Source organism: Vulpes lagopus, chromosome 11 (genome assembly GCF_018345385.1).
Source record: "Vulpes lagopus strain Blue_001 chromosome 11, ASM1834538v1, whole genome shotgun sequence".
Classification (NCBI taxonomy): domain Eukaryota; kingdom Metazoa; phylum Chordata; class Mammalia; order Carnivora; family Canidae; genus Vulpes; species Vulpes lagopus.
Genome location: NC_054834.1, coordinates 62,592,143 through 62,730,504, shown reverse-complemented (window position 1 = coordinate 62,730,504; position 138,362 = coordinate 62,592,143). Strand labels below are relative to the sequence as shown.

Below are 138,362 nucleotides of genomic sequence, written 5' to 3'. Positions count from 1 at the left end.
CTCCGAGCCCTCGGCCCTCCCGCGCGGACTCGGTGCCGGAGAGGCGCTTCTGCTGCAGGAGGGGGCTGCGGGGGCGCAGGAAACCGCGCCCCGACATCGAACAAGGTCTCCAAGTCCAGCACAAGGGGCGTCTGGGAGCAAGGCTTCTGCAAGCCCAGCCCTGGGGCCGCATTTGGCGGGAAGCGGACCTGCCTCCACCTGCAGCCCCGCGCGGGTGTGTTGCGGGGAGGGGGGCGGGGGGGACGGAAAGGGCCGGGAAGGGCCGGGAAGGGGGGCGCCCCGGGTGGGGGCAGGGGGCCAGGGGCCAGGGGAGGGGGCGCCCGGGAGCGCCCTGACCCCGCCGGCTGTCGGGAGGCGGAGGGGATGGGGGTTGGGGGGGAAGAGGGGAGCCCGGCAGCCAATGGGAGGGAGGATCTCGTTTCAAAAGGGTTAACCCGCAGCCAATGGGAGCCCGGGGGAGCGGATCCTGCTCACTCCATTCAAGAATCCCAAGTATTCAAGATGGACGGCAGGGAGTGTGGAAGGAGAAAGGGGGCGAGGGGGCGAGAGCGAGCCGGGCGGAGGCGAGGGCGGCGGGCCGGGCGGGCGGGCGGCGGGCGCGGGGCGGGCGCGGGGCGGGCGCGGGCGCGGGGCCGGGCCGGGCCGGGCGCGGGGCGCGGGCGGGGGGCGGCGAGGCCCGGGAGGGGCGCGGGGAGGGGAGGGCAGAGAAAGAGCCCGGGAAGAAGGAGGTGGCGGGCAGAGGAGCCTAACGACGAGCCTGTGTGGGTGTCGGGAGCTCCCCGAAGGGTAACGCCGGCGATTTTCGGTTTCGTTCTGTCTCGGGCGGGGAGGGGTGGTCCGGGCTCTTCCTCTCGCCTTCCCGCGCCCCCTGCCTCCCCCACGCGCGGGCATCCCCTCTGGGTCCGCCCTCCCGCTGCCCTGCCCTGCCCTGCCCTGCCCACGGCCGCAGCGGGGAAGCTCGGGGCACGCTCGCCGGGCGGCTTCCCTGTCATTTTCCAGCGGGGGGTGTGGTGGGGCGGGGGGTGCGGCGGGGCAGGGCTGAGGCGGGCGGCCGGTCGGTGCCGGGGCGCGCGTGCGGGCGGCGGGCGGCGGGGGCGGGCGGCGGGCGGCGGGCGGCGGGCGGCGGGGTGTGTGCCGGGAGGGCCGCGCCGGCCGGGGAGTGTGCACCCTGAGAAGTTGTGGGGCGAGCCGCGGTGGCTGCGTGCGGGTGCGAGGCCGGCCCTGGGGCTCGCGGGGTGCGGGATCCGGGGGTGCGGGGCGGGGCGGGGGTCCTGGGGCTCGCGCTCCTGCTCGCCGCCTGGCAAGTGCCGAGAGCGGGCTGAGCCGAGGGCGAGTAGGGCTGGGAGTTAGTGCGCGCGTGGTCCCGCCTGGAGGGGTGTGTGTGCGGGGGCACGGCCGGGTGTTGCGGGGGAGAGCCCCCACCCTGCACTTCCCCTGCCCCTCTCAGCCCGCTCCGCGAGCGCGGCGCTCAGGACCCTCCTGGTCTCCTGCGCCCGTCGCCATGGCTGCGGGGAGGGGGTGGGAGGAGACAGTTGGGGCCGGCCCCTGCCCCTGCTGCTCGGGCTAACCCTCCACCTGCCCTTTCTCTCCCTTCCGCAGGCTGGGCCCCATCCCCTGCTGCTCCGGGGGGCAGGGGCCGGAAGATGGTGGCCAATGAGGAGGGGGAGCGGAGAGAACTTGAGCCGGGGCCTCCCCTCCCCCATTTCCTCCTCGGTCTCTGCACCCGCCTCTGGAAGGAGCTGGGGGATGGCTCCTGGGCCCAAGGTGGGGGAGGGGCCCTGCTGGCTGGTGCGTCGCGGGGCCGCTCTGGAAGGAGTTGGGGGTGAGAGCCGAGGGGATCTTGGCCCTAGCCCCCTCCCCCTGCTCTGCCCGGGGAGAGATCTGGGCGCTCCCTGGTGAATAGTCTGCCACCAGCCTCCCTGAAGCTGGCTGGGCCGCCCTGCCTTTACTCCTCTGCTCCCTGTCGGCCTGATCCAGTTCCCAGCTGGGACTGCTTCGCCCGACACCTGGTGACTGACCCTAGTGGGGCCTCGGTTTCCGCCGTTACAACTGTGCAAACTGTGGGACGGGGCGGGGCGGGGCGGGGCGGGGGGCGACCTCTCCTGCTTCCGGGAGGGTGGGGGATGGGGGGGAGGAAGCTGGAGGGGAAGCCCTGAGGAAGAGCTCCTAACTGGAATCCTGCCCTGTGTGCCTCCCGGCTGTGGAATGGGGAGGAGGGCATCTCCCAGAGGCAGCTGCATCTCTGGAGGCCTTCATTGATGGCCTTCATTGACGGGTGTGCCTGAGGAGTCACCCTCCACACACGCAGCCTCTGCCCTTTTGGGGCTCGCACAGTTTACCAGGCCAGAACTGGAGTTAGGCTTCTGAGAGGGGCGCTTTAGCCAGGATCAGGCCATGCTGGAGCTCTGCACCTTTGGATCTCCAGGTGACCCTCCATGGCAGTCTTCCGCCTTTGGGGTTTGAGTCTCAGGGTTGTTTATCCTGTGTTTAAGCCCCCTTGACTAGGATAAAATGGGGGAAGTTATGAGTGAGCTTGAAAACCCTACGCAGAGTCCCTGGATAAAACCAGGAACCGCTAAGATTCTGATTTCGCTGCCGATGAAAACCCATCCCTTAACGCTCACTACAAGAGGGGGACTCGCCCTCACAATTTCATTCGATGTTGAATCCATACGGTGGATTTGGAGACCTCAGAGGGGAGATGCAGGGGTGAGGCTTCCCCTGCAGCTTCCACCTCTACACCTGGAAGCATCACTGGGTTTCCCAGGACCTGTGACTATACTCTTCCACACTCTGGTCCTGGAGGTACTTCTGAGATTGTCCCCAGGAGGCCTAGCACTCCTCTTTATCCGAACTAAGGAGGGAGCTTTCAAGTAGGGAAGAATAGAGGGTGCTGTGGTCCAGGTCAGCAAGCTCCTCCAAAAGAGAGGCTGACCCAGATCACATCCGGGGGAACACAGTTTCATGTGAGTGTCCCCTAAACTTGTGTGGTTACCACCAGTCCCTTCTGATTGAGTGCCAAGCTCAATGTATCCTTTTAGCTACCTCCATGAACCCTGTCTCCAAAAAAAAAAAAAAAAAAAAAACCTTAAGAAAAAGGTAGTCTGTTGGGAAGAGTATGAGGAAGGGGACAAGAAAAAGAGGGTTAGCCCTGAGATGGGAAGACGGGGGTCTCAGGATGAGAAGGGGCAGAGGGAGGCCAAGAGAGCTGAGTGGGCCTGGGCCTGGGAGAAGGGGCGAGGAGGCAGGGCCGGCATGCCTCTGCTGCGGGCCGGAGCTCTTTTCACATTGTGCTACTGTCTGCACCTACCACTAGCAGTGCAATGTTAAAAGGGCATTGGCTGCGTAGCGCTACCCAGCGCCGGCTGCCTCCTCAGCATCAAGACTTCCTCTCCCGTCTGGGCGCCAATCAGCTGTCCTCCTGGTGAGCATCTGGGAAGCCTATTAGTAGCCATACTAACAGCTCACATGTATGGAAGCACTTACACGTGCTAGACACTTCAGAGTTGGTGGTGAGACCGAATAACTTCTTGGCAAGTAACCTCCCCCATTTGACAGATGAAAAAACTGAGAGCCAGACAGGCACCACGGCCACGGTTATACAGCCCTTAAATTGCAGAGCCTAGATAGAACCCTGTCCTAAGTCTGACAGCTCTCCCATTTTTTTGTAGACCTATCTGGAGAGAGGGTGGAGTGGGTTCGGTCCAGGGAGAGGGTACCTGAGCAGAGGGGTTGGAGGGTTTGGATGCCACCTGCTGGTTGTATGAGGGTATCTTCCAAAGCCTCAAACCTTTAAGGACAAAAGTGATGGCTTGTCTCAGAAGAGTTCCTGGGGTTGGAGGGTAGATGGGGAAGGTTGAGAGAGTCACTGATAAGACCTCCACAAGCAAGAGTGGGTGCACGGTGAAGGAAAAGAGCTAACCCTCACCAGGGACAAGGATCTGTCCCTCTAGCATCCTGCACCTGCAGCTCTTAGGGCACAGAAAGGAGACCCCACCTTCACCTGTAGTTCCCAGCTGGGACATACAGGGGATTTCATAGTGATGCTTCTCCAGGGCCCACCTGTCTGAGCATCCACGGTTTGGACAAGTACTGTCCATGGCCTGACCTTAAAAATTAAGTCGGATCACTGGGTCCAAGGCCACTAAATATTCCTTCCAGAGAGATTACAAAGAACTCTCTACCCCCCTTCTCTTTCCCACGGTATCTACGTATGTAGCTTAGTCAAAATTTGTGAGGGAAGGGCAGATTTGGGGAGCTTTAAGAAGGTAGCTTATTTGTGCCTGCTTTTCAGGGTTAGCATTGGGGTCTGAGAAGAGAAGCCTTCCTCCTCTTCGGTGCTAGGATTTCAGGTCCCTTGCTGGATGGAGCCTGAGAGCAGCCTCTCTGGCATCAGTGGGCGTGCAGAACCTGAGCGATGGGACAGACTGCTCTGAGGCACGGAGGTGTGGGGCATTATTCCTTTGTGGCTTGCATTTGCCTTCTTGCATCTCTGGGTCTTCGGCTTCCCTTCTGCCTTTCTGCCCAGACAACCTCTCTGTTCAGATGTTGACAGTTAGCTTATGTCCCTTACTTTCTTCAGTGTATTAACATACACTGTTTGAGCCTCTTTGGGCACAAACAGCCATTTGATGATGTCACTCCCCTCTTATTCGAAAACAAGAATTTTTCAGTGTTTTCCCAATACCCTTGGGATGAAATCTAGATCCCCAAATGGTCTGTCTTTCCTGTGTTCTCTCTCTTTCTCTCTTTCTCCCTCCCCCCTGCTGGCACTTCCACTCTGGCTCTGGGAAACTTCTCTTCCCTCCTCAAAATAACTGAGCTCAAGCCACTCGACTCGCAGTTTTCTCTGCCTGAATCAGGCCCCCTCCCTTTGTCCCCCTCTGCCCACCTGATGGCTCCTCCTCTACCTCCCATCAGTCATTACTTCTATGAAATCTACTGAAGTCTTCCTTGATGCCTCAAATCTAGGCTAAGCCTTTCCTCGGAGCTCCCGAGCCTACCTTTCCTACCACCACCACTGCCCAGAGCCCTTGTCCCTTGGCCCTGGATTTGCCTGGTTATTGTTTTGTCCTCCCGCCAGACTGAAAGTCCCCCGAAGTCAGCCTTGCTCATCATTGCATCCCCAGTGCTGAACACAAGGCCTGGCCGGTCACAGGTGCTCTACAAAGATCTGCGGTATCAGTGAATGAATCAGAATAACAAGCTAGTGTACACCCCCGCCCCCCAAAAAGACTTATATAATGTGCACAGTCCACCCTGCCGTTGTCTGTGACCCAGCAAACAACAGTGGGAATTTCACATCACTGCCAAGGAACTGCGCGTGGGTCACACGGCACCGATGCTGTGATTTTAAACCCTTACGTTCCACTTGGTCCCTGCTGCCCAGGGCAGCACCTTGGTTGATCGATTTTCTGTTCAGCTTTCTGTGTGGCCACAAGCTGACCCAAACATTTAAAAAATTAGGCTGAAAGGCAGTGGGACCCAAGAATACACTGGTTCAGGGATGAGCACCTTTCCAGGCACCCCATCCTGGATCCTGGCACAACCGGGTTCATTGCCCTGGGCTCTGGAAGAGGAGCTGACCTGGATGTTCCCGCTGGGACACCGCTCAACAAAAGTTCCCTCTTCACTAAGCTAATCTCATCAGAAGACCCATCCCCTGGCTAAAGCTCCAGTGGGGTCTCAGCACGGACAGAGCAGTTGCTGCCCTCTAGTGGCCCGAAGGGACAGGCCCCAGGGGGGTGGTGACAGGACCCTATACTGAAGGTGCTCGGGAAGGAAAGTCAAGAGGACAGAGTGCCTCACAGTTGCTTTTCCCCTTTTTATTAAAAATAGACCCAAACACTTTATGTATCATACAAAAGTTTCTTTCGCTGGTGGCAGCCACAAGGAAGCCTGGCCCCGTGGTACTGCTGTCCCACCTCCCCTCCATGGGACCGTGGCCCCAGGAGCAGCGGCTAGGCCTCAGCATGCCCAGAAAGCCTACTCGCTCTGGAAGCAGCTGACCGGGGTGGGGGGTGTCCCAGGAGCAGCCTGCCCACCCCACCCACTGGCAAAGGGTAGATACTCCAAAAGTGCCTCTTTAGTGCCAAGATGAGCAAACAAGTGGAGTGAAATGGAAACCCCTGTGATTCTTTTATTTCCCAGGGCTTGGGATCTGGGATTTTTTTTTTTTCCCTTCCACCCCCGAATCCTTTCTCCTGTGAACGGGGGTGGGAAGCTTTACCGTCAGAGACTGGTGTCTCACGGTGTCTGAGGCCAAAATTTCACTCCAACACCAGCCCCTTCTCATCTGCTACTCCCGTGGCCTGGGACCTACCAGCCCCGTGTCTAAGGCTTGTCCTCCATTCACTCAGAAGAGAGGTTAGGGCCAACACGGATCCTTCCACGGTCCTCTGCCTGCCTTACACCCTGCCATTACCTCCATTCTCAGGACCTCAGCGTTAGAAGGACCCGTGACCATCTGTCTCTCCCTGAGCCTTGAACACCCCTGGGGTACCCCGGGCCCCTGTTCCCAAGGGGCCTAGGAGTGACGAGGTGGAAGGGGTAGGGAGGGGTGGTGGGAGTTGGGTTCCCCCCAGGGGTGGGGCAGTACTCATGCTGGTATGGACTGCTTGGCAGGGCCAGGGGACAGGTGTGGGGAGGGTGGGCATGCGGAGGGAGGGCACAGCCTGCCTGAGCCCCTCAGTCCCAGCCGTTGTCCTTCACCATGTGTGACATTTCAATGATGTATTTCCCCTCCTTGTACTTCTGGCTTGTCTCAAAAGCCTGCTCCTGGTGGAGGGGAAGCAGTGAATGTAGGACAAAACAGACACCCCCACCTCCTCCTACCTGGTGTAACCCCTCCCCCGCCCCCAGGGGCTGCCGCCCAGTCCAACCCAGCAGCTCCTTCTTGCCTCTCGGGACCATGCAACACCCTGCAGTGGTCACTGGGGCTCGGAGGGCCACACAGCACCCGTCCACGTAGAGGGCGGCCCCGTCTCCCGGTACTTACATACTTCCAGCCCAGGGTGGTCTTGCAGCTCTCGCAGAAAATGTCAGCTACCGAGTGGAGCCCCGTGAGCAGGAGACGCTGCTCAGCCGGTCCGCAGCCCACGTTGACCCTGTCTCGGGAAACACGAAGGACCCAGCACCGGTGGAGTTGCTCTGCCAGTTCAGGCCCCCAAAGAGCCCCAAGGAACTTCCATCTGGGAGTGCTCCACCCGCCCCCTGGAAGCCCTGCCGGCAGCGCTCCGGCCCCCAGGACTAGTGGCTGGGCCTCCTCTCTCCGGGGAGTCAGTTCTGCCCAGACTCCACGACACAAGCTGCGGACTGAGTTTCTGAACCCCTTTGCGAAAGGAGAGGCAAAAGCCGAAGGTGCAAGGCCACCTGCTGATGGCTCACCCCCTTTGTCCACACTCAGACGCACGCGCACATACACAAAGAGAGAGGGAGACTCACACGGAGTTAAACAGGTAGGCTCGGCCATGGCTCCCTTGGAAAGACTGTGGAGACATAGGACAGACGGTGACTGCGGGGTGGCCCGAGGGCCCCACTGCCAGCATGCCCCAGGGGTGAGGAGGGCGGACGGCTTTGTGGCCTCTCCCCTCGGTGAGTCTGGATGATCCCGGTGGGACAGAGAAGAGAGGAGTGGCGGTCCCCCACCTGGTGTACCTTGGAAATAAGCTCATCGTGTTTGGCCAGGTGTGCGCGGCAGTGGACGCAGCTGTAGGTGCGGTGGCAACGGGGCAGGTAGCTGCGGAATGTCTTGGCGGGGAGGCAGGCGGGGCCCGGGCCAGGGTCGCAGCTGGGCATGACCGGCTGGAGGACGATGCCCTGGCGGGCCGGAGGGGCTGGCGCCGTGCAGCCCCCACACAGACGGTCGCAGGTGAAGCAGCGGAGCAGGTTGGCTAGAGCCGTGTTTCAGGGCAGGAGAGATGTGGGGGGGCTGCCCGGCCAGGGCCCCCCCAGACGTGAACCAGATAGAAATGGAAGTCACCTGCGAAGAGGAAAGAGTGCATCAGGAGAGTCTTGACCTCCCGAAGAGCCCCTCCCCAGGGGGAACGGAGAAGAGGGGATCTTTGGAGACCCTCAGCGTGCCATCACACTGTCTCTCAGGCCCCTGGAATCCCGGCTCTGCTGGTGGCCAGTCCAGGCCTCCGGTGCCACAGGCGGGGACACTGTCTGTCCCTCCTGGGGCGGGAGGAGCCTTTACCAGTCTCCACCGAGAGCAGCCTGCTGCTACCAACGCTGCCATGGGAGCAACGTCTTCGGCGGCCGAGTGTCCTCTCCTGGGCTTCAGCCCTTTTGTGAGGGTCTGCATCCCACATGTGCTGGCAGGCTCGGGTTCAGAGCCTTTTACAAGTTGGGGAAGCCTGGCGGGTTTTCTCTTCTGCGCCTCTATTTGCAATGCAATTGGTCCTTCACAGATTTGGGGGGTGGAGGGGGGGGAGGCCAGCCCAGAAGGCAGGCACACACACACCCCCTAGTCAGCCCTCTCCTGGGGGCTGAAGTCCTGCACCCTGGGAACTAGAATTTCGTAGATGTCTCCTTTGCTACCAGAGACCTCAGACATGGCCCCTCGCCAGCCCTGCACTTTGGCCCACTCATTCCAGCTCAGAAACAGCAACTGGCTCTTTTCTCAGCCTCTGAGCCCCTTGATCTATATACTGCTCTTTGCTCACTGTTGCCTTAGCCTCAGTTAAAGACTTGGACATACAGCCCTAGGAGAGAAAATACCTTTCTTTCAGGCAACTCTAACAGCTGGAAGCAATGGGAAATGGGGATCACGTCAGGGAAGGCCGCATTCTGGGGCTAAGTGGTGTGCTGTGGGAGCAACGGGCAGCAGAAGTGGGGGGACTCCTGTTTTCCAAACCTATGCTTTGGGGTACAAGGCAGAGCATGTTTCCACCTTCTTCCTGAGGTAGGGACCAACAGCAGTGACTCTGTGGGTGACATTAGATAAAATTGCTAGGTTCTCATTAGGAAGGCCGAAGAAGACGTCATTATCTGCCCAGACTCCAGCCCCAAAGTGGCAGAGGGTGCTAGAGGCAGCAGATAAGAAGGGAGGGGTCATCTGTTGGCTCTGATAAGTGAGTGAAGTCCCGCCTCTTCCTCCATGGTGCCTTCGGGCCTGTGATGGGTGATTTAGCTCAAGTCTGGTTCAGAGGTGCCAGGTGGGTGCTCTGGCAATGCAAGACCACTAAGCAGAGCAGAGGCGGTGTGGCTGCGAGTGGCCAGGGCACACAGGCTCTCGTCCTGTCCTCTGCGGTGGCCGCCTGTGCCCCAGCTGTTCCAGCCTTTCCTGGGCCCACCAGGTAGTCTCCCTGCAGAACCCAGACAGAGCCCATCTTCAGTTTGAGGTCCTCTACCCCTGGCTGGGCCCTAGAAAGACACCTTGAGCTGAGTTCAGGGTGACATTGGGCTCCGGCCGCAGGAGATGGGCCCTTCTCACCAGCATCCAGCGTTCAGCGCCCACTTCCCAGGTCTGCCTTCAACTTTGCCTGTGAGTTCCCCTCTGCTGCGCTTCACCTACTGCACCGGCCAGGGGCCTTGCACTGGGTCCCAGCTCTCCAGCTCCTTCTCCAGCCCGCAGCTCACCTCCCTCCCTCTCTCTCCCCAGCTTCCCCATCAGGCCAAGGAGAGGCTGCCCAGAAGGCCAGAGAATCACTCACAGGAGGGGGAGCAGGGGGTCATCGCTTCCCGGGCTCAGATCACAGGCAGATTCAAGTTGGGCAAATGAAGAAAAAAACAAAGGCAACCTGAGCACCAGGGAGAGGATGTTCCCCCAAGTGAGATGGGGCTGGACCTTGGGAGGTGGGGGCGAGAGAGCGCTGGCGGGTAGGGAGGGGGGATGCTGAGCAACCAGCGCTGACAGGAGAGGTGCCCAGGAGGAGGCTCCAGGAACCAGGTGCGAATCCTGTGGCTGGGGGTGGGGGGACACGACACCTGCTCACAGTGATTTTCTCATCTGCTCCGAGGCTTCACCTCCCCCCCCCCCCCCCAGGCTGGCGTTCTCGGCATGGTATGGTCCAAATAATTAGCAGCGCAGCCAGCTCCCCGGGCGGGCGGGCTTCGGGGGTCTGCACCAGCAGCAAAACAATAACCAGTGAGGCCTGATGCAGCAGCCAAAGTTGCCGGGAAATAAGTGCGGGAACCGTCAGAGCTCGGAGAGGGATGGAGGAGCTGAGAGAGAGGAGCCGAGGCAGCGGGGAGGGGGAAGGGAGGACAAAGGGTGGATGAATAATGCTTTTGCGATGGGGAGAAAGCAACACGCAGCAGGAGGAGGAAATTTGCAAAGGGGAAAAAAATTCATTTGGAGAAGGGCTGCCCCCTCACCTTGAGGTCTGCTCCAGAGATCTCCGTCTATCTCTCTCTCTCTCTCTCAATCTCTCAATCTCTCTGCTCACTCTTCTCTCTTCTCTTTCCGCTCCTTCAATGGGGAAGGGGATGGGGGCGGGGGAGGGGAGTTAGGGGCTCGGGCCTGGGGCTGCCAAAGCTGGCCAGCTGCTGGGGGGCCAGAGGTTGTCTCTCGTCTGTACCCCGGTCTGTGGGTGAATGTAGCTGTGTGTTGTGGAACTGCATCATAACACTGTGAGTCATCCGTCCCCCCACCCCCTCACCTCCCACGTCAGAGCAGGGCTGGGAGACACAGGAGGCGGGTCGGCAGGAAGGGAGGGGGCAGGCATCGAGGGATGGGTCTAGAGAAGGGTGCAGGGGGGTGGGAGCAGAGGGCCGGCCGGCCGGGAGGCGTGATGCTAGAGGAGAGGCTGGTTGCTGAGGAGAAGGCAGTGTGGCCAAGGAGACGGAAGGAACCTGGGGAAAGGATGGGGCTGGGCAAGGATGGAGCAGGGGCGGCAGGGCTGGAGGAAGGGAGGCGGCCAGGCGATGACAGTGAGAGATGGATGCAGAGTCAGGCGTGTGCACACACATCCAAGATGATACGTTCCCCATCTCAGCTGGGACGCCAGCCTTGACGCAGGGAAAAGGAAGACATATTAATTGTCACACGGGGTCAACTGTGCCCCCAAGCTTGAACCGGGCGCTTCCAAGCCTCAGAGCCTCAGCTTGATGCCCCTGAAGGACTCCTAGATGGAGTCTGACCTCTCTCAAGCAGGCACCTCTTCTCAGCTACCTCCACGTTCCTTGTGCTTCGTGAACAGAGACGCCCACATTACATAAGCTTCTCCACCGGGCTGTAAACTTTGAGAAAGGTCCTCTGGGCAACTCCTGTCTGCATCCCGGGACTGCAGTGCCTAGCGCAGAGCTTCCCGACGGAAGATGATCACACACCGGCAGTGGAGCTGCATCTTCAGACGTGGTCCAAGTGTCTGGCGCTGGTCTCAGAGAGACCTTAGAATAGCAGCTCTGCCAGTATAGTCGCCAGGAACCGCTGGGAACTTACTGATCCTTTTTGTGCTGCTCGGTTTCCTCGTCTGCTAAGTGAAGCTCATGATACTGACCTCATGGAGATGTGAGGGTGAAGCGAGGTAACATGTAAACACCTAAAAAGTGCCTGGCACGTGATAAGCACTTAGTAAACCGTAGCTACTTCGAAACGGTGTTCTCCACGTAATACCCTTAAACCCAGAGAGGATTTACTATTAAGTTCTGATATCTCAAGAGACATGTACCAAATCTCTTTCTTATGAAGAACCTCTATGTTTCAGTGCTATTTTTCTATCAGCTTCCAATTATATTTCATTTGACTCAGATTCTGTTTCTCATGGAGTGCTGTCCTGTGTATATCTCTGAAGTATGTGGACAGAACATATCCTCTAAGATAAAACCCCCAATTTCTTTAAAGTGTTTTTAAAAAAAGATTATTTATTTATTCATGAGAGACACACACAGAGAGAGAGAGAGACAGGCAGAGACACAGGCAGAGGGAGAAGCAGGCTCCATGCAGGAAGCCTGATGTGGGACTTGATCCCTGGACTCCAGGATCACACCCTGGGCCAAAGGCAGGTGCTAAACCACTGAGCCACCTGGGCTGCCCCCAAACCCCCAATTTCTAACGGAGGCTAGCTACCATCTAGAAAATGAAGTGTGACAAAGATAGGTACTCAGGTAGGACAGCTCGTGGGTCATTTTTCTTTTCACATGTAAGGAAGGGAAGCGTAGGTCAATGGTGGGTAATGGGAAGCATTGCTAGCTGGGTATGAAAAAATAAAAGGAATTCTGAAGATTTAACCAAGGAAGATTCTGGGGTTGAAGATAAATTCTGAAACACCGTGCAGGTGCCTTGAGTGATATCATCAGAGGTTTGGAACTAAGAGGGAGACTTGGGTAAAGAAGGAAGTGTTTCTGTATGGGCAGTGGATGAGAGAGGAAAGGTAAACGGAGGAGGGATTTGAGGAACTATTCTTGAGGAAAACAATGGGAAGTGGGAAAAAATGTAGGTGAGTAGTTCTTAAGGCAAGGATGGAAAGTTTGGAAGCAGAAAAGGGATGCCAATTAATTTAACTCAGGAAGAAAATGATCAAGGTTTTAGCTGGTGAGAATGAAAAAGAAATGAGGACAGTCTTCTTTGGGGGGGGGGTGGAGATGGCAGGAATGCTTGGTGTAAGATGACAAGGGAGAAAAGGAGTGCAGGCATGCCTAGATGCTGTAAATACTGTGCCCTCACTGTTTAAGAAGTGAGTTGGAGGGGATCCCTGGGTGGCGCAGCGGTTTGGCGCCTGCCTTTGGCCCAGGGCGTGATCCTAGAGACCGGGGATCGAGCTCCTGGTGCATGGAGCCTGCTTCTCCCTCTGCCTGTGTCTCTACCTCTCTCTCTCTCTCTGTGTGACTATCATAAATAAATAAAAATAAAAAAAAAATAGTGAGTTGGAGGGACGCCTTGACTGGCTCACTAGGTGAAGTATGGGACTCCTGATCTCGGCTCTGTGAGTCAGAGTCCCATATTGAAGGTAGACATTACTTTTTAAAAAATAAGTGAAATGGGAGATAGTCTAAAGGCGGGGAGAGGTTTCTTTTCCCTAAATTCAGCTTGAGATGGCTGCAAAAATAAGCCAAATAAAGATGACCTTCAGATAATTGGGAGAAATTGCCTCAAGGGACAGAGTGTGGAGGCGAAGAAAGAGATCTGGGAAATAGACTGCAGGGAAAGAGGAGAGGCTGAGCTCATTCAGGGAGGGAATTTGCAAACAGAAGCCTGGAACTGAATTTTTGAAGGATGGTGAATGGTTACGGGATACCTGAGAGTTCACAGGAGAACTAACGCATGTGTGGTGAACGAATGAACTAAAGCAAACCATCAAGGACTAAGCCGTAGAAAGTGAGGATGGCACTGCCTGCTGACAGAATGAGTGCGAAGGTAAGAGTGGGTGTGAAAGAGGCAACCCAGAAAATTGTCCCAGGCTTCTTGATCCCGAGTAACCATGAGAATCGGACTGAAGAAAGTACTCATCTATAAGGAGGGGGTGACAATTATAGTATGTGTTTCATAGGGTTCCTGAGAGGATTACATGAATTTACACCTGCAAAGCTCATTGAACAGTACCTGGCATCTAACACTACCTGTTTGCTATCATGATAACTGGGCTCGGACTCCCAAATCCTGAGTTTGAGTCCTAACATGGGCAAATCCCTTCCCCTGTCTCCGTCCTCCTCTGAAATTGGGAGATCATACAACTGACTTTACATGTTGGCTGAGAAAGAAAATACTGGAAAGGGCTTTAAAAAATTCAAACTGGGCAGCCCGGATGGCTCAGCGGTTTAGTGCCACTTGCAGCCCAGGGCGTGATCCAGGAGACCTAGGATGGAGTCCCACGTCTGGCTCCCTGCGTGGAGCCTGCTTCTCCCTCTGCCTGTGCCTCTGCCTCTCTCTCTGTGTTTCTCATGAATAAACAAATAAAATCTTTTTAAAAAATAAAAAATTCAAACTGCTGTACATGTGGATGGCATTATAAGAGCTCCCCCTCCTCAACCTATAAAAAAAACTCAAAAGCTAACATCAGATGCTGTGTTACACTGTGTTACACTGTGCTTAGGACTTTACATGAGTCATCCATGCAATCTTTAAAACGACTTTAAGAGGTTGGGTACTGTTATTATCCCTGTTTTACAGACAAGAAACTGGGTCTCAGAGAGTTAGCCTGGTTTGCCCAAAGCCACACAGCGAGAAAGTGGCCGAGCAGAGCACAGATTCCAAAGCCCAAGCTCCCGAGGCTGATGGATGCGGCCCCTACTGCTGCCTGCGGGGTAGGTGGGCGGCCTTGTACAACTGTTGGGAATTCAGGGAGGGAAACCGAGCCCCCCAAAGAAATCCCCGCTCCGGAGTAGAGACGTTGTTGGGTAATGACTGGAAGGAATTCTTGGACGTTTAAGTGTTTTATTAAAACAAATTGTAGGGACGCCTGGGTGGCTCCGCGGTTGAGCGCCCGCCTGCAGCCCGGGGTGTGATCCTGGCGACCCGGGGTCGAGTCCCGCGTCGGGCTCCCCGCATGGAGCCTGCTTCTCCCTCTCCCTGTGTCTCTCATGAATAAATAAATAAAATTTAAGAAAAAATAAGTTGCAACGCCGTCTCGGTGCCAAGCGCTGTCAGGGAGGGGACGACACCCAGGCCGGCCTCGTCCACCTGCCTTAGCCCCAGACGTCCCCGGGTCCCACGAGGGGTTCCGAGGGATTCCGCTAATTCCCCGACCTCCTGGCTTGTGGACCAGGCAAGCCGACGGTCGTGGGACCCAGACGGCGAGCCGACCCACCTCCCCCTCCCCCCGCCCCTCTCTCTCCCGGGCTGCAGGTGAGCTGGAACCTCGGGGGCGAGAGTCCGCCCCAGCCGCGCCCCGGCAACCATTGGCTCCTCGGCGGGTCCCCGCCTCGCGCGGGGCGTCACCGCATCCTACCCGCGGCTCGCGCGCTTCGCGAACAAGGACGCCGCCGCCCCGCCCACCTATGGCGTCACGATCAAAACAATCTTGTAACTACAACTCCCAGAAGGTCGCGCGGCTGCGCGAGCTCCGCCGCTGGAGGTAGTTCCGGCAAAACTACCGATCCCGATAGGCATCGCGCGGCCACTGTTCCCACTGTTCCTGCGTCGCGCCTGCGCAGAACCGCCTTTGTTTCCAGCGTGGATCCGGGCGGGCCCGGTGTGCCGTTGGGTTTAGGCGCTGTCGGGGGCTCCTCGGTTTACCGGTTTGTGTTTGCGGCTGCACAGGTGAGATAACGGCCGGCCCTTTGGGACCAGGGCACATTTCGGCGTCTCGGGGTTCTGGGACAGATGCTGGACTTAGACTTGCGGTTCGCAGTCGGAAATCGTTCTTCACCATTCCTCGGTTCCTCGGCGTTTTCTAGTTGACGAAGTGATTCTTCTTCCCCTTCACGGATCCCCGCAACACTTGGGGAGAGGAAGTGGCTCAGGGAGGTCAGGTGATTTGTCTAACGACAGTAGTAGCAGATGCTGAGGGGGGCCTTAGGCTATTTTCTTTTGTTTTTTTTAAGATTTTATTTATTTATTCATGAGAGACACACAGAGAGAGGCAGAGATGCAGGCGGAGGGAGAAGCAGGCTCCCTGCAGGGAGCTGATGTGGGACTCGATCCCTGGACCTCGGGATCACGACCTGAGCGGAAGGCAGATGCTCAAACCCTGAGCCACCCAGGTGCCCCACCCCAGGCTATTTCCTAAGTTCGAACCCAGGGTTCTCTGCTTTGCATTCAGTTTGCAGACGCTCTTTCTTGTGGACTAAGAGAGCTGGGAGGGTATTTGTCTCCTTTTCAAGTCGAGTATCCCAATAGAGTGACGAAAGGAGCGATGGAAGTGATATAATCAAGTCTTAGGTCAATGTGTAGATATACTTTTCTAATGTATGAGTCAGGGATCCCTGGGTGGCGCAGTGGTTTGGCACTTGCCTTTGGCCCAGGGCGCGATCCTGGAGACCCGGGATCGAATCCCACATCAGGCTCCCGGTGCATGGAGCCTGCTTCTCCCTCTGCCTATGTCTCTGCCTCTCTCTCTCTCTCTCTCTCTGACTATCATAAATAAATAAAAATTAAAAAAAAAAAAGAATCTAATGTATGAGTCATTTATTCAGTCGTGTTTTTATGAGGTGCCTATGGGTTGTCGAGCCTTAGATACTGGAAGTAACAGCAGCAAACCAGACGGCCTAACCCTTACATTCCAGTGGGGGTAGACAGGCAAATGTATAGTGAGACGGGGTGATCACAGCTAAGGGGAAGAATGAAGGTAAGGGGAAATATCCAGGGGAGGATTTTGAGTAGTGTCCTAACTCCTGTTTCAATCTGGTGATTAATTTGTGTTCTAGGCACAGCAGCTACACAGAAAAGATGGGAGAGGAGGCCAATGACGACAAGAAGCCAACAACTAAATTTGAACTAGAGCGAGAAACAGAACTTCGCTTTGAGGTGGAGGCATCTCAGTCAGTTCAGTTGGAGCTGCTGGCTGGCATGGCAGAAATATTTGGCACAGAGCTGACCCGAAACAAGAAATTCACCTTTGATGCTGGTGCCAAGGTGGCTGTTTTCACTTGGCATGGTTGTTCTTTACAGCTGAGTGGCCGCACCGAGGTGGCTTATGTCTCCAAGGACACTCCTATGTTGCTTTATCTCAACACTCACACAGCCTTGGAGCAGATGAGGAGGCAGGCGGAGAAGGAAGAAGAGCGAGGTCCTCGGGTGATGGTCGTGGGCCCCACTGATGTGGGCAAGTCCACAGTGTGCCGTCTGCTGCTCAACTATGCAGTGCGTTTGGGCCGCCGTCCCACTTATGTGGAGCTGGATGTGGGCCAGGGGTCTGTTTCCATCCCTGGTACCATGGGGGCCCTCTACATTGAGCGGCCAGCAGATGTTGAAGAGGGATTCTCTATCCAGGCCCCTCTGGTGTATCATTTTGGCTCCACCACTCCTGGCACCAACATCAAGCTTTATAATAAGGTCAGAGCCAGAGTCAAGGTGGGATGGAGGGAAGGGCTGCTATCAGAGTAGGAAGCTGTGCAAAAGTGTGCTAATTAAAATTGTCTATGGCCATTTCTTTGCTCCCTTTCAGCTGGGATTACTGTCACATGACTTTGGAAGACAGTTTCAAATATAAGTCAATCTCAGGTTCTTAAGTATTCCTGTGGCCCTGTTCTTAAGTAATGTACTAAATTTCTACTTAGGACACGAAACAGAAGAAGCCACATAAAATCGAAATCTGTGTTATGGGGTTAAAACCTTAGCCATTTAGAATGTCATTGTTTTCTGATACCTAATAGCCACTTACTCTACATAACTATGAGTTTTTTCGTTTTGTGTTTCCTCACCTTGATGCTCTCTTCTGCAGATTACATCTCGTTTAGCGGATGTGTTCAATCAAAGGTGTGAAGTGAACCGAAGGGCCTCTGTGAGTGGCTGTGTCATTAACACCTGTGGCTGGGTCAAGGGTTCTGGGTACCAGGCCCTGGTGCACGCAGCCTCAGCCTTTGAGGTAGATGTGGTTGTGGTTCTGGATCAAGAACGACTGTACAATGAACTAAAACGGGACCTGCCTCACTTCGTCCGAACTGTGCTGCTCCCTAAATCAGGGGGTGTGGTTGAACGCTCCAAAGACTTCCGACGGGAGTGTAGGGATGAGCGTATCCGTGAGTATTTCTATGGATTCCGGGGCTGTTTCTATCCCCATGCCTTCAATGTCAAATTTTCAGATGTGAAAATCTACAAAGTTGGGGCACCCACCATCCCAGACTCCTGTTTGCCTTTGGGCATGTCTCAGGAGGACAATCAGCTCAAGCTAGTACCAGTCACACCTGGACGAGATATGGTGCACCACCTTCTGAGTGTTAGCACTGCTGAGGGCACAGAGGAGAACCTTTCTGAGACCAGTGTGGCTGGCTTCATTGTGGTGACCAGTGTGGACCTGGAACATCAGGTGTTTACTGTTCTCTCTCCAGCCCCCCGCCCACTGCCTAAGAACTTCCTTCTCATCATGGATATCCGGTTCATGGATCTTAAGTAGAGACTGGTATGAAGCCTTGCTGCCTGGGGCATCAAGATCTTCTGGCCATCATGAAAGGCAAAAAAGTTGGGCTAAAGTATGAAACTGTTGAGGCCAAACAGATGAGTAAATAGTGAACTAGTAGAAAGCATATTTCTACCTCTGAAGATGGGTGGTGGAAGCCTAACTTTTCTGATCTTGAACCAAAAAGAACCAGGAGAACATAATTGGTTTCGTGGATCACCAAAGGTGCCGCTTTGTATTCTCCGAGGCCCTGGAAAATCGTATTTTTCCCACTATGCTACTTGGTGGACTAATTTTTAGGAGGACTAATTTTTAAATAATTTTTAAAAAATTATCACTGCTTTATATTCTGTACATAGCACTTGTTATTCCATTTATCCAAGATGAAAGATTGAATCAGAAGACCTCTTTCTAATAAAGTTCAAACTTGGGAAATTTTAATAAATATTTTTGCCATACCACAGAAGTTGGTATAATTTTTTTTTAAATTTTGTTTTTTCCCTTAAGCACGATGGAAACATTGAAGTGAGTTATTGCTAAATGCTTCAAAGAAAGCCAAGGGCCCACCTGTGAGCCAAGCAGGTGAATTTTTATAATGGTTTTCCTTTCCTTGTAGGTAAATAGATGCTAAATCTGTTAATGCCAAGTTTACTCTGAGGAGCTACAGAGGCTGGTGATAAACTTGGATTGAGATTTCTGGTCTAATCATTTTCCATACATAGCTCATTTGCTCTCAGCTGCAGCTGTCTTTCCTATTGTCCGTCTGATTGGAACTGGGCCCCAGGTCAAGGTGTAAATTGAATTTTCGGGTGGTAAGAAGCTGGGAAAGAAAGCCCAATTCTCTTTGATTTCTTGCAAATGATTTGTGTTCCTAGTTTAGACTGGATTATTGAGTATTATCTGATACCCTTTGATTCATTCTTTCCACAAGTGTTTATTGAGCATATGCTATTGGCCAGGAACCATTCTAGATGGGGAACAAGATAGACAAAATCTTACAGAGCTTACATAGAATAAGCAGACAAAAAAGGTAAGTGCTATGTAGAGTTAAAATTGCGTGGTCTGGGATCCCTGGGTGGCGCAGCGGTTTGGCGCCTGCCTTTGGCTCAGGGCGCGATCCTGGAGACCTGGGATCGAGTCCCACGTCGGGCTCCCGGTGCATGGAGCCTGCTTCTCCCTCTGCCTGTGTCTCTGCCTCTCTCTTTCTCTCCCTGTGACTATCATAAATAAATAAAAATTAAAAAAAAATGTTTAAAATTGCGTGGTCTGAGACAGAGAGACTGGGAGGGTTAATTAGAGCGGGTGGTCAGGAAAGGCCTCCCCTGAGCACATTTCACATTAAGACTTGAATGGCTGTGTGAAATTGGGACGTCTTGGTGGGGGAAACAGTTCAAAATCCTAAAAAAGGAAAAATATTGATGTATTTGATGAAGGGAAAGGGTAGTGTGGTGTACTGAGGGGTGAATGGTAAAAATTGAGGCTGGAGGGGGCAATAGAGACCAGATAATGTAGGGCTCTTGTAATCTCAGAGCAGTGGCAAAGGATGGGAGAGGGGTGGTGTCTTAATTCCTTAATTCAGGCTGCTGTAACAATGCCAGACTGAGTAGCTTATAAACAGATTTCTCAGTTTTGGAGGCAGGAAAGTCCAAGGTCAAGGCATCAGCATGGTTGTGTTCTGATGATGGCTCTCTTTGGGGTTGCAGACTGCCTATTTCTAGCTATGTTCTCACATAGTAGAAGGAAGGGCCAGGGATCTACTGTGGAGCCTCTGTTGTAAAGACACTGATCCCACTCACACAAAGATTTTACATTCATGGTATCTAAGCACCTCTCAAAAGTCCCACCTCCTAATACCATTATCTTTGGGGCTTAGGATTTCAACATATGAATTTTAGGGGGACATATTCCAGACCAAAGCAGGTGGTTAAATGGAGGAATGGCCTGATTTTGAAAAAAATCATTGCTGTGTAGAATATGGATGATAGACGGAAGAGTAGGAGCAAGGATATGTGAGACTTGTAGTTTCAGTGTGAGAATTGATGGGATTAGACTAGCAGAGGTGGAGTAGGAGAGTAGATTGCCTTGATCTTTTGGAGGTAAGATGGCACTTGCTGATGGGAGTGGTGAGGAAAAGAAAGTGGAATCAAAGCGGATTCCTGTAACTAGATTGGATATGAGATTGGGGAAACTCAGGGAGTTTCACTCAGGGATGAGGGAGTATCAAGAGTTCTACTTTAGCAGTATTAAGTTCTAGCTGTCTACTAGTTATCCATATGGAGATGCTGTGTGAACACATGGAAACAAGAAGCTAGGTTTGGAGAAGTTAGGGGTGAAAATTCATGGGCACTATTGGCTTACAGATGGCTTTTTAACACAGTAGTATTGAAGTCAGGGACTCTGTAAATGAAAATCAGGAGACAGATGGACTTTCAGGGCACTCCAAACATAAGAGGTAAAGTGTAATGAGAACTAGCAAAGGAGACATGACCATGGATCTGGAAGCATGGATGTCAGTATTGACCTTAAGAGTGTAGTTTTGGAATGGTAGGAATATAAGTCCTATTGAAATATATTATTGAAGAAGTAGAGATAATCTCTATGGTCAAGAAGCTTTGCTAAGAAAGGTGGGGGGAGCTGGATGTAGGGTCAAGGGAGGATTTGTTATTTTTTTATTTATATTTTTAAAAAGAATTTATTTTTATTCATGACAGACACAGAGAGAGAGGCAGAGACACAGGCAGAGGGAGAAGCAGGCTCCATGCAGGGAGCCTGACGTAGGACTCGATCCTGGGTCTCCGGGATCACCGCCCAGGCTGAAGGTGGCATTAAAGAGCTGGGCCACCGGGGCTACCTTGTTAGTTTTTTAAGATAGGATTCCTTAGCATTATCAACAGCCTTGAGTGAGAATTTAATGATGGGGAGGAGAAACTTGACACCATTTAAAAAAAAATATTTTATTTATTCTTTAAAATAAAGACAGAGGCAGAGATACAGGCAGAGGGAGAAGCAGGCTCCATGCAGGGAGCCTGATGTGGAACTTGAACCTGGGACCCCGGGACCACACCCTGAGCTAAAGGCAGACGCTCAACCGCTGAGCCACCCAGGCATCCCTCTTGACACCATTCTATTTTGTTTTGTATTTTTCAAATACAATGTCAAATTTAGAAGAAAATTTGGAAGGGGATGGGATCCAGAGCACAAGGGAGAAAGTGCTTTAAAACAAGTGGAGACATTGCCTAAGGACATGAAGGAAGACAGCAGTATTTAAACATAAAGAGGTTGGGGCACCTGGCTGGCTCAGAAGAGCATGTGACTTTTGATCTGGGGTCATGAGTTCAAGCCTCACTTGGGTGTAGATTCCTTTAAACAAAAACAAAACCCAAAGAGGTCATTGGTGGTTTTGGTATTGAAAAACTAAATCTTCTCTGTGTCTATACCCAAGGGTTACAGTTTGTTCTTGTCTGCCTGTTTGTTTATGGGGAAGTTGAACTAAAAACGACCTTGTGGTTTGCCATGTATCAGCATGACAAGATGCAAGTGAAGGAGTGGAAAAAAGTATACACTAGAAAAAAATTATAAGGTATTACCTGATACTCATAGCAAAGTAATTTGAAGTTTGGTCTGGATGCTCCATTGTTTTAGCTTAGATTTTACTGTGCAATATTTCTCAAATGGTTGATAGTTTAAACCTTATGTTTTTTTTTTTTTTTTTTAAAGATTTTTTTATTTACTTACTCATGATAGACATAGAGAGGCAGAGACACAGGCAGAGGGAGAAGCAGGCTCCATGCAGGGAGCCGGACGTGGGACTCGATCCTGGAACTCCAGGATCACACCCTGGGCCAAAGGCAGGCGCTAAACCGTGGAGCCACCCAGGGATTCCCAAACCTTATGTTCTTTATTAAACATCCTTTCCAGGAAATATCTTGCATGGTCCTAAAATAAACTGGACAAGAAAATGGAATTGTGTCTAAACCTTGGGATAGTGATTATGCCATTAGTGCTCATCCAGGTAAGAGGTTGGCATCCAGTAGTCCAGTGTCCTAGGAGAGCTTTAGTATGTGTGGTTGGTTTGGTGGAAGATCAGATTTTGTTTTTTTTTTAAGATTTTACTTATTTCGGGGTGCCTGGGTGGCTCAGTTGGCTAAGCATCTGCCTTGGACTTGGGTCATGATCCTGGGCTCCTGAGATGGAGCCCATCTGGCTCCCCAGTCACTGGGGACCCTGCTTCTTCTTCAGCTGCAGCTTCCTGTTTGTGCTCACACTTTCAAATCAGGAAAGAAAAAAGATCTTATTTGACAGCACAACCAAGTGCAATGGCAGGGAGAGGGAAGGAGAAGCACACTCCTTGCTGAGCAGGGAGCTCCATGTTGGGCTTTATCCCAGGACCCTGAGTTCATGACGTGAGTGGAAGGCAGACATTTTTAACCCACTGAGCCACCCAGGCACCCCTGGAAGATGGAATTTTACTTTCATTTGGCAGTGTCTAGCCGAAAGACACAATTTACAGATTCTTACGTTGTTGAAAATAGGAAAAGAAAAATGTATAATGTGACGTGGGGGAAATGGAAATCTTAAAATCCAAGAAAAATATACGATAGAAAAATGAAATTTGATTTCTTCCTAAGGAAACAAATGAAGCTGATTAGCAGATATAAGTCCCTATAAAAGAAATATTGTATCTCCAATAATACCTTAACTTTGCCTTTTACATGGGCTAAAGTGTTTCAAAGATTTCATTTTTTATTTAAAAGAACCCTGAATAGGGGCAGCCCTGGTGGCTCAGCGGTTTAGCGCCGCCTTCAGCCCAGGGGCCTGATCCTGGAGACCGGGGATCGAGTCCCACGTCAGGCTCACTGCATAGAGCCTGCTTCTCCCTTACAGGAATAATATTAAAAAAAAAAAAAAAACACAAACTCTAAATAAAAAATATTTAGGGATGCCTGGGTGGCTCAGCGGTTGGGTCAGCCCAGGGTGTGATCCTAGAGTCCCGGGATCGAGTCCCACGTCGGGCTCCCTGCAGGGAGCCTGCTTCTCCCTCTGCCTGTGTCTCTGTCTCACTGAGTGTCTCATGAATAAATAATTAAAAAAAATTTTAATACACACTGGTCATTACAAGAGAACTCTGCAGTAAATGGTGGCTTGAAATCTCTAGCAAGAGTGAACTAGAACCTGATGCATATGCCATGTCAGAGGAGCCAGACTAGACCCCAGAAAATTGGGAGGTAGACCTTTCCCCTTATCCTTGCTCTCTAGTACTAAAGTATTAGGCCACAGTTTAAGCCTTCGACATTTCACACCGAACCCAGGGAGAGACCGCAGGATTTAGGATCACACTTTGCAGGTGAGCAACCTTTGCTTCAGAGAAGTGGCTGCTGGAACACTTTTCTGAGTGTTATGTAATAGCCAGAGCTGCTTTGAAAAGAAATGGCCTCGGGCTAAATGAGGAGAGAACAACACCTGGCCTTGCTCTTGGGTTCACAGCTGGGTAGGGCTAATTAGGGCAAAAGCGTGGTGCTCGGATCTAAGTAGAGTTGGCCAGCAGCCCGCCAGGGACAGCCGGATTCCAGCCTGTGTTCCCGGCCGGGGCGAGGTTCGGGAAGCGGGCGTCCATCCCTTGTGCTGCGGTGAGAAACTAAGGGAATGAAGCCAAGAGCCCGCTGGCATTCCGGGGGGCTGCCGCCACCGCCTGGGGGGGAGGGGGGACGGGCGCTCACTCCCTGCGCCTCCTTCCACGGTTGGGCTGAGGTCTCGCGCCGCTCTCCTTCCTCTTCCTCGCGGGCCTCCGGCAGGAGCTTCGCCCCCACGACCCTGCAGTCCTGGCGCCCCCTCCACGCGGGAGCCACAGCCAGACCGCCCCATTACCCCGCCACGCCGCCGGTACCGGGGAACTCGCTCCGCCGCAGACTCCTCCGTTCGGATTGCTTTAAAGTTATCGCCATGGGGGGGAGGGGAGGTATTCGTGGCCTAGCGCTCGGCCAATGCTCCGAGGGGCTGAGAGCAGGAGGACCGGCGGGGCGGACCGCTGATTGGCTGCGGCAGGAGCCTGTCTGGGCCGTACCACACTTACTTGGAGGGGGTCTGGAGAGGGAGGGAGGGTGGCTCCTCGCTCGTGAGCATGTCCAGCACACACATAAGCCTATTTTTACTTCCGAGCATTCCTTCTTGGATACCGTAGGTATAGAATATAGGACGCAGGAAAACGGAAGAGTCGCCCGGCCACTTCCCCATTTCCGAGTCCTGCGCACTAGGCCAGGCCTCCTCTCCCAGGCGCCTGAGGACCCCGACGGCCGTGCGCGCGCGCGCTCGTTCTCTCGCGTGCGTACGGCGCTGCGCCCCTGCAGCCAATCAGGCCGCGAGGTCGCCGCGGTCGCCGGGTCGCGCGCACGCCCTAGCGCGGAGTGGGGGTGGGGGCTGTGGGTGAATGGGAGAGTGAGCGGGGGCGGGCGCGGCGGCGCGAGCCGCATGAATGAGAGAAACGTGCCCCGCGCGAGACGTCGCGCGCGTCCGGGACGGGGAGCCAATGGGAGCGCGGGGAGGGCTCGAGACCCGGCGCTGAGGGCAACGGCCGCGCGCCGGCTCGAAGGCGAGCGTCGCCAGGCGGGAGCGCGCGTAGCAGGGCGGGCGTGGAGCGTGCGGGGGCCGCGCGCGGCCTCTCAGAGGCCGGACGGCACTGCCGGGAGGCGGCGGCGGCGACGGCGACGGCGGCGGCGACGGGAACCGCGCCGGGGGTGAGTGCCGGGGACACCGGCCCCTGCGGAACCGGAAGTGCCGGGCCAGGGAGGTGGGAGGGGAGAGTGACCTCTAGGGAAGGGGGACCGAGGAGTGGGGACGTGGTTTGAGGCCCCGTTCCTGCCCCGGGGCCGGGTCATCCAGCTGCGGCGGGACCCGTGGGCCCCGGAAACGGACGACGAGTAGAGGCCGGGGCTCCGCGGCCGCCGGGGCTCGGCCCGGGACCTCCGCGCCTGGCGCCGGGCCGCCGCCCCTTCCGCCCCCGGGCTCTGCCGTCGCCCGCAGCCTCCGTGGGGGCCCTGCGGCCGCGGATTCCGCCGCCTCGGTCTCAGCCTGCCTCCCCCGTGCGGCGATTCCCTGCCCCAGCTCCCGGGTGGGGACGGGGTGCTGTTCCCCTTTCAGCTCCCCGCATTTCAGATCCCTTGCCCCCTTCTGCTGATACTTATTTTGGCTCAAGCCTTCACCCTGTTACCTGTTCTCTCCCACCCGTCCGCTGCCTCCCCTGCCCCCACCGGCTGGGCGCTCCGCGCTTTTAGTACTTTGTACTTTTTGCCAGCGGAGCTCGGATGCGTTTGCCAATATTTCACCTATAGGAATCCCTTCGTGGGACAGGGAGGTGGAAAGCGTTTTTAAAAACCACTTGGCCAAATGAAAACACGCTAATGAGAAGTAAGAAAGTGACTTAAAAGTTACAGAAAGAGGTGTAGGATCGGGTGTTATACCCTAGACCTTTTTTTTTTTTTTTTTTTTTTTTTGCGTTGGATTTTTCACTTCCTGGTTAATGCCATCTTGTTTAGGTTGGTCTTCTCTTCACATCCCTATCTTTTTATCCCAGTATTCCTTGTGCTCTATCAGATCTCTTCAGAATGCTCATTGTCACCCATTTTTAAATACCCACCTAATGCTTATAAGAACTGTATCGCCATGTACGTGGCTACTTGTGTATGCAATAACGCCCTTATTAAATTTCTGCTTGACTCCAGCCAACATCTTGACACGCGGATTATACTTTGTATTCAGATTTACTCTGTTGGGCTGTTACATTACTTATTTCCACAAATGTTGAGCTCCTGCTATGGGTGGTACTGCTGATTTCCATTCACACCTCTAAGGTACCTACTTGTATTAGACCTTAGTGCTGTATGTTTTCCAGTTTGTTCTCTATATATGTATTTCCATTCCATCGATTACTTTGTGCCTGAATATGTCCTACACATTCTTGTACACCTTTCTCCTGCTGGTCGGGATCCAGACTGCTGGCTGTGATGAACCATGCTCACCCTGCAGTCTCATCCCCACTGCCCAGACCACATTCTTCGGCTAAGACTTGGTGTGTCTTTATTATACCCAATACATTGTTCGGTTTTTGTCTTCTCCGTCCTAAAGTGTATTCCCTAAACACTTCAGATGTTGATTTCTTGGGTTTCTCAGTACCATACTCCCCAAACTGTATGGCCTTTTATGATCCTGCCTTACTATGGCAGTATTAGCCCATGTCATTTTCTTCCTGTCAGAAAGTATAATCTGAAATAACATATAGCGTCTAAATGGTATTATGCAGTCTAGGTAAAATCGAAGCAGTGCGGCTTTCCATCTTCTCTACTCTTAGGTTTTTTTTTTTTTTTTTTTTAATTTTTATTTATTTATGATAGTCACAGAGAGAGAGAGAGGCAGAGACACAGGCAGAGGGAGAAGCAGGCTCCATGCACCGGGAGCCTGACGTGGGATTCGATCCCGGGTCTCCAGGATCGCGCCCTGGGCCAAAGGCAGGCGCCAAACCGCTGCCACCCAGGGATCCCTACTCTTAGGGGTTTTGAGGGGAAAGTTTACTTTGATAGTACTGTCCACAAATCAAGAATTTCCTTCTCATTGTTCACAAAGTTACTTAGGCCCAAATTGAGCAGGTTGGGCTTTGATTCCTATAGAAACAGCGTTAAATCACAAAATCAGGGGCTAGAGGGGATTTATCTTTTTTTAGGCCTTTACAATTTCTTGTACTCTCTTGAGTGTTAACTCTATTCTAATATTGCCATTTGGCCCCCTGATACTCTGTTTAACATTTTTAGGAGAAAGGCATGCATCTTGAAAGAAGGTGCCTTTGCCTTCCATGCTACGGGAGAAAGTAATGAATTCCGGGGCACACTTGTATTTCACTAGCTGAACCTCCTGACCTATGGATTTCTGCCATTGATATTAAGAGAAATCCTGGATGGCTTGGGTCAAATAAACTTTTATTTTTAAACTCTAACTTGAGTAAAATTTTTGGTCTGCACATTGCGAGATGCAGTCATTGGGCAAGTAGTGTAGTGGATGAAAAAGTGGTAGAAAGGCTTTGTGTTGGCAAAGGGGCATGTGAACTCTGGTTCTTAACCTGACTGCTCAAGTGATTAAGTAGATTGGCCTCAGGCATTCTCTAGCCTTCAATTTGATGGAGTGGGGTAAGGGACTGTGTCACCAGATAATGTGAGTTAAGTGCTTTGAGATCACTAGATGAAACGCATCCTATAAAATCCAAAGTGCTGGTGTTATTTGGCTCCTACCATCAACAGAAATAATTGTTACTCTGAATCATATGGGGAGTGTGGGGGCTCAGTTGACTTCTGATAGGCCAATGTAGGAATACATTGTTGAATGGGGAAGAAAAGGACCAGCCCCTATGGTTGACTCAGTTTCTCAGAGAGAGCAGCTACCTTTAAGTTCAAGGACGTTTCTCAGCTAGGTCCTTTCATGGATTATTCCAGCAGACCCGAAACTCAGCTTCTGCCTCTTCAGGGTTATAACTAAAAAAGCATAGAGAGATAAGAGACCAAGACATACACAGAAGGGAAATGAGATATACTGTCCTAATTTTGAGGTTACTTTTTTCATTGTTGCAATAAATACTTTTTTGTTCAAAGAGAAGTATGTTTTCTAGGACTGTCCTTTTCTGTTGTGCTGTTGTTTGTTTTTAGGTTTTGATATTCATGGTATTTGTTACTGCCCATTTGTGTCAGGTATGATGCACCCCTTATAAGAGCTTGTTCTTGGGCAGCCCGGGTGGCTCAGCGGTTTAGCGCCGCCTTCACCCCAGGGCCTGATCCTGGAATCCCGGGATCGAGTCCCACGTCCGGCTCCCTGCATGGAGCCTGCTTTTCCCTCTGCCTGTGTCTCTGCCTCTCTCTCTGTCTCTCATGAATAAATAAATAAAATGTTTTAAAAAAAGAGCTTGTTCTTTGATGGCCTCAGGCTAGGTGAAGCCACGTTCTTCTCTTTCCAGTATGAACAGCACTTAGAAGGGTGAAGGATTCTGAATCCGTTGTACTCCCAATTCAGAATTCTTTTTTTTGTTTTAATTTTTTAAAAAGATTTTTATTTATTGGGGATCCCTGGGTGGCTCAGCGGTTTGGCACCTGCCTTTGGCCCAGAGCGCAATCCTGGAGTCCCGGGATTGAGTCGCGCCCCCTCCCCACCCCCACTCCCACCCCCGTCTGTCACGAATAAATAAATAAATCTTTAAACAATTATTTATTTGTTCATTCATTCATTCATTCATTCATGAGGCACAGAGAGAGAGAGAGAGAGAGAAGCAGAGACACAGGCAGAGGGAGGAGCAGGCTCCATGCAGGGAGCCCAATGCGTGACTCAATCCCGGGACTCCAGGGTCGCGCTCTGGGCCAAAGGCAGGCGCCAAACTGCTGAGCCACCAGAGCTGCCCCAGAATCCTTTCCTATGTGTACTTACGTGAAGTGTATGGCATAAAAAGGCATTTTTTTAAACAGAGTAGCCTGTGGGCTGTTGTCCTTGTGGTCTTAAGACATTCTCTGAAAGAATTTGTCTGATAGAGATATTTGTGTTTTTTCCCCCCCAGGTGAAGCACTGTAACCCAGTTGAATTCTGCATCTAGAAAGCCCAAGACTGAAGAAGAAAGATCAAAGACATTGACTAACCTGGAAACAGGGACCTCTTTGGAACTTTGCTTTCATCCACAGTACCCTTGTAGAACTATCCTTGAGTGGAGTTGATTTCTTCATCTTATTTTTGCGCATTGGGAAGAACATGGCTACAGGGATTTTACATTTCCCTTTAGTTTTGCATGAACTCGATTGGAAACGGAGCCCTTAAAGGGCTTGGGAATAACAAGAAGAGATTGAAGACAGGCTTGCTCCTATTCTCTCTCTCTCTCTTTGTTTTCCCTCCCCTTTGGAAGTAAAGGATTTACAACTGAACCTTGTAACAGCTGCTGCCCAGCTTTAGCCATCAAGAGAAAATAAATAAAATTAAACCACCATTGCCAGACAACAAGCCCTGAAGTCAAGGTGTGGGAGTGGTGGCATTGAGAAAACTGCCTCAAAGGGACAAGGACTGCAGTAAATACAGCTTCTCTTTAAAACTGGAGAGGGCCTCTGGTTCCCTTTTGGATTAAAATAGAAACACAGGGCGCACCTCTTTTCCGTGCAGCTCATACCTGGTGGAGTGTGGTAGTCGTGGAGGTGTTCGAGTGTCTCCTCCGAAGAACCTTTCCTTGCCTGACGTGTTCTCCCCTACCCTGACATTCTCCCTTTTGTGCCCTTCGAAGACTTGCCTCCATCCATGAGCTATTCCCTGATCTGTCTGCTGGCCCATGGTGTCCACCTGCATCCATTTGCATGTGTACAGCCTACTTTGTCTCCAGTTTTTAAACTGTACAAGTTGTGCTTCTTAATCTCTCCGTCTTGCCTTGTTCTGGGGAGGTGGTTATTCATCATTTGGAATCACCTTTCCCCCTCCCATGTGCTTTTCTTCATTTGAGACCTTTTGACCTTTGGTTTTCTTTGGGAGGGGGAAGGGTGATAATTTTAAATTTCTGTTTCCCTGGTTTCCTTCTGTATTCTTCTCCGGTGTTTCCCTCGTCCCATTTTCTTGTCTGTTCTGCCGCTGTGTGGGCCTGGGCTATGCGGCAGGGCAGACCTCCCATCAGAGCTCCAACATGCCCGCAGAGTCTGGAAAGAGATTCAAGCCCAGCAAGTATGTTCCGGTCTCAGCAGCCGCAATCTTCTTAGTGGGAGCCACGACCCTTTTCTTTGCCTTTACGTGAGTTTTTTCCCAGTGGTGGTATTGGGTGGGTTGGTGGGGGGGGGGGGGGTGTTGGTGGGGGTGGTGGTGGCGGCTCATGGGACTTGGAGGTATTTGACTCCTGAGTTTTGCTAGTTACTTGCCACGTGCCTGGGCGTCTTGATGTCTGATAGAGGCAACAGCAAATCTCAATGACATGGTAAGCAGAGGGAGAAAAGGCCTATCTTGTCTTGTTATAAATTTTACTGTACTGAATCCTCTCCCTTCCTTGGGAATTACAGATGTCTTTGTGTTTTCCTACCCAGCTCTCCATCATGAGATGATTGTGAACTAGGAAGGAAGTAGGAGGAAACCATCAGAGAGGCTTGAAGCAGCTTAAGCAATTGGTTCTGTGAGAGAACTAGACTAGAGGAGAGGTTTTTTAGATGGTAATGGCTTTTCCTCAGGATGTCTGAAGCTGAGCAGACTGGAGAATTGCAGAATTGATTTAGAAGATAGACCAAGGAGACAGCTGGGCTTTTCTTGTTGCTCAGATGGTTTTCTCTGCACTCTCATAGCCGAAGCCTGGACCAGTGAAGGCCACTGGGAAAGGGCAGGTTTTATTTAGGAAGAGTCCTGGCAGGCTCCCTTCACATCTCTTCCTGCTAAAGGCATGGCAGTAATTCCTCCCTGGTCCTGTTAGGAAAAGCAGTTGGCATTGAAAGGTTTCCTGCTTAGGATAGTCAGACTTTGTTCATCTGGAGAAGACTGATTTATCTTTCCTCTTCCCTCAGTATTTTAGCTGTTGACCACCTGGCCTACCTCTTCGCCGTTACCTGTTTATTTTATGAATTAACATGTAGCAGGCTTCTGAACCTTAAACTGTCGAGTCACCGAGTTAGTGTTCTAGTCATAGCTCTTGGAACAGAGCATGCTAGATTTTCTGGGGAGCTCACTTTGCTGTGATTTCAGGCTCACACCTAATTGTGAGGTGCTGTGTAGAGCAAGGGGAGGTTGCTGGGAAGAGGAAGTAAATGGATGAAAGTGGCAGGGAATATAAGCCGTTTGGACCCACTGAAGGTGAATGAAGCAGGAACTGCTGGGGAGGGGGCAGTTACTGTTATGGGGAGAAACCTAAGAACAGATATTACATCTGAGGAGAGGAGGAAACCCCTCTCCCTTACCCTCCTAAATTGAGCTGCACATGTCAGAAGGAATTCTAAAAGATTTGGATTGTTTGGCCAATAGAGTCAACAGAGTAATGATTTTTTCTGTTTAGTTTTTAAACAAGGGAAAAAATGGATCTCTTATCTTAGGTATGAACATCATCCTTCTTTTTACCTCTAGAGGGGAGAGGTCATGGATTCTTTGGCCCCAAGCTCTGCAGCCTGAGCATGCCTGTCGAGTCCCTTAAGGATCTAAAGCAGCCCTACTCTGCTATACTCTTCTTTATCTGACTTTCCCTTATAGTTTCTTTCTTTTTTTTTTTTTTTTTTTTAAGATTTTATTTATTTATTCATGAGACACACACACAGAGAGGCAGAGACACAGGCAGAGGGAGAAGCAGGCTCCATGCAGGGTGCCCGATGTGGGACTCAATCCCGGGACTCCAGGATCACAGCCTGGGCCGAAGGCAGATGCTAAACTGCTGAGCCACCCAGGGGATCCCCTCCCCGTATAGTTTCTTTCTCTTACTTAAATTCAGTGTGTTTAGTGTTCTGTCCTTCACATATTGACTATCAATAAGGAGATGTGAGTCTTTAGTCTTAGTCTTGTTTTGGTTTCTGCTATTGTGGTTTATAAATAGAATCAGCTTTTTTTTTTTTTTTTTAAGATTTTTTTTAATGTTTAATCTCTACACCCCATGTGGGGCTTGAACTCACGACCCTGAGATGGAGTCACATGATCCACTGACTGAGCCAGCCAGGTGCCCCTAGAATCAGTATTTTAACCAAGGGACATAAGGGATCTTCCATATATGGGATCTTCCCTGTCCCTGGGGGTTGAGGGTGCTGTGTCAGAAGGGTGTTGCAAGACCAGGTCGACACCCTTAGGCTGCTTGATTGAGGGGGACGGCCTGTTTTACTTCAAAACGCAAGGCCTTTGGGAAGCTAGGAAATCCAGGGGCTGACAGAGCCGGCTCTCTTCCATCCCATCTGTTCTTGAGATACGGCAGGCAGAGTCGTCGTTCCTATTTTGTTAATCTGAAGCCATTGAAGTGCTTGGCTGGTTATACCAGTTTTGCCACAAAGAGTTGTCCTGACATAGGCATTTTCTCCACTGATAGTTGAAGCTATTTAACCTACTTTGTCATTCCCTGGTGCCAGAAAAATAGGGGCCCCCCTTATTCCGTGGACTCTCAGCCCGAGGAAAAAGAATTTTGGAGGACAACAATGGACTTCGGAATTACTGCCTCTAATCCAAAGCTAGAAGAGACTTCATTCACAGCTAGAGTTTCCCCTGGCAGTTTCCGCAGGACCAGTTTCTGGGCTTTTTCCCTCCTAGGGGCTCCCCTACCCACTGCATGGAGACAAACGCCCTGTTTATCTCTTAGCTCTTGGTACCTGTGAAGTGCTCATCTTTTCTTTTCCAGCTGACCACAATAGTTACTCTCTAAGCGTATATCTGAGCTGAGCTGCCACTGTTGTCAGAAACTGTTCCCTCCCAGGTTATATCCCTTTGAGGTTCATTCCGTGGAGAAATCCCCATCTGCCACTCCTGTTTTTTTTTTTTTTAATTTTTATTTATTTATGATAGTCACACACAGATAGAGAGAGAGAGGTAGAGACACAGGCAGAGGGAGAAGCAGGCTCCATGCACCGGGAGCCCGACGTGGGACTCGATCCCTGGTCTCCAGGATCGCGCCCTGGGCCAAAGGCAGGCGCCAAACCTCTGAGCCACCCAGGGATCTCCCACTCCTGTTTAAAACTACATACAACCTAAAAAAGAATTTCTGGTTTCAAGTAGAGAGACAAGAGGAAGTCTCTCTTTGTTTTGTTTGTTTAAGATTTTATTTTTAAGTAATCACTACACCAAACGTGGGTTCTGAAGTTAGAACCCAGAACTCCAAGATTTCTTGAGTCATATACTTTACCGACTAAGCCAGCCAGGAGCCCCAGAGGAAGGCTCTCGTTGAACCAACTCCTGTTTGGGGCCTCAAATCTGTAACTATTCTGTCATCCTCCTGCTCTTTTCACCAGGCTATAACGGTCTGTTCTTACATCAGTCTTGAGTCCCAAGTGGGAATGACTTTGGGACCTAGAGGATTGGAAGTAGGAGGGAGAGTCCCGTTCAGGTGGCAGGCATAATTAGTGGAGGAATGTAAGCTTCGACTCATTAGGAACAATTTATCCTTGCTGTTTCCCAGGCAGGTAGGGAAAGCTGCAAGCAGAAATTATCAGCTGAGTTTGGTCACCAAAAGGTGATCTGCCGTAGAGAAGCTTGACTACAACAGTTGAGGCCCTGTCTCCAGAACCCTGATCCGTCCCATTCACTGAATTTGAGTACCGAAATGAAGGGGGAGAGTTACGGGGAATTCTGTTGGGGAAGGAAAGTGTCTGCTAAAGTAACCCTTCCCCTCCCATTTAGATCCTAGATGTTTTGTTTAAGATAGTGGGTTTGGATCCTTATTTGTCGTAGTTTAGTCCTCTTCTGTGATTGGCAGGGGTTGGGGGCAGTGCTAGGTAAGAGGAATCAGCACTTTTGGGGGTCAGGAGACTAATTTTGGTGAAGTCTGTTAACCTTTATGAATCTGTTCTTTGTAAAATGAGGGAGTTGACTGAGAGCACGGTGACCCTTTTTCCAATGAGATCGTATGTGGAACCCCAGTGTGTAAACATGAGAGGACCAGAGGCTGCTCTGGTTCAAGTGAGGTTGGTGTGTAGAGGCCCAGCCACTTGGTATCTCTTTGTCTCCGTGCGGACTCCAGAGTCTTTGTTAGAGCTCCCGGCAATGCCATTTGAAATAAATCACTTTATTGCCTTCCTAAAATTTCCTTGAGCCCTGAGTTAAATCAGCCAGTGTCTCATTGTGTGTCTATTTCTAAAGTTGGTAGGGAGGCATAGTGGTAAAATCTCTGCTGCAAGTGGTCCTGTATGAGAAGGTTAAAAGTCAGGGTTGTTCAGAAATCCATGATTGTCTTTCCAGTGTCCCATCCCTGAGAGAGCTTTTCTTCTCTTCAGTTTCTGCTTCTGGCTCCTCCCAACCCTTTTACCCACAGAGTTGGGCAACCTCAGTGCCTCTCCCTTTGGTCCTTTTTTTTCTTGACTGCAGAGGTGCTAGCACCTGATTTGAGTGGGAGCAGCCTCGTGATTTAGGGCATTAATTGAGCAGTGGATGTTCCTTTTACTTCCCACGTTGTTTTCTCATCCAGGAATAAGTGCCCAAGTCCTACATCTTGCACTCAGCTGCTTGAAAGTGCATAAGACACGACAAATCAAATATTTTAAGAGAAATTTACCCACCTAAGAGGGGAAGAATTGTTTTTGCATGGAATCTTGCGGATCCCCAGGGGCAGGAAGTGGGCTTTTCATTCCATCCTGGCCTCATCAACAAGGAATACTAGCTATAGAGTCAAAATATGTGCTATGCATGGGCGGAAAGCTTAGACTTATTCTTTAGGAGCTTAGCACCTCTGTTTTAAGTGTTCTTGAGTTTCTAGTACCTCACATAGGGGAAGTGGAATTAGGGATGATGTGGAACTGGAGTGATAATCAATGATGGTGATAGTAATGTGTTGGAGGGGGCGTGCCTTTGAACCGGTGAATGCTCAGTATTAAGCCAGCTGGTTTATTTATTTTTTTAAAGATTTATTTATTTATTTATTTATTTATAGAGAGAGAGGCAGGCAGAGACACAGGCAGAGGGAGAAGCAGGCTCCATGCAGGAAGCCTGACACGGGACTCGATCCCGGGTCCCCAGGATCACACCCTGGGCTGCAGGCAGCACTAAACTGCTGCGCCACTGGGGCTGCCCAAGCCAGCTGGTTTAAAGAGAATTTGAGGATCTTTTTAGATGTTCTCCCCCTCATTCTTCTATCTGTATTATGAAGCTAAAGTAACAAAATTGGAGAGTTTGCTGTAGATTACCTAAGGCTAGGTAGCGAAGTATTGATTGAGACAGGAGTAAGATCCAAAGTTTCATGACTCCTACTTTTTCTTACCAACAACTTAACCATTTTTAAAAGTTTATTTCTTTTTTAAAGTCATCTCCACGCCCAGCATGGGGCTTGAACTCACCAGCCTGAGATCAAGAGTTCATGCTTTTCCAACTGAGCCAGCCAGGTGCCCCAGGAGTGTGGGTATTGAAACCCACTCTCTGAAACGGGAGTGCTAGATGGGTGGGCAGAAGAACCTGTTCTTCCTGGGTTGGTATAGGTCTGGGAGTCTCATCAGTGAGTCAGCCAGCCTTCTGGGCTATAGCCACTCCCTGTGCTTTGGAGCTCTGTGATTATTGCCATAGGCTGAGGACCAGCCCTAACAGCTCCTCCTCAGCCCAGGCCTCATCTCCTTTCATCAAAGGCAACAGATTCAGACAGGCTACTTGGAGTGGTCACCTAGGAATTTGGCAAAGTACTAAAGCAACAGCAAGCCTCCCCTGGAGCCAAGTAGTAGAATATGGGATGTGGCAGGGACGGGCTCTGCTCCTTCATGTCTCTCCTTGGTGGGGTGTTCCCTTAGCTAGTATGAAGTCTAGAAGTAGTGGGTCCTAGATTTCAGTCAAGGGGCAGATGCTGCCTGGGAAATGGAGTTGTTTGCATCATTTCTATTTTTTTAAATATTTTATTCATGAGAGACAGGCAGAGACATAGGCAGAGGGAGAAGCAGGCTCCCTGCAGGGAGCCCGATGCGGGACTCATTCCCAGGACCCCAGGATCACTACCTGAGCCAAAGGCAGACTCTCAACCACTGAGCCAACGTGGTGCCCCATTTGCATCATTTCTAGATGCTGCTACCGTGAGGGTAGCTTTATTTTGACAACAGATTCTAGAACTGGATTGTAGGATTACAGACTTGAGCTGGGATGAGTCGATACCAAGAAGGTTACAGGAGTGGGGCTCCTGGCTCACTCAGTTGGTGAAACATGCAACTTTTGATCTCAGGGTCGAGCATTCAAGCCCCACGGTGGGTGTAGAGATTACTTTAAAATCTCGGGGTGGGGGAGATTGCAGGGGTGGCGTTCATTATACAAGGATGGGTGGGTGGCAGCCTACCCAAGAAGTTGGGTGATTTTCTTCATTTGGAAATGCAGAAACTGAAGGAAAAAATGGGGTCAGAAAGACTGCCATCTGGGCCTTCAAGGGGCTGACATCTCATTCTCTCATCTTAGTTCCCCTCAGGGATCGAGGAACCTTTAGTGTGTCAGAAGCTCAAGAGGCCATGGTAGCTACAGTCGTCAGTTCTAGGAATGAGGTTTTTAAATCATGGGCATCTCAGTGTTCTAAGGATTTAATTTCTTTTTCCCTTCTAATTATCTTCCCAGGCTGTAGGAGTCAAGTGAGTCACCCTTTCTCCTTTTCCCCTGGCGGAAATCGAAGCGACAGCTAAGTGCTAGGGAGGGGCTCTGACCTGGATGACTGGTTTTCAGTTTCTGTCCCTCCCTCCTAAGGAGCCTGGGAGGTTAGCCTCTGGGTGGGGCTGTATGAGGACTCTTCTTGCTTGTATTCTACCCCAAACCCTGCCAGAGTATGGGAACATCTTTTCTGAAGCAGATAACCCCCAGAGGCAGAGGCTTCTGTGGGAGGCGTGGATAGCGTAAAACTAGACCTGGGACTGAGGGTCTGTTTTCCTTTGAAATCAGTGCCTACCTCGCTTATTTTGTTTCCAATTACGAACTCACCTACCAAGGGAAGCAAAGAGTTAATTGATATTTACTATCTAAAAAGCCTGTGCAATAAATATTTACTTACTTTTTTTTTTTTTTTTAATGAGTGACTAAATAGAATTTGAATAAATAGATGGAGGTGGTAAAGACTCGTGAGATGCTTTATGACGGTCGGTCTTGTCTCTTACTAGTTTATTTTTTTAATTTTTTTTTTCTTACTAGTTTATATCTGATTAAGGAGCTCAATTCCTGTGAATTGTCCTGAATCACTTGTTCAGGGCTGTGCTTTTTGTTTTGATGGAGACAGATCTCTCTCAACAGAATCCAGGACTACTGTGGATTCATTTTCCAGACTCATTTGTTGTGTTATTCTCCTGGCCACTTCTTTCTTTCTTTCAATGAACTCTTCCTTTACTACTGGCTGGTTTAGATAAAGGGGACAAGGACAGATGTTGTCCTCATTCTGGAGATTAAGTTCTCAGCCACAAAGCAGATTAGGGCATTTAGCCACTGTCTTGTAGGAGGAAGTTCTTCGTGAGCTGAGATAGGAGAGCGGGCATTTGATAGTACCAACAAAGTGACCAGCACGTCAGGTGTTTTGAAACTTCCAGCTCCCAGGAAATCAGAAAGAAAAGAGTTCTTATAGCATTCCCACTTAGACTTATAACTTGAGAGAAACTGAGCTTAATCCTCGACTAGAACACCCCCTGCTTTTTTGGGGGGAGGGGGGTCAGAGAAAAGTTACCTAAAGCATATCTTGATTTGGACCCTGTGGAATATTGAATATGTTTGGCCAGTTTCTTTTTTCCTGTAGGATTTAGGGCTGATTTGATTTGCTCCCTCCTATTTTCCTCTCTGCTACTCGTCTGCCTCATTTATAGACCTCAAGAGATCTAGTTCTGTGTCTTGATATTCATACATATCAGTGTGTGGGCCTCCTGTCCGCCTTGAGAACCAGCTTTTTGTTGAATAAAAACTCCCAGGAATATCTGATGCAGTGAAGAAATTTTAGGCAGTGGAGAGTGGTTGAAAGCCAGCTGGAAAGAGGGAAGGGGAGCCAGAGAGGCAGGTGGTATCCCATGCTCTGCGCCAGTGTACAGGTCAGTGGGGCATGGCCGAGATCCAGCAGCCTCGGGCTGTGCAAGAGAGGGGAATGTAGCTGGCGTCAATTACACACTCAGTCCCTAGCTCTTATGCCTGGCTAAAAAGAGATAAGGACAGATTCTAAAATGTGGAAAGAGCCACAGGGGAAGAATGAATCTGAAGAACACAGACCTCAGTACAAGGGGTTATGGTAGGAGAGATTCTGAGTCTCGTACCTTGATCTAAAATGAGCATTTCTGTGGGCAAACTAGACCCAATTGTTGGGAAGGATGAAGATCATTTGAGACAGCAGAGATGAAATACACGTAATTTATAGGTATGGGGACTGAAACTTTCAGATTTTTATATGGTCGGTGTCCCAAATGTTAGGGGCAGCCTCTCATTTTCTTTGTTATCTGTGCAGCTGTCCAGGACTAAGCCTCTGTGTGTCACCTGCAGTGCCCATCTACAATGCGATTGTTTTTCTCTTTGTGCTGGCCAACTTCAGCATGGCCACCTTCATGGACCCAGGGATTTTCCCTCGAGGTAAGAGCTCCCTCTCCTCTCTTGGACACTCCTCAACTACCTTTCAAATATAATGGTTTTTGGACATACGCATTTAATCCTGGGCCTTAGGACTCTGGGGGTTGTCGGATATGTCTGTAGTCTGATGATGAAAAGCAGGTCAGAGTCTTCCAGAATAGGTGTCATAACTTCTAGTCCTCTTAATTCACTTTGGGTCAACTTTTTGATTTTCAGTTGCTCATTGAGCAGAGATTCATTTTGAGCATATGGGTTGGGCAAAGATAATCTAAGATGAATTAGACAGTTATAATAGTGTGGTGTGAACTGTAGTGGAGGCATGAACGAGGTTCTGTGAGACCATATAAAAGGGTGTGCTTATATCTGCCCCCATTAAATTGGGGAAATGCTGCAAGGAGGACACAGGAAAGACTTCGAGTGGAGGATGGTAGGGAAGCACATTCTAGGCCGAGGAAGCAGTACATGCCACTAGTGCTGAGCTCAGTGGGGTGGAAGATAAAGCTCCTGGTCGGGCCAGAAGGAGTAGGAGGTAAACAGCCAAATTGTGGAAGACTTTATGTACTAAATTAAATAGATTACATTTCTTCCTTTGGACAGCAAGAGATCTTTAACTGGAGGAATCACAGGATCAGATTTCCTTTACAAAAATCATTCTTGTAAGAATGTACAGATACCTTTTGGGAAGCTATTGCAATAATGTAAACCAGATGAGAACTTGAATTCAAGGCTGGATTTTAGAGATTTTTTTTTTTCAGTAGACTCAACAGATTTCTTCACGACCATATGTTTATTGGGGGAGAACGAGAGAGTGAAGGGATTGTTTTGGGTAATCTCAAGGCGCCTAATTGGGAAATAAGTTGGATGCTGATTTTTAGAAACCAAGATAGGGGTTACAGGAATGTTGAACAGGTTTGGAGGGAAGATAGCCTGTTAGACACGCTGAACTTGAGGTAGTGTGGATCATTCAGGTACAGTTGCCCAGTGACCATCAGGAGTCAGACTCAGAGACCTTGGACTCAGAGGCTTCAGCCATGTGGTGTTTGAAGCAACAGGAGTAAGATTGTCTAGGGAAAGTAGAAGATGAGGAAAGAACCAAGGTCAGATCTGACCAGCATTGGCTGAAGAGTTACCTGCTAGAGGGAGGACGTACATTCCCTTGCATGTCGGAGGGGTTAAGCTTGCAGAAGAAGCAAACTGTTCTAGCAGAAGAGGTGAGGGTCAGAACTGTCCTTAGAGGTAGAGAGAAGTTGATAAGGGTTGTTGCTGATAACTAGTATTTCTCTCAAACGTGAAGGTAACTTCTAAGAGTGAGGTGTGGATAGGGATGGCAACTTTGGAGAAATGAGGTTTTCCTGAGATCATTGTATTCACAAAGCCTGTATCACTGTGCTTTATTTGTAACTTCTTTTTTTTTTTTTAATTAATTAATTTTATTTGTGGCTTCTGTCTCAAAGATTAGTTGAACCAAAGGAACGTGGAGTCCCTCAAGCCAAGGAGGGCTATTTTATTTATTTATTTTTTTCAAGGAGGGCTATTTTAATGAGCTTTTAATGTTTATATATTAAATATTTATTGATCTATATTGAAGGCATTACTGTGGTCATTTGGGATAATTTTTTTAAAGTTCCTTGTTTTCAAATAGCTCAGTCTATAAAGAAAGGGAAGACATTTATATGACTAACTATCCTATGCTGGGCTAAGTTGTAAGAGTAAAGAACCATATAGAAGAGAAAGTGCTCACTTCTGGTAGATAGTGGTGTGGAGAGATCAGAAATTTTATTTTATTTTTTTTATTTTATTTTTTTTTTTTTTAAATTTTTTATGATAGTCACAGAGAGAGAGAGAGAGAGAGAGAGAGGCAGAGACACAGGCGGAGGGAGAAGCAGGCTCCATGCACCGGGAGCCTGATGTGGGATTCGATCCCGGGTCTCCAGGATCGCGCCCCGGGCCAAAGGCAGGCGCCAAACCGCTGCGCCACCCAGGGATCCCGAGATCAGAAATTTTAAAATAAGTAGCACTGTAATTTTTTTCCTTTAAAAGAAAACTTTTTTTTTTTTTTAAATCCCTGAAGATTTTATTTATTTATTCATGAGAGAGAGAGAGAGAGAGAGAGAGAGAGGCAGAGACACAGGCAGAGGGAGAAGCAGGCTCCCTGCAAGGAGCCCAATATGGGACTCGATTCCAGGACCCTGGGATCACACCCTGAGCCAAAAGACGTTCAACCACTGAGCAACCCAGACGTTCTAAAAATAAAATTTGTACACTGTAGTTGAGAAGGCAAATAGTGCCCTTTAAGTTTTGAAGTAGGATCATGAATTTTTGATAATTGAAATAGAAAGGGCATGCAGTTAAGGAGAACATCTTGAGCCAGCAAACAACACTGAAATATATAGGGAATTAATAGAGTTGGGGAAGATCCTCTCCTAGGGAAGGGGTTTGTGCATGGAAGGAAAGGTTGCTGTTAGTTCTTCTCTTGGATTGCTATAGTTTTTGTGTACTTGTAGATGTTGAACTATTATGCAAGCTCATTATATATGTGCTTTGATATGTAAATTATTTCTTTAAAAATACATTCATAGTATATAAAACCAAGTGTCAGCATACCCGTATCAGAGCTATCTCTGAGTCATATTCTCTTGAACCTCATTGCCAGTGTGTTCCCATAGTGTTGTTGTATGTAGAGCTGATCTCACAGTATTAGTTACTAGTTCCTGTTCTCTCTTCCCCAGTAGACTGAATTCCTCGAAGGCAGTAGCTTTATTTATTTTATTTTATTTTATTTTATTTTATTTTATTTTATTTTATTTTATTTTATTTTATTTATTTTATTTTATTTTATTTTATTTTAATTATTTATTTTTTAATTTTTTTAAGTGGCTGTATTGCTGTATTTTAAATATCACTGCATCCTTTGTGCCTAGTACAGGTCTGGCATAGTTGTATTTTAATTGAGTTTTCCTCGCTACAGCTGAGGAGGATGAAGACAAGGAAGATGACTTCCGAGCTCCCCTTTATAAAACAGTGGAGATTAAGGGCATCCAGGTACGCATGAAGTGGTGTGCCACCTGCCGTTTCTACCGTCCTCCTCGATGTTCCCACTGCAGTGTCTGTGACAACTGTGTGGAGGTAAGAACCCCAACTAGGGGAGTCATGCATGCATAATCTGGGTAATCTTCCTATCCATTGAATAAGAATTGAATGCTCTGTGTTCTGGGCCTTGGGTACAGTATACCCTTGGCTGACTATCTGGACTGTGTTCTAGCTCTGTCCATGAGTATTAACATCAATGATGTAAACATGAGAAGTAGAGCATAAATATTCTTCTGTTATAGGAGGGACTCTAAGTGAGAATAGGCTTTCCCAACTCTAGCCTTCCTGACTCATCTTTCTGGTGATTTGTCCTGGACTTGTTGTGTTGTCTCTTGCATCCTCTATATCGTGCTGTTGCATTCAGATCTTGCAGCTTTATTTCTCTCCCTGCTTGTTCTTCTGCATCCTCTTTTATTTTGTAACCCTTTTTCCTCAATCAGTTTTTACTTAGCTGTAAGCAGTTGCCTGCCAGGCTTTCCTTCTAGGCCTCTTTTTCTCATGAATCTTGATGTTTTGCAAAGCCTCTGATATTCGTCCCTTTCAGAGTTCCTTAGTTATATTGGATAAACTCTGAGAGGGGGCCTTGGCCTTTGATCAGCCTCTAGAAGGTCTTCCCTTGCAAGATTAAAGTGCCTGAGTCTGTTGTTAATTTGGAACTAAACGGTGAACATGATTGCTTATTACTGAAAACATCCCTTCAGTTCTGACATTTGGTCCCCTTCTTGACACAAGTGATGCAGGGCTGTGGTCGAAGGATGCTTCTCTTTGTTTCTCTTTTGCCCGTAGGAGTTTGATCATCACTGCCCGTGGGTGAACAACTGTATCGGTCGCCGGAACTACCGCTATTTCTTCCTCTTCCTCCTCTCTCTGACAGCGCACATCATGGGTGTGTTTGGCTTTGGCCTCCTTTATGTCCTCTACCACATGGAGGAACTCTCAGGGGTCCGCACGGCTGTCACGTATCCTTCTGTGGGTTGTGGATTTGGGAGTGGGGAGGAGGAGGAAAGTCGAGCGCTGTGGTAGCAGAGGGTCAAAGGGAAGGTGGCTCTTGTAGGGGACGGGGATGGTGAGATCATGCTGCTCTGTTCTCCTTGATTCTTTGGCTTTAGAATGGCAGTGATGTGTGTGGCTGGCTTATTCTTCATCCCTGTAGCTGGCCTCACGGGATTTCATGTGGTGCTGGTGGCTAGGGGCCGCACAACCAATGAACAGGTATGGGGAGAAGTGATGGAGGACCCCTGTAGCTCTGGGCATGCGAATTTTCGCCCTCTGATGAGTGTAGTGGAGTGCTTCCACAGATGGATGCCTGATGAATACTTTTCTTTTTTTCTTTTCTTTTCTTTCTTTTTTTTAAAGATTTTACTCATTTATTCATGAGAGACACAGAGAGAGAGAATCAAAGACACAGGCAGAGGGAGAAGCAGGCTCCATGCAGGGAACCTGACGTGGGACTCAATCCTGGGTCTCCCGAATCAGGCCCTGGGCTGAAGGTGGCGTTAAACTGCTGAGCAACCCGGGCTGCCCCTGATGAACAATTTTCATGATGAAGTATCCGTGCTTCTTATGAAAGCACGAGAACAGAACCATTTCTTAGTTAATGGACATTTGCAGAATGCTCACTGTATACTGGATGGTTTGAGCTCCAAGTGTCTAGAAACAATAGTAGACCTGGGCCAGCCCTCAGAAAACTCATAGAGCCACTTAAAGGGAAAGGCTTATTTTTGTGCTTATAATAAAGCTGACCTTACCTGCTTCCTATTATGTGTATCATCTTAGTTTTAAATATTGAGAGAGGGGATCCCTGGGTGGCGCAGCGGTTTGGTGCCTGCCTTTGGCCCAGGGCACGATCCGGAAGACCCGGGATCGAATCCCACATCGGGTTCCCGGTGCATGGAGCCTGCTTCTCCCTCTGCCTCTGCCTCTCTCACTCTCTCTCTCTCTGTGACTATCATAAATAAATAAATAAATAAATAATAAATAAATAAATAAATAAATAAATAAATAAATAAATAATAAAATAAATAAATAAAAGCAGGCTCCACACAGAGAGCCTGTTGTGGGACTTGATCCCAGGACTCCAGGATCACACCCTGAGCTGAAGGCAGGCACTAAACTGCTAAGCCGGGATCCCTGGGTGGCGCAGCGGTTTGGCGCCTGCCTTTGGCCCAGGGCGCGATCCTGGAGACCCGGGATCGAGTCCCACGTCGGGCTCCCCCCGGTGCATGGAGCCTGCTTCTCCGTCTGCCTATGTCTCTGCCTCTCTCTCTATCTCTCTCTCTCTCTCTATCATAAAATAAATAAATAAACAAACAAACAAACTGCTGAGCCACCCAGGGATCCCAACGACCATAAGCTTCTTGAAGATGGAGTTGTGTTTTACTCATTTTTGTATTTCCCAAATAGTGGGTGCACAATAATTGGTTATCAATTTGTGTTTTGGCCTTTGGAGGTCAAGGTCCATCATCTGACTGATGTGGCTCGTTTTTCCTTCTTCTAGGTTACGGGTAAATTCCGAGGCGGTGTGAACCCCTTCACCAATGGCTGCTGTAACAATGTCAGCCGTGTGCTCTGCAGTTCTCCAGCACCCAGGTACACCCAGCCCATTGGTCGGGTGTTCACTTTGGGTCAAAATATTGGTCTTTGTGCTTGTTCTAGTATGCATGGGGGGCGGGGGTTGGATGGGAGACTGCTGTTTAGGGAGGGTTCTTAAAGACCGGAAAGTGCCTGTAAGGGAGAGCTATGGTATCCTTTAGTGGACCCCCTGAATTCACTTAGTATTCTTCAGGTCTTATGGTTACTCTCCTTTGAGAGTTGATTTACCCTAGAGTGGCTTGAGCTAGGGATCTGCCTTGTCTTGGTGCAGTTCTTCAGGGAATCTAAGAAATCAGTTCAGTGATGAGCTTTCCATGGTCTTGGTCGGACTGTTCTTGTATCTGTAAAAATGCTTTACACAAGATAGGCAGCCACTAGATATTTTAGAATGAATGAAGGAAAGCCCTCTCACTCTTGACACTCAGGTATTTGGGGAGACCAAAGAAAGAGAAGACAATTGTCATCAGACCTCCCTTCCTCCGACCAGAAGTGTCAGATGGGCAGATAACTGTGAAGATCATGGACAATGGCATCCAGGGAGAGCTGAGGAGAAGCAAGGTGAGGAATGTAGGGAAGTAAAGGAGGTAACTTGGGGACTTTCACAGCAAAGGGATGGAAACTTGCTTTCAGTTGACATTGCCCTTACGGTGTTTCTCAATTTCTGATAACTTGTGTTAAAAATTACTTAAGTGTAGGGGTGCCTGGCTGGCTGAGTTGGTAGAGTGTACGACTCCTGACCACGGGGTTGTGAGTTGGAAGTCCTGTGTTTAGTGTGGAGTTACTTTAAAAAATTTTATTTTAATTGCTTAAGTCCGTATCTTCTTTTTTCCGTTAGATTGTAGGTCCACTGACAGTAGAAGCTGAGTCCGTTCATTTTCATGTCTTCACAGGATTTAATATAGCAGCTTGCAGATGATAGGAGCTCAACAAATTGTTGGTGGAAATGAACAAATAAGTGACAGGATTAAACCCTTGTTGAAAACTTTCATCTGTTGTCATCCCCTGAATGGCTCTCTTATCTTCTAGCCCCAGTTTAGAAATACATAATTGTTGCCCCAGCATCCCTCTCACAGCAGTTTAATACTTTCAGTTGTCCTTACCCCGAGTTCTCCAAATCTGATTTTCCCTCATTTACTCAGTCTAAGGGGAGCTTGGAGGTCACAGAGAGCCAGTCTGCAGATGCTGAACCTCCACCTCCTCCAAAGCCAGACCTAAGCCGTTACACAGGGCTACGGACGCACCTCACCCTGGCTGCTAATGAGGGTAAGAGCAGTGGCAGGAGCAAGATTCCTGTGTGCTGTGGAGAAGACAGGCAGGCAGGGCTTGGGAGGTGCTCCTCACAGTGTGCCTGAGAATACCCAGCAGGTGGGCTGTGAGCCACTTTGGACAGCTGGGGGGAGGGCACTTAGCTAGTGGCAGTGGAGTGGACTTTTGTGGGGAGGGAACTATCAGTGTTTAGATAGACCAGCAAACATCCTAGATGTGTTTGGCACATTTTCTCACTCTGAGTTCTGGGCCTGTATGAGTCTGTAGTCTTGACTGCAGCCAAATCATGTTCCTGGGACCTTTCTCTTGCTGGTGTATCTGTTCCTACCTTGTTGTCCCTCTGCATTTTAAGGAACTCTGCCCAGATTAAGAGAACAGCTTATAAAGTGGTGTCTCCGGGCCTTTTTTCCTGCAGATAGCAGCCTCCTGGGCAAGGACAGCCCTCCCACACCTACCATGTACAAGTATCGGCCGGGCTACAGTAGCAGCAGTACATCAGCTGCCATGCCTCATTCCTCCAGCGCCAAGGTACTGAGCACTCTATAGGAAGGAGGGTTGTGATGTGTGTCAGCTGTTCTGGGAAAAAGAATATCGGAGAAGGGAAGGAAGAGGCAAAGGGAAGGGGCAAAAAACCAAAGACATTTTACTGACTGTTGGCATTAATGGGATTGAATCTCCTTGACAGTGCGTCCTTCATCAGAGGGGGTAACGTAGCATACTAGGCAAAAGCACTGATCACAGCATCATAACTGAGTTCAAAACCCATCATGGGCGAGTTAATTAACCTCTTTAAGCCTCCTTTTTTGCATTCTAAAGTGAGATACTATTTGTTCCAACTTGTGGGTTTGCTTTAGGTGTTGAATAAGAGAATGAATGCATGTGAGAGTTCTAAGCATATTGGCGGCACATGCCAAATACCGGTTTTGACTGAGTGCTTGGGCTCTGGGGCCCAGCATCTGTCACAAGAGGAGGAGCACTAAGAACATGCTTTATTTTCTCCCTCAGTTGAGTCGTGGGGACAGCTTGAAGGAGCCAACCTCAATTGCAGAGAGCAGCCGCCATCCCAGCTACCGCTCAGAGCCCAGCTTGGAGCCAGAGAGTTTTCGTTCTCCCACCTTTGGCAAAAGCTTTCACTTCGATCCATTATCCAGTGGCTCACGCTCCTCCAGCCTCAAGTCAGCCCAGGGCACTGGCTTTGAGTTGGGCCAGTTGCAATCCATTCGTTCAGAGGGCACAACCTCCACCTCCTATAAGAGCCTGGCCAACCAGACACGCAATGGAAGCCTATCTTATGACAGCCTGCTTACTCCTTCAGACAGCCCTGATTTTGAGTCAGTGCAGGCAGGGCCTGAGCCAGACCCACCTTTAGGCTACACCTCTCCCTTCCTGTCAGCCCGGCTGGCCCAGCAACGGGAAGCCGAGAGGCACCCACGTTTGGTGCCAACCGGCCCAACACACCGAGAGCCCTCACCAGTCCGGTACGACAATCTGTCGCGCCATATTGTGGCCTCCCTCCAGGAACGAGAGAAGCTGCTACGCCAGTCACCCCCACTCCCAGGCCGTGAGGAAGAACCAGGCTTGGGGGACTCAGGCATTCAGTCAACACCGGGCTCAGGCCATGCCCCTCGTACTAGTTCCTCCTCAGATGATTCAAAGAGATCGCCCTTGGTCAAGACTCCACTGGGACGCCCAGCTGCCCCCCGTTTTGGCAAGCCAGATGGGCTAAGGGGCCGGGGACTAGGTTCCCCTGAACCAGGCCCAACTGCCCCGTACCTGGGCCGATCTATGTCTTACAGCAGCCAAAAAGCCCCAGCTGGTGTCTCTGAGGCAGAGGAAGTAGCCTTGCAGCCATTACTGACACCCAAGTAAGTATGTATGTCCATCCTGAAACTCAGTGGACTTAAAATTAGCATAGGGTCCTACAGAAGATAGCATGACTTCCCTTGGGTGCACATGGACTCAGAGGTGGCTGCTTGTAGATAAGCTCCTTTCACTCACTCCAGCTGCCTTCCTGGCTATTCCTGTTAAGAGCCTAAAGATTCATACTTTTGTCTTAATCCTGTCTTCCCAAAATGTATGTATTTTCCTGAGAGTCTGTATTTAAGATAGCTGCTGTTGCAGAGAAGGAATAAAGAGCGGAGATAGGGCATCAGGTTTGTTTTAAGCAGGGCAGTGAAATAGGTGGGAATGTTTGGGTAAGAAAGTATATATGTAGAAAAAAAAAAAGTATGTCAGTTTGTTCTCATAACCTTTAAAACTGTCCCTTTTCTGTTTGTGTCCCACTTCCTGACGCCTATCTCTTTCTCTTCCTAGAGATGAAGTACAGCTCAAGACCGCCTACAGCAAATCAAATGGGCAGCCCAAGAGTATAGGCTCAGCTTCCCCTGGCCCAGGCCAGCAACCTCTCAGCAGCCCCACAAGGGGCGGAGTCAAGAAGGTGTCAGGGGTGGGTGGTACCACCTATGAGATTTCCGTGTGAGCCTTCGGCACCTCCCTTCCCCCCACGCCTCTGCGCCTACACCAAAGGGCCCCAGGTGGCCACCTTCCTTTCCTCAAGGGGCTCCCTTCCCCTGCATGGACATTTTTTTAAACCACCGATTCCAAGAGGATGAGGAGCGTTTCATAAAATGCAGCGGGGTTGGGGAGTCGGAGAGTTGGGGCCCTGAGACTGGGGTAGCAACCCCCTTCACCTTTTAAGACCTTCCCCCTCCTTAACCCCTGGACCAGACTCAGTGGACATTTGTGCAATTGCTCGCTCTGGAGGGAACCAGATCATTTTTAAACCAGAAATAATTTTTTTTATTATTGTTACGGATTCTATTTTTTTCCTCTCTGCGTTACCAGGTGTGTGTGTACATATATATATATATATATATATATATACATATATATATATTATAAATATCAAAGAAATTCTATATCTATCCTGGGATGGGAAAATGAGGGAGGGATATGTAGAAGGAGGGGTATCTTACTCTTCCCATTCCGCAGACCAGCAGGAAAGCAGCGGGGACATCCATCAAAGTCTTCCTTTTCCCAGTGGTTCCCTCTCTTTTGTCCCAGTTACCAACTGAGGAAAGTGTACCCCCTGGTGTGGGTGCGTAGTGATCAGGAAAGAAAGCTCCAGAGAGGCGAGTCTGGGGTCTTGGTCAGAGGAGGGAAGGACTTGGAGAGGAGAGTTAGTTTTCTAGGTTCATTGGCACTTAGCTTCCCCAAGAAAGGGGTCACAGCCCCATGACTTCAGTGGTGGTGGGGAGATCAGGAAGAGAGCTTGGCTGAGCTCCAGAAACAATATTGGATAACCTCCCCCTTCTTGGGGGAGAGGGATTAGGGTGGGCCTCTCTAGTCCCCTCAGAGCCTTCCCCCAACTCACATGGTTCACATTATTTTTAAATCCAAGGCCGGGAGAGATGAATCCAAAAAGCAATATTTTTCATCACATGCCAAAAACGGGATAGAGAGAAGGAGTGGCAGGCCTAGGCCCCTCCAATTGTCCCTTGGGGGTTACCCCTCAGCCCACCTCAGTATGGTGCTGGGTAGTGGGGGTACCTGGGTTCTAACCTCTAAATAGGGGAGACCCCAGCCTCTAGACAGAGGCCCTTTTATTTTTTATTCTGATTAGCCATTTTAAACCAACAAGGAATAAAAAGAAATCCTGATCTAACCAGCTCCCCCGACTTGTGTTATTTTGTCTGGTTAAGGCAGGGTGAATGATCTCTGGTGGGAAGTTATAAAGAAAACCTTGTAAGCTTCCCTGGTCCTGGCCCACCTTTAGGCAGGACTAGAGAATAACCACTTAAAACAACAGGTTCTGTTTTTATTTTGGTGATTTAATTTAAAAATTCCTAGAAGAAACCTTTTGTGACCACCTCAGCTCCTTGTCATTTCAAAGTTTAGAGAATTCTTGACTGCCACAGTTCTTAAATACAGAATTTTGTCTCTGGACAGTAAGCTCTTTGGATGTAGCCAGAAGTGAGACAGTGGATGATCAAGGGATGAAAGCCCATTAGAGGGAGACTGCCTGGATGTGGCTGGCACTCCAGTTTGGTAGCTCATGGTGTCTGTTCTGTTTGTTGAAAGCAAAAAGGCTGTGCCCTAATTTTAAATAGGCCGCCTCAGACACTACATCTCCGGAAGCCTGCCAGAACCCATTATTTTCACTGTCCGTGACTTAAGTATATACACCCTTGCTCTGAAATCCTAGATTAAAACTGTAGCTCAATGACTGGTTTTCCACCTACTGATCTAGTAACAATCTTGGCTCATAGCAACAGATTTTAACTGTTCTGTGTCAAATTTATTTAAAGTCAGATTACAATAGTTTGGATTTTCTCGTGGACATTTCTAGTTACCTGGCCTGCTGTAAACAATGAAGGAATTTCTTTCACATTCTGCTAGTTTAGGTTCCCTTTTTGTGGCTGTCTTAGAAGTTTAGAAATGTTTTCACATCAGCCTAATAATTTCATTGTTTTACCTAAGCAATGAGGCAGGTCAAAGATTCTTATAAAGATGAGAAGCGTTTACCTTTGCTTGCCAGAGATTAAACAAAACAAAACCCATAGGCTTGGCCAGGAATTGACCTTGTTGAAGTACACTGGTGATTACTGTGGGTGCTTTTTCAGTTGGCTATTCTGTTTCAATGCAAAATTGACCTAGAAGGGAGCTGAGCCTTAACTGGATCAGCTCTTCAGATAGATGGTATAGATCTCATCCAGGTGCTTGGTTCTCAACATGATGGGCAGTGTGAAGTGTCCACTGTGGACAGGTATTAGCAAGCTCTGCCTCACTTGTGGACCATGTTCCCCAATCTCATTTTGGTGGTCTCCCTGCCTGCTAATAAGATAATGTAATGAAGACCCAAATTCCCCACAGATCTCTGAATGCCTTGGCTTCAACCCTGACTCTCACATAGAAAGGCACTTACGTCTTAACAGGCAGCCACAGTTCAGCCAGTTTGATAAATGCAATTTTTTTTTTTTTAAAGAAAAACCCTAACATCAGACAATGTCCTAAATCAGACCAATTGCACAGAAGAGATGAAAAGAAAGCTTCCCGGGAGAGGAAGAGATGTCCGTGAGAAAGCCAACTGGGCCGAGCTTTACAAAAGCAGGGCCCTTCTCATATAATGTGTTAATCTTAGCCCAGCACAGTTGGAGCTGGCTTCTATCCCAGTTACAGGGGATGCTCCCACGGCAGAGTCTGGGCCTAGGAAGGCAGCTTTTGTCAGCAGGTTCGGGACAGCAGGAAAAGCCCTTCCAGTAGAGTCCTGTTAGCGGAGGCTGCTGCTGCTGCTGGCCTGAGAGCCGCCCACGCCTGGGTGGTCTGGACTGTGTCGGTTCTGGGGAAGACAAGGGAGGAGGGCTAAGAGAACAACTAGGAAGTAGCCTTGGCCTCCATCAGGAGGTGCAGGAAAAAGCTGCAACATGCCCTGGGTTTTAATCCTGGGTCCCACCTGAGGCAAAGGACCTTCAAAGACAGGGTGAGACGGGGAGGCTCTGGGTTGCAGCAGCACAGCCCTAACCTACCTTCTTTTTCTTCTTCTCTTTCTTCTTCCTTTTCCGTTCAGGATCCTCCTCTTTTTTCTTTTTCTTCTTCTTGTGATCAGAATCAGATGGTGTTTCTGTAGGAAACAGTGTGTGCCGATCACCTGTAGAACTCAAAATTCCCTACAGCTAGGAACTCTGAAGACCACAGGAAAACCTAGTCAAGGGCACCTGCTCCTCTAATGGCCAGAAAGGATAAGGGAGGCACTGCTAAGGCACTGTTCCAGCTTTCTACTTGAAGGAAACCCTAATTACCCTTATACCAGTATCAGGAGAACTTGGGAAGTCTGGGGCTCTGTAAGGAACCTAACTGGGTTTTTAAAAACAGGATGGTCCAACCAGGTCCAGGTTTTCTGTCTTTGAATAGAACTGCTGCTTACCTGGGGGGACAGGATCCTGGGTACGGCTCTGTTTGTGCTTGTGCTTATTCTTCTTCTTGGGAGGCTGAATATGCATCAGGCGACACTGCTCTGGTAACTGAAGGAACCAAAGGAAGTTCCAGGTGAGTGGAGGGACAAAATGCTCTGCTCCCATCATCTGTTCTGCTCAGTAAGTTATGGAGGAACAGACTTGGAGAGAGAAACCATCTCCACGCCTTTCAGGCCTCCCCAAGAGGGGACTCACCGGGCCAGTGTGGAGGCGGAAACCAGCCAGCATGGTCCCTGTGATGGGATTAAAAGAGCCACCAAGAATAGGGGGTTTCTCGATGAGAGAGCGGAGGCTGCTGTTATCGTGGGAACCAGGCAGATCAATCATTCCTGGCAGGTCCGGCAGGAAGTTACTGAGTTTCTCCTTCACCTTCTTCCCACAAAATTTATTATAGGAATGTTCCAGGTTGTAGTGTGTGATCAGATTGGTGCTGCCTGTCAGCTCGGTGCTGCCTAGAGGGCACGGAGAACAAAAAGATACTAGTCCCAAGAGTAGTGAGAATTATAAAGAATTAAATTTATTTTTTAAAGTAAGAAACAGCAAAACTAAGTAACATAATAGATGCTGAAAACATAAACCAAAGAATGGTAATAGTCGGAACAAGGAGAAAAATCGGCAAACATCCAAATAGGGCACAGATGGAAACTCACCCCAAAGAAGAAGACACTCTCCCCAACTTGGACTCCTCGCAATAATAACTTACATGATGTAATTACTGTGCTAAACACTGTTCTGGGTGCTTTTCATATAATCTACCAGTGAGAAATTATACTCTGGACAGCAGGATCTTACCTCAGAGCTTAGCTACCGAGCAAGGTAAGGACCAAAAAGGGCAAAGGCTTGAGCATCTGATCAAGGACTTTTTTTTTTTTTTTGCGCTAGCAAGAAACACTAATTATCTTCACATAAGGAACAGGACTTTTAGCTACTGCTGACTAATTTGTTACCACTGTCTCTATTACTAATAATACCAAGTATGATGCTTTTTGCCTCAAAGTTAATGCCATAGTTTCTTTCCCCTTATCTCTGCAGTGGAGTAACAGCTATCTTAAGCACGCTAATTTTTTTTTTTCAAGGTTCAAATGAAAACGTTGAAAATTATATTCTATAAATGCAAGGTACTATCAGTATAAATACTGCATGGCTGACTTTTTTCAAAGAATGGAAACTTGTTAGTAATCTAATAAGGACCTAGTGGCAAAGGGTGGAGCTAGCTAGCCTACAATTTCATCTACAGTTATGATGAACACGAAGAATGCAAATGACAAAAGTGGCTTGTTCATAATCATTCACTTGGAAAAACCCAGGTTCTGACGTGAGTCCCTTGGGGGCCGAGACAATGTTTGTCTTGTTCACACATGTATTGCTGGTGGCCCCATGTAATACACATCTTTGATGCTCAGTAATTGTTAAGAGAGCAAGGTATTTTCCCTCCGTACCCCAAGGCCTTGCTCTATTCTTCTCTTTTTCCTTTCTCATGCCAAACGTTCCAGAAGCACGGTGTACTGTGGCGGCAGAAGACTCAGTGCCACGGTACTGGCTCCTCCTAAACAGACACTGCCTCCTGCCATTCTAGTTATCCTGCTTTTCCTAAACACTTTATGAGCCCATCCAACATCCTGTTTTGACTACCAGTTCCATGAAGATGATTTCTAAATGTCTCTCCCCAGTCTCCTAACACTCCACTCCTAAAAATTAGTCTTAGGTTTCCAACTTCCTCCTAGTTAATTTCATGCAGATTAATTTTTTTAAACTCCAAATTTTCTCCACCTCATTTATGTCTTCTCTATTTCAATACATGGCACCCATATTCTCCAGATATTTTTAGAAGCAGTACTCCTCAGGTCAAAAATTTCAATGGTTTTCTATTACCCTCAGGAAAAAGCTCAAATTCCTTAGGTACTCATGGTAAAATACATCTTACTCTAACTTCAGCCACTACTCCCCTATGCCAAATTGCTGACCCATCCAAATGAGTCTCCATCATCTCCTGAAAAACATACTTCTTGTTTCCTTTTAGGAAGTTTGTTTTAGGAAAATTGATGTAATTATAAGACAGTTATTCTAAGTTTTCTTCACCAATATGAAATTTCCAAGGTCTGGCTCAAGTGACAACTCTTTTTGTCATTTTGGATCAAGGAACACATTTTGAAAAGCAACATGTAGTTTTTTGTTTTTTTAAGTAGACATCTACTCTCAATGTGGGGCTCAAACTTGCAACCCCAAGATCAAGAATTGAATTGCATGCTCTACCTACTGAGCCACCCAGGGGCCCCCATCATGTAGTGCTCAATAGTATATGAGGTATGATCACGAAATAATGAGATCAGCCTTAACAAGAAATATAGTCACTAACATTTTTTTTAAAAAAAGTTTTCTTTTTTAAAGACTTTATTTATTCATAGAGACACAGTGAGAGAGAGGCAGAGACACAGGCAGAGAGAGAAGTGGGCTCCATGCAGGGAGCCCCACACGGGACTTGATCCCAGGACCCCAGGATCACGCCCTGGGCCGAAGGCAGGGGCCAAACCGCTGGATCACGCCCCGGGCTGCAGGCAGCACTAAACCGCTGTGCCCCTGGGGCTGCCCTATAGTCACTATCCTTAAACCACATATGTTATATCCCTATGTAAAATAAGCTCCTTAAAAGCAAGGGCTAGATTTATTAATTCTTTTCCTTCTCATCAGGTGCCCCCCTTCCTACATACCCAGCACTTGCCCCAAACAGGTAGTAGCATCTGTCAAGTGCTTGATATAAATAGGTACAATTTTATAAATAGAATAAATAAGGTTAGAGAAAGTGCTGGTGGACATCAACCCCTAACTGACCAAAGGAGAGTCAACCTCTCTGTGCTTCAGTTTTATTCAAGTGTAACATGCCTATCTCAAGAGGCTATTCTCAGTATCAAATTCTATTACATACCTAACTGCACTATGAACTTCAAAGCACCAGGCCAATATGCATTATTATTTCCCTCAACCCCTGATGTAGCAGTAGAACTTGGGAGGAACTGAGGGGCAACTTGGAGATTTAACGTGTCCAAAGCGACTCTTGATTTCCATCTCCTCAAATGTGTTCCTTCTTGGTCTTAGCACTACCATCCACCCAACTATTCAAGCCAGGAATTCACAAGTTCCTCCCTACTTCTATATTCAACCCTTCATTCCTCTAAGCTCTGCCCCTAACATTTACCCTGCATCAGTTCACTTCTCTCCTGCACTGCTACTGCCTAGTCCAAACCATCATCTCCTTCCGGGACTACTATGCAGTAACTTCTGGCTGATTTCCCCACTTTCCATTCTTTTTTTTTTTTTTTTTTTAATTTTTATTTATTTATGATAGTCACAGAGAGAGAGAGAGAGAGGCAGAGACACAGGCGGAGGGAGAAGCAGGCTCCATGCACCGGGAGCCTGATGTGGGATTCGATCCCCGGTCTCCAGGATCGCGCCCTGGGCCAAAGGCAGGCGCCAAACCACTGCGCCACCCAGGGATCCCCCCACTTTCCATTCTTAATGTAGTTGTTTGGATAATTAAAAATAAGTAAAATCAGATGGTGTCACTTTCCTGTGTGCTAAGATGGCTCCCCCTGAGGAGCATCTGGCTGGCTCAGTTGGTACAGCAGGTGGCTCCTGATCTCGGGTGGTGCATTTGAGCCCCAGTTTGAGTACAGAGATTACTAAAAAAAAATTTTAAAAAAATACAATGGCTCCCCTGTACTTAAAATCTAAATGCTTTACAAAGGCTCCTGTCTCCCCCACGCCCTCCATATCCTATCACTCCTTCCCTTGAAACTTCACTGGAGTCCAACTGGTCTTCTGATCCTCGGATAGTCCAAGGTTTTCCCTCACACCAGGGCTTCTGACCTCATTTCTTGCGTGTTATCTCTCCCACTCACACGTGACTGGCTCTTTACCCTCAAATATTATCTACTCGGAGATGGCTTCTTTGATCACTCTGGCTAAAGCCTCAACTCTTTATCACATTTTCTCCTTGTAGCACTAACCACTGTGTGATGTTATCTAGTGCACTCTGTGCCGCCTCCTCCCTTGAAATGTAAACTCCAAAACAGGCAGAGGTCCTGTCAGCCCTAGTCACTTCTGTATCTTAAGCATTTAGGGGATCCCTGGGTGGCGCAGCGGTTTGGCGCCTGCCTTTGGCCCAGGGCGCGATCCTGGAGACCCGGGATCGAATCCCACGTCGGGCTCCCGGTGCATGGAGCCTGCTTCTCCCTCTGCCTGTGTCTCTGCCTCTCTCTCTCTCTCTGTATGACTATCAAAAAAAAAAAAAAAAAATAGAACAGTGCTTTCGGTACACATTAGGTGCTCAACAAAACAATTCTTTGGTTCGAGTCTCCTCCCTCCTTCGGGTAGTTGAGGAAACGCGGAAGCCCTCAGGAAGACGGCAACACGCCTCAAACCAAGAGCATGTCTGTGACAGATCTGGAAAACCTTAGGTCTGCACGGATGTTAAATCAGGCGTCGCGAGTTCCAAACTCAAACCCCGGAGAGTTTTCAGGGAACCAAAAGCTAGCATCAGGGACAGAGCCAGATTCGGTGTGAAAGATGGGTCGCCGAAAGGCCTTCTCTCCCCTTTCCCAAACCAGGCCAAAAATTCATGTCATCCCTTCGGTCGCGAGTCCTCAGCGCCCTCCCGACTCGGAGCTCCGAAGCCAGGCACGCGTTGCCTAGGATACCCCGCACCTCCCCCGGCTGGCCGAGAGCCACGCCCACCGCCTCCTCGGTACGATCCGATTGGCTGCCTTCTGCCAGGCCTAGTACTCACCTGGCAGTTCCCGCATAAGGTAGAAGGGACCGCAGCCAGCCGCCGACTTGTCGGCGCCGGGAGGAGCCGTGGCCGCGGTGGACGGCGGGGCCGTGCCGGGGCCCCCGCCCGGAGGAGGGGGAGGAGGAGGTGGAGGCTTTCCTGGTCCGAAGCCGAGCGCGCTTGGTGGTGGTGGTGGGTCAGCCTGAGCTCCGAACAGCGCCGAGAAATTCTCCATCGTCTCCTCCGCCCCGGCGCGGTCCCAGTGTCTGGCGTCGGTCGTTTTCATTGGACAATCCTCTCACGATGTCCCGCCCCCTTCCTCTAGGAGCCGCTTTTCATTGGGTGCCCCGCCTACCGTTTTCTGGCAGCTACTTCCGTCGCTTTATGAGAACGTTCCGGAAGTGCTATCTAACTTGCAGAGATTCTCCTAAAGGCCGTCTCCGTGCGCCACCGTCGCATATCCAATAAAATGACTTAAGTGGAGAAAGCGACATCTAGGTCGACCAATAAGACGTCAAAGCCCCTTACCTTCCGCAACGCCCAATCAGAGATCTACTTCCGGGCGCGGAGGCGGTGCATCCGAGGCCAAACCCAATGGAAGGCTCTCTGGTGGAAGGGGCGGGGCCAGACCTACAGACGCCGAAGCTCCGCGGGCCCCGCAAAGGCCGGAAAGATGGCGGTCCTGGCACCTCTAATCGCTCTGGTGTATTCGGTGCCACGACTTTCACGATGGCTGGCCCGACCTTATTATCTCCTGTCAGCCCTGCTTTCTGTTGCATTCTTACTCGTGAGGAAGCTGCCCCCTCTCTGTAGCAGTCTCCCCACGCAGCGCGAAGACGGCAACCCGTGTGACTTTGACTGGGTGAGCGGACCCCGCGACCTTCACTGTCCCTGCTCCCCGAGGTTGCATGCGGGAGCCTCGAGGTCGCGAGCTCGTAGCGGCCTCACAGACTGTTAGAATGTGGGGCCTGGAGCATCCTCGAGCCTAAACCTCTTGGTGCTTAATTGAGATGGGCAGACAGCGGGTTAGCCTGCACGGCCGCCTGGCTCTTAGGATTCTTGAGTGCAGGGTTCTTTCCATCGCCCGGTTCATGCTGGTCAGCGGCCGTACCCAAACTCGACACGTGTCCAGTATTTCACAGGGCCGCCTTTTATGTAAAGCTTCTGGAGGAGCTGGTGAGGTATAAACACGGCGGGTCGTGGTGCCCCCGTTTAACTGATGGAGAGCTTGACCTCGGCGTAGTCGCCAGGGAGCCCACCGGTGAGGGACTGCGACCCGCAGCCACCCCTGCACGCTTTGTCAGCCGTTGCTGGATTCAGTTAACACCCCCAGGGCGCGCGTTACCTGCTAGGCCCGCTGCCGCATTCCGAGGATGCAAAAACATCAACACAGGCGTTAGGCCCGCTGAAACGGGATCGTAAAAACTAAATTGTAAAGAGATCTCCCTTGAGACCTGCTTTCCTTGAGTAGGTGCGGAGTAAAAGGAGTTGAAGCTCTGTGCGCACTGCTGTACAGCAGCGGGTGTGTTCTGCGGGAAGGGAAGGGGGTCAACCTGAGTTTTCGTCTTTTTTTTCTTCCCCAGCCCCCAAAGTGAGTCTTGACCTTTACCAGAACCCACTCCCTTATTTTGTTTCTCCATCCCTTGTTAATGCTTTCCTACATCCTCTGTGCTTTCCCAGACACTTTGACAAAAAAAGCTCAAGTGTAGCCATGCTTGTTTAGAAGTTCCTATTTTTTTTTAAATATTTATTTATTCATTAGAGACACACAGAGAGAGAGAGAGAGAGAGAGAGAGAGAGAGAGAGAGGCAGAGGGAGAAGCAGGCTGCATGCAGGGAGCCCGACGTGGGACTCCATCCGGGGTCTCCAGGATCATGCCCTGGGCTGAAGGCAGTGCTAAACCGCTGAGCCACCTGGGCTGCCCCCAGAAGTTCCTATTTTTACAGTGATTCCCCCCTTATCTGAGGCAGGTGGGGTGGTGGATCGTCATTGCAATACCCACCCCCTACCACCAGGGGTTGCCTGAAACCCTGGTTAGTACCCGACCTTATATATATGATGATCTCATGTACATACCTGTGATAAGTTTATTCACAATTTAGGTACAGTAAGAGATTAACAACAATAACTAATAAAATAATGCAGTTTTAACAACATAACACAATGAAACTTACGTCAGTGTGGTCTGTCTCCCTCAAAATATCTTATTGTACTATACTCATCCTTATGATGATGATGATATCAGATGATGAAGTGAGCTGAGTGACACAGGCATCCTAACAGCATTAGACTACTGTTGACTTTCTGTTGGTAAGTCAGGAGGATGATCTGTTTCCGGACTGTGGTTGACTGTAGGTAGCTAAAACCACAGATAAGGGAGGACTACTGTATTCCATACTGATTTAACCAAAATGGGACTCAAAAGATATAAGTGGGTAGTAGTAAAGATTTTAGTTAAGTGTAGAGACTTTTTTTTTTTTTTTAAGATTTTTATTTATTTATTCATGAGAGACACAGAGTGAGGCAGAGACATAGGCAGAGGGAGAAGCAGGCTCCCCGCGGGGAGCCGGATGTGGGACTCGATCCCAGGACCCCAGGATTACGACCTGAGCTGAAGTCAGTTGCTCAACCACTGAGCCACCCACGTGCACTGTGTAGGGATCTTTTATATAACTAAATGCACTGTATACTCTCATTTAATAATATGCAAAATACTGGAACTTTTTGTATTTTACTATTTCCCTGATAGAATTTTTAAAAGTTAATTACATAGAGTTCATAGCTAGTGTTTGTTTTCCTGGAAAATCCATGTTTTACTGATTTACCTTAGTGACTGGGAAGTTAGGATATTAAAGTAAATAATGTTAGCAATAGCAGGTAAATAAAAATAAAATAACAGGTAAACACGGAATTTTCAGTGACATTACAAAAGTTTATTTCTAAATGAAAAGAAAGATGCATTTTGTGCTTCCTATATATGTTGTCTTTCAGAGTAACCAAATAATTGGTAAGGGAATGTTGATTTCTTAATAGTCAAATCTGAGCTAATAAATATGGAAGGATGGATAAAATTTAAAAATCCTTTAGCAAAGGCACCTGGCTGGCTCAGTCAGTGGAGCATGTGACTTTTGATCTCAGCGTTGTGAGTTCAAGCCCCACTTTGGGCATGCATGGGGCTTACTAAGACAAAACAAAAAACACTCAGCCAACCAACCAAGCAACAACAAAAGCATTTAGCAACTGCTAATGAAATAATAAACCTAGGCAATGATCATCTGTGGATGCTAAAACCATAAGATGAAAGGTTGCTGTGTCTTCTGAACGGATGCGGTAGGAAGGGTCTAGCATCACCTGTGATGTATATTTTTTTTTTTAATTTTTATTTACTTATGATAGTCACAGAGAGAGAGAGAGATTGAGAGAGAGGCAGAGACACAGGCAGAGGGAGAAGCAAGCAGGCTCCATGCACTGGGAACCCGACGTGGGATTCGATCCCCGGTCTCCAGGATCGCGCCCTGGGCCAAAGGCAGGCGCCAAACCGCTGCGCCACCCAGGGATCCCCCTGTGATGTATATTTGGAAAAAAGATGTGGATTTCAATCAAGCTTTTAGATTTCATTGCCACTTTACAAGAAATATGGGAGATAGAAAATCATCAGAAGAACACATACCAAATCCAGAAAGCAGGAAAGTTGACAGTACTAATGACTCAATGTCTTCAGAAGATAGGTAAAAAAGAAGCAGATATCCTTTAGAGATAAAGGAATACCAAAGAGGGCAGCCCCAGTGGCTCAGCAGTTTAGCGCCTTCGGTCCAGGGCTTGATCCTGGAGACCTGGGATCGAGTCCCACATTGGGCTCCCTGCATGGAGCCTGTTTCTCCCTCTGCCTGTGTCTCTGTCTCTCTCTCTCTGTGTCTCTCATGAATAAATAAATAAAAAATTTTAAAAGAAAAAAAAAAAGGGAAGACCAAAGAAACACTTCAGCCAAATGTACTATGTGGATATGGCTTGCTTGTTTCTAATTTGAACAAACTGCGCAAAGACAATTTGAAATTACTGGGATCATTTGCATAAGGACCGAGTATTAAATGACAGTAAGGAATTATTATTTGTGTTAGGTGTGATAGTGGCATTTTGGTTTGTTAAAAAAAAAAAAAAAAAAAAAAAAGGGCAGCCTGGGTGGCTCAGCGGTTTGGTGCAGCCTTCAGCCCAGGGCCTGATCCCAGAGACCCAGGATCGAGTCCCGCATCGGGCTCCCTGCATGGAGCCTGCTTCTCCCTCTGCCAGTGTCTCTGCCTCTCTCTCTGTGTCTCTCATGAATAAATAAAATCTTAAAAAAAAAAAAAAAAAGAAGAAGTCGTCCCAGAGTGTCTGGGTTGGTCAGTTGGAAGAGCACATAGTTCTTAATCTTGAGGTGGCACAGCGGTTTGGCGCCTGCCTTTGGCCCAGGGCATGATCCTGGAGACCCGGGATCGAATCCCACGTCGGGCTCCCAGTGCATGGAGCCTGCTTCTCCCTCTGCCTCTCTCTCTCTCTCTCTCTGTGACTATCATAAATAAATAAAAAAAAAATTAAAAAAAAATCTTGGGGTTGTGAGTTTGAGCCCTCATTGGGAGTAGAGGTGACTAAAAAAAAATAAAGATAAAAAACCGGGGGCGGGGGCTTCTTTAAAAAAAAAAAAGTCCTTTGGGCGCCTGAGTAGCTCAGTTAGTTGGTTGACCCTACAGCTCTTGATTTTGGCTCAGGGCATGATCTCAAGGTGGTGAGATGGAGCCCAACAATGGGCTCTGCACTGGGTGGAGTCGGCTTGAGAATCTCTTTCTCTCTCTCCTCTCCCTTCCTCTCCTTCCTCCATCCTTCCCTTCCTCCCCCTCTCTCCCTCCCTCTCCCTCTGTCCCCTCCTTTAAAAAAGAGTCCTTCTTTGTAAGAGATAAACACTGAAATATTTATAGGTGAATTGATACAGTTAGTATTTGCTTTAAGTTTCTCCAAAAACAGTGGGTAGCATAGATAAATTGAAACTGTTTTGGCAAAACGTTACTGTTAAATCTGAGTAGTAGGGATTTATTAAGAAATTGTAGGGGAAGAAAACATTTTTTTCCTCTACCTCTCTGAGTCCTTGGCTTAAACCCCTGTAATAAAAGACATTAAAAACAAAAGATAAACAAGTTTATTAACATGTATACCTCATGTATGCATGGGAGATACCCAGGGAAAATGAATTATCTCAGAGGTGGATTAGAACTCTGGCTTATATTACATCCTCAACAAAGAGCAATACATTTTTGGAGAAATGACTAGAGAAAGGAAAGAAGTTTTAGGCTTCCAAGGAGGGCAAACTGTGGGAAGGTAAACTAATGGTAGATAAAGGCTCGTTTGTTAGTTTCCTCTGGCGCTGTCTCCAGGCTGATAGGGTCTCTCTAAATTTGTCTCCCTTGATTAACTTTTGTCCTTTTTGGTAGAGAAGGATACTTTAAAAAATTTATGTTGTGCTTCGGGGCACCTGGGTAGCTCAGTCAGTTAAGCTTGTGACTCTTGGTTTTGGCTCAGGTCATGATATCTCAGGGCCTTGAGACTGATCACCACATGGGGTTTCCAGCCCAGCTCGGAGTCTGCTTGAGATTCTCTCCCTTTTCCTCCCCCTCTGCCCCTCCCTGTGCTTGTGCGCATGCTCTCTTTCTCTCTCAAATGAATAAGCAAAATCTTAAAAAAAAAAAAATGTCCTGCTTTTAGAGAAATAGAGGGAGGGGAAGGAGCTTTTCTTGTATCTACTTCTTAATTGCTTTTAGGCTCAAAGTTATTATGGAGGATAATCCAAAGTAGCATATTTTAGGGTGGCACATTTTGCTACTATTTAGTATCCTTTCTATCCTTATGTATGTTTGCACTTTTCCATGATACAAAGTTTAAAAACAAGGAACAAACAGGCAGAGCAACCAGAGAGGCTGTGCTTCATATTGGTACATTTGGAATCCAGGCTCATGCTGTCTCACATTAGGGCCTTAAGGCCATGCCAGCATCCAGCCAGCTAGCAGATGAAGACAGAGAGCTGGAATGCGAGGACACACGCTTTCTAACTGCCTAGCACAGGCATGGCACATTGCTTCCACTCACATTCCAGGCAGGAGTGCTAGTCACACAGTGCTACTTCGATGCAAGTAGACTGAGGGAGTACAGCTGCAGTGTGCCTGGGAGGAAAGAGAAGTTGGGTTTGGCTTATACACAGCCAATCTTTGCCATCGGGGTCTTCTGTGTAACCACAGGTCCTTTCTTTTTTTTAAAGTTACCTTCCCACGTTAAGTGCCAATTCTAACCCAATTTCATTTGTGAAAATGTGCTACTTTCTGCTCAGGTACCCATAGTAAGGTCTGTCATTTTCCCTAACTCCCATTTACGTGTCTTATTTCTAAAGCCAGTCAGTTACTTTTTGTTGGAGATGATGCTAAAAATCCAGGACCTAGGTTCCCTGACTTCTAGCTGTATTTTGTAGTTGATTGGTTTTGTGTGAAAGAGTGATATGGGTCCCTGTATTGTAGACAGAAAGGTCTGGAAGGCCTCAGATTGTCTAGTCTCGAGTTGCCAACCCCCCTCACGCTCACTCAAACCGGGTGCATTGCAATCTTTACTCTTTGAAATTACCTTGTTGGTATCTTTGTCATGATTACCATCCATCTCATGGACCTTAGAGTCTAGAAAGTGAGAAAGAACTGGAAGCTGAAGGTGCTGAAAAGGGCCTTCTAAAGCCCTGAGAGGCCTCTTTCAGTTCTCAAATCCTGTTAAAGGTGCATGGATTATCACTATGAATATTGGATGGGAAGGAGTGACTTAATGTAAACAGAACCCCAAAAGCAGAACAGCCAGATATTGTACTAATGGGATATTACAGAGGAAGTTTCCCTTGAAAAATTTTATTTTGCCGGGATCACACTGAGTTGGTTATATTGTCTTACAGTTTTATACGGTACTAGACTTTATGCAGTTCTTTCATACCCATGATCTCATTTACTCCTCCCAGTAACTTTTTGAGATAACTAGCGTTCCATGGAGGAAACCAAAGCTCAGGTTAAATGATGTATTGGAAGGCACCAGACAGTTTATGGCAGGAGTGGGTTGAACCTGACTGGTGTTTTTCCCACTGCATCTTCACCAACTCCAGTTTTTTCTTTGTTGGTGCCATTCCCAATCTGGATCTCAGTTAGTTTTTATTCCATATTGGGCTCCCTTCCCCAGCTAAAGCATCTGGGTTTATGGCATTCCTGTCACTTTGATTCTGTTCCAGAGAGAAGTAGAGATCCTCATGTTCCTCAGTGCCATCGTGATGATGAAGAACCGCAGATCCAGTGAGTTTAGCCTGCTCCTCGGTTTCTCGGGCCTCATGCCCTCCAGAGGTGCTTTCAGTCTCGTTATGAGAGGGGCATTATTTGGTGAATGAGTCCCTCATTCCACGCCAGGGCCGAATTTGATCTTGGACTTATCCTCTTCCCCCCTCTCCCATTTCAAAGTACCACAGGAAGAGTGACAAACAGGATATGGGAGTATGCAGCCCAGCCTGACCTGTGACATCTTTGTGTTTCAGTCACTGTGGAGCAGCATATAGGCAACATCTTCATGTTTAGTAAAGTGGCCAATGCAATTCTTTTCTTCCGTCTGGATATTCGCATGGGCCTGCTTTACATCACATTGTGCATAGGTAAGGAGACTGGTTGTGCAAACCAAATTCCAACCCCAGACAAGTCTCTCCATACCCTTCTTCCATATCTTGTATATAATTAATTATGTACATGGCTCAGGTGATAAGAATCTATGGAAATTTTAGGAAGAAGGGAATGTGTCAGTGGTCTGCATATGTCCACAAAGTGTATTCTTTGGTGCCTACAATCTTTGAGTCAGTTTGAAAGTAAACCCCCCTGGGCAGCCCCAGTGGCGCAGCGGTTTAGCACCTCCTGCAGCCCATGGCGTGATCCCGGAGACCCTGGATCAAGTCCCAAGTCGAGCTCCTTGCATGGAGCCTGCTTCTCCCTCTGCCTGTGTCTCTGCCTCTCTCTCTCTTTCGCTTGCTCGCTCGCTCTGTGTCTCTCATGAATAAATTTAAAAAAAAAAAGAAAAAGGAAAGTAAATCCCCTGCTGCAGGCCTTTAATATGTCTCCTCTGACATTTTTTTTTTTCTGTGTTTAGTGTTCCTGATGACATGCAAGCCTCCCCTGTATATGGGCCCTGAATATATCAAGTACTTCAATGATAAGACGATTGATGTGAGTTCTCTTCCTTTCTTCTGTTTCTTGGATCCCTTTTGGGTGATTTTGTAGCTGTGCTTTTTACTCACTAGGGGTAACTTCTTCAGAGTAGATGTCAAGGGCACTGTGGTTCGTTATTGGAGCTAGGGAGAGAGGGGAGAGAAAGCCAGGGCCAGCAATTAGATGCTTAAGTTTGAACTTTTCTGGGAACCTGTGTGATCCAGCTCACTGTTTCTTCCCTGTGTGTGGCAGGAAGAGCTAGAGCGGGACAAGAGGGTCACTTGGATTGTGGAGTTCTTTGCCAATTGGTCTAATGACTGCCAGTCGTTTGCTCCCATCTATGCTGACCTCTCCCTCAAGTGAGTACTGCATAGGGACGGATGATGGAAGCAGAAGTGCTATACTTTCCTTCTCATTGTTTTCTTTCTTTCTTTCTTTCTTTCTTTCTTTCTTTCTTTCTTTCTTTCTTTCTTTCTTTCTTTCTTCTTTCTTTCCTTTCTTTCTTTCCTTTCCTTTCCTTTCCTTTCCTTTCCTTTCCTTTCCTTTCCTTCCTTTCTTTCTTTTCTTTTCTTTTCTTTCTTTCATTTCTTTTCTTCACATTGCAACCAAAGGCATTTTTCTCCCTGCTCCCCAAATATCTGCATTTCCAGTTCTCTTGATCCATTTTCTTCTTTTATTGTGTTAAATTAAATAATATATTTTTCTTAGGTACAACTGTGCGGGGCTAAATTTTGGGAAGGTGGACGTCGGACGCTATACTGATGTTAGTGTACGGTATGTAAGGGTCTGGACAGAGGGTCTGAGCATAAGTGGTTTTGAGTAATGTAGACAGATGCATTTACAGAGTACCTTCTGGGCCCTGTAGGTACAAAGTGAGCACATCGCCCCTCACCAAGCAGCTTCCGACCCTGATCCTGTTCCAAGGTGGCAAGGAGGTCATGCGGCGGCCACAGATTGACAAGAAAGGACGAGCTGTCTCTTGGACCTTCTCTGAGGTATCTGAATGAGTGAGTGGCTTGGAGAAGCATGTGGAACAGTGGTGAGCTTTGGAGGCCAACTTGGGTTTGATTGCTGGCTCTGCCCCTTGCCCACTAGTTGTGAGAGTGTGGACTAATTAACCAGATTTCATTCATGAATTTGCTCAGCAAATTTGTGCTTCTACTGTGTGCCAGAACTCCTAGTGCCAGAGAACAGTTTATTAAGATTCCATCTCAGAGGCCCTAGTCAGTATAGTCTATAGGCCTGAGGTTCCTTGGCAGTAAATTGGAGAGAGTAACACTTGCATCACAGGGTCGTTTTGTGGAGTATATTAAATAATATAGCTGTAATTCTTGGCATGGTGATTGTCACATAATGGGTATTTAATTGTACAGGGTTGACTTGTCCAGGTACCCAAAAAAGGAGAGTTAGGTTAGAGTAGATTTCTGTCTTCTCCTTCCTTCTTTTCTAGACTGTGTCTAAATACTTCTTACTTCCCAGTAAGTACTTGCCAACCAGAACCCTGATGTGTGTACGCACACCTCTTTTGTGCAGGAGAATGTGATCCGAGAATTCAACTTGAATGAACTCTATCAACGGGCCAAGAAGCTATCAAAGGCTGGAGATAATATCCCCGAGGAGCAGCCTGTGGCCCCCACCCCCACGGAAGTACCAGATGGGGAAAGCAAGAAAGACAAATAGAATCCCTGCCTTGTCTGTGCTTCCTCACCTTTGAGGCCCTGCCCCTCCTGTAACCACAAGCCTTGTGTGAGGCCTGGACCTTTTATTTATGTTTTCTCCTTTGGCTCTACCTGAGTGGGGCAGGGTGCTGCTTCTGATTTTAAAGAGGCTTCCAGGGAATTGACAGGCACCCTCCAGGAAGGCCTCCACTGCTGTGGCCAACTTTCACTGGAAGAAGGGAGAAATCTACAATGGATGAAGAAAGGCTTTCCCTCCAAGCTTGGGTCACTGTATCAGTTATGGTCACCACTCACATGTCCCCACTATGTTGTGTTTTCATCTCCCCTCTCAGTGGACCTACACAGTCTGCTTAGATTACATTCAACCTAAAACAGAAGACGCCTGGGTATGGAGTCTGCACCAGGATTTTCCCCTCAAAGACCCTTGCTGCTTTAGGCACTTCTGGCTTGGTCTGTGGCCTTCATTAAAAAGTATAAGACTAACTTTGTCACTGGTCCCAAGGAGACACTTTTAACCACTGAGTGTACTCATTGGAGATCATATTGAATAATAGCCCTGTTTTTTGGGAGTTTGGGAGGAAGGGGAATAGGTTTGAGACATTCGTTTGTGTGGTAGGGCCTGGAGGAGAAAGCTCTTGGGCAGGAATGGGGTTTCACTTACTCTCCCACCTACTCCCAACACCCAGTAGATGGTTTTCCATAATAAACTGGGATTTCCTTTTGATTCTGCCTTTGTGGGTTCGTCGCCTATTAGAAAAGCCTGGCCACTGCATAGGGAGTGCCTGCCTCCTCACCTGCTCGGCTTGGTCCTCAGAATCCGGGAGGGATGGGAAGGCAGGTTTCTCTAATGCTAGAGTACTGACTTCACCGAGTTAGGCTGGGAGGTTGGTTTGGGATTGGTCCGCGGTTCCTAGGGAGCAGAGTGGCGGCGGGGGTGGGGTTTGTGTGTGGTCGTGCTCGCTATTTACCCCGACGGAAGCTTCCTGAAACGCCTGTGTGAAGCCAGGCTTGTTTCAGAGCTGCTTGTCCGCGCTCCCCGCTGCCGCGGGCGGAGTGGTTGTGCCCAGGCAGCCCCGCCTCCCCCCGCGGGCCTGTGCCCAGAGAGCTCCCCCCTGCCGCTGGTGGAGTGGTTGTGTCTAGAGAGTTCACCCCCCGGTGTGGGCGGAGTGGTTGTGCCCAGAGAGCTCTCTCCTCCCGCCGCCCCCCGCGTCGCGGGCGGAGTGGTTGTGCCCAGGCAGCCCCGGCTCCCCCCGCGCTGTGGGCGGCGTGGTTGTGTCCGGAGAGCTCCCCCCCCCGTCGCGGGCGGAGTGGTTGTGCCCAGGCAGCCCCGCCTCCAGCCCGCGTGTGCGCCGGGCCACGCTCGGTGCGGCCCGGGGGAGGCATTGTTCCGCCGGCGGGCTTTCTGGCCTGCGGTTTGGAGCTTAGCGCGTGGAGCGGCGTTGGCCGGACCTCTATTGCCTCCCAGGTCAGCTCGGCCCCAGGCGCCATGGCTTCTCGCGGGAGGAAGCGGAAGGCCGAGGCGGCGGGGGTCGCGGCGGCGGAGAAACGGGAGAAGCCGGCGAGCGGCAGGAAGGCCGTGGAGGAGGCGTCCGTCGTGATCGAGCATTGGTGAGGGGCCCGGAGGGGCCCGGAGAGGCCCGGGGAGGCGGGCCGGGGCGCCGCACACCGAGGCCCCCGCCTCCGACCTTCCCCTTTTTCCCCTAGCACGAGCTGACGCGTCTACGGGCGCAACGCCGCGGCCCTGAGCCAGGCGCTGCGCCTGGAGACCCCGGAGCTCCCGGTGGAGGTGAATCCGGCCAAGCCCCGGAGGGGCAGCTTCGAGGTGACGCTGCTGCGCCCGGACGGCAGCAGTGAGTGGGGGCCCGCCCCGGGGAGCAGGCGGGAGGGCCTCGGGCTCTGGGGCACAAGCTGGCGCATCCCAAAGTGACTTCGTTTCCTTGGTCTTTTCCCAGGTGTGGAGCTTTGGACTGGGATTAAGAAGGGGCCCCCACGCAAACTCAAGTTCCCTGAGCCTCAAGAGGTGGTGAAGGCGCTGAAGCAGCACCTTTCGTAGGATGTTTGGGCAGAAGTCCTCGTGCTGAGGTTTGAAGGGGACAGGAGGGGTGGATTGGGGGTATTTGCGAAGCAGCCCTCGAGGTGTCCTCACCTCACGCACCATCTGCAACTTAGAACTCTTCTTGCTCAGGTTTTCCCGTTTGTGCTGGTAGAAAAATGGAAATCGGCCACCAAGTTGTTTATTCTTAGCGTGTGAATGACTATAGAAACGCAATTTGTGCCCTTTGAAGATGAGGTTATTATTCTAGGGGGTATGGACCCTTTTCATCTTTGTTAAATTTATTTTGCACACCTGTGGCAATTGTTTTTCTTCAGCTGGTGGTGTAATAAATCCCACCGGTTTCCTCGTTTGTGTGTTAGTCATTGATAATGTCCAGATTTTTCTCCTTCCTTTACTGGTAGAGTCTTTGTGTAACCTCATGTGTGCTTACCCCTACCCTATCTTCTTGTGTTTTTTGTTTCTAGGTTTTCTGTTAATCTCATGTAAAACCTATGGTTGTGTCACTCGTGGCCCCCAAAATTTAGTGGTTGGACATGTTGTTAGGCACCTGATATGTTGAGTGAAATGTACAGGAAGGATGCAATCCTTGAAATCTCTGGGTTTGTGGGTTCTGAGGGTGGGCACATCTTCCTCTGGCTTTAGGATTGCTTGGACCCCTTCTCTAACCTTTTTCCCCCCCATCATTTCACAGCATATCCCTGGTGATGTTGGAGCATTTATGACGGAACATGGCCAAACTTCAGTCATGTACCTGAAGCCATGGTTTCTTCCCTCCAGAAATGATGGTTCATTTGTGAGGCAGCCCTCTAGTAAGGCAATGAAAAGTTCTTGGTTTGTTTAATAAAAGTTGAAATAAAGTATTTGAGTAATAAAACTTAATCTTATGGTAAGAGATGGACAAAACCAGCTCTTAGTGGGATTGGCTCCCCTTGTGTTTTTAATATTCTGAGGTCACAAATTAACTTGGAGCTCCTAGAGTCTGTGGTAGATCATGTGAAATACTTGCCAGAACTGTTGGTGGTGGTGGTGGTGGGGGGTAGAAATCTATTTTCTAAAAAGCATGTCTTTTTCAACTCACTTCTTGAAAGTTATGGTGAAGTTGTCTTTTTGGCCCCTACAGACATTTGGCCAGACTTCCCATGCTGGATTGAATAAGCCACACACATTAGATATGCAAAAACATTCTGTTACTTTTACCCACTTGTTCCATCCCAGCACCGTTTCCCATTTTCTGTTTCACAGAGGGTATTCTCATTTATTATTAAATTAGCAGTGACTAGATGACTCATAACTTAGAAGACCTGGTGTTGGTTATTTTATGACCCGGTAGAGTTGGGGACCACACAGTTTATAATTTCACTTGTTTATCGCTAACTGGAAAATAGATTACAAAGAAATAAGATGGTTCAAGTTCATAATTTTGTACCCATGGTACTAGTTTTGCTTGGCTCCCAAAGCCTTGGGGGTGAGGGGAGAGGAAGGGACATAGAGAACTACAGTACACTTGCCTCTTTTGCTAAGAGGACAGGGCATGTACCAGCCTCTGCCATTATACCTTTGCTAGCAAACATTTCCCACCCTCCCACTGCCCCTAACCTGTACTCCTGTTCTACGTTAATATGTCTACCTCTGTGTCGGACTCTGAGGAAGGGTCGGGCCACACAGAGGGAATATCAGTGGGCACCAGCCTCCCCTCTGATGTCCAGTCCACTACATCAATCTCTTCCTCTTCGGAGCTGGCAGGAAGCGGGTCCAACAATTCAGAGTTGCCAAGTAGCTCCTTGCCTGCTTCTGGAGCAGGATATAATACCTCATCCATACTTAGGGACACTTCTGGCCTAGTGTCCATCCAGTTTGAACAGGGAGGTGAGAGATCCTCATAGGACCTTTGGGGAAGGTCAAGAGAGTCCATGTGAAGCTTCTCTCTCTGACCATCCAGTGGTTGGGAGCTGGTAATTTCCAGATCTGGAGTCCAAGAGCCTCCTCCTGAAAGTACCTCCCCTTCACTTACCTCAGAGGGTAAGACAAGGGGGCTAAGGGACTCGATGGGCTCTTTGTTCTCAGAGTGCATGACAAGGGGGCTAAAGGGCTCAATTGGCTCTTTGTTCTCATCAACAGGTTCTTTTTCCAATCCTGAGAGCTCCCTGGGCCAGAGTTCCATGTCTGGCAAACACCATTCCTCCCCTTCAATCCAGTTCTTTCCTGTTTCTGTCAGGTGATAGCTAGGGGTCCTGCAGCCCTCGGCTTCAGGACTTTCCAGAGACCCTATGGGTGGCTCAATGTCTGAGCCACACAGCATGAAGTCTAGGATCTCCTCCAGCTCACTGGTGGCAGCAGCACTTGTGATACGGTACTCCTCAGCTTCGCAGGGCTGCCCCAGCAGGGCTGTGTCAAATGCATAGGGCTCTCGGCAGTCGATATCCAGCCCAGGTTCCTTCCCTACCAGCTCTAGACTGGACCCAAACTCGGATTTCACCACTGGGTGGTCTGGGGAGTGGCTAGCAGATAACAGAATGTCTTGTAGCCTAGGGCACATGGGGGAGTCCTGACACAGGTCTACCCTAGCAGATGATGTTTCCAGCTCATTAAGTGAGGATGGCTGAGTACTCGCAGGCTCTTCTGGGTATTGAGATTCTGGGATCTGAGGGCTATCTTGAGAGTTTTTGAGGGGAGGGTCTTGTACCACCTCCCAGCATGTTCCATTGACAATCTTCCGAAGCTTCACTCTTCCAACCTGCCCCTCTTCTGCAGAGTCTGAGTTAGGTGCCCTGACTTCAGGGCTCCTCTTCTTGCTCCCACCTGTCTTTCCAAGACCAGATGGGCTTGGGATGCTCTGTAGAGGACTAGTTCTCCCTGGTTTCTCCTTGTCTTCTGGTACTTTATTTATACTCTTCTGCCGCCAAAGACGCCGGCCAGGGACTGTGGGTACTGAGCTGGGTCCGCTTACCATGCTGGAAGGCTTAGATGTACAGATATCAGGAGATGGCTTTGAGCGACTCAGTCTGATCTTTCTGGGCAATAGCCGCTCATCCACAGAGGGGTACATACTGGGTGGGGAAAGTGCCGTAGGAGCAAGGGCAGGGTCACTCTTACTCTCTTTTGGTCCCTGGCTGTGGCCTGATGGTGAAGAACACTTTTCTTGTGGAATTGGGCAAGCTCTGGCCTTCTTCTTGAGCAGAAGATTGCCGGACAAGTTCTCTGCATTCTGTCTGTTGCTTTTCTCCAAGGGCCCCTCCTCCTTCCCCGAGGACTTTAATCTCACTGGCCCAAGAGGACAAGGAGTCTGGGTCGCAGGGAGTGGAGTCCGAGGTCGGCGGCTGGATGCTACCACCCTGGCAGAGATTGGTGCAGCACTTGGAGGCTGTAAGCACTCCCGGTTCAGTCTTCGGCCCTGGGGGGCCTTTACCAACTTCCCACCCTCTAGTTGAAGGGATTCTAGCTCAGATACACGGAGCTGACGGGCAGCAGAAAGCACATCTTGGGCTTCTTCTCGAGATACTTCCATCTCTGAGGTATATAAGAAGTCTACCAGCTTCCTCAGTGTCCTGATCTTCAAGCCCCCCAGCTCCAGCACCACCTTCCGACCCTGAGCTGGCCTCTCCCGCTCCAGACGCTCTGTGAAGAAGGGGCTGCAGGCTGACAGGATGCAGCAATGGGCTGGGACTGCCTCACCTGGAAGGAAATCCAAACACTTTGTTATCTCATGCAAACTGGCATGTTCCTTGGCTAAGCAGAGTCTTTACCTCCCAAATGTGCTGCCCATTCTCTGTTTTCCTTCATGGAAGTTTGAATAAGAGAAATTTGTTCCTTCTGTCTGCCTGGAACCTTGTGTCATTATCTAGCTAAGCCACTTTTTATTCTTCGAAATCTAGTTTAGACATTACTTCTTTCAGAAAGCCTTTCCCCACCCCACCCAAGTCTAGGTTAGGTGCTCCTGGGCAGAGAGAAGGACTCTACTTATCAGAGCACTTCGCTATCTATATTGTAATTACTGCCTTCACTAAGGTGAAGCTCTACAAGGACAGAGACTATCTGTCTTGCTCACTGAGGTATATATACCAACTGCTTGACACAAAGGATGGTTTCAAAATTTTTTAGACTCATGGGAGTTTTAAAATTTTTATAGAAGCTGCTTGTAACAGAATATGAGCTTTGGCTGTAGACAATCAAGGTTCAATTCTCTCCTGATCTCTTAAGCACTGTGCCAGGCATAATCTGTCCTCAGTCACCTTCTTTATGGGCACTTCCCATCAGTCTCAGTCTCATGGCCTTAATTCCCAAAGGCTTGCTGTTGATTCCCAGGTTCTATCTGCCCAGATACCTTTCCTGAGACACTAAACATGCCACAGCTTGCATCAACCTTTCTATAAAGTGAACTCCATTCCCTAACCCCAAAACCTCCCATTTCTTACTTCAAAATAAGTATCCACTTTACCCAGCTGCCCAAGCCTGGAAACTACAAGTCATCTTGTCAAGGTACTTATTTTTAAATAATCTCTACACAATGTGGGGATCGAACTCAAAACCCTGAGATCAACAGCTGCATGCTAAACTGACTGAGCCAGCGAGGCACCCCTCAAACGTTAATCTTTAAAAAACAACCCCCCCTACTATTTCTTGTCCTTTATTGCATGCCATGTGATGTACTAATGTACTATGCAAGGGTTTTACCAGTATTCATTCATTTACTCTTCACTGCAATCCTGTGAAGAAGCTGTTATTACAGATGAGTAAACTGTGGCATAGCTAAGTAACAGTAGTACACCTACCACAATTACATGGTTAGCAAGTCACAGGGAGAGGATATGGACCCAGTTTGGCTACAGAGCCTATGCCCTTAACTGCCCCAAGTTTTGTAAATATTTTGTTTATAAAGCATTTTTCTCTAATCTCAATTCTTTAGTTTTACATCACCATTCCCTTTTTTGGATTCCAAAATGGCCTATCTGTGCTCAACAATAATTCTTCTCATGCAGCCCAAGTGCTACTTACAACCTTCTTAAAACCTTTAAATACATTTCCTGGGGCGCTTGCGTGGCTCAGTCCATTGAGTATCCGACTCTTGGTTTTGACTCAAGTCACGATCTCAGGGTCGTGGGACTGAGTCCTGCGGCAGGCTCTGTGCTCAGCAGGGAGTCTGCTTGAGATTCTCTCCCTCTGCTCCTCCCTGCACGCACGGACTGTCTCTAAAATATATTTTTTAAAGATTTCATTTATTTTAGATAGAGTATACAAGCAGGGGGGAGTGGCAGAGGGAGAAGTAGGCTCCCCATTGAGTAGGGAGTCCAATGCAGGTCTTGATCCCAGGACCCTGGGATCATGACTGGCGGTAAAGGCAGATGCTTAACCGACTGAGCCTCCTAGGCCCCCCTACAATAAAAATCTTAAAAATATATATACAAAAAATATATATACAAAAAAATATATATATACACACACAAATACATTTCTCAATGTTCTGAGGACAAGACTTACTTTGCATAACACTTCAGACCTTACACTGCTAATTTCTCTAGCCATATCTCTCTCATCAATACACTTCTTGGAGTCTGCCCTCTAGACATAGTGAACCACTCACAACTCGTTGGTCATATCTAAAATTCTGTACATGGTATTTTCTCTCTGCCTGGGAAAAATATTTCCCCACTTCCTCCTACTTCTGTTTGTCCTCCAGAGAGCTAAGAGGTCATTTTCTCCAAGAAAATCACCCTAACCCTTATCCCCCAACCTCCTCCCATCTGGGAAGGTGCCCTCTCTTGAGCTTCTATATTAGCCTTTACTTACTGCAATGTTATTATACTGCAGTTACTTGGATGCACTGGTTGTCTCAAGGTCTCCTCTTTCCATGATTTTTATACAAGGAGGGACTTTATACATGCTGTCTGCCCATGCTAGTACACCGTTCTAATATACAACAGGTAATTGATTTTTTTTTTTTTGGTTTGCTTATTTTGAATTAAGGAATGAATCCCAACTCTCTACTAATAGAACCAACAGGCAAGTCACTTAATTCTCTAAGCCTCAATTCACTCATCTGTAGAACTAGAACCATATATCATCTTACAAAGCTGTTGTAAGAATCAAATAAGACACTAGGCTATATGCTGTATGTACTCTGCGAACTGTAGAGTGCTATAAGATGTTGGGTGTCATAATCCTTTATAAATGAAGAAAGTGAGCTCCAGAGGGATGAAGTGGGACCTGCCCATTTGTCACTTAGTTTCTAAGTACCAAAGAAAGCGAAGACTAACTCTGACTCCTAGTCTTGGGCTTTTTATATGATACCAGGCTCAGGGCGCCTGGGTGACCCAAGTCATTTAGGGGTCCAACTCTTGATCTCAGCTCAGGTCTTGATCTCAGGGTGGTGAGTTCAAGCTCTGCATTGAGCTCCACTGTGGGCATGAAGCCTACTTAAAAAAACAACAACAAAAATACATACCAGACTCTATATTGGTTGAACGTTCCAAGTTTAAAGGGAAGAGGTGGAAATAAACTATGTATTTTTAGGTCTAAACAAACAACAAAAACCATCAATTTGAAGAAAAGAAAAATTAAGCAATAGCTTGGCAAGAGAAAAAAAGAAAAATATGTAATTGTATTGTCTAAAACTTATATTGTGCTTAGTATGTTAAAAGCATTGTTCTAAGTGCTGGGTGTATGGTAATTCTATCTTCGCAATCATCCCGTTGTATTATTATTATCCACCTTTTACAGAATTTCTATGCTTACTAAACTTTACAGTTACTTCCATTTTTTAAAAGAGTTTATTTATTCATGAGAGACAGAGAGAGAGGGGCAGAGACACAGGCAGAGGGAGAAGCAGGCTCCACACAGGGAGCCCAATGCGGAACTCGATCCCGGGACTCCAGGATCACGCCCTGGGCCAAAGGCAGGTGCTAAACTGCTGAGCCACCCAGGGATCCCCTATTTCCATTTTTTAAAAAAAGATTTATTTATTTATGATAGAGAGAGAGACAGAGAGGTAGAGACACAGGAGGAGGGAGAAGCAGGCTCCATGCCGGGAGCCGGACGCAGGACTCGATCCCGGGACTCCAGGATCACGCCCTGAGCCAAAGGCGGGCGCTAAACCGCTGAGCTACCCAGGGATCCCCTATTTCCAGTTTTTAAGAGAAAAAGAGCAGTCTCATTTTCACTCTTGGAAACAGCAACTATCCTAGAAAGAAGCAGCTCTCTACTGAATAACTTAAAGTGCTCAAGGGGAATAATACATTTTCTTGGTTTTGTCCTCTACTCCCTGGCCCTGAACTCATTTTATCTTATTCTATAGTGAGTATTCTATAGTGACTTTTCAATTGTGTCTTACCTTCTGCCTGCAGAAGGACATCACAGAACACACCAGTCTGTTGCTGGTGATGAAGCTGCAGAAAAGCTAACCGGAGAAACCGGGGGTTCCTGTATAGGATTTTGGAACTTGCAGGAGAGCACATGTTAGTCTCTTAAACCTTCTAGGTTTTCACAGATCAGATTCCTGTGGATGAGAAAGTATATTTCAGAAGAATTGCTGTACCTAATTTGTTTTTCGTCTTTGAAATGATAGGAAAATCTTGTGAGATCAGAGAATAGCCACGAGGTGAGTTACCTAAGTCCAGAAAGTATGGCAAGGGTCTCTCAAGAAAGAACATCATAGTGGTTCCATGTGGGAGCTCAGAAGCAAGTGTAGATTTGAATCTCCGCTCTGCTATTAGCTTAGCTGTATAATTTCAGGCAAATGACCTATCTTTTCTGAGTCTCGCTTTTCTCACCTATGAAATAGTAATGATAACAGTACTTACCTGGTAGGGCTGTTTTAAAGATTAAGTGAGTCAATGCAGGTAAAACTGCTTAGCACTGGAAGTGCCTGGCATATAATAACTACCACTTCTAAAGCGGTAGCTATTGTTACTCTTACACCTCCTTCATTCACGTTCCCACTGAAACTCAACGCCTACAGTGCTGACAACCTATATTCTCTCCCTGGGCAACAACACACTTCTGAGTTCCACAGGTACCATCCTCAATTTAACACTTTTAAAGAAAACAATACTGAATAGAAAATTCTCTAGGAGGTTGTACACACCTCCTTTTCTTTGAGCTCACTCTTATCACACTAACCAGCAGAGGGTGCACAGTAGAGAAAACAGCTGCGGGACCGGGTGGGAAAGTCTCTCAGAAATAAGGACGCTGCCTGCCACTCTTGCTTCAGATGTTCTTGACCAAAGTGAGCCTAGTGCTGCCTGGAAATTAGCAAACGATTTGGCCTTTAGGTTGGTCACACTGATTCACGACCTGGCTAACGACGGAGCGGGGATAGTTTGGCACTCTACCCTTCCTAATACAAGCCACATATTCTGAATTCAGGCTTACTGTGTTTCCAGCTTTTTGCACTGAAACCCCCACACTCCCGCACAGCTGCTGTTCCTTTCCTGACATGCAGTTTTCTGTCAGGTGGCACCGAGGATCTGAACAGCTCCCGTCAAACTATCAGGAAAGAAGAGAATGGAAAGGTTAATGAAGAAAGGGTAGGCTCAATTCCAATTTCAGCCAGAGAAGGGGGGGGTGGGGGGCAGAGGATGGCTCTTGCGAGGCCCCACACATAGGCTCCGGGAAGCTTCCCAACCCACCAGCAGCCGGCCTGGCCCCGAGACCCGACCTGGACGAGCTGTGCAGTCGGAGCTGCGCTTGGCGACCTCTCGGTGCTTGGGTCCTCTGTCCAGCCTGCCTTGCTTCCTCCCCAAGTCCAGCCTCGCGCGGGGAGGTTTAGCAAAGCAGCGCAGGTGCGCCAACGGCCTGAGGGTCTCCCCGTCCAGGGCCGAGGAATCGGGGCTGGCGGAGAAAGCTGGGCTGAAGCTTCAGGGCAGGCCCTGCAATGCTGGGCGTCCCGCACGCTCCGGGCGCCCCGGCCCAACTCCTTTCAAGAGAGACCTCTCGGCGCGAAGGTTTCTGGGAATGGAGCGTGGGGACCCCGGAGGCCCGAATTCAGGGCTCGCCGTCACCACCAGCCGAGGCCGCACGGGCTTTGCAGCCACCCCCTGGCGCCCTCGTACCGCCGTGGGCCCCGCCAGCCGCTTGCACCGGGAGGCGGTGACAGCGAGGGCCTGAGGCCACGCGGCCCGCGCCACACAGCTCGCGCCGCCGTCCTCGCGCACGGCGCGTCGCGGGGCCCGACGTCCTTCCTCCTCCCCCAGCCCCCCTGCTGACGTCTGCCCGAGCACGTCATCCCCATTGGCCGAAGGCTCGTCGGACGGCCAATCACAGGGGCCGGAGCACTTTGGGCGGGAGGCTAAGTCTCGAGCGACTTGAAGGCCGCGCTAAGACGGGCTGCGAGAGGTAGGCGGGCGGGCCTGCCGGGACGGGTCCTCCCGGGGGCTGCCCTCTCCCTCGGCGCCCGACGAAACCCCGGTGAGAAGCGGGCGAGGATGCTCCCGTAGGGCGGCTCCCGGGCGGCTGCAGGACACCACTTTGAGGAGGAGGAGGCTGCCAGTAAGTGGCCCTGGCCTGTGAGAGCGCTCCAGGCTTCCCGGAGGGCTCCCCTTGCGCCTCGGTCGGGCCTCTCCGCCCTCGAAAGCTCCTCAGGCTAGGGATGTTCGCCAGCGAGGCCTTGGGGTTAGTGTCTGGGTTTAGGCATTTCAGAGATTCCAGTCCCCCCTAAATCTCCGAGACCGGGCGTGACCGAGGGGGTTGCAGTACTTCCCGTGCGGAGCGGCCTCCGGTGTCCTTCCAGGGATGATCTAGTTAGTGCACTTCCTGACTGGAAACTATTTTCAGGGATGAGGTAAAAAAAAAAAAAAAAAAGGTAAGTGATTTCAGGATTAAACATTTAGAGAGAATGTCAGCCCACATGACATATGAACCCGGACATTGGTTCTTACCCGTTGTATGTGTTAGGACCTGGGGCCTGGCTCCCATGGGATGCCCCGCCACGGCTCTCTAGACGAAGATGGTCAAGGCCAAAGCCACCGGGGATGGAGTGCGGTGAACTAAAGCCGGGCAGCTGCCACTGAGGCCAACGGGAGGCAGAACCGAAGATGCTCGGGAGAAGGGGAACCTGCACAGAACAGACCAGAGTGCTGAGGTGAGCAGTGCAATGCGCTCAAATAGGTCTCTGTTGGTATCTAACGTCTTTTCCAAGAGGCTTTGAGGGGTATGTGGATGATACTATAATTAAATATGTTTTTAAAATATTTTATTTATTCATGAGCGACATCCAGAGAGGGGCAGAGGCACAGGCAGAGGGAGGAGCAGGCTCCCTGTGGGGACCCCAATGTGGGACTCGATCCCAGGACCCCCGGATCACGACCTGAGCCTAAGGCAGACGCTCAGCCGCTCAGCCACCCAAGCGTCACTGTAATAAATTATTTTTAAAGAATTTGAGAAGGTTGATTTAAATATGGGAGGTGGGGTAAATTTCCAGGCAGGTAATAATTTTCTAGGCTTCTGTTCTCAACGTGGAAAAAAGATCAAGGAACAGAAGACATTTTCGGCTGCAGTTAATGTTTTGAAGGGGAAGCAGTTTGTGAAAGGACGTAAAAGCAGAAGGAGGACACACGCAAGCAAAAAAAAAAAAAAAAGGCAGAGCAGTGTTTATGGCATCTGTCATAAGAAAAATAGAAATATTATATCCCCCTATGAATTTATTGTTATTAGGATTATATTAATTTTCAAGAAATAGAGAGGACTCACTTCTTGGTTTCTTTCATTCATTCTTTTTTAAAAAAGCTTTTATTTATTTATTCATGAGAGACACAGAGAGAGAGAGAGGCAGAGACACAGGCAAAGGCAGAAGCAGGTTCCTCCCAGGGAGCCCGATGCGGGACTCAGTGCCGGATCCTGGAATCACGCCCTGAGCCACCCAGAGACCCCTCTTTCATTTCTTTTCTTTTCTTTTCTTTTCTTTTCTTTTCTTTTCTTTTCTTTTCTTTTCTTTTCTTTTCTTTTCTTTTCTTTTCTTTTCTTTTCTTTTCTTTCTTTTCCTTTTCCTTTTCTTTTTTTTTAAGATTTTTTATTTATTCATTTGAGAGAATGACAGAGAGGCCAAGCAGGAGGAGATACAGAGGGAGAGGGAGAAGCAGACTCCCTGCTGAACAGGGAGCCCGATGTGGGGCTTGATCCCAGGACCTGGAGATCATGACCTGAGCTGAAGGCAGGTGCTTAACCATCTGAGCCATCCAGGTGCTCCCCGCCTTTTTTTTTTTTTAATTCAACACCATTTAGATAAATTTTGTGATAGTGGAATTTCTAAAGGGGATGATAAATGGCCATCCTACCAAGGGCTTTAAAAATGACAAACATTTGATGGTAATGTGTAGCCACCAGAGGGTAGAAACGAGTAAAAATATTTTGTCTTCCTTTGTATGGATAGCAAGTGCTTTTTGGAGTTGATTTTTTTTTTTCCCGTTTCTTCTCCTTGGCATTTATGGTTTTGGCTATTTTAGGAGTGGAGACAGCACAGCACTCAGCCCTACATGATAATTTTAATATTTCTTTTATTTTTATTTTATTACTTTATTTTTAATATTTCTTTTTTTCTTTTTTGAATTCAATATTATTTCCCAACTCTTCCCTAATTTTTTACTATTATATCATATCTTTGTATGTTAAGCATGTGATGGATGTTGGAGGGGAGATAAAGTTTGAGAGTTGTAAAACTGAGCACTGAATGTAACATTCATTCCGTTTGTTAAAAACAAAACAAAATCAAAGAAGGGACGCCTGGGTGGCTCGGTGGTTCAGGGTCTGTCTTTGGCTCAGGTCATGATTCTGAGGTCCTGGGATGGGGTCTCCATTGGGCTCCCCGCAGGGATCCTGCTTCTCCCTTTGCCCGTGTCTCTGCCTCTCTATCTCTCTCTCTGTGTGTCTCTTATGAATAAATAAATAAAATCTTAAAAAAAAAAAGAGGAAAGAAAAAAAAACCACCTCAAAATAAAAAACCACCTTATTGGGGATCCTTGGGTGGCTCAGCGGTTTAGTGCCGCCTTCAGCCCAGGGTGTGATCCTGGAGAGCCAGGATCGAGTCCCACATCGGGCTCCTGGCATGGGGCCTGCTTCTCCCTCTGCCTGTGTCTCTGCCTCTCTTTCTCCCCCACCTTATATCTCTAAACATATCCTTAATCTGTTGACTTCTCTCTATTTTTACTGCTACTACTGTAGTTAACTCCATATTACTGCAACTTGACCTTCAAACTAATTTCCTTGCTTTCACCCTTGCGCCCTCTTTAATCCATTTGTCATATAAGATCTTTTCAAAATCTGAGTTAGATCATGTCACTCTGCTGTTGAAAACACTCACAGACTTCCCTCTACCTGAGAATAGTTTAATCAAATCTCTAACCTGTGGAATTCTTCATATTTCTACCATTCCCTCCCTCATTTTGATACTGTGCTGGATCCCACAAGTTTCAGCCTCACACCTGGGGGCTTTGGCATTAGCAGTTACCAGTGCTCCTATATTCCTATGTTGGCTGCTTCTTCCCATTCATATTTCAACTTAAATGCCAAAGTCTCTGGAGAGTTTGTCCTTGACATCCAATGTAGCACAAGCCACAAGTCATTCTCATCAGTCCATTTTAAATCTCTGCTTAGTGTTCCATCTGACATCTTTTTTATTTTTTTAAGATATTATGTATTCATGAGAGACACGCAGAGAGAAAGGCAGAGACATAGGCAGGGGGAGAAGCAGGCTCCACGCAGGGGGCCCAACTTGGGACTTGATTCCAGGTCTCCAGGATCACACCCTGGGCTGAAGGTGGCGCCAAACCGCGAGCCACCCAGGCGTCCCTCATTTGACATCTTATTTATTAATCTCTCTCCCTCCACTAGAATGTAAGCTTTCTGAGAGCAGGGAACTTGTCTACTTATTATATTTGACATCTAGAAGAGGACCTGGTTCAATGTAGGTGCTCAAAATAACCCAAGTGGAACCTATCTTTTTACTTTTGGTCACCTGAGTATAAACAGTTTTTCCCCTCACTGATTGTTAATCTTTGTGATGCTCTATTTGGAGAGAGCTGTTTCAGATAGATTTAAATTTTAACAACTTTTTCACCACTGAGTTATCTTTTCTTTCAGTTTTTTTTTTAAAGATTTTATTAATTTATTCATGAGAGACACACACAGAGAGAGAGAGGCAGAGGGAGAAGCAGGCTTCTTGTGGGGAGCCTGATGTGAGACTCGATCCCTGGACCCCAGGATCATGACCTGACCTGAGCCAAAGGCAGACGCTCAACTACTGAGCCACCCAGGTGTTTCCCCCCCCTTTTAAAAAGTAGGCTCTACACCCAATGTGGGGCTTGAACTCACGACCCTGAGATTAAGAGTCAAATGCTCTACCAACTGAGCCAGCCAGATGCTCCCTGAGTTATCTTTTTGATTTGCATAGAACTTTATTTAAAATTCATTAATATAAATGACTTACCCAGAACTACATAACTAGTAAGCCAAGAGACTTCATTCACTCATCCATCCTTTGCTAAATGTGAGACATTAGGCTGAGCTCTGGGGATACACCATGATCTAGAAAGATACCATTCATGTCTTCATGGAGCTTATCTTCTGGTGAGGGAGACAGGAAAGCACATACAAAAGGAAGGCAAAATACTTGCAAGTTTTTAGAGATGATGTGAAAGAAAGAAGACCAATTTATCTCTAGAAGATAATATTCTTAAATGTGGCTCAAAGAATTGATGGATCAACAAACATTTCTTTCTGCTTTTTTTCCCCCAAACATTTCTTTTTTTTTTCTAAAGATTTTATTTATTTATTCATGAGAGAGAGAGAGAGAGAGAGAGAGAGAGAGAGGCAGAGACACAGGCAGAGGGAGAAGCAGGCTCCATGTCGGAGCCTGACGCCGGACTCGGTCCCAGGACCCCAGGATCACGCCCTGGGCTGAAGGCAGGGGCCAAACCGCTGACCCACCCAGGGATCCCTCCCCAAACATTTCTTGTGCTGGTTGTTTTCCTTTGGCAATTATCTTTGGCTTTCGAACATGCTATGCCTCGAGGATCCAGGCCAGGAATATTAGATGGAAAGTAGAGGTAGAAGGTGTGATAAGATAGTAGGAGAAGATTCCTAGATTGTTCATTTCTCTGTTAAATGTATTCATTCCCCAGTCTAGTTTGTTTAAAGCCCATCAAACAAGTGCTGTGATGCCTTTTTGAGAGAAGTCCTTTTTTTGGCCACATAAAACCAATATGAGGGTCTGTGGGTCTGTAGACAGAGTATGAAGAGGTGCATAATGATTGGATCAGCCTGATTAGAAGGGCTCATCATGCTGAGGAGGAGTGGAATTCTAGTTTAGATAAGGAAAGGTCAGATTATGGTTAATAAGTGTGACTTTAATGTATTAAATGAATAAATGTAGCACCTTGAAAGCTAATGAGGAACTTGGCTTTTATCCTGGCCACAACAATGTAAGGTGATAGAAGAAGCTTGGGCTTTGGAGTCAGATCGATGTGGGGTTCACATTTTAGCCAGATGATCTCAGGCAAGTTTCTTCACTTCGTTGAGCCTCGATTTCCTCATTTGTGAAATGGTAATAGTACTACCTCCATGATGTTGTTTTAGAAGTTAGAGATAATGAGCACAAAGTGCCTTTTACATGATAGATGCTCCACCATTGTTTGTTATTATGGGGCATTGGTGAGCCACTGAAAGTTTGGGGGCAGGGTACATAGAGGTAATAGTAACTCATTCTTAGTGAGTTTCTAACCAAGTGCTGTACATTGTTTTAAGAACTTCATGTGTATTTTAATTCTCCAAAAAGTTCTGTGAGAGGAATATAGTCATTATCCCCATTTTACCATTAAGGAAACAGAGACTCAGAGAGGTTATATAATTTGTCTAAGATCACATAGTAATACCTCTACTTAAGTGTCTTTGCAGAGGAGGAAGGTTTGAAGCCAGGCAGACTGACTGCAGAACCTGTGCTCTTAATCATTATTCTAGATTATGAAAACTTTATGAAGATTCATTTTGCAGCATTGTACCGGATAGAATTTAGATTTTTTGGTGAGAAAGAAAAAGGAAATTTTCAATTTATCATTATCATCTTTGTTTAGTAACCGCTGAATGACCAGAAATTACTAGTCTTTGTCAAGCCTGTAAAAAAAAAAAAAAAAAGAAAAACCCAATCTCTGTCCTTCATGGCATAACAGTGTGAGAAAATAAGGATAATTCTTAACTCAGGAGAAGAATACCTATAATCCTTTACTTGGGTTAAATGTAAAAAAGAGAATTATGAACTGGATCATCTTGAGCTGAAGTGCACAAAGAAACCAAATTTGCCTAACATGAGACTTGTTTTTTCTTACACATGCTGTTATCTCTAAATATATATATATTGCTTGCTTATTGAATTCCATTTATTTTCCCCCTCAAACCACATTATTTTGATTTGGGATCAAATGTGAAGACAGTGATTTTCCTCAACACCCCAGTGGCTTCAGCCTCCTTCTAAAGTATAGACACTAAAAACTATTAAGTCCAGGTATTTATTTTTTCTCATTGACTCTAATGCACTTAAACCAAAACAATGAAATCGATAGTTTACCTGAGTTATTCCTACCACCCCAATCAATACATAGAAGTCCTATTTCTATGATTTTTCTCTCCTTTTCTTCCTATCTTATTTTGGGAAAATGCTTTGGGATTGAAAGCAACACACCATATAGCAGGCAAATAAAATCACCTCTTCTCTTATTTCCCTACCCGGAAAGGAAGGGAGAGAGAGAGCAAGAACCCCACCATCAAAGAGAACTGAAGCTTAGGCGTGCCATCCTAAAAATCCCTTGTTCTTTTGCCCCCCCCCCCCCGCCCCCGGAGCTCTGCAGCAATTCCTCCGAGATTGTGTAGTCTCCACTTTAAATATAAATATATATATAAAACTTCCCCCTGTCTCTTTCTCTCCTCCTCTCTCCTTTTTTATTTTTTTTAATTTCCTATAATAAAGTTTCCTATTGGATAAAATCAGCTCCCTGATTTATGCCTGGTTCCTATTGGAAGTTCTCAGGGGCTGACATCACTTAGGAAAGCGAGGGGGTAGGGCTGCTAGATCAGTTTGTCACCACCCAGGCTCCCTAGCCTTTGGCTGGGTGCAACTTCCATTTTAGGTGTTGGATCTGAGAGGAAAAAAAAAAAAAAGAGAGAGAGAGAGAGAGAGAGAGAGAGACTGAGAGAGAGGGAGAGAGGGAGAAAGAAGAGCAGGAAAGATCCTGAAAGGAGGAAGAGGTGGCGAAAAATCAAGTACCTTGCTGGATTTGTCTTTCTCAGCACATTGACGAAGCCTTGGGTTTCTTTCTTAAAGGACTGATTTTTAGAAGTCCACATTTGAGGTGTGTGCCTTTTTTAAAAAAATGTGGTACAGACGGGTAAAGGAGGAGAAGCCAAGTCGAATTTTTGCCTTACGGTAACCAGAGGGAAGTTAAAAACGAGAAAATCTGCTCTGCTGACGGGTGACTTTTAAGCAATTATTTTTTCTTTCTACTTACTTTGGGGAATTTGGGTATTTTATTATCTTAAAAAGTATTCAAGACCCAGAAACAAACTTCTAGGTTTTCAAAGGGGTGAGAGCAAATTTACATTTACATGTAAATTTACATTTTGGTGTGTTCTCTGATTTTATATTTTTTCTGGTGTTAAGCTAACAAACTTCTATTTTCAGAGCCCAAACCAAAAGTTCGTTTTTGTGGCATGTTGCGTGTGGGTTGGGAAAGGAATTTGTCCGGGTCAGAAGATGGTTATACAGATGGCTCTTCATATGCTTCAAAACTTTTTTTTACGCACCCCCCCCCCCACCCCGTTATCATTAGATTTGTGGAAGTGGAAAGTTGCAGTGAGCTGTGCAGCTTTAAATGGTGTTTTTTCCCCCCAGAGAGTTTGAACGGCCCAGATCAGTTTCAGCTCTGCTGTTCCTGGGTGGATCCCTCTTTTACTTTTCCAGGTGCGGTGGGTGGGAGCCTCCTTCTGCTAGACGTAGCCTCCCTGCTTCGCTTTATAAAAGAAAACGAATGGATCCATGTTAACCAAACAGCTATTCCTTCCTTCCTAAGACTACCTATGATGGCAGAGATTTGTGGAGGTGTTGTAGGTTTAGTTTGCAAGTACCATAACGTTTGGTTTCTGTGCTTCAAGGGATAAGGAAATTCTAAACATGCTTTTTCAGTTCACCTCAATAAAGTGGCAGCGCACCTGGAAATATTTTCAGCTTTGTGCCCTCTGAAAGGGCCGTGGATTAAATCAGGTGAGGCTAAGAGAAAATACTCAAAGCAAACTTTAGTGTTTAGAATGCATTTGAGAAAGCATAACAGGAATTCTTATTTTTAAACCAACTGAAAGTTGTTTTTTGGAGGTGAGTTTGTTTGGCTAATTTGCCGTGAAATCAGAAATCTGTAAGAGCTGAAGGCCCATGCCTGCTTTCACATATTTAATCTTAAGATTTGTTCTGATTTTGTTTTTGCAAATACATTCTTGCAAAAGTACTGTTTGTAGATAATTATATAGCCAACTCATCAGTATCTGAAAACTGAGTGTTCCCTTCTTTCTCTCTTTGAAAAATGTGCTGAAATTTGGTCTGAAAATTATAGCTGGAATAGATTTTGCCCTGATTGTAACAAGATGGGCCTTAATAGATAAGCTGCTCTTTAGCTTGAAACTGGTATGTATCTTTAATAATTCTCTGGTTTTATGCCCCCCCCCCCGCTTTTAGACCACAACACTTCCTTGAATTTCTTTTCCAGAATGAGAGTATTTCTTGAAAGATGATTTCATCCTTGTGAGGTTGTGGCTTCAGAGGAAACAACTTTGTTCCTTCTTTTAATATAATCTATGTGAGGGCTACAGTAAAATTTTGATGTCTGGATCTCATAATTATAGCAAGTGCAGTTAAAAAGAAAAGACACAATGTCTACAATCTGTCGGGTTGTAGCTCTCATTTAATATTTTCCAAATTTTCTTTCAAACATTTTCTCTGCCTTGACTCCATCCTAGGGGAGGTTTCTTGGTGGATCTTTGAAGGGTTGGTCATGTTGCTGCCAGAGTGTCGGTTTCCTACTCAACCTTTAGGGGGAGGGATGAGGGAATCCGAAGAAGGAGTACAAAGGCAGTTTGAAAATAGGTTCTGGATGACTGAGTGGTGGTGATTTGGGTCCAGCTTTAAATACTGGGCTTTGTGTAGCTGCAGTGAGCATCCTAGTAACTAGCGTCCAGGACTATTTCCACGACTGAGGCTTTGTTTTGACTGGTGTGTACTATAGAGCCTTTTGGTTGATAAGATGGAAGATCTGTCTTTTACCTCACCTCTACTAGTTCTTTCAGGAAATATAAGGGGTGCAAATAAGTAAATCTTTTTTGTTTTGTTTTGCTCCTCATTTTGGTTTTGTGGTAAACAATGACAAGTATGAGTTGTACAGATTTTTCTTTTTTTGTTTGACTACTATATTCTGTTGGTTTCTTTGTTATATGACTAAGGTACCGTCTGTGTATTCCAGGTGGGTGTCTCTTTTGGGTGGTTAGAGTTCTAGTGCCTTTCTTAGGGTTCCAAATTATGGAGAGTCACAGGGACTAGGTATGTTCTCTCAGTATAAAAATTGAGACTATTGGAGACGTTTTTTAAAAAAAAAAACCGAGTAATTGCAATTCAGCCTTAGGTTTATGAGGTAGTTGCTCTCTAGGGATGGGTGAGACAGGATGGATGCAAATAAATTAAGCATAGATCACTATTCAATTGGAATAACAAAATGATTAGCTCTGTATAATTTATTGCTTTCTATTTTAGTACGTGATGGTCCCCTGTTACTTCCAGCCCTCTCTCCGCACCACCCCCTTGTTGTTTTTTTACTGCATGCTAAGCATTTTGCATAAACTATTTACTTAATTTCCCACAACTGTTTTTTTTTTTTTTTTTAAGGAATGTGAGCCTCAGAAGCTGAGGTTTGCTGAAAATCTCACTGCCTGTAAGTGGCCAAGGCCAGGATTAAATCCTCGTCTGACTAACTACAAAGTCCATGGACTTAACCACTAATATACTACCGTTCTCCAGAGAGAACAGAAACAAGAACTAGAACTAAAATGAGCGCTTGCTAGAGGCAGGAGTGTTTAATTTTGCAGAGGGCCAGTACCCACTTAGATTTCCAACCCCCTGCATGTTGGGATAATATATGTAAGAAATCCATTTTCCATAAATCCCATAGGGAGCTGAATATGTTAGAATGGATATTATCTGTCTTTAAAACAGGGATCTTCCCATATGCTCATCGCTGCTGTTGTGATATCTTAAGCTTACCGGAAATGCCTCCAACTTTGATTATCAGTGAAATTTCTTCTTCAGACGATTGTCAGGCATGTGGTTTGGAATGATCTTGCCAACTTGCAGGGAGAGGCTTGTAACAGTAGCCCAAATAATATTTATTGCACTGTGTTAAAATTGTCTACTTATTTTTGTTTCTATTTCTAGACTGTGAACTGTTTAAGTGTAGATGCTATGTTAACTTCTGTGTCCTCTTAGCACTTATCAGTGTCTGGTATATACCTAGGTGTCAGTAAGCCTTGGTTAAATAAGGCACTTGATGGGAATCACTGAGGGACTTTTGTGGGGAAGGCTGAAAGGAAGTTGAGATAGGAAGCAATACAAACTAGATTAATGAAATCACAGTATGATTTAGAAACTTCTGTAGACTGAAGTTTCGACCTTTCTCTCATTTTTAAGTAAGGTTTCTGGAAATAATTGAAGGTTTAAAATTTTACTTAAAAAAATTCTATTTTCTGGGCAAACTGTCCAAAGAACAGTATAAAAGGTCAGGGTCCTAATATTTCATAATCTAGCCAACTGTTAACTTCAACCACCCAAACCTTAAGTATAGCCGTTGTCTAGGGTAGAGGCCCTGCTTACCTAGAATTTACTAGGGCAGCAGCAGCGAAGTATTGCTGTCAGACATGTTGGAAATGAATGGTTTTTATACTAGTAAATAAAAACATAAAAAGCTTGAGATGGTAGTTTTGAGCATCAGTATTCCAAAGAAATATGTTTGGATATCATTGCTTTTTTTTGTTGTTGTTGTTGTTTTAATCGGTGCTTCTGGCTTGAAACTTCTGGAGATTTTGTTCACCAAGTGTATTGGGAAGTTTATGAATTTAAGAACCCAAATTAATTTTCTTTCTTTCCTTTCTTTAAAGATTTATTTATTCATGAGAGACACAGAGAGAGAGAGAGAGAGAGAGAGAGAGAGGCAGAGACATAGGCAGAGGGAGAAGCAGGCTCCTCACAGGGAGCCCAATGCAGGACTTGATCCCTGATTGAGGCAGCCCGATGTGGGACTCGATCCTGGGTCCAGGGAGCTCGATGCGGAACTCGATCCCAGGATCACGCCCTGAGCCAAAGGCAGGCGCTAAACCACTGAGCCACCCAGGCGTCCCCAAATTAGTTTTCATGGTAATTTAGAACCATAGTAACCAGGAACTTGCCTAACGGAATGATGTGTAGGTTATCAGTATGTGATTTCATGTTCTCTTCCATTCCACAAGGATTCAGATGCCACGAAAGGCTGAAATAGGGATTGCTCTGCCTAAGTGCAGCTGTCTGCAAGGTTTCCAGTGGAGAGCATTGATACAGCCTGGAAGCATTGGAGCATTGGAGCATTGAGACCTAGCGAGGAGGGAAGAACTGATATTATGGTTAGCACTAATAAGGGGAAAACAAGGGTATGGATAGATTTGTACTTGGTTACATTGTATAATGTATTTTTGGGAGGAAATGTGCTCCCTTTTCTATTTGGAATTATGTGTTATTTGTTATTAAATATTGAGCATTGACAATGGAGCCCACATTTAGTGTTGTGGCTCAGGGACAGTGTTCCTCCCCCCCACTTTTAGGTCCATTTCCTCTCCAGTGAGTCCTGCAGTCTGACTGAAGTTTTGTGGGCAATTCAGATCAGGCATTTAGTGGGAACATTATAAGGATTGTTTTCTTAAAGCTTTCTTTGCTGGCCAACAGGTAATTTGGTCATTACTTTTATAAAAGATATCCCATTATATGATGATAGCTGACTGAAAAGAGAATTTATAGTCTAAGAGTTCCACAGATATGGAGAGGCAGGGTAGCATAGTGGTTAAGAGCATGGATCCCTGGGTTAGTCTACTCAGGTTCAACTCTTGCTCTGCCACCTACTAGCATATAACATTGGGCAAACTGTTTAACCACTCTATGCCTTGGTTTCAATTGGTAAAATGAGGGCAGTATTTATCATAGAACTGTTGTGATGCTTAAGTGATTTAATATATGTAAAATTTACAGAATGGTGCTTATGATAATGCCTTGTAAATTTTTGCTGTTAGGATGGATGCTTTAAATGAGTTCAAGTATCATTTGTCTGTTGGACTAAATGCCCTTTTAAGTTCTCTTAAAACCTTATATTCTGTGATACAGATGCTTATATTAGGGAATAAATGGGCTTCCTGGATGAGTAATCTAACTTTTTTTTTAAGTTTTTTTATTTTTATTTTTAAAAATGTATTTATTAGAGAGAGTATGTGTGGCAGGGAGGCGCAGAGGGAGAGGGTGTCTTAAAAAGACTTCTCATTGAGCAGGAAGCCCGGTGTGGGGCTCCATCTCAGGACCCTCAGATCAGAACCTGAGCTGAAACCAAGAGTTGGATGCTTAACTGGCAGCACCCACCTAGGCGCCCCTAAGATTTTATTTCATTTTATATTTTTTTAAGATTTTATTTATTCATGGGAGAGAGAGAGGCAGAGACCTAGGCAGAGGGAGAAGCAGGCTCCCCTGAGGGAGCCTGATATGGGACTCCATCCCTGAACTCCAGAATCACGCCTTGAGCGGAAAGCAGAGCCATCCAGGTGTCCCTAAGATTTTATTTTTAAGTAATCTTTATATCCAAAGTGGGGCTTGAACTGAAAGCCCCGAGATCTTGAATGCTCTACCAACTGAGCCAACCAGATGCCCCAAGCTAACTGTTTTTTTAATGGGGGAAAAAAGTGTCTAAGCATAGGCAAGTTTGGGGAGTTATTTGGGCAGAGCTGTCCAAAATATAGGAATGGATAACTTTTTTTTTTTTTAATTTTTAAAGATTTTGGTTTATTTGACAGAGTGCGTGTTTACAAGCAGGGGCAGTGGCAAATGGAGAGGGAGAAGCAGGCTCTCTGCTGAGCAGGGGACAGCTTTGGGACCTGGATCCTAGGACCCCAGGATCATGACCTGAACTGAAGGCAGATGCTTAACCAACTGAGTCACCCAGGCGCCCCGATGGATAACTTTTAATAAAGTACAGTGAGGCATCAGTGGGGGAAGAGAAACAGGTGGCAAAACTTGAATATCTTACAGTAATTTCTTCAGAGACTTGGAGACTTTAGAGAAAAAGCCACCGAAAAGGTTTCTCCCATGTTTTCTATCTACAAGAGACAGAGCTGTAGCATCCAAGGGTAAACTTTATTTAATTTTGCAGAGAATGGGCTGGGAAAGCTTTGTTTGGCCTTATTATTTTTGACTTTGGACCAGATTCTTTACCTTGAAGTGTTGTCCAACCAGGATTTTGTAGGATAATATTCAGCTATGAATGGTTGTACAGGAAACTACATAGAAATGAAGGCAGGCTTTTACTATCCCTTTTCTTGAAATAAACTTCCCTCTTTTATGTTCAGGAAACACCATTCTCTATTTTCAACCCAATGGACATTTGTAAAACTGGGGCGTGTAGAAATTTTGCTTCCTATGAGAAGTGTGCTTCTAAGAAAGAGATTTGCTCTTGTATGTGGAAAAGGCAAACTGTGGCCTGGGGAAATATATATGTGTTAGATGCAGCCTTGCCTGGAAACTTCAAGGTTTCTGTTAGCTGAAGGTTTTCCTTCTCGTCATACCGACCCATGAAACTGGTGTTCTGAATTGTATTTAAACTAATTTCTGTTTGGCACTCCATAGCCTTCCAACACAACTCCCAACCCAGCTCTTTACATTTTTTTTTTTTTTAAACCCACATTCCTGTCTACTGCTCTTCCTACATTTTCTCCTTTTTGTTTGCTTTCCTGATTTATGGTATCCCCTGTCTTTTCTTTTGAGATTGGTGGTCTTCATGGGCATTGCTTTGCCTTGCTATCACTTCATAAGAAAGAAGTTTCTGGTTCTTATCATAGAATAAATTGTACTTATGTGCTAAAGGTACAAGTATTAGGACACTGCTTGTGCTTTTTTTCAGTTAGATCCAGATTAAGATAAATTGTGATTCAAGAAGATCTCTTCTAGTAATTTAGATTATTTTTTATCTTTGATTTTCAGATTTCATGCACATATACCAATCGATTACTCATTTTGGTTCACTGGACAGTAGGGCAAAAGAAATGTACTTTTCCGAGAGTAAATTACCAATTTTGTGTGTATGCTTCCTGCATTGTTCTGTATTGGAATGTAGTAGCACATTGAGAGATTGCTTTGTGGCATGAAAAGATTTTTGTTTTAGGGAGCTTATATTTTAAGAAACCAAAATATATTCTGATGGTTGAGGACATAAGACATTGTAATAGAAACTAGGTCAACTTTTCAATACTTCCATCAAAGCACCCAGTTTCCATTTCTTTGCAAGTGAAGTGAATCTCATTGAAACAAAGTGGTTGGTGTATATTCAGCACACCTTTAAAATAGAGTAGTCTGTTTTAAAGGAGAAATTGGTGCCAATCTGATTTGTTTCCATTGTGTTTCTGTGTTGGAATGGAGGAAGTTTTGTAACCTCTCTGCTGTTCTGCTGTCCATTGACTACTTTGTAAACCAGGGCAGAGTTAGCCATTTGAATGTGTACCCTGCTGAAAGTCAGGCTACAGGAGACCCCAGCAGATGGGTCTAAGATCACAATTAGGAAAAAACGTATAGAAAGTTACATTAAATGGAAATGAAAGATATCATTAAGTACATTTCTATAATTATCATCACAGATCTTTCAGAAAGAGGGCTCCCAGCAGTAAGTTAAGAATCTTTCTACTCTTTCCTATTTTTATTTCTATAATTTGCCGCCTTAGGCTATTTTAAGAAAATACGACAGCATTCTTTCTTTGCCCCATTCTGTTATCTTACTACCTTACGTGAGCTCTTAATATATATGTAAAAATATCTGTTTTGCAACCATCCATAAGGTTCAGAAGACGTATATAACCTAACATATTAATTGAAAGTGAAGTGTCAGGGTGCCTGCCTGGCTCAGTGGGTGGAGCATGCGGCTCTTGATCTTGGGGTTGTAGGTTTGAGCCCTATGTTGGGTGTGGAGATTACTTAAAAATAAAAAATCTTGAAAAAAAGATTAAAGGGTGAATTTTTTTGCATGTGTATGTCACTCTCTTGGTATAGAACTTTATAGCTAGAAACTTTTTTCGCAGGGGAGGGGCAGGATTTCTTTACTCCAAATATTTAGTTGTAACAATAGAAGAGTATCTTTTAAATCTTCTAACAAGATGTAATGAATAAACCTTTGTGTGCAAAAAAAAAAAGTATAGAAAGAAAAATGAACAAAGTTGACTTATTTTTCTAAGATTTAACTTTGTTTTCATTGGAAAAATGAAACATCTTCATTCATTTAAAAGAAATTTGAGGGCAGCCCTGGTGGTGCAGTGGTTTAGCACCGTCTGCAGCCCAGGGCGTGATCCTGTAGACCCTGGAGAGGGTCACGTCAGGCTCTCTGTATGATGCCTGCTTCTCCCTCTGCCTGTGTCTCTGCCTCTCTGTCTCTATGAATTAAAAAAAAAAATCTTAAAAAAAAATAAATTTGAGAGCCTGCTGTATGCCACTCACTGCAATATAACAGTATACCACCAGGTAGACCTCACAGGATTTATATTTTATTTGGAAGAGATGGAGAATAAATAAGTAAATGCATAGTACACCAGAGTTTGTGATACTACTGAGAAAAAAAAGCAGAACACTTAGAGTGGTGAATAAGAAGTACAGGGGTAGGAATGAAGCTCTTAAATATAGAGAGTAGTTGGGGACAGCCTCTCTGTTACCAGTGAGCAAGAGAGATGGGGGGAGACACAGACATAGACCTACTCAGAGAGGTTCAATGGATATGTGTTGGGGAGAAGAGGGGATAATTTAACATGGGACCTCATCATGTACAGGCAAAAAAGTGTCGTCTCCTTACTTCAGACCCCAGAGACAACGGCTGTTAACGATTTTTTGTGTGTTCTCTGTAAAGAGCTGAGGCAGTACCTGATCCAGCCTCCATCTTTGTCCCATTGCAGGAGTTGTGTGTGAGTATAGTCAGCACATAATTTGCAGAGTAGTGGATTCTGCATAGGTTGATGACCCTTGTCTTGGGAGAATATAATAGTAGGGTAACTAAGAATAAGCTTGTATGTGTTTGGGAAGTGAGATAAAAAAAAATTCTTCCCTAGAGAAATATAGTTCTCTACCTTCTTACCTACATAGTCAGTGTTCTATGAATAGAAGAAGTGACAGCCTAGATCTGGTACAGTTTCCTTTTGAGTACATTTGTTGCTTTGGTTTATCAAATATGCCTATCCCACTTATCTGTTGCTTTCCCTTTTGCTCATTTGACCAAGAAGCTCCTGCTTCCCCAAAGCCCTAATCATTGGTGTTTAATGGCTTCAGGGGCCACGTTTTAGGTCACCATAACGGATTTCTGTTTTGCACTATTTTCCCTTTCCATATGTATGTTTAAGCATTGAGGGTTATTAAATGTTTTTATTTATTTTTTTATTTATGATAGTCACACAGAGAGAGAGAGAGACAGGCAGAGACACAGGCAGAGGGAGAAGCAGGCTCCATGCACCGGTAGCCCGACGTGGGATTCGATCCTGGGTCTCCAGGATCGCGCCCTGGGCCAAAGGCAGGCGCCAAACCGCTGCGCCACCCAGGGATCCCAGCATTGAGGGTTATTAAACAATATACTGAGCCACTTGGCCTGGTTGACTGACTTTGGTGGGATTGAGGAATAACCACCAACTATTTAGTGATTGATATTCTATGGTAACTACATATGGGAAAGTAAAAGGGTAGTCGATTTCCGGAGTATTTGTGTCTTGAATCACCCATTTTTAACTTTCCCTCTCAAGATAATCTGGTTTAACTAGTCCTGTCCTTCAGTGAAAGAATCTGTTCTCCCTTTCTCTCTGTTTGGAGTTTAGCTCTGCAACTTGACCTTGTTACCCTCTGTCCTTCTCCTTAATTATACCTATCTAGCTGTCATCCTGTTACTTAATATCATCCTTGGGAGATGACCTCAATCAGGAAACATTTATTTCCTTACCATCCTCTTCTCCTTTGGTCAACTGTGTCATCTTGCATAGGAAATACTCTAGGCGATCACAGATTCCCCTAATTTTGAAGTTGCTTTAAATAACTGGTTGATGTGTATTACTTCAACATTCACAGATGTTTGCAGTTGCCTTTTTTTTTTTTAAGATTTATTTATTTGAGAAAGAGAGTGAGCCAGCATGCTCATGAACACATGAATGGGGAAGGGCAGAGGTAGAGAGAAAGAATCTCAAGCAGACTCCCCACTGAGAGCAGAGCCCCATACAGGGCTGGAGCCCACAACTCAGAGATCATGACCTGAACTGAAACCAAGAGTCAGGTGCTTAACTGGCTGAGCCACCCAGGCACGCCATGTTTGCAGTCGTCTTGAAAGTATGTTTTTCAGTGGCATTCTTCTTTTCAAAATCTTCAGTGAGACATGCTTCTTGTGGAAATATTTCTCTTTATGGTTCTTTTAAAAACATTTTGCTACTTACTCTTACTCAAACCAGAAGTTAAAGTGACTTTTGCTTGAATAAGTGTCAGAGGTAACCCTTGAATCAGTATTGTCAACTGGCTTAGAATTATCTACGGTTGTGAATGTTAGATTTGGATTTTGGACTTCTTTTGGCATGAGATATGGAATGAGTCTTTAAAAATGTTAGCACAGTTCTTTGTTTTTTTGGAGGACAGTTGAACTAAGTTGTTTTAAATATAATCAAGGTTGTCCAGTCTGCAATGTAAATAGGAATATTCTCCAATGTAGCAGCTCAGGATTCCAAAAAAATGAAAAGCTTTCCAGGTGATTCTGATCACCCAGATCTGAGGATAATGAAACCTGAACATTTGAGTTAAGCCACATATCTATGTGATTCCTCAGGTGGGTGGTTATTTAAATTAGTATTAAAAGTAGAAAAAAGGGCAGCCCGGGTGGCTCAGCGGTTTAGCGCCACCTTCAGCCCAGGGCCTGATCCTGGAGACCCAGGATCGAGTCCCAGGTCGGGCTCCCTGCATGGAGATTGCTTCTCTCTCTCTGTGTGTGTGTGTGTGTGTGTGTGTCTCTCCCATGAATAAATAAATAAAATATTTAAAAAAAAATAAAAGTAGAAAAGAGGGACGCTTGGGTGGCACAGTGGTTGAGCATCTGCTTTCAGCTCAGGGCGTGATCCTGGGGTCCTAGGATTGAGTCTCCCATCAGGCTCCCGCAGAGAGCCTGCTCCTTCTGCTTGTGTCTGCCTCTCTGCCATTTAAATTTTAAATAAAAATTTTTTAAAAATCTAAAAAAAAAATAGAGAATAGTTCATAGTAGTAGATGTGGTGGGAATTTGAAGTTGTCTACCTCTGTAGCCTGTATCATGTAGGAATTACAGATGTCACTGCCTGATTTGGAGGGTATGCCCAGCACTTAGTATGGTATGGAGGACTTCGTCTTATGAGGGAGGGAAACTCAGACCATATCTCTACTTCCCTTCTCCATTTTGAAATTGTGGAACAGATTTGGGAGAGGATGTTCTCATTGAAACTCAGCTGGACAATTTGTTTAAAACTCGACAGGAAGGGCCAATGTTACTTCCTGTCTGAAAAGGAAGTGCTGGCTTCCTTCCCTTCCTCCTTGGCTAGCTCTGGCCAACTTCTAATATGGGTGGGGGAGGGGCTGATCATGTTAATACTTTTCACTAGCTACTCGTCATGCCTTGGGAATCAGGTTACCATCATTGTTCAAGTGTGGAAACATCTACGTTCCCTTCTTTCCTCTTTTGAAACCTGGAGACGGGTGCTCTGTGGGCTCTTGTCTCCTTGCCCTTGTGTTAGAGCCCTGTGCTGGGGTTGGCTGTTGCAGTCCAGGATGCGTCTCAGTCTCCCAGCCATTACTTTACATTGAACCTTATACTTCCCCTGTATTCCCTGACATTTGAAAATAGATCAAGGAGCTGTAGGGAAGAAACAGAAATCCATTTGACGCTGAGGGGGTAGGTTGCGGAAAAGAGAACATAATTGGGCAGAAGGGAGTGGGTGACAAAGGTTTCTTATTTTTAAATTGAGCCAAGAAAACATTCCTTCTAAGTGGGGCCAGTTGGCACTCTTCCTGCTATTTTAGTCCTGGCTTCTCCTTCCTACTGCCCAGTCAATTGTATTAAGTGTTTGATGTGAGTTTGAACTGTGGTCTCTGGGGCTGGGGGGAGGGAGAGTGGTGGAAACAGCTGGTGCCTTCATCAAGCTATCTCAATTACGCTTCTTTTTAGAGTGTTTGGGGGTTGGGGGGTGGAGGAATTGGATGTATGTTAGCAGAGCCCCAGCAACTCCCATGTAGTGGGATTGGATTCTCAGGCACTCTTAATACCATGTGGGATGCTGGCTAGTTGGAATGTAGCTAAACTTTCCTCGGTCACATTCTTTTCTCTGCCTCCCCCCGCCCCCCAATTCTTTCAGCTTTGGGCTTGATTTGGAAAGAGGGGTATGTGGGAAGTTAGATAGCAAAACAGATTCATACTCTTCCAACCATTGAGTATTCAGCTTAAGTCTTGTGCCCCTCCATTGAGTTTCTTCTTACCCATTCATTACTCCTTCGGTTGGGTTTTCTAAATATGTCCACAAACAGCCAGAGATACAATTAGAACCAGGATCTTTGGTGAAGTCATGCTGAATTGTAATCGGTTGGCTATACTGGTCTCCTTCCCTCCCTCACACCCTGGGGTGACTGTATTTCTGAGTCAGCACTGCTTGTCTGTCTCACCTGCTCAGTTTGAGGCAGAGAACCTGCCAAGCATCCTTTTGGAGCAACAGCATTGATATGGGTGTGGCCAGTTCTCTGGGGTGAGTTTTTTTACAGCCCTTTGTTTTTGTTTGTTTTTAAAGTGTCTCCAAAAACTCCCCTACCAGATTTTTGGCCTCCTTTTCTATAACTACCTCACATGATACTACTTAATTGTCTGATTTATTTGGCCTCGGCTATGGTGAGAGAATCGGATAAGAATAGTAACAATTGGGGACACCTGGGTGGCTCAGTTGGTTAAGTGTTCGACTTTCAGGTCATGATCTCACCCTGTGTCAGGCTCTGCACTCAGGGTGGAGCCTGCCTGAGATTCTTTCCTCTCTTTGCCCCTCCCAACTCATGCTCGCTTGCACTTGTGTACTCGCATGCTCTCTCTCCCTCTCTCTCTCTCTCTCTCTCACTCACTCACTCAAATAAAATCTTAAAAAGAATACTAACAATTGGAACTACTTTTTCAGTTATATTTTTGTAAAGATTTAGTTTATTTATTAGAGAGCAGAGGGAGAGGATCTATAGCAGACTCATGTTGGGCATAGAGCCTGACGTGGGGCTCCACCCCACCACCCTGAAATCATGACCGGAGTTGAAATCAAGAGTCAGACTCTTAACTGACTGAGCCACCCAGGTGCCCCTCAGTTATTCTTTTTTTTTTTTTTTTTAATGAGAGACACAGAGGCAGGCTCCCTGCGGGGGCCCTATGCAGGATTTGATCCTAGGACCCCAGGATCATGACCTGAGCCAAAGGCAGATGCTCAACCACTGCCCAGGTGTCCCTCCCCTCAGTTATTCTTGAGAGAAAAAGGGAGTTAGTTTGATTCAATGCTAGGTAAGATCTTAAACTTTTGTGTGTGTGCTTCAATGATAGTTTGCAGTGGCTAGGCTCTACTATTGAAGTTCTGTTCTATAGCTAGTGTTGCTAGCTACCCACTTTTCTACCCAGCTGTAGAATGGCTGACTGTTGTATATACTCCTGCCCTACCTCCTTCCATCTAGTTAGATCAGATCCAGATATGGGCAAATTCCTTCTAAGTTATGCTGTTTCAGACTTAGGCTCCTTTTGCATCATATACTGTCTAAATGAGGGTCAGCCGAGACTACTAGCAGATCCAAGAAGAAGGGGGAAGGAGTTTTTAAGGAGAGGAAAAAATGAGAAATGATAACATATTACTAGTCTCCTGGTTGGAGAACTCTGTGCTGAACCTGTGTTATGCTTTATGCAAAGGGAATTGAGCCCTGTGGGCAAAGGGTGTTCCTTCTTTGGATTTCAAGAATCTCTGGCTAATAGATTAGCTTGACTTCTATCTGCATCTTTGCTTCTGGGGTTTAGGGCTAACGTCCAATGGGCTTGTACAAGATAACAGAAGAATGCATCATTTGTCCCATTCTTGGAATTAGCTGAGGACCCTTATTAGAAAGGAAGACTTTTTTTTTCCCCCTCCCTTTCCAGAAGAGGTTCCAAATCTACAACCCCCAACCCACTCCAGAGGGAGTAGTGAGCAGGAAAGGTTGAGCTTGCTGTCTTGACCTCTTTGCTGAGATTGCTGTCTTGACCTCTTTGCCTCCAGGACTACTGTGCAATTTTAGTCCTCCCCTCATTCCCTTGGGAAGTAGAGAACTTTGCTCCCAGCACCTGCTGGTGCTTATCCTGCCTCTTTGTAGGGTGGAGCCTGCTGCCTTTGTTTGTTCTCTGTGGGGCCTCTAAGAATCAACTTTATGCTTGTGGGGAAAGGTTTGAAAGACTTTGGAAACTGGAAATGGGTGATAGAGAAGGTGACAGAGGATGTGGTTTTAAAGTACTTCTCCAGGTGGGAATGTTCCATTGAGTGCATCCAGAGTGACAACCAGATTGCCATAGTGAAGTTTTCTTTGGGATGAATCACATGTTTCGGAACCGAATATCAGAGCAGCCGCGGCTTTAAAATTCCCAGTGCCATGCCTCCAAAGTGAAGAAACTGGCCAAGTAGGAATCTTAAAAATCCCCTCACCCCCTTCAAACCCTTAGATCCACACATAGTATCTTTCTGCGGATTCTTAAAGGCCTGAGCTTTGTCCTGGGTAGTGTTGGTTTGGGGCAGGGAGGAGGGTTGTTTTCCCGAACATGATAAGGAACTGAGCAGGGCAAAGTGGGAGCTCTGACTGGTGATTGGTGGATGGGACGCCCTGGAATGCGGTTGGCCTGCAGCCCAGAATCCAGCACTTTGTATTTGTTTGTTTCTGGGAGACTGTGGTCTGGTGCTACTGTGACAGGAAGTGAGAAAGCTGGGAGTGGGGGGACGGAGAGGGGCCGTGTCTTTGTGGTTCTCCTGTGAAATCTCTTTGTCCCTGGAGAGCAGCTCTGCTCCAGGGCTCTACCGAGAAGAGAGCAGTCTTTGTGTGTCTAATGGGTCTCGGATCATCTAGCTACTCTGACGGATTAGGGAGTGTGAATTCTGACTGTGGCCTTTTGCGTCTCAGCACTTGAGTTATATAAATGGCCTCCATCTCCCAGCATTGGGGAATCTCACTGAGTTTTATGTGTGTTACTGTTATTTATAGATCTCTAGGATTTAATTAAGAAAGGAATTCTAGAAATAGATGTTTATGTATGTTTATTCACTCTATATTGCAAATACTTTGTTGGTTCTGAAAGGGATGGAGAGAAACAGGTAATGCTGGGGCCCAACATTTTTCATTTCATCCTTCCAGTTGGCACCCTACTACACATAGAGCTAGAGAAACCTACCCGTTCTTTGATTTCAGTATTTGGAGGTAATGGAAATTCACTGTTTGCACATCACCAGGGAATGGTTGGTAGTTTCCTGGGAATTTACCCCTTCTGTCTAGACTGAAATAGCACCTGTAGCACTCTCTGTGCCCCTCCTCCTTCATTTCCCCCCTTGTTTTGTGTTTTCCCTGCCCTCCATTCCAGCTGTGAAACAGGCATCTCTTCTAACTCTGTAGATTGGGTGGCTGAGTCCTCAACTTCTTGCCAAGCTGGCTAGTCCCTGAGCACACACACAAACCAGCCTTTGATTGCTCAGGAGGACAGCTGCCCCAGAGGCAGATTGCTAACATACCGCTAGAACAATCCCTCCCCTCTGTTCCTATGTGGCCAGTACAATCTTCCCTGCTTCTAGTTCCTTCTGTTTCCCACCCAGCTCTGATCTCTGCTTTTGGTTTAGTGAGATGCCACATTAAAAATGAGAGTAGGAGTGTTTATGATTTTCTTTCTTGAGGTGGGGATGATTTGAGAATATGGCATGTTGCCAGATTTCTGGAGCAGACCCTCCACTGGAAGGGTAGATGGTTATATAAAAAGTCATATTACTTTTACCCCTAGCATCTTCCCTCCTGAATTCTTATTCCTTTATAAAGTGAGGTAGATTGCAAGCTATTCTTACTCAGAATTGAGTAAGTTCTTGCTCATTAAAGTAAAGGTAATACCCAGAGGCACCTGGGTAGCTCAGTCAGTGAAGTATCTAACTCTTGATTTTGGCTTTTGATTTCGGCTTAGGTTGTCAGATCCAGTGGCATGTCAGGCTTCATGCTGAGCACATACAGTCTGCTTGAGATTCTCTCCCTTTCCCTCTGCATCCCCCAACCCCTGCCAGCTCATGTGCATGATTTATTTCTTTCTCCTTCTCCCTCAAATAATAAATCTTAAAAAAAAATTTTTTTTTTTGAATGAAGTCAAAGTAAGACTCAAATCTGTTAGCTTCCGTACCATTCTCTCCAATTGCTTTTGGTCATCTTCTCTATTGGAATTAGAAGGACTTAACTACAAGATGTGTAGAAAGTTCATACCCTCTTTACTCTCTCAGGAAGAAGGAATACAGACTGGGAGAACAGATGCCTTTCCACCACTCACTGGCTCTATGACCTTGGGCAGGATACTTAGGTCTTCTGATGTCAGTTTACTTCTTTGTAAAAAGGGGCCAGTGTCATCCCAGAAGTTGTTGAGATGATTATGTATGATAACTTAAGAGGGGGAGATCAGTAATTAACTCACAACTTTTCTTCCCCCGTAAGATCAGATTTTCTTCTTTCTTTTATAGAGGGAAAAACATTTCCTTCAGCAGTCGGTCCTATAACTGAAATAGGCAGGACCTTCACGCTTTCTCTGATTTCCTCAGACTCTCTGTTCCTTGTCTCAAAAGCCAGGTATGTTCTAAACCTGATGGAAGGGTGTCTTATTGGTCTTTTCAGTACTTTGAGGAAGCAGGACTGTAAAGGTGACTCAATTACTTGCTTTCAGCTTTCCCAAGTCACTGTCAAAGAATGGGCAAGGAAATCGTGAGATTGCCATAGCTAGAAAGTAAGGGGTTTGGTGAGAAGCTGCCTCTTTAAAAAAAGGAATGTGAGCTCAAACATTTGGGTGACCTCTAGAAAACCCTAAGGTTAATCTTTTTTTCCATGAAAAAAAAATTTTTTTTCTAGCCTGCAGTAGGAAAGGGTATAAGGTGTCCTAGTTAATTTTAGGATATCTCTTTTATGACCTAGGAGTTGCATAATACCTTCCTAGTTTGATTAGACTTTTTCTCATTTCCCATTGTGTACTTGACCTCCCTCTTTCTCCCTTCTCCTGTAGAAAGGAGAAAAGCATTTAGCCTCTCCCCTTCCTCCAGTCTGACACCTCCTTCTTTTTGTCCCTCCCTCTTATCTTTGTTTCCTTATCGGCCTCTCCCTAAAGCTCTGCCTTCTCCTTATAAGGCTAGGTGAGGCTTCTTTGGCAGGGTTGCATCCGGGATCCAGGTAAGTAACTCCTGTCTCAGGCTTTCAGTATTGAGAGAAAATTCAGCCTTGTCTGTCCCAGTGGAGGGCCTTGGAGAGGCACGTGGGTAATGGGGGTGGAGAAGGAGGCGGCCTGGCCTGAGAGATCAGAAGGACTTGTTAGACCAGTCCTGTGTGTGTGTCATACGTGCCCCAGAGAGAAGCAGGTTTTGTTTCTTTCCATACCCTTTCGTCCTGGGCCCCCTCACTAGCTGAGAGCCACACCCTTCCTTTGCTTCAGAGCCAGTCCAGCATTCAGCCATTTAGAATGTTATGGTTTGGGGGGTTCCCAGAACACTCAGTAGGGGAAAAGAGAACAAGGAGAATGTTCCATCTGGTTTCTGAATTTAGGGTCAAGATGATGGAGGGTTTTTTTTTTTTTTTTTTCCTTTTAAAGTCACAGTAAAAACTAAATCCTTATAGGTAACTTTGGGTAAGGATAAGACTAAAGTGAGTTTAAGGTGTCTTGTTGACCTATAGAGATTACCAGCTCAACCTCCTTTTAACAAAGAATATTTTTAAGAAACCCAAAACTATATATTTTCCTTCTTTTCTCTGAAACCCCAATCAGAAGTATTGAAGATAGTGATTTGTCAAAGACTCCCTTAATTCATCAGAGAGGTTCGTGGTGGACACAATGAGACCCAGTCTTTCCCTGTGAAAGTGAAAGTCCTCAGTCAGCCTTTTGGGTGCTTATAAGTGGAAAAGCTAGGCCTTGCATCAGGCTGATGCACAGGGAAGCTCAGAAGCTGCTAACACCTATCACATGGCCATTTCCAGAATATCAGTTTTATAACTCTGAGGAATGATCATTTGGGATCGTGACATGAGCAGAATCTTCTCTAGGCCTTAATACAAATCACATCCAGGGACTTGGGCTTAGTGTGGGAGTTAAGTCTTCCCAATAAAGGGGGCAGGAGTACTGGACTTGTGCTTACTGAGCTTAGGATGGTGGAACATCAGGTAGTAGGTGAGGTGCTTAGATCTTGGACTTGTACAAGCACTCTTGGTGGTAAAAAGCCAGAGGAAAAACATATTCCTTTACTTTAAAAACAGAATGGCAGTTTTTTGTGTATGTGGTTGAATAGGAATAATTGCTTTGAATTTTGGAACACATGTCATTTTAGGGATTTAGAAGACCTACCTTTGTTGGCTTGAGTGTTATGTAGTACAGCTCTGTGGTCTTACAGGTGCTATATTTTACTGATTGGTATTCTTCAGTACAAGGCTCAGTGTGCTCTCTAAAACAGCCATTTGAAATCTCTAGGATGACATAGAAGAGGAGTTTTGCATATCCTTGCTTTTAGAGGGAAAGCATCACTTTGTGACATTGGTTTTGATTTCATAATAAAAAAGGAAGGAAGGAGGAAAGCTGGCTTTGGGATTGGCTGCAGAAGATAAAATTTCCTTCTTAAGAAACCCAAAGACTCTTTTGTGGGGTTTAGATTTTTTCCATCTCAAATGGAAAATGGAGGACAAATACTTTTTCCTCTTTCCATAAGGGCTAGCTTACCTAATTCTGGTCATGTCTTTGGATATCCTTATCAGAATAGCATGGATGTAGGAAAGAAGTTCAATCCCCAAGCCTATGGTTTTACATATATTAGCTCATTAAAGCTAAACCCTGACAAGTAATAAAAAGTGAAAGTTACAGGAGTTATAACTTCTCCTTAGAGCTAGTTCTCACAGCTAGTTTTGGGCAGGGTGAGGACTAGGACCTCAGGTCTTTTGACCCCTAGTCTGAAATTTTATTTTGTTTTTCCCTTTGAGAGTGTGAAGAATTCCTGTAGTTTACTGGGCTACTTGTAAAACAGTGAGGGGAGCATGTGGAGACATGTGTGGTTTATTCAAAAGTCCTATTAACACCACCGAACTCTAGTCCCTTTTGTTAGCTATTTGTGGTAGTGGTAGTGTTTGTATCAGTAACCATATTAATAGATTGCTGGTGTCAAGACATTTTTCTAAGTACTTTATGTGAATTGTCTCACGTACTTCTCACAACTACCTTTACGTGTATTTTATTTCTCCCATTTTACAGAAAAGGAACCTGATTAAGTGGTACTTTGCCCAAAGTCCTACAGCTAAGAAGCAGTGGAGCTGGGATTTGAATCTAGTCTGATTCCAAAGCCTGTATTCTTAACTTCTAAGAATCATATTTCCAAATATCATTCCTATGGCCGGGTTACATCCCATCCCAGGGACTGCCCTATTGCTGATATTTTTTACCTAGCTACCTGGTTGGCATCGTCTCTTTGGTCTGTCTGGGCATTTGGTCCAATTTAACTTTTGGTTTGGGTTTCTTACAGAAGAGACTGAGTTTTTACCATTGTCATTGCCTGAATATTGGAACCTTGCTAGACTTACAGGTCTATAGGATCTATGGCTTGTTAGAAGTAAAACTAGTTATAGTCTTACGGTAAAGTCTAGTCTTAGGAGAATGGCAGGACTCACCTTATGTGTAGCCTTCCTCTTCTTAATTTGAGAATTCCTTGATGGTGTTTTTGTGGTGAGAACTAGTATAATTCATTTGAAAATATTAAGAAAGGTGTTGGCCTGGACTCCCATGACTTTCTTGACTAATTGCCGAAGTCTGGTAATGGTTTGCAGATTCTAATCTAAAGCATTTTTTTTTTTTTTTATGTGTATGGCATGAGTGAAGACTCCTCAAATCTGAGTTGTGAGGCAGCGTATTATATAACAGCTTTCTTTCCACTTTTTTTCCTCCTCTTGTTTCTGTTCTCCCATTTATATCATCTGTGTAGATATTATGAAAAACCCTTTAAAGAAAAATGAAGCCCCCCCCCCCCCCCCCCCCGCATTTTTCCTGTGATATTTGGGCAGAAAGCACAAGGACTATGAGGGAGGGGGACTGGACTGTCTATCTTATACTGGGCTTGCACTTTCTGGACTTAACAGCATGTAGTAGAGAGAGAACACAGGCTTTGGAACGGAATATACCTGAGTTTAAATTCAGTTTGCTATTAAACTGAGACCTTGGGTAATTTCTTCACCTAGAGCCTGTTTTCTCATTTGCAGTAAAACTTCCTTCCTTAGGGTTGTTAAGTATTGCCATGATAATAAATGTAGAACACTTAGTAGTTGTTAGTTATTTTTCACCTTCCCTTTCACTGTGGTCATAAACTGCTAAAGTCTCAAATGTGGGATCAGAACTGATGTGTAATGCTGCACTCTTGTGTCCCAGAAACACTGGTCTAGATGGGACCTCCTAGTAAATAGAGCTGGAGCAGGGGAACCCGCTTATCCACTCCTCAGAACCCAGTTATGCTTTTGATCCTGTTAGTCTCACCTACTAGTTCACAAAATAGTTTTCGGCTGAGGCATTACCATTAAGTATTATAATTGGGGGATAGAAACTAACTCCTGAAACAACTTAATACCTCACATTTGTATGGCATACATTATCTCACCAGATCCTCTTAGCGACTCTCATTTGAACTGGGGTGGTGATGTTGGCATCTTACAGATGAGAACATGGCAGTGACTTTTTGCCATTGTTGGCTAGTGGCAGAACCAGGCCTGGGACCGGTCTCTTGCAGCCTATTGACATAGCCTCTGCTTCTGCCATCTTTCAGGCAGAAAATCTCCCTGTGCCATTAGGCTAGGAATCTGATCCTCTTTCTGTGCTATCCTCTTCTCCAAATTAGAGCTAGATGGTCAGCCTTTAAAGCCCAAGAAGGTAGGAGGAGATCTTGCTTCCTGACCTAGAGCCCTGGCTAGTTTTCCTACTGTCCTTTAACTCCCTTTTTAGAATTAAAGTTGTAGGGGTAAAAAGTAGCTGTTTATGACAGGATGACAGTTTCTCTGCAGCAGGGAGTGTTGTCACCGTATGCCCCGTAATAGTGGTAGTTTGGGCTTTTATTAGCAAAGAAGATTACAGGGCGAGGCTGCCAGAGTGGTAACTGCAGTTCAAGCCCTGTTGAAACCTAGAATGGAGGAATCTCTTGCGCTTGAGTCCTCTTGATGTGGATGGCTCAGAGGTTATTATCATATGTAGTGGATAAGGGCAGTGCTTAAAATGAAGCATTGGAGATGAAAAGGGAGCAGCTTTTTAAAATTTTATTTTATTATTATTTTTAAATAAGGATACTTCTTAAAGACTTTTGAGTAGCTTTTTGGGATGTGGGGTAGAAATATGAAAACTCGGCAATAGACCAGAAGAAAGAGCAGGAGTAAGTGACTGCAGGAGCGTGGAGCCAGGGCCAGAGGGATTTAGAAGGGCTGCCACATTCTTGGATTTAGGTGCTGTATCCACTGGAAGGAGTCTTAGTGGCAGAGGATTAATTAGGGAGTTTATTGGGCACCTGTCTATCTGTTGCTCTGGGTGCTCTTGCTCACAGAATGCTGCATGTACTCTGAAGCAAACAGGCCCCAGCGTTTGTGTTGGTAGGGCTCTGGGGAGCGTGGGAAAGGGAACCGAAGCAAAAGGCCCAGCCTAGGCTAGTCCCCACATGTCTTCCACACTACGACAATTGCGTTGATTTCTCAATGTCTTTGTGGGCATGCTGGGACTAGGCTTTGAGGTTTCTGCCTTAGAGGTGGGAAGGAAGGGGAAGGGCATTCTAACAACAAAATCTACACCCCCCACCCCCCAATTTGGTTGCTGGGAATAGAGGGTAAGTGAATTTTTATCCATATTATAACCTACTCCTCATTCTGTACAGAAGTAATTCTTGACAGTAGAGTCCAGGTTTTAATAAAAACTACATCCAAGGTCCATGTATCTGAAGACAGCAAAGTCCAAAGGGCATTTGTCACATTAAGCAATTCCAAGTCATATTTTATACTACTCCCTTCCACTCCCAGATTGTCTTTCTCCAAATACCTGCCCCTGTTCCTCTTATTTTTTAATGTTTTGTGTATATTTTATTTTCCTCTCAATCCCATTTTCCCTCCAAATATTTCTGCAGCTCTCTCCTTCCTGCTTCCTCCTTGCTGTGGTGGCTGGGATGCTTCTCCCATGATTTTTTGAATCTAGACTGGGCTGTTCTCTGTGTTAAACCAATCAATTACGACCTTCTCTTAACAGGTGTGTATGGAAATGTTTATTAAGAAAAAATTTTTTAAGTGCCTTTTTTCTTTATGGGGGGTTAAAAAGAGGGTGGGGAATAGGGGAAGAGAGATCATTTTAAATCCTCTGGACATGGTATATGTTGGACTGGTCATATCACCTATAGCTAGTTTATAAGCAAGAAACTGTTGAGTCCAACTGTATGACTATAGTGCCCCTCCATTTACTGGCCAACTTGCAGTTAATGGAGAAGGGAATGGGGAACTCTTCATTTTTATGTAAGTATCATTTATTATATAAATAACACACAAATCTTTTAGATACTTGGATATTTATCCAGAGTTGGAAGAAGTAAAGATGTAAAAATAGAGTTGGTTTATTTAGAACTTTCAGCAGGATAACAGGGATGTAGGAAGTTCCAGCCGTTTGCTGTCTGGAAGTTAGAATGTGAACTACTGCGAGGGGCATTTTCAGAGTTTGAGCCTAATGCTCATTTTCCTATTTCTCAAAGAGATGAAGGTTGCTGCCAGTCGTGCCTTTTTACATACAGAATTTTTTGTGGTTTTACTGCTCTCTTGTCTCCTTTAGCCAAGGCACACGGTTTACCTTCAGTATTAATAGTATAGCGTAGTCTTGAAAAGTAGAAAGGCTCCTTCATAAATGTATTCAGTATATGAGGGCCTTCATTTTGTTTCCTGCTTTTGACGGTAGGAAGTTTTTTAGTATTTCCATTACGATTGGCATTTTAATTTAGCATATTTATTTAGTATATTTTGCCACTATTGAGGCAATTTCAGTGTTCAAATTTGGAGAGGTTAAGTAAGATCTGTAGGTCCGTACTGCTCCCTTAATTCTAGAAAAGGCTTGCCCCTGCAGGACAGTGAGTGTTGGTCTGTACTGTAGAGTTACAACTTTCACTGAGTTGATGCCAGCAAATTTTTCCAGGGAAAAATAATGTAATATTAATCTCTGGTCATGACTACGTCTCTTAGCCATATTCTCCCTCTCCTGCCAACAGTGTAGAGGTGGATCTAGTTGCCCCTTTCCATTCACTGGTTATTTCTGGTGAGGTGTTAAAAGGGTAGTGGGCAAATGATGCTGCTTAAGCAGACACTGGTGATGGGCTCTTAGGCTTGGTGGTGGCTGGCTTTCTGCATTGCAGTAAAACCACAAGAGGGCATCTTTGGCTCTGGGATTAATGATTCATCTGTCTTCTCTGACCTGTGACCTTTTCTCTCCTCTCCCATACCTTCTCTCAGTAGTGTGAAGTGAGGGGGGCCTTCTCCCTCCTTGCTCCTCCCTCTGTGATCCACACCTTCCTTTTTACCCTGCCCTGCGGCGGCTCCGCCCTTTACCTTCATGGACGACTCAGAGGTGGAGTCGACCGCCAGCATCTTGGCCTCTGTGAAGGAACAAGAGGCCCAGTTTGAGAAGCTGACCCGGGCGCTGGAGGAGGAACGGCGCCACGTCTCGGCGCAACTGGAACGCGTCCGGGTCTCACCACAAGATGCCAATCCACTCATGGCCAACGGCACCCTCACCCGCCGGCATCAGGTAACCCCTCTATCCATCAGACCTGCAGGTAGGACTTTGGCATTGGTCATAGAGAGGCTGTGATCCTACTTGGAAAACTACTTTCCTTGTGGTTATGGGCTGTCCATTGTCCATGCTTCATGGTGAACCTTTCCAGCACTGATGCGAGAGATAGGGGGTATTGCTGCTCTGCTGAGCTGAATGCACTTATCTCGAGAAGCATCTTTCTGACTTCCTGTTTTGCTGGAGTGGGGTTTCTGGGTTGGGATGTAATTCTAGTCATGGTAGATCCTATAGTTTGGAGCTATACTCAAGGTCCTTCTGTTTTCTCTGATTTCCCCCCGCCCCAACTTGGTATCAAAAATTCAGGAAAGTAAATGCCTGCTTAGTGGGTTGGTGAAATTGGCCATCTTGTACTCTCAACTCCAGTTCAGTCTCCCTCAGGGAACAGTCTGCTCAGAAGGTGTTTCAGTGTCTATAAATTGTGTATTCTTGTTCCGTATTGTCCTTGTATGCTTGTTTTGTTGGCTTTGCAAATTGTGTCTTGGAGGGGGATGGTCATTGTTAATTCTTTTGGTTGGAGCTGGAGGAGCATCGTGCTGCTATTTAACCCAGATAACCACAGGAGCCAGTGGTCTCTGGGTTGGCTGACTGTGATATGACTTGGGGGAGTTGGTATTAGAAATGAGAAGTATCTTGTGTTCCCTATGGTTTCTCTGGTCTGACTTTGCTGTGATGTAATCTGTCTGAGGGTATGTGTGTGTAGAGTAGACCTTGCCCGGTAGACTCTTATCTTATGAGATTTCTGGTGGGAACTAACAGCAGTGCTTATGCTCTAATCTAATAGTCCTTTTCATTGATTACTTATTTTTTAAGACAGAGAAGATCCCTCATGCTGAGAAGCATATTGCATGAGAGGACAAAAGTCCCTGTAGGGGGTGATCAGGAACTTGGGAGATAGTATGTTTGCAACGTTTCTAGATTTTTATAGGAACCAGATAGAGTGTTAGGAATGAGAGGTATATATTGAAAGGGGTGAGCAGGACTGCCCAGGCTTGGAGGTGGTGGGGAATTCCAGGATTTAGTACTGGGTTTCTCTCTTTCTTTTATTTTTAACTTCTGTTCAGCAATGAAGCCACACCCTTCCTTCTTCCTGAGAGTAATGTTTAACTTCCTTTCCCTGCAGCATTACACTCCCTATGTAATGGTACTCGAGTAGGGTGGGAGAAGTCTCCCAAGATGGCTGGATCTCACGGTTTCCTATTGGAAGAGGAGCAGTCAAATGTATTTTTACGTAGTATAATGTTGTTAGATTATTTCCTGTTGCTTAAGACAGAGCATCTTTTGTTCTGTGGCTCTAAAAATTGGTGAAGATGATGTTGAGACAACTGTTTTTGGTTGAGGGGAATTGGGGTACTTGTTTTCTTCCTACTTGCAAAGGGAGACTCCTATCTCTTGTGTTTCTCTTTAAAAAGCTGGCTGATAGGGGAGTTTCCAGTGGTAGTAGAACATGAAGATGCATGGAGCGATAAAGAATGCTTTTGGAAACTCCCCAACTTAGCTTTTCTAACTTTCCTTATATTTTTAAGGACTTACCCGAGTCTCTGCTATTTACTTGGCAAATAGTTTTTGAGTGCCTATTATGTGCCAAGCAGTGTTCAAGATACTGGAAATATATCATTGAACAAAACTAACCAGAAAGTAAAAATATGAAAAATGTCTGCCCTCATGGAGCTTACCTTCTTATGTTCTAGGGACCCATTTTGCCAGTTCCAGGACCAATCCCAATATTGAGGAAAGTGCTAAAGCTAAGGAGTGATGTGGTTCTTTTATAAGTACTTGACAGAAGGATTCCAGGCCACATATCTTTTTGAAAGCCTTTTTCCTGTTTGGAAAAAAGATCATTTGTCTTTGATAGAGCAAAGGAAGGCTACAAAATGAATTGTCTTCTTGTGGGCTGTGTTTCAGAACGGCCGGTTTGTGGGCGATGCTGACCTTGAGCGACAGAAATTCCCAGATCTGAAACTCAACGGACCCCAGGTAATGTCTTTGGCTCGAGGCCTGGGTTGCTTCATTTTTCTCTTCTTACTTCCCCAGCCCATAAGAGTATTACTGGTATCTTGTAAAGTGCCTGGTACATTGTAAGTACCCAACCATTGATGAGCTTCTTTCATTTAGGAAAATAGTGGAGCTTCAACGTACACATGTAGTTGTATTTTGGAATGAGTTTTAATGGCCGCTGATCCTGTATTTGGTCCCTCAATTACTGCATCCTTTTGCTGGAATGGGCATCCCTCTATTTCTACCTGAAATCTGGCGGGTCTTGAGCCTTAGGCAGTTTCTGAAGAGTAACAGCCCCAGTCAGAAGATCACTTTTGTTTTTTGTTTTAAAGATTTTATTTATTTATTCATGAGAATACACAGAGAGAGAGAGGCAGGGACACAAGCAGAGGGAGAAGCAGACTCCATGCAGGGAGCCCGACTCGATCCGAGTCTCCAGGATCACACCCTGGGCTGAAGGCAGTGCTAAACCCCTGAGCCACCTGGGCTGCCCAGAAGATTGCTTTTGAAGGGATTTTCTGGTTCATCTTAAAAGTTCTTTACTGGGCAAACTTCTTTTTTGAAGGATCATTCAAATGTAGATGTAGCCTCAGTTAATACAGTTCATATTCACTCCAGTGACCAGAACTGGGAAGTTAAATTTGCTGTCTCTGTCACTTGGATGTTGATGTGACTATAGTTAACTCAGTTCATATTTATTAAGTGACTAGAGTGGAGGACTTCTGTCTTCTCTTTTGTACAAGTTCAAAAGGTGGGGATAGCTACCCCACTAAAAATCTTGGGGTCCATGGAAGATGCACGGGGAGGGGGAGTCTTTGTGTCTAGGGAGATTGCTTCTCCTTGGGTTGTACCGTTGATATTTATGGCTTAATAGTTGTTCCTTCCTTTTCCTCTTTTCCATACAGGATCACAGTCACCTTGTGTATAGCACCATTCCCAGGATGCAGGAACCAGGGCAGATTGTGGAGACCTACACAGAGGAGGACCCTGAGGGAGCTATGTCTGTCGTCTCTGTGGAGACCTCTGATGATGGAACTACTCGGCGCACAGAGACCACAGTAAGCTGAGACTTGTGTGAGGTCTAGGATGATGGAGGTCTTCATTGGTGGTGGTGGTGGTGGGGGATTAAGTACTTAATTAGGGTGGATGAAAGGTATTGATCTGTAGTGAAGGCATAAAGAAAGTGATCTCTGGCCAGATAGGAAAGATAGAAGAGATATGGGAAAATCAAATGGAATGAGGAAGAGAGAAATATACAAGGTTGCCAGTAGCTTCCCTTATAGTCATGGTTACTGCCAGCACAGATTTCCTGCTTAGGCACTAATAAGATGGAGAGAAAGGGTAGTGGTAAATGTAAGGCATTTCTAGATAAAGTGAGCTTGCCATAGGGGTTTGTTTCATTTCTTAGGTCTAGAATTTAGGCTTATATTGTGTTCACTCTTTTCTCTTTCCTTACGTGAAGGTCAAGAAAGTGGTGAAGACTGTGACAACACGGACAGTACAGCCAGTCCCTGTGGGACCAGATGGGCTGCCTGTGGATGCCTCATCAGTTTCTAACAACTATATACAGACTTTGGGGCGTGACTTCCGCAAGAATGGCAATGGGGGACCTGGTCCCTATGTGGGGCAAGCAGGCACTGCTACCCTTCCCAGGAACTTCCACTATCCTCCTGATGGATATAGCCGCCACTATGAAGATGGTTATCCTGGTAGCAGTGACAACTATGGCAGTCTGTCCCGGGTGACCCGCATTGAGGAGCGGTACAGGCCCAGTATGGAAGGTTATCGGGCACCTAGTAGGCAGGATGTGTATGGGCCTCAGCCCCAGGTTCGGGTAGGTGGGAGCAGTGTGGATCTGCATCGTTTTCACCCAGAGCCTTATGGGCTAGAGGATGACCAGCGTAGCATGGGCTATGATGATTTGGATTATGGCATGATGTCCGATTATGGCACTGCCCGTCGGACTGGGACACCTTCTGATCCTCGCCGACGACTCAGGTAGGGAAGAAAGGGGGAGGGTAAGGGTGTTACCAAGTCAGTGAAAAGTATTTCTTCTTCTAAGTATTTTTTTTTAATCAGAGACACTTGTGTCTTCCCTTTTGTGACTTTACTAAATACTGACTTGCTTTTTTTCTTTTTTATGATGGAAGTCCTATATTCTAATGACTTGTGGCTGTTGGTCTACATCCTGAAGAGTGGCCTTTGCTTCCGTGCCAAGCCTTGCTGCTATTTCTGCCTAAGATCTGGCCCCTTTTTTGGTGATAAGCAGCAGCACAAAGGAGCTTGGTGCCTGGGGCTATGGGATATTCTCTAGCTCCTATGAATTTCTTTAGCATCTGGTTTGGTATTAAGACAGGGTTGAGGGTTTAGGCTTTCAGGGCCAGAGTAGACAGTTAATGGTGTATGTGACAGCCCTCCCCATGGTGTTTTTAGTTTCAAGTTAAGAACAAACCTTGATCTCACCAAAGCTCTGACACTTTCTGTTTTGATTTTTACGTTTGGTTATAAAGTGAAAAGGGGGTGGCATCCTTTGAGGGTGGTACATTAGTGACACTCTGGAAGGTCACTAATCAGCTGCCTATTCTGACTTTACTACTCATATGGGATTCTTTGGTGATGTGAAAAAGGGAGTGATTGATTTTGGGGCTGGTAGAAGGTTTGCCTTGAAAGAATGCTTTGGAATAAAGGATCAGGTAGAACTATTTTTTTTTTTTTTTTAAAGATTTTGTTTATTTATTCATGAGAGGCAGAGAGACAGGCAGAGGGAGAAGCAGGCTCCATGCAGGGAGCCTGACATGGGACCCCAGGATCATGCTCTGGGCCGAAGACAGGCGCCAAACTGCTGAGCCACCCAGGGATCCCAGATAGAACTATTTGAATAGGCTTTGCAGGCCACATATAATTTTTGTTGTATGAACGTTCTTTTACAACCTTTAAAAAAACATTAAAAACCCATTTTTAGTTCTGGGACTGTACAAAAACAGGTTTGGCCCATAGGCTGCTGGTCCTGATTTAGAATAAATCAGAGACCTAGTGTTTTCCAGGCAAGGAAAAATAATAAGAAAGAAAGGAGAAGATTTACAGATGTCTCGGTGCTAAAGCTGTCCTAGCAGCTGTTGCTGAATTTCTATATGGGGTCATAACCTTCTAAAGCAAATGCCTTGGTGCTCATTTTCCTCCTATTAGGTTTGGTTAATAGCGACCTGGGCTAGGCCCCGGGTAGAGGCCCCATTATCTAAGCCTGAGTCATTCACCTTTTAGGTATTGTATCATTTGGACAGCTAGTCCAACTCCCATGTGACTCACCTTTTATTGGGGGAGGGGGCCGTGGAGTGGGCACCAGACCTCAGCTGGTGCGACTTGAAGCAGTGATAGATAACAGCTATCACTAAAGGAGTCTGCCCAGGGCGGTGGCCTGTCTGCTTGTTAACAAGTCCACTTTTCTGACTTCCTCATTAGTGGAGTTGGACCTAGGTGGGTGGGGGTGGCCAGGTCATTCTCTGCTCTGACAATTGACATAAAGAGAGCATTTGGGCCTGGTTCTTGGGTCCATTCCAGGGTGGCACTGGACTTGGAAACCTGCTTGACTAGCAAGAACATTAGCTGCTTCCTGTTCCAGGCCTAGGAGAGTAATACAAGGTCAAACGGAAACAGTAAGGCAGAATGATTAGTGGAAAAAGCACTGAACCAGAAGACTTCTGGTTCTAGTTGTGCCTTTGCCACTAGCTATATAGCCTCAAGCAAGTCATTTAATCTTTCTGGGCACAGCTTTGTTATTTGTAAAACAAAGGAAAGAATGTCAAGATCCACTGCTTATGGAAGAAGGAAATACAACTGAATGACCAAAAGTCCTGGCTATGGCAGTTGTTTTTGTAATTGCTTATACTGAAATAATAATGAAAGTTAAACATGCTCACTACAAAACTAGAAAAACCCAGAAAGGTACACCAGCGGCCATCGGTAAAGAACTACGGTTAATACTTTTGTGCACTTGCTTTGAGTTCTTTTTTCCTATGCATGTAGATCTGCCCTGACCTTATTTTTCCCCTACTAAACTGGAATCTTAACATACTGTTCAGTAGCCTCCTTTTAAAACGTAGCTATATAATCTGTTCATTTTGTTTCAGTGATATTAAAAAATAGTGATTTTTACTATATGATTTGTCCATCTGAGTTGCTGTTGAGTGGTTGATGTTGACAGCTAAGAGGCAGGGCCTCTTTGCTCTGGCTAACCTTGAGGTTTTGGTGACTGTGGGAGGGGTTTTGTGGAACAAACAACAGGCTTATTTGGAGAGTTCCACACAATAGATTCTCCTCTCCTATGGGAGAGCCAGAGGGTGAGATGAGCTCGCAGATAATGGGTCTCTTCCTTCCTGGTGGTTATGAATAAATAATAGTGTGACAGATTCACCCTCTAGTGGTTGCTGGTAGTACTGAAATAGGAAGAATTTTCTTCGGTGAGACTTTTCTCTAAGCCTTCCATTGCTTTGTCTCTTGTTCTCCTTCTCAGTCGTTGGGTATCTCAAGTGCTGGGGTGCTCAGTAGCCTCTGTTTTGACAGAATCCGAGGTATTGTTTTTAGAAATTGGAGGCTTAGGAACCATATCTCGAACACATTTGTTGAGTGTCAGAGATGACTTTGGGATGAACTGTGAAAATTAATGTTCAAGCTTATACCAAAGCCAGGTTTCCCTACGATATAGCAAGAAGGCCTATACTATTTCTACTCTTTTCACCTCCTCTTTTATAATTTCCAAAGTAAGACAAGGAGAGGCTTTAAATAAGAAGTGTGTTTAAGGGTCTAATCCCAGCAGCTGTTTCCTATGTGTAAATGCCTCATTTCCTGTTTAGCTGAAGGCTTGTAAGAACTGTTCTCAGACATTGTTTGCTGACTTCTTGGGTTTAACTCTGTCGTCTGAGGGTTTATTTCAGTCTCTATCCAGAGCGCTTAGCTGTCAGGTATCATTTAAGTCAGGATTTGATTCTGTTTTTGTGATTAACATCTCTGAATGCTAATTATTCTCTGAACTAGTAAACCTGACAGGAAAAAAGGTATTTTTAATCTAACTGCAGATGCCTTTGAAATTGTTCCCTTATCTCCTTAAGAAAAATTGATCAGTATATCATTTATGCAAAGGAGAGGTAAGATGTAGTGTACTAGAGCTGAAGTTACCCCTGCCTTGGAGGTAAGGGGTCATGGGAGCTCCCCAGGAAACCAGACTAGACAACTTGATGTATTCTTCTTTTCCCCTCGGTTCCTTCAACACTGCAGGAGCTATGAAGACATGATTGGTGAGGAGGTGCCTTCGGACCAGTACTATTGGGCTCCTCTGGCCCAGCACGAACGGGGAAGTTTAGCAAGCTTGGATAGCCTGCGCAAGGGGGGGCCTCCACCCCCTAACTGGAGACAGCCAGAGCTGCCTGAGGTGATAGCCATGTTAGGATTCCGCTTGGATGCCGTCAAGTCTAACGCAGCTGCATACCTGCAGCACTTGTGCTATCGCAATGACAAGGTGAAGACTGATGTTCGGAAGCTCAAGGGGATCCCAGTACTGGTGGGATTGTTAGACCACCCTAAAAAGGAAGTGCACCTTGGAGCATGTGGAGCTCTCAAGAATATCTCTTTTGGGCGTGACCAGGATAACAAGATTGCCATAAAAAACTGTGATGGTGTTCCTGCCCTTGTGCGATTGCTCCGAAAGGCTCGGGATATGGACCTCACCGAAGTCATCACCGGTGAGTTCCTGGACAAGGGCAGCTGCTGGGTTGGGGTTACCGTGACCCCTAGAGGTGTTGAGAGCTAGAAGAACTTCTGGTCCTTTTACTTTTGACTCAAGGTTGTGAACTGGTGATCTTTGGGCAGAGCTATCTCACTGATTTGTTTGGATCACATAAGGTTTTTGCAATTTTAAAGAATTGATTGCTGATGTTTAAGATTCAGAAGATTTCACCTAAAATTCCAGATGCTGGCTTCTATTAAAGTGTGAGAACTGGCAACAGTGGATCAGTTTTGCTACCCGACAGTAGCAAAGGTTTGAGATGTTATGTGTGCTCTCTGGTTTGCAATAATCCTGAACATACTTCGTTATCTTTAGCCAACTACTGCCATATAGCAAGTTGTCTCCCAAACGCTGAAGCTGGGAGTCTTTTGCCGTTTTTTCACTCTTTTGTCATTTCTTTTAAATACCTGTTTATCCTGACTTACCTGCCTGGCATGTGTAGACACTTGAGCTTGTGGTCCTTGCTTTTAGAAGAGTTGTTTTTCATATTGTGGGTTGTGATCCATTAGTATGTATTGAACACATTTGTGGATCCCGATCAGTATTTCAAGACAAAGCAAGAACGAGAAGTGGTATAGATTATTAATTCTCAACGAGGACTGATCTTGCCTGCCAGGGGACATTTGCAATGTCTGGAGATGGTTTGGATTGTCATTACTTGGGTTAAAGGGAGGGAGTGCTACTGGTATATAATGAATAAAGGCCACAGATATGCTAAACATCTAACAATGGACAGGTCAGCTTCCCACAACAAAGAAATATCTGGCCCAAAAGGTCAGCCATGCTGAGTTTGAGAAACTCTGGTATAGATAACCCAGAGAGCGTTGCTTATAGAAAGTATTTTATGAAACTTTATTTCTTGATATACATGTATGTATATATGTATGTATGTATGTATATGTTGAGCCATAATGTATATTTCTTATGGGTCACAAACAAAAGCTTTGAATATCATTACAAGGTATTTGGTCATTGGGGAAGACTGAGAAATGATGGAATAGGGGATTCTCTTTGGTATTCTTAAAACATACTGTCTTGGGTGTTGAAGTATCTGATGAGTTGTCTCTGCCAGGAACCCTGTGGAATCTCTCATCCCATGACTCAATCAAAATGGAGATTGTGGACCATGCATTGCATGCGTTGACAGATGAAGTGATCATCCCACATTCTGGTTGGGAGCGGGAACCTAATGAAGATTGCAAGCCACGCCATATTGAATGGGAGTCAGTACTCACCAACACAGCTGGCTGTCTTAGGTAACATAAGGGCTTCGAGAGTATGAAGATTGAATTTTTGAGGACTAATTTAAATTTAAAAAAGAAATTCTTTTTTAATTCTTTAGCCTGTCATTCAGCTTCCATTCCTATCTATATTGCACACTGATTCCAGCCTGTCTTTCTACCTTTGTTACTACTTGCTTGTGTGCCACATACTTTTGATATGTCAGTTTACTTGTTCCCCTACACATCCTCACTTCTGTGTCTCTTTGACTTTGTTCATTTGATTTTGTAAACATTTGTTCAATATCTACCATGTGGAAGGCAGTTAGTTGTCTTAGTCCCGAGCTTGTGTGTGTCTGTGTCCCTGTCCTCAGTGACCTGTATTTTGAGTAAAGCTGCAATAAATGCAACAAAAGGAGTACAGAGTCCTAGAATGGAGAGGGAGGAAGTTGTGTTCTTCCCTCAGGCCACAGTGTCCTTGTTTCTTTGTCTTTTTTTTTTTTTTTTTAAGATTTTAAGTAATCTCCACCCAACGTGGGGCTTGAACTTAAAACCCTGAGATCAAGAGTCACATGCTCTATCGACTGAGCCACCCAGGTGCCCCTCCTTATTTATCTTATGAGGCTAAATTCAAATTTGCCTTTATTTAGGAAAGTTTTCCTGATTTCTTTTTCTATCCTATAAATGTTGCAGTGTAGTCTTTCTCTCTGGAATACCCCGTATGCTCTGCCCCATTCTTCATTTGTACTTCTGTGCAAGAAGTATCTATGTGATCTTAAAGTTTTGTTGGTATACTTTACTTAGACCCTCCCTAGTCCCCCCACCCCCTGCGGCCTTGTTATAAATGTCTGAAAGTGGGGAATGTCTTACTCAGCTTTCTCTCACCTACAGTGCCTTGCTTTATAACAAGTATTCACTAATTGTTATACTAAAAAGAAAAGGTATGGAGGAGGTTTGTAATGTTGAAGATATTAAAGGAGGATTTCTAGATCTGAGTCATCTTGAAGCCTCTTCCTTCCCCTTCAGGAATGTCAGCTCAGAGAGGAGTGAAGCTCGCCGGAAACTTCGGGAATGTGATGGTTTAGTGGATGCCCTCATTTTCATTGTTCAGGCTGAGATTGGGCAGAAGGATTCAGACAGCAAGGTAAGTTAATGGCTGAGTGAATTCCATTCATAGCGACCATTAAGGTACCTGTAGCGCAGACCTCCCCAGCTCAGGCTTTCAAATGACATTAGGTATCCATGCATACCAGCCCCCCTGCCTAAAGTAGATGTTCACCTTAGAAGAAAACCGTTTTCTCTAGCATTTCCGTCACCTGTGTCACCTATTTTAAGGCTGTTCAGCTGTATTTCCAAGGTTATATATTTTTCTAAGTAGGAAAAAAGGGTGACCCTGTTTTGTGTCACACACCAAATGGTGGCAGAAACCTTCCATTAGCCTGAGGCTGCAAGGATTTTGAGAAGCTTGGTGCACTTAAGAGGCTTTGTGAGAGATGATGGATTAGGCTATGCTTTTGGGGATCAGTATATTAATTCTTGAATCATGGAAACCTGTACTTGTGGGGAAATCACGATAGACGTTCTCCTCATTCACCGAGCCCTTCTCTTGTGTTGTCAAGCTTGTGGAGAACTGTGTTTGCCTTCTTCGGAATCTGTCCTATCAAGTGCACCGGGAGATCCCACAGGCAGAGCGTTACCAAGAGGCACCTCCCAGTGTTGCCAACAATACTGGGCCACATGCTGCCAGTTGCTTTGGGGCCAAGAAGGGCAAAGGTGAGTCTTGGGTCATTGCCCCTTGCTCTTTAGTGGTAGGACAGGAAGGGGAAGGAACACTTTTAGCTTTAGGTACAAAATACTTGCTGAGTGATACATGAGTCCTCCTAGTCAAGGATATCTCCTTGCTCTGCAGCTGCTTTCCTATGTAGTGTGCAGTGATAGTGGTGGTGGTGGTGGTACTGGTATCAGTTTGGGGGCAGTAAGGATGAGAATTCAACTAATCTGGGGCCTTCTCCCCCATTCCTCCTTTGTGTTTCCTGTGTTTTCCTTTTCCTCTCTGCTTCCCTGCTTATTTGCCCGTGATCATGTTGACACCTCTCTCCTGCATTTTTCTTCCTTCCTTTCTCTCTGCTTTCCACCTTGGGTGACGCACTGGAAGATGAGTGGTTCTCCAGAGGTGAGTGGAGTCTTTGAAGGTGCTTCCCTACTTCTAATTTGCATGCTTTGGTTTTAGCTTCCCTAGTATTTCCTAACCCTTCCCTGTGGATGCATGTAGGAAAATTCAGTTGAGGAGGACCATGGAAACAAGTTCAGCTCTTTGGAGCTAGTGGCTCCTGGCATGCTATTCCTGGGCAGCAGTCCCAGTGATCAGAACTCAGGACAACAGCAACCACGGTGCTTATCCTTGTCTTACCTGTCTGCTGCCTGTTTTCTGTCCTTGTTTCTGTGCAGCCCCCTGTAGGGACGGGGGTGGGGCTTGTTTTTTTGGTTTTGGGTTTTGGTGGTTTTTTTTCCCCCCCTCTTGATGCATCTCTGATCAAAAAGATTTTGACTGAAGAATAAACGTGCACCACATGGACTCTTTCTCAAACTTTTTACTCCTCTTTCCTTTTTTTAATTTCCAAAGGGAAAAAACCCACAGAGGATCCAGCGAATGATACAGTGGATTTCCCTAAAAGAACTAGTCCAGCTCGAGGTAGGTTGTCTTTTTCTTTTTAGTCTCCAGGGTCTCTTACATACACAAATAAGCTTCAGGTAGCCTAGCAGTAGGCTGTGCAATATGATCATTGTTCTTGTTCCTCCAACTCTGGATGTGGAGTGATGGTGAAGCATTGGGAAACTGGTATTGTAGCAGTAACTTGTGAAGGATGGCTTGTTATGGTAACTTTACAGATTATTGGAGGATGAGTAAGGTCCCAATGGTATGTGAGGCTAGAAACATTAGGTGCCTTAAGTAACCACTATAGTCCTTAAGACTTAATCATCACCTGTTATAAGAAGCCTCTTTCTCACAGTTTGGGTGTTTATATTTATCAATGCAGTGGGCTTAAAATTCACAGCTCTTCATGGATATAAAAATGTTTATATATTATTAAATCTAGGATAGGCCTCTTATACTTAGTCATAGTAAAGGTGAGCAGAATGACTCAGTTAAGTTAGAAGCAATTAATTTGAGATGAGGAATCTGTGACCCTGTGTGCTATCAGTGGGCAAATGAATCCTCCAAGTGCCAAGGCCAAAGTAAACTGTGGAAGGCAAGGAGGAAGGAGACAGGAGTTGCACATGATAAGTTGATGTCTGTTCTTCTCCTACCGTGGATGAATTATTCTTAAGAAGGCATGGACTCAAGCCTCTGAGTTGGCTGTAGGGAGTCTAATGGTATAGGAGCATAAATCCATCAATCCAGAGTACTGAGGCTGGACTTCAACCAGCCAGAGCCTGGTGCATAGGTACTGACTAGCTTCTTCTGCTTTCCTGCCCTTTCTTGTGCAGGCTATGAGCTTTTATTTCAGCCAGAGGTAGTTCGGATATACATCTCGCTCCTCAAAGAGAGCAAGACTCCTGCCATCCTAGAAGCCTCAGCTGGAGCCATCCAGAACTTGTGTGCTGGGCGCTGGACGGTGAGTACCTTTTTGAACATGGATTTAGAGGTGAGAGGACTCAGCTGACTAGTTTGCCGCCATTTGTAATCTGTTCTATCTCTTTCCACATGTTACTTCTAGTATGGCCGATACATTCGCTCTGCTCTGCGTCAAGAGAAGGCTCTTTCTGCCATTGCTGACCTCCTGACCAATGAACACGAGCGGGTAGTGAAAGCTGCATCTGGAGCACTGAGAAATCTGGCCGTGGATGCTCGCAACAAAGAACTTATTGGTAAGGAGTTGGATGTGAACCATTAGTTCAGCATCTAGTACAAAGCCTCTCATCCGGCAGATGCTGAATCGTTTATTATTGAAATGACAGAGGTGGAATTCTAGCTAGCCCTCCGTAGTTTGCGATCTGAGGGTTCTAGTTTAACAATTCTTAGAAAGACAAGAAGTGTTGACTCTTCAAAAACAGAACAGAGGCAACTCTTTATTTAAAGCACATCCTTTGTTAGTAGGCATTGTTAACACTTCCACACATTCTCACTGATCATATCTTCCAATATAATAGTCTGTAGCAGAATGAAGTTGATTCCTGTGGACAGGACTGGCACTATATATGATGAGTGTAATTAAGTATAGTGGTAGGCTCCTCATAGCTGGACTTGGCTTGTTCTCCCTGCACAATTCCTTTCGTCTTAATGCTGTAGGTAAACATGCTATTCCCAACTTGGTAAAGAATCTGCCAGGAGGGCAGCAGAGCTCTTCCCAGAATTTCTCTGAGGACACTGTGGTCTCTCTCTTGAACACCATCAACGAGGTTATTGCTGAGAACCTGGAGGCTGCCAAAAAGCTTCGAGAGACACAGGGCATTGAGAAGCTGGTGTTGATCAACAAATCAGGGTGAGTTTAGCACTTAAAACAACAACTGGAAGAGTTTGAGTGTGCTGCTTGAAAGGAGCACCCCCTTTGCTTTCTAAGCTTATTGTCCCTTATTTATATGTGAATTATGAAGAGATACTGCTGTTCTTTATCTTAATGTTGAGCTATCAGTTGATAACGCCCTTTTCTATCAGACGTTTTTTTGTGCATCACTGTTGGGGACAGAATACAGAACTTGTTGAATACTTGGTCTTGCCTATTTTGGCATTTCTGTTACATTACATTAGAGAGTACAGGTTCTCAGCTTCTTCCCTGGTCTTAATGTCCCAATTCCACCTGGTATTACTTTCCTCAAAAGGAACCGTTCAGAAAAAGAAGTCCGAGCAGCAGCACTTGTATTACAGACGATCTGGGGCTATAAGGAACTACGGAAGCCACTGGAAAAAGAAGGATGGAAGAAATCAGACTTCCAGGTAGCGTAGCTCTGGGGCCTGAGGCATGTACTTTTGACATGGGTCTCATGTACCACTTTTGTCTTTGGTTTCTTGTGCTTCACTATCATGTTAAGTCCTACTTTATCCCAAGTCTTAGTTAGGAAATAATTTGGTTTACTCCTCCTCCTGAAAGGAGTAGTGCCTGTATGCTTCATTTGCTGCCCAAACGGCCGTGGCCTTCCTCTGTATCACAGCATGCTGTCTGTGCTGGTCATGATGAAGGAACGTGGTCTTTTTGACTTTTCCCCAAATCTGCCACAGCCCCTTGAAGGAAGTCACCTTCTCTGTTGTCTCCTCTTTAGGAACATAAACAGAAGCTGTAACATCCTAGTTTGTTTCGTTGTATAGGTATTTATTTAACCCATATGAATTACCTTTTGGTGAGAGTTGTGTTTGGGAATAGGGACCTGAAGGTCTGCCCACTGGGGAATAAGATGGGGGTGAATTCAGTGTTCTGTGACATTGTTGCATTTTGTTTGCCTCCAGGTAAATCTAAACAATGCTTCTCGAAGCCAGAGCAGTCATTCATATGACGACACCACTCTCCCTCTCATTGACCGGAACCAGAAAACAGGTGCAGTATCTAAGGGGCTCACCCTTCTGCTTTTACTCCACCACTGCTGTTCTTTAGTGCGTGGGCTACCTAAGGAATAGAACATAAATGTGTTATTGAATGAGCTAATATTTTGGTAAAGGGTAATAATACTTGGGGATTTTACAACAGAAGCAGCTAGGTTTGAGCATTAGAAAATGAAACAAAAGCAGGAGCCTGGGTGGGATCCTCTGTCCTTCCTTGCAGACTTACAATGACAGGACAGTAAACCCTCATCTCTCCATATCCTCTCTTTGAGAGAGAACTGACATCTATCATTGTACATGTGTAAGGTGTACAACACAAATGACTCGATACATGTATATGTCACCTAATGATTATTTTTTGCTTTTTAAATTTCCACGTAATGTCAAGTAACATATGGGCTGTTGAAAAATTAGAAAATGCAGACAACCGGAAAAATAACAACAAAACCACTTCTATTTTTTTTTTTTTTAAGATTTTATTTATTTATTTATGAGAGACACAGAGAGGCAGAGATAGGCAGAGGGAGAGGCAGGCTTCCTGCAGGGATCCCGATGCAGGACTCAGCCCAGGGCCCTGGTATCATGACCTGAGCCAAAGGCAGATGCTCAACCACTGAGCCATCAGACATCCCAACAAACCACTTCTGTTATTACCCAGAGATAACCGCTGCTCTTTGTGGTTTTATCTTTTTTTTTTTTTTTTAAAGATTTTATTTATTTATTCATAAATAAAGAAACAGAGAGAGAGGCACAGTACAGGCAGAAGGAGAAGCAGGCTCCATGCAGGGAGCCTGATGTGGGACTCGATCCCTGGTCTCCAGGATCACACCCTGGGCTGAAGGTGGCGCTAAACTGCTGAGCCACCCGGGCTGCCTGGTTCTATCCTTTACACACTTTTGGCATGTGAGCAAATACATTTTATCCCCAAAATATGAATTACGTATTTTGTTTTAGGAAAAGTTTTCTTTTTCATGGAAGTGTATATTGTAACTCTTGTTATCTTGAGGACACTTGGCTTTTGCCTCAGTCAGGGCTCTTGAAATGTGGTGTGAGGATTCCTATGTCTATTGACATTTAGGCCAATTGTACAAAAGCCCTGGTGATGCACACTGGTGGTGCTTGTTGTGGCAGCTCTGGCAGGGACATCAGACCAAACCAGTCATTGTAGTCTTTATTGCCATGGACTCACAATTTAAAAAGGAGCAAATTTCACTTAAGAATGTACTTGATGAAAAAAAAAAAAAAAAAGAATGTACTTGATGGGGCAGCCCCAGTGGCTCAGCAGTTTAGTGCCGCCTTCAGCCCAGGGCAGGATCTTAGAGACCTGGGATCCCGCGTCAGGCTCCCTGCTTGGAGCCTGCTTCTCCCTCTGCCTGTGTCTCTACCTCTCTCTCTCTCTCTCTCTCATGAATAAATAAGTAAAATATTAAAAAAAATTTACTTGATGGAGCTGTAAAAATTAATTTTATTGTTTGTAACCTTGAGTACACATCTTGAAATATCCTGTGCTGCATACAAAGCATAGTGGTTGACCTGAGGAGAACACTAGTGCCATAGTTGGAGTTTCTAAGTGGATTAGCCACTCTTTTTATGGAATGGCATTTTTCCTTGAAAAAAAGGATGATCAACTACAGCTATTCAGGCTTGAATATTTGCTAGATATTTTCTCAAAAATGAATGCCATGAGCTTGTCACTTTGAGGAAAAATAAGTGACCATACTTGTTACCTGAATTTTCAAGTGAAAATGATAATTGTGACAAACCTGTACCTGCCGTTATGAGTCTGGTAACACCCCAGTACTTAAAAGACTTTTTAATGAAATCTGTGGTGATGGTAATGAATGTGATTTTTTTTTTTTGATGTTGCATAATGAAATGTGTTAACATTTAGAAGATCTGCATTACTCTGTGAACCAGTATTTTTCAAGCGACCAATGCGTGATGTTTCAGAATCATGCATAAGTAATTGACCTATTCAAAGTGCAAGACGGACCAATGTCTTTTAATTTAACAAAGTATGAAGAGATCGTTCATTTGGATTCAGATTCCATATAGTTGCTAACCTTAGAGGAGCTGTACTTGTTGAGTGTTAGGATACTATCAAAGAATATCCAGTTATCTGAAAAGATTATTAAAATTCTCCTTGTTCTAACATTTTATCTGGAAGTTGGATTTTCTTATAAACCTCAACTAAAATTACATCACAACAGATTGAATGCAAAAGCTGATATGAGACTCCAGCTATCTTCTATTAAGCCAAACCTTAAAGAGATGTGCAAAAATGTTATTTAAAACCCCCCCGTGCTTTTTAAGTGTTTAAAAGTTAACATGGAATAGGTAATTGTTACTTTTTTTTTTTTTTTTTTTTTTTAGGATTTTATTTATTTACTCATGAGAGACACAGAGAGAGAGAGGCAGAGACACAGGCAGAGGGAGAAGCAGGCTACACGCAGGGAGCCCGATGCGGGATGGGATCCTGGGACTCTAGGATCACTCCCAGAGCCGTAGGCGGCGCTAAACCGCTGAGCCACCCAGGCTGCCCATAGTTGTTACTTTTAAGTGAAATAAATATCTAAAATTTCCAGTACAAATGGTAATACATATGACCGACACCAATGGATGCTTTTTGGATCTTAATTTTTAAGAGTGTAAAGGGGTCTGGAGACCAAATAATTTGACAATTGCTGGCTTAGAGTGAATGATTTCTTATGTTAGGAGTCCTTTGGAAAGGGATCTCTTTCAGTTCCATGAGGGCTTTGTCTACTATCTGGCACATGGTGGGTACTCAGTAAAAATTTGACGAGAGGGAGGGAGGACCAACCAGAGAGCATTTTTATGATGAGCATAGAGTTTGAAGAGTTGGTTTTTGACCTGGATAACTTTCTGACTTCGTATAGATAAGAAACCTGATCGGGAAGAAATTCAGATGAGCAGTATGGGATCAAACACAAAATCTTTAGGTAGGTGATTAATTCCTGCCTGAGGATATGGAGTGATTTTTCACTGAGATGAGAACTGCTTGGCCTTGAAGTTTTTTTTTTTTCTAGCACCTTCACCATTTACCATCCTGAAAGAGCATTCATTGGCTGGACATTTCCATTTGTGAGGATGTAAGGAGAGTTAGTGAAACTTGATCCACCTACTTTCTTCCACATTCCTACCTACTCAGAGGTTAAAAAAATAAAAATCTTCATTCTCCACCCCCCACTCCCACCCCCACTTACTACAGAATCAAGTGTGGGTCATTAAACTGTTAAAGCCTTTCACTGGCTGGCCCCAGGCTCCCTCTCCCTCTTTCTCCCTTGTACTCTGTTTCAGCCCTCCCTGGTCTAATTTGCTATTTTGTCTCTTTATACTTTTTTGGTTTTGCTCAGGTAATACCTCCTAACTGGAATGCCTTTCCTCTTTGCTTTGCTAAATTTTCTTCATCCCTAAGGCTTAACTAAGTCCTGTCTCCTTTGTTAGGTCCTTCCTGACCGTTGGCAGTGCACCTCACTCTCTCTCCTCTTAATTCCAATACCATTTATAGACAGCTCGCTTCTGTTTAGCTTTATTATCATGTGTCCTACAAGTTCTTTTTAAGTCCGGGACCTTAAGTCAAGGACCAGACCTTAATGCCTTTTTGGAGCATTTGACAAAGTTCACTTCCCAACAGGGGTGCCTAATTCACACCTCTCTGCTTAATATATATTGTACACCAGAGGGAATATCCTGTTTCTTGTACTTTTCTTCCTCTAGATAACAACTATTCCACACTGAATGAGAGAGGGGACCACAACAGAACACTGGATCGATCCGGAGATCTAGGTGAAATGGAGCCATTGAAGGGAACACCCCTGATGGTAAATTCTCTTTTATATACTGTTGTCCTTTGAAGGCTAGTTCTTTTTTGAAAGCTGCATGTTTTGTGAAATAGGAAAAAAGTACCTAGTGAAAGAGTATCCTTTTCTGGTAGGTATTTTCAGGCAAAGTAGGAGTTTTGACTCATGTTGGGATTTCTTGGGTCCAAAATTTGCAATGGTTAGGTTAGGTTAGGGGAAGGAAGACCATAAATGTGTTACTCATGTGACTAATGCTAATTTATCTATTCTCATACATTACTTTCTTCCTGTCCCTGCCTTTTCTCGAATATCTTGCCCTTTTCTTACAATCTCTTGTTTCGTTTGAGTTGACCAGTTGGGATTTTTTCTTAGATCTGGCACACACTCACAAGGTTTCTATTTCCTTATTCTCATACTAACAAGTTGCATGTGTTCACAGCAGGACGAGGGGCAGGAATCTCTGGAGGAAGAGTTGGATGTGTTGGTTTTGGATGATGAGGGGGACCAAGTGTCTAACCCCTCCATGGTATGTCCTCCAGCCACCCCCAAGATGGTCCTTGAGGAAGGAGACCCCTGTGTGCCAGCAGTTTGCCAATCATGCTGATCTGATCAGGCCAGAGACCCTAGTCTCAGCCACGTGGAGCTTGGGGGTGCTGCTTCTGTGATTATTGCCTCTTATGAGGCTGGGCCATGCCTCTGGTGATCTGATTCTCCATTATGTGCTACTTTCCTCCCTTCAGATTTGCTCAGCTGTCTTTTGGTTCTCCTCATTCCCAACCCTATTAACATTTCTTTCTCTTTTTTCCCTACAGCAGAAGATTTAGCACCACTATCTCCGCTACATCTGGGCTTATAATATATGTACTTTTATTTTTTGGTGGTGAAATGGACTGATGATTTTTCCCTTTCTTCGCTGGACTATTGTGCCAACTGCCAGGCTGCCTCCTGCCCTTACAGCCCTAAGTGGCCGCCTTCTTTCCACCAACTCCTAACTTCTTCCAGTGAAGCTTAATTGTCCCTCTTCCCCTCTCCAGATCCCCTCCGCTCCCAAGAAGCCTGACTCAGTTATATGCGTATCTCGAGAAACTGCTGCAGATTAGCTCTTTTTGCCAGTTCTCCCTGGAACTCTTGGCCTTGTATGGAGGGAGGGAGAGAATGGGAGTCCTCACTGGAAGCCATGGGAAGAATTGGAAGTTACATGCTGTATATGCAGTGTCCAGCACTCTGATAAACTGATGATTCTTAATCCAGATTTTTTTTTTCCTGGTGGGGAAGGGACTTTTATTTTTTTGGAGAATGGGAAGTGTGAGTTCTTCCCTTTTCCCTGATGACTATTTTTGAATCAAAGAAGGCTGGCAACATTAGCACATTCCACCTGGCAAAGGCCTTTGAGTAAGTGAAGGTCTCCTAGAACTGAGATTAAGAAACCTTGCTCTCCTCATCTCCAGGGCAGGGACCATCATGGACCTACAGACTCCATCTCTTCTCCAAGCCTCATGCCAACCCTGGGCTGCTGCCATTGCCCCTTATTGAGGCTGTCCTTAATCTTCCTCTCCCATCCTGTGATAATGTCTGCTGACTTGGCCGGGCCATTTGCAAGAGGCTGTAGAAAGAGGAGAATGTGTCAAGGAAGACTTTTTGGGTGAGAAGGAGCAGAAAGATGTCTTCTGGGGAGGAGAAGAAGCTCTAGGAGGAGCTAGTAGGAATGTACATGAATCAGTTAGTCTGAAACTGGCAGGAAGCTTTGAAGCTGGCTTCCCCCTGCCCTTACGTTTCCTTTTTCTACCCTGATAGCCCTGCCCCTCCCCTGCCTCTCCCCTGGATTGGTTGGCTGACAAAAGGACTTGATGTACATACTCCTGCCCCCTTTACCCATAAAAGGTGGAGATCACCCCTGGATTTGCCTCTTCTTTGTGCCTTTGGCCTGGGGTGCATCTCCTCCTTCCCTTCCATGTGCCTTTCTTTGCCTCTGCGCTCTCATTTTCATGATTTTGCAAATTATATTTTGTTGCTTTCTTACCCACTATTGGCCCTAAATAGCAGAAAGGAGAGGTGACCTAGAGAACCTCAGATTCTCCGTTGGGAGTTGGTAGAGCCTCTGATTTCAGCCATTCAGCTTTTGCTCAATAGTATGGTTGGGATTTTGCAAAAATCCTGTTTTGATGAATCTCAAAATATGGGAGGAGTGAGTGGTGCGACTCTTATTCCTTAGCTGCCCAGAATTTTATCACCATCATCTCTGAAGGGGCTGGAGGGAAGTTGCATCTCTGCCCTCCCTCCCAGACCCCCTTTCCCCCACCCCCCAGTACCTCCTCCTTTCAGTTTAGTGTTTATTAGTGGGTTGGGCTAGAGGAATCAGCTGCTGTGCTGGTTGACTTTTTTTTTTTTAAACCCTTTTCCTTATTTGCCTTTTACTCCTCCCCTTAATCTAAAAGCTCTGTTCAATGCAACTGGAAATCTTTATCCTTCTCTTTCCCCCTCCCCTGATATATTGAGGCTATGGGGTAGGAGAAAAGTGCACAACCCACCATCCCCTTCCCTTTCCCTATGCATTAAAATCCCTTATTTACCCTCTCCCCCATATCTTCCCACTCCTTTTCTGGCAAAAAGGAGCCTTTTCCCCTCTTTGACTCTAAGAACATACTGCACAGGGGAAATTGCCCCCATCTGGACCTGGCTCCACTCTTGGTTTCTCTTGTCCTCTTCTGCTCTTTTCCTGGTGCTCTTTTTCTTGGTGGGGTGTGGGTAATAGAACAGCCATGGGCTTTTGGGGACCTTTAACTATTTTTTTTTCTTTTTTGTTTATAAAAACACTAAACATTCAATTCCAGAGAACCAAAAATCCCACCTCCCCACCGAATACTACTAAGGGGCATGTCTTCTGCTCCATACCTTTCCTGTTTTTTCTTTCTCTCTTGTTAATGCTTTTAAAAACAAATGAGTTTTTTATATAAATAAAGTTTTTAAAGTGTGTATGTGGGGGGTCTGTGTCATTTCTTCACTTTAAGCTGTGTCTTTTCCCTCCTTTCATCTTGGTTACTTCCTCACGTGTATCCGTGTCCTTCTCTCCAGAGCAGCCAGAAGGGGGTTGTACTGGGATGGATTTATTGTGAGCTCAATCCCAACTCTTACGAAGCAACACTCTTTTTAATTACATATGAAACATTTTTCCTCTGAAGATTCTTAAAAATGAAATGTGGCTGAGTATGGGAAGCTTGTTGCTAACTTAGAGATAGGAAACTAAAGTATAAGGAATTGATGACATTCTTAGTCACTGGAATTCTTTAGCAACATTTGACCCAACGAATGTTGAACAAAGCCCATTGCAATACATGGCCCTCTTGAACATATAGCATTTATGACCAGAAGGTTAGAAGCTACCAACTCCAAATGCTCTCCTAATAAACATGAAAATGTGGAATTAAAAGGCTCATGTATATAAGTACTGAATACTGGGTCACAGTGTTGCTTTTCAGGCTATTGGCAATCCTCTAATAGAAGGGACAGACCTATAGCTGCTTTTGTGTCCTACCAAATATGTGGGTGGGCAGCAACCACTTGTTGGGTTGCTAGGGATCGTTTTTTACTGCGGAGGCCAAGGATTAAGACCTATGGAAAGAGACTTATTTTTCTGGGGCCCCTATTTCCTGTTATATAATTAAAACTCGAGAATTTATGTAAAATGCTTGCTGTATGCCCAATCTTTAGATTAAAAATCTATAGCTTCTGATGATGGTCATGTCTCAATTTTGTTGAACTAGGTCTTGGGTATGAAAACTTTCTTGAGCTAGTGAGACCAGGAAATCTAAGCACGGTAGCTGATCCCTTTTATTTATTTTTTTTATTTATTTATTTTTTTTAATTTTTATTTATTTATGATAGTCACAGAGAGAGAGAGGCAGAGGCACAGGCAGAGGGAGAAGCAGGCTCCATGCAGCGGGAGGGATCCCGACGTGGGATTCGATCCCGGGTCTCCAGGATCGCGCCCTGGGCCAAAGGCAGGCGCCAAACCGCTGCGCCACCCAGGGATCCCATAGCTGATCCCTTTTAAAGCTTATGTCTGACAGTTGTAGTTTTGGACTAGAAGGATGAAGCACAGAGCCAAAAAGCTATCAGTTTACTTTCCAAAGAGGTTTGGTAGCTTCACTTGAGATGGTTTTCTATCACTGGGGAAAAGCCGGGTTACTGGTGAATAGCCTTTATTTCTGTTACATTCTTTATATCCACTGACATTGAGCTATAAACAAATCTTCCTTTTCTCCCCTCTTCCTGGGTCGGTCCGTTTGTTTCATCTCATTAAATATCTACTGAGCATCTTCTATGTTGTGGATGTTAGGGTTAGAGAATGAAATGGACACTTTATCTTTATAACTTGTGAGAATCCTATGTGACTAAGATCTGTGGTCTTTTATTTATTTTTAAGCTCTATACCCAACATGGGGATTAAAACTCATGACCCCAAGATCAAGACTTGCTTACTCTACCGACTGAGCCAGCCAGCCACCCTGATTTATGGTCTTTTAAAAACATTTTTCCTCTCTGTACCTAAAATGAGGTGTTAAACAGAATGATTTGTAAAGTCCCTATATCTCTCAAGTGTCTTGACACTGACTTAGTAATGCTTTTGAAGTGTATTGGTATCTCTTGCTAACACCAACTTTAGGGATCCTGTGGATTTTGTCAAGATTTTCCAATGTACTCCTTGATCCTTTAGAGCCTGAGTTGTTTTCTGGAAGTGGTTATAGATGATGCTCCATTACTTTTCTGTCTCGGTGAAGCTATTTTTGTGAACATGTTCATGGAATAGCTAGCCGTAATGGGTCCTGCTGTGACATACTTTCTGACAGCTGAAAGTTACGACTTCACTTGACCACTTGTTCTTTCTTGCTGAACTCTACAGTTACAAACTGGAAATACCTCTTCCAGGAAGAGCTAAGGACCAACCAGCCTTTCTCAATTTTGTCTTGTCTTTCTTCTTCTCCCCTCCCCCCCTTTTTTAAGATTTTACTTATTTACTCATGAGAAACAGAGGCAGAGACACAGAGGGAGAAGCAGGCCCCGTACAGGGATCCCGATGTGGGACTTGATCCTGGGACTGCAGGATCACGCCCTGGGCCGAAGGCAGGCGCTAAACTGCCGAACCACCCAGGGATCCCTCAATTTTGTCTTTCTATCTGAAGTATAGGATAGTAGAGATTCATCTTGGTATTTTCATGGATAGACTTACTAGACCAATTAGACTTCACCTTCTGGATCTGAACAAGTGCAAAAAAAAATTACCTGGGAAGCTTGAAAAACGCAGATTCCTATGTTCCATTTCCAAAAGCTGATTGAATAGAGGCGACTGAAATCTTGATAAGTCACGTAGGTTATTCTGACACCTGTGGTCAGTTCATTGAAGGTTGAGATCCTGATGTAGTTAATGACTTGCTTAAGGTTCTATCCTCAACCTGAAATCTAGGATGACTGGCTCCAACTCCACTGGCACTGTTACTAGTTTTGTGGTGGGTGTGATGATAATCACAGTAAGGGGGAATTCATAGAAAAAAACTTGATTTCAAAGGAATGAAGAGCTTACTGTTGAATTTGAGGTAATAGTGATAGGCTGATATGTAGGTAGGAGAGACTTCTTACAAATCATCCCCTGTAGATAACATCCAGGTGGCTGAGAGGTGAAGCTAGTCCTTGATATGGGGCCCGGTAGTGCAGAGAGGATCTTCTGGAGTTGTTGACTTTGACCAACAGGTCACTTCTGGCTACAATGGGTACCCGAACTGGGGAGCATGGGGCTCCATTGGCCAAAGCCGAGGAGGTGTGTCTGGAAACAAATCCCTCCTGAGAAATGGCCTACCTCAAGAAAGCACAAAAAGAGAAAAGACCTTATAGGAGGGAATGTCTTTTTCACAAAAAAGACTATGACTTCCTGACTTTGCTGTTGTCTGACAGTGTGAGACAGATGGGTCTTCAGATGACCCACCCGGAATTTAGAGGCAGACACGGATGGAGAGACAGCTGGAGGAAGTGAGGTAGGGAAAGCATGAGAACAATCGTTTTGGTCTTTCTGCATTAGAAGTGACCAGGACGAGTTATCCACAACTGTTTTGAGTCAAGAGCTATAATTTATACTTGTTAGTAGAAATTTTAAGAGCCATAAGCATTATTGTAAGCATGATGTTTTATTTTTAGCTAAGGAAAAAGTTCTACATTTCTCTCCATATGCATCTCTGTTGTTGAAAAGGACTGGTTCTTCCACTTCCAGTGAGAATACAGAAGGGAATATTATCTTACTGTCTTTCTGCAGCAAACTCAGGTGCTAATGGGCATAGTCTGAATGCCCTAAGGTGGTTGCGCCTGAGGGAAACAAAATCTGGGTCATCCATGGTGAAATCGTGTCAGGCATTTACTCTGCTCTTCAAACCTTTTTCCCTTCACTTTTAAGGCAAGGCTAGCATTGGTCTTTTGCAAACTTTGGGCTCTGGATCTTTTTACAACCTAATTCTGTCAGACTCAAGGGTGGGCAGAGTGTACTACGTATAGTTGGGACTAGTTCAGGCTTCTTTTGGCATTGTGGTGGATCATCTGAACTGTCATTTCAGCAGAAACAAGATGCTGGGTAAATGCATTTATAAATAATACTTATGAACACATTGATGAACAAGCATAAAAATAAGGAATCTACAGATCTTCAGAATGAAGTGAAAACTGGAATCCTAAGAACTAAGCAATTGCTAAAAGCTCGCTTTTCCCCAGACTTTTTGCCAAGCTCAGCAAACTTTAAGCATCTATTTTAGTGACTCTACAGTGTGTGGGGAAATAAGTTTTGCAGGTGACTCCAGGTAAGGCTTGGAATACCTTCAGTGTCAAGGTGAACAAGAAATGAACTGTATAGAAGGGAGCAGCAAGGAGCTTACTTGTCTCAACCATGGTTCTAGATGGAAGGAAAAAGAAGTACAGTATTTTCCCTTAGAATTCATAACCACAAGATGGTCCTCTGTGGGTTTTCAGTACCAAGTTTTTGTACACTGCCTGTGTGATCCAAAACAGTTGTAAGTGGAGAATTTAAAGTGGTACTTAGTTATGCCTCCAGGTGACTTCCAGAAGCAGATGCAATCCCTGTAATGCTGCAGTTCCCATAGAGAAACTCCTAAGATAAATGAGCAGTCCTGCTTCAAAATGATGATACACAAATAAGGCCCCATGAGTGAAAAGGATGTACCAAAAGACACAGAAGCTGATCTTTAAATACTTCAGATGTTGGCATTGTCACACAGATTGTAATGAAATAACGTTTTGATTATAAACTAAAACAAGTTTGAAAATAGGACAGCAATCCAGATTTGAAAAAAGCTGTTTTCAATTAGGAAAAAGGCAAACTAAAAACTCAGAATAGGTTGGAGAAGTTGAAGGCCTACTAGTGAATTAGAAGATTGTTCTCAACAAATTATCCAGAATGAATTCCACAGAAGGAAAGAAGGAAGAATGGAAGACAGCAATGTTGTTGAGGTTGGGACAAGAGAGTAGAATTTAATGCACATTATGTGAAACTCCAGGAAGTAACAGTGGGAAGGAAGAGGCAATATCCAAAGATAGGATGGCTGATCAAACTTTCAGATTTGGTGAAAGTCACGAGACCTCAGATTTAGCAATCGCAATGAATTCCAAGCAAGATTTTAAAAAGCAACTCATTCCTAGAGACAGGGTGAAATGCAGAAAACTTAAAATCTTGAGCAACTAGAGTGAAAACAAACTATCTGTAGAAAATAGCCCAGATGGGTAACTTCTCAGCATCAATAGTAAAAGCCAGAATCCTTACCATTTATCCTGCTGAGAACAAAACTCTTATCATGGAAATTGACACTTAGTGAAACTTTATAAAGAAAGAGGGCTAACTAAGAACACTTTCTGACAAAGGCAAGGTTTGCCACTCAAAAAAGGAAAAATCTACAGGATGTTCTTAAGGCAGAAGGAAAATGATCTCAAATGGCAAACCAGATTCAAGGAAGGACACTAACCAGAGACTGGCAAATGTTGGTTAAAAGAAAGCATTACCTTAGAGCAGTATGCAATTGTGAGAGGGATATAGACTGGAATGAAAATACTGGACAACATTAGCATGTCAGTTGGGGTGATGACAGTACTAATTTTTACGTTCTTACATTCAGGGGGAAAGATACTAACAAGACTTGTGTGGAACTATACGTATTAGCTAAATAACTAAAGAATAGATAGCCATATAAATTCCAAACCTTTCTTAGAAGGTGAAGAGCCTACCTCTATTTCACTGATCTGGTGCATAGTGTGTGGCCAACGAAGTAGATATGTGCAGGGAAAGAGCAGTGAGTCAAGTGTAAGAAGGGGAAAAAAGAATAGATTCATTAAAGTGAAGTTAAAACTTAAATGAAGATTATTTGCTGGCTGGTATGTGAGTTGGATTTATTTTATTTTTTTTTATTTATGATAGTCACAGAAAGAGAGAGGCAGAGACACAGGCAGAGGGAGAAGCAGGCTCCATGCACCAGGAGCCCGACGTGGGATTCGATCCCGGGTCTCCAGGATCGTGCCCTGGGCCAAAGGCAGGCGCTAAACCGCTGCACTACCCAGGGATCCCAAGATGGAATATTTTTATATTTTGTTGGCTTGGTTGCTGATCCCATGAGTACAAGCTCTTAACTTGCCTGAGTGGCCTCAACCTATCCTAATAGGGCTTGACTCAGAGTAGGGCTAGGCTAAGGATGGAGGCTGTCTCTGACATGAAGGAGATGTACCCTTTGGGGGCACTACAAGTTGTGGATTAGAAGAGGTCAAGGGGGAGCACTCGGCTCTTCTAGCTCATCTCTGGGTCTTGGATCACTTCCTGGGCTCTACGATGGGCTTTAAGACTCAGGGATGTTGGTTCAAATCTTGGATTGTTGATACATCTCTTTGACACATATTTGTAATATACATTTCTTTCTCTGATCCACTTAAAGCATGTGCCTCTGCAATGGAATGCATAGATTTTATAGGAGATAAAGATGTGCTAATAATGTCTCATTCAAGTGCCTATATCTTTAATCCATTATTTTCTCTTTGTTAGGGTTAATGTCTCAAATCTAGCTCATAGGTTTTTGAGATGATTCAGAATGATAATATATATAAAAAACTAAGCAGTAAACTCACGCTCTGGAGATAGACTGCCTGAGTTCAAGTCCTTATTCTGCTACTTAGCTGGGAGACCTCGGACAAATTTCTTAAGCTTTTGGTGTCTTTCATCATATGTAACATGGGAATAATAATTAATACCTACCAGTAGGGTCTTTTTAAGATTTTATCCATGCATTTGAGAGAGCACAAGGGAGGTGAGGGGCAGAGGGAGAAGCAGAGTCCCCATGAAGTGCTGAGCCTAATGTGAGGCTTGATCCTGGGACTCCAGGATTGTGACCTGAGCTGAAGGCAGACACCCAACTGACTGAGCCACCCAGGTCCTCAAGGGTCATTATGAAGATTAAATGAGATACTCTAATTGCACTTAGAACACTGTGGGCATATAGACTATTACTATATTATTGTATCAAACACCAGGTACCTCTCTTCTTCATATATGTGTATATAATCTATGTTTAGCTGTGTGAACACTCTTCTCAGCTATCATATCCAGCCCAACTGACAAGTGGTGCACATGTCTATCCTCTGGTTGAAGAAAACCTAGTAGTAGTAGTAGTCCCTCTGGATACTTACTGCCTCTTTGGTCCCAGGCCTGTTTTAGACATGAGGACCTTTAGGAATGAACCTTGCAGAATTCACATGAAGTGCTTAGAGACTACTTTGTCACAGGCCCAGGGAGACATGTCCCTTGAAGCCGGTAGTGCCTGTGACACATAGACTTCTCTGAACAAGAGATACTACAGTTTTTCTGTATGTTTGAAGCCTTAAGACCTACTATCCATATAGAACCCATGAGATACAAAGGGATTCAAGGAAAAGAATGAATAAAAAGCTTCATGTAGGGACGCCTGGGTGGCTTAGCAGCTGAGCATCTACCTTCAGCCCAGGGCATGATCCTGGAGTCCCGGGATTGAGTCCTGCATTGGGCTCCCTGCATGGAGCCTGCTTCTCTCTCTGCCTGTGTCTCTCATGAATAAATAAATAAAATCTTAAAAAAAAAAAATCCATGTGTGTGGGGATGAGTGAAATAGGTGATGGGAATTAAGGAGCACACTCATGATGAGCAGTGGATGATGTATGAAAGTGTCAAATCACTGTTGTACACCTGAAATTGATATAACTGTTAACTAACTGGAATTAATAAATTCAAGCAATGTAGGAATTAAACAGAAAAATGAGTGTAGTAATTAGATGGAAGTCTGTGCTTTTATCTAGGTATCTTGGTGTATTCTTTACTGTTACTTTTTAAGGCAAAGATTTTATGAAAATGAATAAAGAACCTTAATAATAATAAAAAAGCTACCTGTATTTGCTGTATGCTAGGTCCTACGCTGGTGATAGAGATGTTGCAGTGACCACACATCCTTATTCCCAAGGCACTTGTGATAAACTACCCTAAGAGCAAAGAGTTTTAAGCAGTGAAGTGACCAGGTCACTAGCTATAGAGAATAATAGTATGGAGGGTAAAGGACAAGATGACTGGTTAGAAGGAGCTGCAAGATTCTAAGCAAGAGATGGTGGCTTGGACTAGGCCACAGTGTAGAGACAAAAGTTTATCAATTTCAGGTCTGTTCTGTAATGATGGCAATAATAGCTAGTATTTAGTGCTTACTATTTCTGAGATGTTGAATTTTTTTAATATATTGACATTTAATCTTCCTATCAACCCCATAAGAGGGGAATGACATGAACATATATAGTAATAGCAAATATTTGGGACCAACCTTTGTGCTAAAGGCCTTACATACATTATTGTTTAATATTTACTACAACTTTTATTATCTTCATCTTACAAATGAAGAAATGAAATCTAAGAGCAGTTAAGTAACTTGCATTTGGTTACATACAGTGGCAAAAGTCAGACTTTGACCAGATTTGTTGGATTCTAAATCCCATGGTTTTGGGGTTTTTTCTTTGTTTTGGTCTATTTTTTTTTATTGTGGTATAGTTGACACAAAACGTTAGTTTTAGGTGTCTAACATCATGATTCGATATTTGTACACATTGTAAAATGATCATCACAGTAAGTCTAGTTAATATCCATTACCAAGCATAGTTGAATTTTTTTTTCTTGTGATCTTGTAAGATCTACCCTCCTGGCAACTTTCAAGTATGCAATACAGAATTATTAACTATTGATGTATAGGTTAACCTATAGGTCAGACTTTAAGCTGTGAGAACATCTAAGCATCTAAACACAAAGAGTATTTGTGTGAGAAGAGCAGAGGGTTTAGATTCCAACTCTGGTGTCACATCAATATTTAGGAAGGGAAGGGAGATTCTGAAAAGAAAAAAGTATCAAGAGAGGATTGGAGAGTCTGTTTCCGAGAATGTTTGATATCACTAGGGGCTTGAAACTAGAGAACTGCTTGGCTTAGAGCACTTTTCTCTTAAAAGAACCCTGCAGGGGCACCTGGGTGGCTCAGTCTGTTGAGCATCCGACTCTTGATTTCAGCTCAGGTCATGACCTCAGGGTTGTGAGATCGAGCCCCATCAGCTTCTATGCTCAGTGGGGAGTCTTCTTGATGATTCTCTCTCCCTCTCAAATAAACTTAAAAAAAAAAAAAAAAAAAAAAGGTCTGCATGGTTTCCCAGTGCAAAGAGAAGTAACTCACAACAAATAGTATGGTTTACCTTGATCTGTTCCATCTTTGGATATGTTTTTCTTCTGATCTTCCATTAGTGTTTATATGGATCT

At 45.9% G+C, this 138,362-nt stretch overlaps 8 protein-coding genes across 21 annotated transcripts; 5 read left to right on the top strand and 3 right to left on the bottom strand.

Moving 5' to 3' along the window:
- Positions 1–5,810: 5,810 nt before the first annotated feature.
- Positions 5,811–9,978, bottom strand: YPEL4 (yippee like 4). 3 transcript variants are annotated; one of them, XM_041773318.1, is made up of 5 exons: positions 9,657–9,978; positions 7,657–7,981; positions 7,444–7,487; positions 6,998–7,106; positions 5,811–6,777 (listed from the first exon to the last, which is right to left on the bottom strand). In XM_041773318.1, the coding sequence occupies exons 2-5, from the start codon at positions 7,795–7,797 to the stop codon at positions 6,688–6,690; spliced, it is 384 nt and encodes a 127-aa protein (XP_041629252.1). In that variant the 5' UTR covers positions 7,798–7,981; positions 9,657–9,978; the 3' UTR covers positions 5,811–6,687. The 3 variants fall into 3 exon arrangements, with proteins under 3 accessions (XP_041629252.1, XP_041629251.1, XP_041629253.1); XM_041773317.1 differs by lacking the exon at positions 9,657–9,978 and adding an exon at positions 8,198–8,558; XM_041773319.1 differs by lacking the exon at positions 9,657–9,978 and adding an exon at positions 8,072–8,092.
- A 5,043-nt stretch (positions 9,979–15,021) lies between these two features.
- CLP1 (cleavage factor polyribonucleotide kinase subunit 1) lies at positions 15,022–18,397 on the top strand. Its single transcript, XM_041773264.1, has 3 exons — positions 15,022–15,142; positions 16,249–16,876; positions 17,265–18,397. The coding sequence occupies exons 2-3, from the start codon at positions 16,271–16,273 to the stop codon at positions 17,934–17,936; spliced, it is 1,278 nt and encodes a 425-aa protein (XP_041629198.1). The 5' UTR covers positions 15,022–15,142; positions 16,249–16,270; the 3' UTR covers positions 17,937–18,397.
- A 5,972-nt stretch (positions 18,398–24,369) lies between these two features.
- Positions 24,370–48,741, top strand: ZDHHC5 (zinc finger DHHC-type palmitoyltransferase 5). The gene is made up of 12 exons (XM_041721834.1): positions 24,370–24,670; positions 28,519–29,720; positions 38,011–38,132; positions 41,098–41,255; positions 42,006–42,178; positions 42,329–42,431; positions 43,717–43,808; positions 44,237–44,369; positions 44,951–45,074; positions 45,493–45,605; positions 46,083–46,942; positions 47,391–48,741. Exons 2-12 carry the CDS (start codon positions 29,617–29,619, stop codon positions 47,554–47,556), a joined length of 2,148 nt encoding a protein of 715 aa, XP_041577768.1. The 5' UTR covers positions 24,370–24,670; positions 28,519–29,616; the 3' UTR covers positions 47,557–48,741.
- Positions 48,742–48,891: 150 nt separating this feature from the next.
- On the bottom strand, positions 48,892–56,102 carry MED19 (mediator complex subunit 19). Its single transcript, XM_041721835.1, has 5 exons — positions 55,833–56,102; positions 51,245–51,501; positions 51,001–51,097; positions 50,603–50,697; positions 48,892–50,415 (listed from the first exon to the last, which is right to left on the bottom strand). The coding sequence occupies exons 1-5, from the start codon at positions 56,098–56,100 to the stop codon at positions 50,347–50,349; spliced, it is 786 nt and encodes a 261-aa protein (XP_041577769.1). The 5' UTR covers positions 56,101–56,102; the 3' UTR covers positions 48,892–50,346.
- Positions 56,103–56,418: 316 nt separating this feature from the next.
- TMX2 (thioredoxin related transmembrane protein 2) lies at positions 56,419–66,451 on the top strand. 4 transcript variants are annotated; one of them, XM_041723018.1, is made up of 8 exons: positions 56,428–56,676; positions 63,094–63,154; positions 63,391–63,504; positions 63,990–64,066; positions 64,301–64,407; positions 64,757–64,822; positions 64,914–65,043; positions 65,582–66,451. In XM_041723018.1, the coding sequence occupies exons 1-8, from the start codon at positions 56,488–56,490 to the stop codon at positions 65,726–65,728; spliced, it is 891 nt and encodes a 296-aa protein (XP_041578952.1). In that variant the 5' UTR covers positions 56,428–56,487; the 3' UTR covers positions 65,729–66,451. The 4 variants fall into 4 exon arrangements, with proteins under 4 accessions (XP_041578956.1, XP_041578953.1, XP_041578952.1 ...); XM_041723022.1 differs by lacking the exon at positions 65,582–66,451 and having other exon boundaries at positions 56,419–56,676; positions 64,757–64,811; positions 64,914–65,006; XM_041723019.1 differs by lacking the exon at positions 63,391–63,504 and having other exon boundaries at positions 56,427–56,676.
- Positions 66,452–66,984: 533 nt separating this feature from the next.
- On the top strand, positions 66,985–68,643 carry SELENOH (selenoprotein H). Its single transcript, XM_041723023.1, has 4 exons — positions 66,985–67,335; positions 67,432–67,577; positions 67,680–67,809; positions 68,475–68,643. The coding sequence occupies exons 1-3, from the start codon at positions 67,214–67,216 to the stop codon at positions 67,778–67,780; spliced, it is 369 nt and encodes a 122-aa protein (XP_041578957.1). The 5' UTR covers positions 66,985–67,213; the 3' UTR covers positions 67,781–67,809; positions 68,475–68,643.
- Positions 68,644–68,762: 119 nt separating this feature from the next.
- Positions 68,763–107,931, bottom strand: BTBD18 (BTB domain containing 18). Its single transcript, XM_041722380.1, has 9 exons — positions 107,926–107,931; positions 77,653–77,828; positions 77,174–77,357; positions 76,706–77,049; positions 76,405–76,606; positions 76,148–76,261; positions 75,108–75,173; positions 73,278–73,339; positions 68,763–71,520 (listed from the first exon to the last, which is right to left on the bottom strand). The coding sequence occupies exons 1-9, from the start codon at positions 107,929–107,931 to the stop codon at positions 69,393–69,395; spliced, it is 3,282 nt and encodes a 1,093-aa protein (XP_041578314.1). The 3' UTR covers positions 68,763–69,392.
- On the top strand, positions 77,702–129,493 carry CTNND1 (catenin delta 1). Of its 9 annotated transcripts, none has more exons than XM_041723152.1 (21): positions 77,702–77,855; positions 106,470–106,588; positions 107,830–108,124; positions 110,072–110,143; positions 111,070–111,222; positions 111,627–112,162; positions 115,436–115,899; positions 117,016–117,199; positions 118,190–118,307; positions 118,783–118,936; positions 119,319–119,336; positions 119,787–119,855; positions 120,653–120,780; positions 120,883–121,033; positions 121,455–121,647; positions 121,985–122,099; positions 122,607–122,694; positions 125,597–125,659; positions 126,438–126,541; positions 126,960–127,046; positions 127,333–129,493. In XM_041723152.1, exons 3-21 carry the CDS (start codon positions 107,930–107,932, stop codon positions 127,342–127,344), a joined length of 2,904 nt encoding a protein of 967 aa, XP_041579086.1. In that variant the 5' UTR covers positions 77,702–77,855; positions 106,470–106,588; positions 107,830–107,929; the 3' UTR covers positions 127,345–129,493. The 9 variants fall into 9 exon arrangements, with proteins under 9 accessions (XP_041579086.1, XP_041579088.1, XP_041579085.1 ...); XM_041723154.1 differs by lacking the exon at positions 77,702–77,855 and adding an exon at positions 83,839–84,108 and having other exon boundaries at positions 107,833–108,124; XM_041723151.1 differs by lacking the exon at positions 77,702–77,855 and adding an exon at positions 83,839–84,108.
- Positions 129,494–138,362: the final 8,869 nt, after the last annotated feature.

Bases quoted from the DNA above. Each gene is read 5' to 3' on its own strand.
- YPEL4 (XM_041773318.1), bottom strand. From the start codon at position 7,797: ATGCCCAGCTGCGACCCTGGCCCGGGCCCCGCCTGCCTCCCCGCCAAG. The intron at 7,488-7,656 runs GTACACCAGGTG...ATGTCTCCACAG, and splicing joins ACGATGAGCTTATTTCCAAG to TCTTTCCAAGGGAGCCATGG. The intron at 6,778-6,997 runs GTAAGTACCGGG...CCCCTCCACCAG, and splicing joins CCACCCTGGGCTGGAAGTAT to GAGCAGGCTTTTGAGACAAG.
- TMX2 (XM_041723018.1), top strand. From the start codon at position 56,488: ATGGCGGTCCTGGCACCTCTAATCGCTCTGGTGTATTCGGTGCCACGA. The intron at 64,408-64,756 runs GTGAGTACTGCA...TATTTTTCTTAG, and splicing joins TATGCTGACCTCTCCCTCAA to GTACAACTGTGCGGGGCTAA. The intron at 65,044-65,581 runs GTATCTGAATGA...TCTTTTGTGCAG, and splicing joins TCTCTTGGACCTTCTCTGAG to GAGAATGTGATCCGAGAATT.
- CTNND1 (XM_041723152.1), top strand. From the start codon at position 107,930: ATGGACGACTCAGAGGTGGAGTCGACCGCCAGCATCTTGGCCTCTGTG. The intron at 111,223-111,626 runs GTAAGCTGAGAC...CCTTACGTGAAG, and splicing joins CTCGGCGCACAGAGACCACA to GTCAAGAAAGTGGTGAAGAC. The intron at 120,781-120,882 runs GTGAGTACCTTT...TGTTACTTCTAG, and splicing joins TGTGTGCTGGGCGCTGGACG to TATGGCCGATACATTCGCTC.
- MED19 (XM_041721835.1), bottom strand. From the start codon at position 56,100: ATGAAAACGACCGACGCCAGACACTGGGACCGCGCCGGGGCGGAGGAG. The intron at 51,502-55,832 runs GTGAGTACTAGG...CGTGCCCTCTAG, and splicing joins CCTTATGCGGGAACTGCCAG to GCAGCACCGAGCTGACAGGC. The intron at 50,416-50,602 runs GTAGGTTAGGGC...TGTCTTCCCCAG, and splicing joins AAGAGAAGAAGAAAAAGAAG to AACCGACACAGTCCAGACCA.
- BTBD18 (XM_041722380.1), bottom strand. The intron at 73,340-75,107 runs GTAAGACACAAT...CACTATGTCTAG, and splicing joins TGTCCTTCTGCAGGCAGAAG to AGGGCAGACTCCAAGAAGTG. The intron at 71,521-73,277 runs GTCTGAAGTGTT...TGGGAGGTAAAG, and splicing joins AGAGAAATTAGCAGTGTAAG to ACTCTGCTTAGCCAAGGAAC.
- ZDHHC5 (XM_041721834.1), top strand. From the start codon at position 29,617: ATGCCCGCAGAGTCTGGAAAGAGATTCAAGCCCAGCAAGTATGTTCCG. The intron at 41,256-42,005 runs GTAAGAACCCCA...TTTTGCCCGTAG, and splicing joins TCTGTGACAACTGTGTGGAG to GAGTTTGATCATCACTGCCC. The intron at 46,943-47,390 runs GTAAGTATGTAT...TTCTCTTCCTAG, and splicing joins CAGCCATTACTGACACCCAA to AGATGAAGTACAGCTCAAGA.
- CLP1 (XM_041773264.1), top strand. From the start codon at position 16,271: ATGGGAGAGGAGGCCAATGACGACAAGAAGCCAACAACTAAATTTGAA. The intron at 16,877-17,264 runs GTCAGAGCCAGA...TCTCTTCTGCAG, and splicing joins ACATCAAGCTTTATAATAAG to ATTACATCTCGTTTAGCGGA.